Consider the following 144,179-nt stretch of genomic DNA (forward strand, 5'->3'; position numbering starts at 1 on the left):
ACAGCAAAAAATTTATGACTATCCATTTTACCAAGGGGTGATAGGAAAAGGAAAAATGGGTAAGAATGCTGTCATCATAAGACTTCAAAGTTTTATTTCCATATTTTAAATATAAATTAATATTTGACAAGAAGTATTTTGAAGCTACAAAATAGAGTATGCCAGTTTTCACTTTCACAATTCAAATGTAACAAGATGGCAAACAAGAAAAAATGTCAAAAAAATGAAAATCTGTATGATTCAAAAGTAATTTCTTGTATGTTATCACATACATACATGCTCTAACAAGTGTGCAGCATAATTACATATGTTTTTCTTAAAGTGGACTGACTAGTGGAAAAAACATCAAGTCCACCACTTTACAGATTAACATTGGTGCATCTTTTGGGAAGTTTCAATAGTGCTTATATTGCTCATTTTGCGCAAAACAAGAGCAAACGCCTCTGAAAGAAATGGACTTCGGATGTCAATAATTTATATAAGCAGTATGTTTCATTCCGAGTCATTTGGATTAAAAAAAAGTTACCAACATTTATCTGCGATCATTTAACACACACAAAAAAATTTATGGACTCAATATTCCTATCGACATGCTTCAGTTTTCATTTAAGTCTATCTTTAAGTCAGATACAAAAGTAAAATGAAAGGGAACAGTATGGCGTATGTTGAAAAGACAATCCTTTGCACTGTTGCAATCTAACCACAAACTTAGTCACAACATTCATTTCACCTGTCCAAGATGCTAGTACTTACTCTGCTCATCTCTTATGTGTAAAGAAGTAGTCATTAACCTCAGACTCAAAATTAGAGGCCACAGGTAAAGATCAGGCTCTGAGTCAAGAGGGTTAGATATTTTGTGTAAGTACCCTGCTGACAGCAGGACTCTATCATAGGTACCCCACAACAAAAGGGAGTGGGAAGGGCAATTTGAAAGAAAACACACCCCTACCCCTCCCACCAGTCACCAGTGCACTCATGTCTCACAGCTGACAGGAGCTGATGTCTCTGATCAACTTGACACCTACATTGCTGTTAACAGCAATTCCATGGCCTTCTTCTCTTTTTGGAGGCAGAAATCTAAGTCTTCAGGTTAAGCAGACTTTTAGCTGAGTATGCAGCAATGGATTTCTACTGAAGTTTTATTTTGTATTTGCTCATGCATTTTATTGAAATTTATCATTACACTGTAGGAGTTACACCTGTCCAGCACAGGTAACTAAGTTGTCTGTATATAATTGACTAACTGTTAAATGTTGAACATGAAATGTTCAAATCGATCTAGATGGATTTTTGTCCCATGAGATACCACTTCTAGTTTCGTACTTTAATTTTGCAGACTCCTGTACCAGGAAATTACAGAAGAACAGATCTTTAAATAGCTTGTATGATCCCAGTCCCATAAAAGCTAGACAAAAATTGGATTAAGACCACTGTAAGGTCTTTTTTTTTTTTTTTTTTTTTTTTTTGCTTTAAGGTCTTGATTAATTTTCATTCACTTTTTAGTTTACTCCTATTTTCCTTCAGATTACTGGTAATACAAGTAGTGAGGTCTGTTTTCTCCCCCCATTTGGTGAGCCTTAGCAAACATCAGCTATTTCAAATGAAAGTGATTTCACCATACCATTTCTCAGTAAAGCACTTAACCATTATGACTCAACAAATACTGATTTAAGTTCAGTTAAACCTCCAATGTCTAACACCAATCTGCCTCCAGGCAGCATGAAGCATTTAAATTGAATTGACCTGAACTTATCCAAAGATCTTTTTTTTTTTTTTTTTTTTTGAGATAAATGAAAACCCTCCTTATTCTTGAAAAGACTTCAGAACTTACATGTGGTAACCAGAAGAGTGCACTAATGGCTCAGGAAAACCATAAATGAAACTAGAAATTTTCATTTTTTCATTAAAAATTAGAATGCAACATCTATATTTAAACAACTTTATTAACATAGTCAAGCAGTGATTAACATTCACATCTATTATGTCACATCATACAAATGTAAATACAAAATTACTACAGTACAATATATATTCTCTGCATGATCCAAAATATTTGGTGGCCCCAAAAACTCTTTAAAATTCAGCAGCTTATCAAAAATTAAAACCATATTCTATTTAAAATGAAGTTCTGTTAGCACATAGGCAGACTTCAAGAAATAATCACTCAATTTAGTACAGTTTGAGAGGTTGCAGGAGGATATGTTTGAAGGAAACATTCCAACATTGTGGCAGATACAGAAACATCAGATTTAAAGCTTTCAAGCAAAACTCATACAACCTAAGTTGTCAGCAGAAAGATCTAGTCATCTTTCACTTTAAACTATTTTATATACTGCATTCAATTTAAAATTCTGGAAGTATTTAGTATTAGCAAGTCAGACAGCATACAACGTATCTACCTATCTCTTCCCATGAAAAAAAAGATACTACACTAGAGACTTCAACAGCCAAATAAAACTGCTCATACTAATCTTTTTAAATAATCACAATCCCCATAAAGTTCATCCAGGCCTTCTCAGTTTTGTTTCTTACCCAAAGTAAGTAAACAGATATCTAAGGTGAAAGTAGCACAATAGAACTTGCTTATCAAAAAATGATACTATAAGTGCTGAATTCTTAGAGATGTGGATTTGGCTTACTAAGACATATACTGTTAACACCACACTGGGATACATCTTTTATAGAGCCATTTTAACTTCCCTCACATAAATACATTCAAGTGAGTAAGTATCCTTATTATTTTAGCAGAATATATACCATAAGGCAAGCAACAAGAGTACTCACCTCAGAGTTTCCCCATTTAAAATAACCTAAAACTGGCTTGCTCCAACCATTAAGTGCAAAGAGCAAGCATCAGTGGCAGACAAAAAAGAAAAAAGAAAAAAAAACAGCTTCTATTGGAGAAGAATAGCTAGTAGACTGATGGATGCAAGTCATCTGGAGAATGCATAGGTGAGTGAAATACACAGCTACTGATCAAGCTTCATTTACTCAAGATGAGGTTACTGGAAATACTTATGTAATATATAACAAATATGTATGCAAACTACATCAGCATCTATGTGAGGCAACTGCAAGTTTTTTATTTTTATTTTTTAATTTACAGCAGTCATTTCACTGTAGAGCTTAACCTTTATCTAAGATAAAAAGTTACTCTTTAGACCCTATATAGAAGCTTTTTGCATCTATCATCCCCATGAAAGTACTGAAGCAATTAGTGTTAAGTTGCAACTTCTTTCCTTGACAAAATCTGAAACAGAAGATTTCCAAAACAATGTTGCATTTAAAGCATTTTTCAACAAATATTTCAGTTGTTTGAATATGGATGCATTCTCCTCAAGGGAAGAATGTTTTTGCACCTTTATCTATTAATACATTCAATATGAATAAAATAGGTGAAGCAAAAGTCATTATTGTCCCACAGTAGAAGGTTAATTTAGATTAAGTTCAAGACAGAGGAGCTGCCTACCATGAAATACATGAACTGATATAATCAAGACACATTTTCATAAGCATGTGTTCTGAACAAAAAGGGTACAAGAGTATTCACCTGAGATAAAGCTAGTATTTGAATATTTCTAAGTAGCAATGAGTTTCACTTGAGGAAAGCCACTCCAAGTTTTAAAATATACATTTTACTATTATACAATATATGCAGTTTAAGTAAGATTGATGTTAACATAAAAGTCCTAACAAAAAAAAAAATAATAATCACAGTGTGTATCAATATTGTTAGTTACAAAATTTATGCTACCTCATAACTTTTAAAAATTATAATGATTATAAATTTTAAACCCATTCTCCTAAAAGTGATCTTCTGAGTATAAGCATTAAGGAGCAATAAACTAAAGCATAAGAATTAGCTCATTACAATTTAAATATATACATATTCACTGATTTAGAAAATAATCAAGCTTTGGAAAAAAATTACAAAATTGATTATTTTTGCTTGCACTGGTTAAAATAATGAACTACTATAATCTTTTTTTTTTCCTAAATGAAAAGAGCTGTTTCCTGAATGTGTAATGAAACAAGTTTAGTATTGAACTTCACTTAAGACTAATTTAACAGCAATTTAGAACTGCCAAAAAAGATGCATTTATAAGGATTTTAAATACACTTTCTGTTACCAACTTAGGTTGATCAGCAGCTTTTGTTCACTCTCAGAATCCTTCAAAAAAGGGAAACTCAAAACAGGAGAAAGGCATATATAAAAACAGTAAACACTGACCTCCTGAGGTTCCTACAACAAAAATATTCAAGTAGAAAATCTACACCATTACTTAGCAGCGGCTATTTCTGTAGTTTAGCACACTAACAGCACTTTATTCAGTGTGTAAGGAGCAAATGAAGTAAGCCGTGCTTTCAGCATGCCAAGAGGCAGAAACACTGGAATGTAACAAAGACAAACTCACAATTCTACCAGTATAGACATTCAGTCAACATTCAAAAACTGTCAAGACCACACCACAAGAATTAAGATTTTTTTAAATATATCCCATGATGCAATAATTGAATTGTAACTGTTAATGTTGATTCACAACTTTTCTTACCTCACATTGTACCCTAAATGGCTTCTGCAAATTTCTGCACTACATTATGCATTAGAAATAGGGTTTATTTGCTTTAAAATACACAATGAGAGAACTTACTGGTACAAAAAGACTACTTTGTCAGTAATGTTTATGTCTGCCTTATTTTAATTACTTCACTTGCTGTTATACCAGACCAATTAACATCTGCGTAAATACCTATTAAAATATGAACGTACAAAAGTGGCATCCTAAGCTAATCTGTGATGAGGTGGTGTGGTTTTATTTGGTTAAAGGGACTTTCTGAAATTTAAAAAGTCTAACTAAACTTGGATTCTAGCCATAATGCTGTTTTATTTAGGTAGGTATTCTATGTTACAAATTTTTAAATGTAATTTCTCTGAAATTCTTACCTAATGCTTGAACACACTCGAAATTAAAGCAAGTTTGGGTCTAAAAAAATATCCTACCTTGCTAAATTTTGAAGTCTTTTTCTTCTTTTTCCAGATTAAGTGTTTTTAGTGACTAAAACTATTTCTAATTTAGTTCGGTTATTAGTTCAGAAGGAATTTGTATTTGCTACCAAAGCAATGTAATTTGAAAGCAAGTTATCACATGCAATTTTGACAAAATCATATAAATACTATGTACTAGCATTGCCGAGTGTACTTCATACAGTACATGTCCAAACTATTTTTCAGGCATAATCCATTTAAATTTGCAAACCCAAATTAAAAAAAGGGGGAGAGAGGGGGGAGTCGGGGACAACGTAAAATGTGCATGCTATCATGCATAAAAAAAAATCTTTGAACATCATTTATAAGTTCACACTCACACAGCTCAAACTTCAGTGCAATGGCTAAATCATCCAACACTCAAAGAACAGAACCATGCAAAGAAGAGCAAGTTCTTAAAAACGAACAAACAAAAGAAAAAACAACAACAAAAAACTGTTATCCAGTATCCATTCTGCAATGCAAAGGTGAGAAACTAAATCTATAAAAAGGCTGTTATGGCTTAATTTTGTTTTGCGGATTAATTATGCAGCACTTGAAAAATGGAAAGGTGTGGCTTCACCTCTGGCCAGCAGAGTTAAAAATCTCTCCATTTTCCTTTATCATCATGGGATACTCTTTAGGCAATCTAAATTAATAAAGACTTGCCACTTTCAGATGGACACAAGATCAAGTGTACCAGTTAGGATTTCACATTCACAGTACATAAGAAAATACACATGGAAGGAAAAGTAAAGGGTTAACTTAACAAGGATTTATTCACAGGAATACATGTAAGTAGAGAAAAAAACACAACAGAAAAGCTAAACAAATGAAATGAAGAGGATCCAAACCAACTTTCACTCTGTAGCTTTAAACTTGCACCCTTGTGCATTTAACTACATCACAAAGGGCCACCAACATGCGCCGATACAGTGTAGATACCCTGCATTACATCCATTAACTTAAACATCTCTTTAAGATCATGCTTTGAACAAAAAGAAAGCATAGAAGGTAATATGTTGAGTGGGAATAAACACAAATATAGCAATCATGTCATCAACTTCTACAATTGTCTTTACGTGCCAACTAACATTTATGCAGCCTTTAACGGGTCTTACCATGTAACTCATTTTTAGAGATTCTGATAAAATCACTAGTATATAACCATGCAGAAAGCACATCACACTGACAGCACAGAGGCAAGTATTTTGCACAGCTATATCAGCTTTCCACATTGTGCAGGTTACACACAATACAATATCAATCTTATTCTTAACAGATCCTAAAAAGGTATTTCAAGGCCTAATTGTTAACTACAGTACTTTATATCTATATTCTTAATAAAAATAAAATCCACAGAATCTTAGAAAAGGAATTTTAAATGCAGGGCTATACTGAATTGGTAAACTGCAACACAAAACTGGCGCAACATAGGTAAATGTATACCAATTTCACTCTATGTGATGCAAGCATGCTACTTTCCCACTAATTTAAATTACTTCTGATCACTATGAGCCAGAACACATGCCTGAACCTTAAACTGCACGTTAAGAATAATGCCTTACTCTAGAAATTAAATCTAATGAAGTACAATAATCAAATCATATCCACTACTTTAAATTCTTTTTAACGTAAAAATTAAGATGTCAATCTCTCCTTTGAATAGTCCCTCCCCTTACCCCAAAAATGAAAGGAGTGACTCATTTGGCAGCTTGCAGGTTGCTTCATTTTGTCCAAGTTATCTTTTATTAATTTATGATGGGGTTTCTGTATCATACACTGCAAGTGCCTGTTCTAATACAGACACAAGCTGCATTTTAACTGTACTAACTTCATTTGTGTAGTTCTTCATTAACATGCAAATACCTAGGAATCCCATCAAGCAGGATGAAATAATGTAGAAAACCCTTACTTAAAAAAAAAAAACATTAAAAAAAGAAAGCCTTTTACTGTTTGTGACCCCCATTCTTAGGTTTCCTTTATTGTGCGCAAAATAGTTTTCCTCTTTACGTATCCCCATGGTTCAATTATATGGTTCTTATTTTGGTACAATTCCCCACAATATTCCAGAATGTGCTGTTTTATGAATAGATTCTTTTTTTTCTTCTTCACATCCAGTGCAGAGTTGTAATAGGAGACAGATTTCCACCCACAAAGGCTCCAGATGTTAAAACATTTCCCAACATCGACTTAATACAGTGACGGCAACACCTCCCTCCCGCCCCTCCCAGTAGGGTTGGGATTGTACTGTATTCCCTACTGGTTCACCCTTCCCCCCAGTAAAGGGTAACATTTTCCCTGGGTGCAGAGGCTCCCTCATAGTCTCCCAGACTGAAGGACCTATAAAAGAAAAGATAGAGGTATAGTTAAATCTTACTTTTAAACTGAAGTGACAGACCTGTGCATAAACAAAGAGCCTTTTTTTTTGCCTTTTTTTTTTTTTAAAAGCAGTAGGTACCAACCTAAACTTAAAGAGAATTTGTGCATAGATTTTCCTTTTATAAGTCTGTTCAAGAAAATAGACTATTTATAACTGGGAAGATTAGTATTTATGACAACAGTGTATGCTTTAAAGCTACACTGACGGTTCTATTATTGTAAGCCAAGTTTAGATTTAAGGTGAAAGCAGTCCTGTACATTCTAACAAGATTTTGCCCTTTTAGTACAAAATTATGAGGTAGTTACAATGTTGAGAAAGATTATTAAACATATCTTTACTAATATAACAATTTCACTTTTATGTGGATTAAACAAGGTAATCATACTGTCTCCTCAACACAAACTAAGAATAATTTAGCTTTTTTTCCCCACTTTGGATTCTTCTTCATTAGAAGAAAAAAAAGTCTATGTCAAAACTAAAATGCCCTCATTGATAAATACGTAAATTTTTGAAGCTGGTACATTTTTAATCCATTTTTCAATGGAAATATGCAATTGAAACAGGAATTATTATGCCACTGACTCTGAAAAAACATTAGGCTGACTTTTAAATAGTTGTTCATTCAACAGTAAAACAAAATTGCACAATTCTCACCAAAGTTTTAGTAGAAAAATTCTACAGCAAGTTAGCAGATTTATATGATGTCTGACTGAATGAACTTAATCTGCCCTCCCTTCTTTTTTGTGCAGTATAATAAACTCTTGGCAATATCACACTACTTTATACATGTGTACTTTGCTTTAATACAGTGTTCACAAAGAGCATACAAAGCAGGGTGGTATAACTATAACTGTCGTAGAATGCACAGTCATTGTTCTTTGATGAAGCTGAGTATTCTCTGAGACAGAACTCCAACATTTCTGAATTGGTGCATAAAAAGGAACATCGGAAAGACAAAACACATTAACTTCCCCAAAAAGTAAAGGTCTACAGACTATAGAGCTGCAGATTAGCATATCCTTAACTCAATGCAAAGACCATGTATTATGTAGCCAGGAATGTATTGGACTTCTCATAGCTAAAGTGTCTTGAACTTGCTTTCCTATCCAAGAGAAATATTCAGCTTAAACTACATCTACTTTCTACTAATTCATAAGATGCACAGCGAGCCTTGTGTGTTTAGTATGATGCCTTGAGGATCACACTCATCACTTTATTAAACCTGAACAGGCACTTCGTTACACCTACACCTCCAATCTTACATTGATACACTACTGTGCATATTGTACACTTACTCTCTTTCTCTCTGTGAAAAGTAAAGAGCAGAGTCAGAAAGTTTTTGCTACAGCTACACTACCACCATTTAGGTACACCATCACTGCCTTTTTTCCCCCCCTTCTTATAGGAAGAAAAACCACTAATCTAGTCAATTAATCATGTTTCAAATAATGCAAATATGGATGAAGTCTGCTATACAGCTCTATTTAGCAAGGAAGATTCGTATGCTTACCTCTAATTATGGGACTGCAGCTACAGTGCATGAGGTTAAACTCCGTAGTAAGCTGCAAGGCGCTCTTTTAAGGGAAGAGGAAACTGGTCAGAGAAACGCCTCCAATTCTCATCCCCAACTTGATTTTTAAATCCATGAAGAATCTACAAGTGATGGGGGGGGGAATTGAAAGTAAAAATAGTCACCAAACAATAGATACATGTTTATTATTTACTAGCAATATATGCAATAACCTACAATCTATTGAATTGTTCATCTGTCTATCTAAATTCTCCAATTTAAGTGTTAAACAAAGGAAATTAATAAGGCTTTCTTAAAAAGAAAGCCAATTCAGTTGAGACATACAGAATATAGCTACCCATAAAGACTGATATTAATATTTAACTATCAAGTAAGGTGACTTACAAAGTCTGTCAATTGACAAAATATTTAGTATTCTGAAATGACCTAACTCTAGGTTGTATGTTGTGATTACTGTACTCATATTTCATTTTTAAATGTGTGATGGGTTCTAGAAGAAAAGTTGAGCCAGTATCACAGATAGCACTTGACAGAATGAATGCCTGTGCTAGAAATTGGCAATTACAAATGCTTCCTATTAAAGCTGTGCTTTTTTCTCAGAACCTGTAGACAACTGCTACTAAAAATGAAGTTGTTAAAGTCTTTTGTGCATTAAAACAACATGGACCCACAGCAGTTAAAAGTAAGCATAAGAATGAAAAAAGCTACTGGTTACAGTCTGGATCTTTCAATATAATAAATCAACTGAAAACTAAGTGGTACTATCAGAAAGGTCTCTCTATTTTTGATGTGAAAACAGCAGGTTAAAAAGCAAATGTAAGAAAAAGCAGGATGAAATGGCTCCTCCTCACACAAAAAAATGCAGTTAGAGTCTGTGTGTTTCTGTTTTCCCTTTTTTTAAACTCAAGGATACTGAATTGCGGAAGAGTTGGTCACAAAAATATCCTCACAGAAAAAATGTTAAAGCTCATAGTGCTGAGCTCATCCCCAACAAAACATTCTCAAGGAAAGATGCCCTTAAACAGGATGTTGCAATAATTACATCATAATTAATTTACTTCTTTTCACCAAGAAAGAGACCTTCCACAAACAGGCTCACATCTCTTTCCTAATCCAAGCAAGTCAGATCAGCCAGCTACCAAGAAGTGACAAAGAAAAAAAAACATCCAAGGATGTTCAGGTATGACTCACAAAAAGACTGTGTCTTGAGCATTGTCCAAATGCTTCTTAACTCCAGCAGGCTCAGTGCCGTGACCACTGCCCTGGGGAGCTTGTTCCAGTGCCCAACCACTCTCTGAGTGAAGAACCTTTTCCTGATATCCAGCCTGAAAACCACACACTGTACAATCCACTAGCAGAAGACCTCAGGGGGCTACAAAAAAAGGCTGTTTTTTCCCCATTGTTCCTAAAAGACGTAGTAATTTCAGCTGGCAAAAGGACATACTCCAATGAGGAAGTCATCTGAAAATTCGTATGCCATCACTTGATGAAAACTTGTCTCCTTTCTTGCATGAAGAAAGACAAAAGGATAACGCTGAAAAAACCAAGTATGTTCTTATGTAAAATGGCCAAGAACTGCTGCATCTAGTTTGGATGCATTAGATCCCACATGACTATCTTGGAAAGAATCCAGGACAGTGAAGCTTAACTTACTGAAGTGAGTATTCAGTGCTGAAGGACCAGTGCAGAAACACGCACTGAAACTGCTTTGGACTATCATCACAGACAGACAGCATCCTGGACTTCTTTTAAGCTTTTAAGTATTTGTTGTTTCCTTCTGCTGACACTAGAATACTTACAGCTATGCATTTCCTGAACCCGAACTTTCTTCAAAGGAGACTAGTTATCTAGTACAGTAAGATTTCTGTCTTTGCTCCTCAAGATGGGATTCAAAAACTCTAGCTTCTGTTCTGATATTGACACTTAGCATTACTTGAAGAGAGAGTGCCAATACTGACCCATGATCCTAATACATACTTAGAAATATGGTCTATTTTAGCTTTAAAATGAATATTGTGAACTTGTGAAACGTATCCTTCCTAAAAACAGAGATATCACTTTACAACATATGAAAAAAGGCTTATTACTGAACTGTAACAGCATATGTTCATGAATCTGAAATAGAAGGGGTTTTCTGTTGCTTTGTTTTTTAACCTAAGACACATAATAAATGTGTCTTTTTTTCCCCTTCTTATTTTATAGAAGGCAGATAGTTCTCTTGCTTATATTCCTAAACAAAGTGTCTATAGAATTTATTCTTGGATATCACTGCACGTTAATTTCTTGAAGATTCACTCATCCAAGAAGGCTTCAGCAGAAGGAAGATAAACATATCAGGATAGCACTATAATATTTTCCATTTGCAATCTTCTAGATACTTTTGAAAAAAAAGTTGTCTTTTTCATGGCAAAAAAAAGTCTTAAACCAGACAGATCTAATTTTCTAGAACGGAGATGACACATATGTGGGTATAGATAATCCCGTTCTTCAAAATGCAGTCAAATCATAGTAGCGTGGCATTATGAAAACCTCTTTGAGGGTGATTATCCTTTCAACTAAAATCCCAAGTGAACTTTTCAGCACCATTATAAAAAAAATTATAATAGCCTGAATGCATATAAGAAAATATAGGTCAAAAAACCTCCAGATTGTTTTGATGTTTTGTCTGAAACTTATGACTTTGCGAAGAAGACTCCATGACCACAAACACAGGAAGTTTCCACGACAGTGGAAATAAAAACAAGAAAGAAACAGAGGACCCAAAACAATCATAATTAGGATATACTATTATACTAAGAACATTACCTTACAGAACATGTCTCGGAGATCATCTTTTGGGCTAACCCACGATGCAACAGCATCACAAAAAAAAATAAAGTCCTATAAGATTAAACAATCACATAGGTTAGAAACCTCAATTTATAGGTCTGAAAACAATGCTTGATGTTCTTTCTATAAACTATGCAGGAGTCTTTGATCCTAACTCAAGAATTGATTTTGTTTTCATGTACTTATTTTCCAGTTAATTCAGGTAAATTATTCTACGCCTAAGTGTACAGAAGTAGAAATGGCTGACTATGAAAAGCTTTGTTTCATCAGGTTTTTGATTAAATAAAGCCACAGTAACAAACAACAACAACAACAACAACAAACACAATTGGCTAATTTGAATTCTTTCAGTTCACATACGAAGCTTAAGAATTGGTCATCTTAAAAAACAAGCAACAAACTCCAGATCACACTCACAACTTTCACTCAAATCTTCAGTTGGAGAAAAGCTGTTCTATTTCTTTAAGCAGAGCCAGAAGTTATTTCTGGGGCACACAGAATGTTTACCATACATGTTCAAAACCAAGACACCTCATAATCCCCGCACATAGTTCATTTGCTGTCATGCATTACATCTCTTACTACTCTATTAAAACACCAGTCTTTAATCATTAATTTGACAATGCTCATGTTTTTGGATAGGAACCAAAGATAACAGCTACAGAGAAGAAGAGAGAGGATAATGAGAAAAGTTCTTAATTTCCCCTGCAGTTGTTTGAAAGAACAAATGGACAGCAGAAGAGGGGAATAAGAACAGAATAAGGCATAAGTGAAATCAACTGAAAAATTCAAACCAAGACAGAGGCTCAATTCTTGTATTTCAAGGAGAAGGATTCCATGCAGTGGAGAGGAAAATTCACTTTGAGTTTCCTCTCACAAAATATTACATTGGTATACCTTTACTTTGGAGCTGTGGAGACTAAAAAGCAAGTCACTTCTGTTCTTGGTATGTACCATTTATTTTAAAGAGTATCTTTCTTGTCACATTGACTATTTATGAAATATAATCCAAGTTCCGACAGAATCTTCCCTACCCTAGTTTTAAGAATGAAGAGGTGTTTATTATTTTTATTTCTTTTTCTTCTTAACTGTCCAGATGGCATCTGAAAAATAGGTTTTAATGCGTTGGATTTTGTCTTCTATTTTCATACAGATCCTCACCACAAAATACATGACAGAAATATTACAATAGTTATTTTTAATCAAAGTTCGTTATTTACAACTTCATTTTAGACAAAAGATTAACACCTCTGCTTTTCAACTCCTTTTCACAGATGATAATTACTGAAGAAATCCTGAAGTATTATCAGTGCGTATCACTGCAATGTAAACATTTTGGCCTCCATGACTTCAAAGTAAAGCTGCATCATGCTCTGCAGTGAATCAACATCAAAACTTTTTAATATTCCATATTCAGCTTTCACTAAATTTCACGAGTAAAAAAAACAACAACTAATAAAGATCTATTCATGCATCTTACTTGGACTACTCCACTGGGGTTGACTGAGATCATGGTACATATCCCACGGAATGCTGAATCCTTTTCCTCATTGTCTCTTATGTTTCGCAGAGAGGTGCACCTAGTAAGTTGGAGAGCAAATCTTAGCTAATTTTATTACTCCTTCATTCAGTCAAGTCAGAACTAGATGTCAGTATTTGATGGAATAAGTCACACTGATAAAATGACCTAAAACACTGTTTTGAACAGTTAGAAAAACAGTTGTTTACTAGCATATTCCCATTATGCATCATTTCCAGAATTTTGTTCTACTGTTTCACTATATACAAAGTGTGACCTGTATTCCATTAAATACAAAAGGAACATATAACTGAAATATTTATAGGAACTATCATTATTAGAAGCAGAACATATAATACCATCACAGTATGAATTATGTCAGATACCACTTACAGAACAGTTATTTAACTTTTACAGCAGCAAGCAAGCTATTTTATACATAACAAGTCTATAAACATATATTCCTTACAGCATTTCAAGCCTCAGACTGATTTTTTTTTTTTTAAAGTAAAGTAATGCACAGTTTAAATTTTACAGTATTTGCATGCATTGTATTATCATTCTGGTGGATTTTAAAATGCTCTTTCATAGTCAAGCTTTAACACAGCAAGCATGTGACAATCTTATCCCATGCATAAATTAGTCGTTAGCCACAACATAAAAAATACATGACGGTGCTACTAAAAACTCACAAACCTGATAGGACAAGATTAGTCACATGGTTGGCAATGATTAAGGATTGAGATTTTGTAACCAACTGAAAATATATCTAAAAGTGAGATAGAAAGAAGAAAGAAAGAGAGTGAAGAAAAATGAATTAAAAAAAAAGATTGAATAATACACACCAGGGTCTTATAAACTGCTGTAGCATGGGGGCCACCTCTTGAGGACAAACGTAACCAAGACGACCAATTGTTATTGCTAAGGTAACGCAATCACGGTTATACACCACCAAACGCCAACCAAGACATGAGCAAATGAGGGGGGAGGAGAAAAAATAAAGAAAAAACAACAAATAACTCAGAAACAGAAACCAACAGAATCTGTGTATGATAATAAACATAAGATTTCACCAGTGCTGTTTATTACCACCCCCTAAATAAGAGGCAGCAACATATATGGTATACTCTCCAGGGTAAAAGAAAAATTAAAGAAGTAAATGAGAGAACACCAAAAACACAATTTAAAATCCAAAGGCTTTCTGATGTAAATAATCATTCTGCCCTCTTCCAAGTTCTCTCATGTTAAATTTACCTACCATGCACTTGAGTTTTTAATCATACGTCCTATTAAAAATTCCCTTAATCAAAAGGAATTAACCATTTTCAGTTTTAGTATTAAGTACTCTTAACATTTATTTTTTCAATATTTAGAATTCAAGATTTTAATACACCTGTGAGTAACGATGCATTTAGAAGTAAGGTTACATTAAATATACTGTTGTCTACCTATAAACACTAAATAGGTGATACAGTTCTTAAAGAGTACCAAATATTTGTTTTCTTCATAATCTTGTAGGGAATTTAAAGTGATTGCTAAGTCACAGCAACTAACTGCACAAAGTTAATTCTTTAATCCCAATTTCTCTTTTTCACAACAGGCTTCCTCATAAAAGTCGTATAAAAATCTGATTTATGTTACAAAGGCATAGGGACACATGAAAATCAAAATTCCTTCTTGAGATGATTTGGTGGTTTGGTCCTTTTTTGAGGGACAGACTGAATAAAATATCATTATGCAAATGTGTTTTAGTGGTGTTTGCTCAACTTACAAAAGATTAATCTTTAGAAAAAGAAGAGGGTGGGGAATAATGTATCAGGATTACTTGAAGCAAAATACATGAATAATACTAAAATCCAGCAGATTTATATGAAGCAGAGAAAGGAAACCTATGTTCAAGGGACATACTATGCAACACTCTAATTAAACAGGCATTTGTGAACAGTTTCATGAAACATGCAATAAAGCAGATGATGCTTTCTCCAATAAAAGTTTGGTGTAGGATATAGTAGTAGTTTGAAATGTACTCATTCCATGAAAGCTGCAGCTCACTTGTAATGTACTATTCTTCCCTGATATTACTCAATTTCAGCATACGATGTCTGCAATTTTCAGGAGATCTAACTTACTAAATTTTATTTGAACTACTCGTTTCAAATGAAAATATAAGTTTTACCCCTAAGTTCTCACAGCTACAGTCTGTACAAGAAATAGCAATTTCTGACAAAACTCAAGTTTTTCCACGTGTACTTATTTTCAATGCTGCTACTTTTACTTAATGTAGTCATACATTTCTATAGAAATGTTGTCATAGATCATTACACAGCAACTTAACACAGAAAACAGTAATATTTTTGCACATACCAGTGGCATGCAGCACAATATCCCACAACAAACTTATAATAAATACACCACACTCAACATTTATTTGCAGTTACGCATCCACATTTAAAGTAACTATTAAGGGAATAAAAAAAATGTCAGTGTTTGGATGCTTCCAAAAATTCTCTAAGAGGGACAGAAGCAAAAATTTAAGTATTGGATGCCTATCAGTTACAGGTATTACACATCCATCAGTGCAAAGAAAGGGGGGCCTGGGGTTGGGTGAGGAGGAATTTATACTGCTATACTATTCCACGGTCTATTTCAAAACAAGTAGGTATTTGCTCGAAAATTATTTCAAAAACCATTATCTATAATATGCTAGACAACTAGGTAGTTTTCTTTCATGTTCACCTTCCATACTAAATTAGGGTTGGTGGGAGGGAGGGAGGTAAACTGCAGTTTTTACTTTTAGAGAATACTGAAGGAAAATACATTGAGAATCTCTCTCCAATTTACCCCATGCTTCACATCAAATGAATTTGCATCATTTTCAATCGTGTCATGTTACGATGTTTAAACTATCATTTTCTTACAAGATAATTAGTTTTCAAACATGAAAAAAAATGAAAAGATTCTCAATTAGTAAATGAGAAACCTATCAAATTGTTAACAAATTTCTGCTAAAGTATGGAAGGTGCTTTTCATACCAGAACATGCCCTCTATAAATGCAAAAGAAACAAGCCTCAGAAATTCTTGTTTAGTTTGGTGACTGTTCCCAATTTGGAAGGCAAAGCTGTTGGCCAGAACACACATGCCAATTTTAGATATTTTTTTATTTTTTTTTTTTAAATTGTGACCAGGTATTAGAAATTGTACAAGATTTCTTTTATATTGGTGGTAAAAGTGCCATCACAGATCTAGATCTTTGTGATATCACAATTCAATAAAAGTACTTTAAAAAAACGCACTTCTTTTTTTGAAAATTCAAGAAAATCTTTATTCGTTATATATATGCCAATTATATTTGTTTCAAACACTGGAGATATATATGCATGTCCTTATACGTATGTACTGTGTGCATATATTTAAATCAGGGTAAAGTCTTTAGTGTCATCTATTAATATGACAAATATAGGCAGTAAATAAAATTGGAAGAATATGTCAAAATCAAACAGATGACAAATAAATATAGTAACTCTTATAGAGGTGAACTTTCCAGAATCTAGATATATGATAGATGGTTTGCTGCAAGGCTGAGACTTGTAAGAGCTTCTGCAAAATAGAGTTGCTTTTGTTTATAAAAGCCAAATACATCGCAATATAATCAGTTCTGGTGTGTTTCCTCTATACAATTTTTAGAGCTAGAAAAAAAACCCAAAACCAAAACTGTAATTCCCTTCACCACAAATGGTTGAGTTTCTGGGTACCTGTGTTCTCTAACAACGTCTTTGGTGTGTTGGGTCTGTTAATTATTTCTACAAGCTGGTGCAACACCATTGGAATATAAGGCTGCATCTCTATACCTGAAATAGTCAAATACAAACATTCAGAAGAAAATGACCATTAATATATAATCTATATAGATTTGATACATTGAATTTACAATCAAGGACAAGGTTTCCAAAATAAATTTTAAGTTTTAACATGAAAGTATCATTAAAAATAAACAAAACCAAAACACACAAACAATGCTAAATATGCAAAGATTCAAACTAAAAAAAATCTTACCCATCTGGATGGAGATTTCCCCAATTGCCCAGGTGGCATTGTTACACACAGAAATGAATTCAGGGTTTAGGTTGGTTCCCAAGATGGGCATGAAATCAGCTAGAAAGAACAACATTTTTAAAGAAATCTCATCACACAACACAATCATCTTGTCCCAGAACTATAATACTGCAGAAAAATAACATTAAAAAAATAAAATAATATGAGCCTACTTAAATACTTTGAAAGTGTTATGCATGAATTAATAAGAGCTGTATTTCTGCTATATATTGGATTAACATGGATTTTGGAACCTAAGTAGATCAATGTAAATCTTTTCAAACTATGATTCTAAAATGCTTCTAATAGGCTTTACGTTTTATGCAACTCTATAAAACCTTTTTCTTCCCTTCTTTTAGCTGGGTAAGAGAGCAGAAGACAAAAACAACCCAACAAGTACTTGTAGTTTAATAACATTGTTGAACAGCCCTTGAAGCTCTTGGATAGCTATGCATACAACTGTGCTAACAAAAAAATGCTTAGAAGTCAATCACATCTATTGTTATAACATCTGCCAATTAAAAATTACATTCCAAGCCTATCAAAACATACATTTGTCAATGTAAGTGTATCTCAAGAGCATCTGAGGGATGAGACAATAATTACTGTGTAAGTATGTAACTGATACTATGTTCCTACTGAAATTTAAAAACAGAACAAAAAATACCCAATCCAAACTCTACCGTTTAGCTACATTTTCCCATTTCTATGTCTATAATTCTAATGTAACTACAGATTCTAATAAAAAATATGAAAGCTACTAATTCAGTGATTTATCAAATACATCAATTGTTCTAATTAAAGTTTATCTATTTTTCTGTATTCTTGCCGAACAAGCAGCTTTTACATTACAAAAAAAATCAAGCACCAAAATGAACTTCTACCCTGTCTACAAAAGAACACATCTTTTAAACACAGTTTGAAGGAGAAAAGACTACAGCCCCTTGCTGATTAAAAGAAAATGAAAACTTACAACACCATAACAAGGCAAGCCACAAAAAAAGGAACTTAATAACAGATAAATGAGTTTCTTATCAGTTTGTAAACAAGCTAACTTTAATATGCAAAAGAAACATACCGATGCAAGGCTTAACATGCTGAAAACATGCCTTTGTCAGATCACCTAACAATGCAAAAGAACTCTGCCGTACCTCAGGCATTTTATCCTAAAGAGGAAAAGAAAAAAGATATTAATTCTAGAAGTGGTTTTGATTCTCTTAAAGAAAATCCTTAGATTAAGTAGGTTTCTCATCTCACCTGCATGCATTGGTACATTAGTGTCAGGATATTGCTGCGGGCCACTAGCTGTTCAATGTTGCCTCCCAGTCCTTCAGCTAAACCACTAAGTAAATCAAGAGCCACAATCATGAAGTCTTTATCTGGAGCCTCATATTGGTCTGGTTGAGCATTGTGCAACTGCCACAAATAAACATGCATTTTCAGAATGAGTATTACAGTTTCTCAAGGGTATGCATAAAAATAAAAGTCAGGTTTATTTAGACGTTAATGACTGCAGCTTCATTTAGACATTCTATGGTTAAACTACAGATTTTCCTGCCAACCCAGAACTTCACATAGTTCATACATTGTTTTAATGAGATATTCTGAAAACATCGAATAGCAACAGAAAAATACCATGGCTTGTGCAAGGGTCTTCTGCACCAAATTTACACAACGCTGGTACACAGGTTCACAGTATGGAAGAAAGCCAGATTGCAAGGCAGTAGCAACTGACGACAGGCACTGGAATTACAAAAAAGAGAAAGAAGTTACAAACTTTACTCACCTCCCCCAAGAGCCTTTTACTTGGGAGAGGTAAATTAAAACATTAGTATTTAAAGCATATCCAATGCAACTAATTAAGTAAACACAACCTAGAAAGGCAGTACCAATTAGCTGAACCAAGGCAACTGTCAGCTAATTGCTACTCTGTCAAACATGCCAACTGACAAAATTTCTCAGAAGCAGGATCTTCCTTCTTGGTAATTTTTAAGTGCATACAAAGACACATAGCACTTACACTAAGCTTCAATATCTTGATCATGTACAAGCCTTAACACTACTTAACATTATTTCATTTTCTATAAGTGTTTTCCTGCTACACACCTGGAAAGTAAAGTGAACAGACAACACGGTTTGGTTTATACCTTCAGGTTGTCTAACAGTAGTTTTAATGGAGGTACGAAAGGAAAGTGAGAAGACAAAAATAAAAAAGGGGTAGAACTTTTTAAGAAAAAAAAAAAAGAATCCCAAAGAAAACACTCAAGAATGGCAGAAAATAATCTAAGATTTCTACTAAATATAATGACATTTTGTCAATCATAAGATTTTCTTACTACAATCAGAATATTTTATCCATAATAGAAAATTCCTGATGCCATCAGATTTTGCAGTCACACTTCCTAGTAGGAGCTTCTTAAGAAACTAAAAAATTTTCTTCATAGAAGTAGTTGATAGATGATATTCAAATTTTAACATTTACCTCTAATAAAGGGAAGAGATCTTTATCTTCATCCTTCAACATGTTCCACTTCTGGATTAATGGAGGCATAAGCATCTGAATATATTCCTGTTCAGGATGAAAATGCGTCAGCTGCTGAAGCAGTTCATTGCATACTAATTTATTTCAAGGCCAGAAAAGTGATATATCAAGATCCACTTTATTTTTTTCAGCAGAAAAAAAAAGATTTGCTGTAAACCATTCTTTGTTGTAACATGTAGAAGTAGTTCAATATTAGAGTTTATAATTTATGTTTTAAGATCATTTCAGTGAAGCATGTAAATACCTTTGGAAAGTGAATCTTTTCCTTCAGGGCTGTTTTCAACATAGCAACTGTCAATAGCTGCCTAGGTTGTTACACATCTATGTGATTACCACAGAACCTATGAAATACTTTATTTATTTTTTAAACCAGCAGTGCAGTCTGTCACCTGCTTTTCTCAACCAATTGCCATTGCCCTCATGTTACAAACCCAATCACCCTATATACCTCAAACTTCCTCACGCAACTAACCATCTATGAATAAAACCTTTTTTTTTTTTTTTAATCTATCCAGAAGGACAAACTTGCCCATTCTGAAACAAGCTGCTGCATCTTCACTGCCACTACTCAGTCATAAGGACATTGAGCAAGGCATCCCTGTTAGTGGTGCTGCTCCCAGAAGGTATCTAAAGAGCCAGCTAATGCTGTGTCCAAAACTGCAATATTCTAAGCGACTGAAGAAAGTGCCACCATCACCAGGAGTTCCCATTTAGCTTCCTCTAGGTGCTGTCAAATGTCAAATTGGCCAAGGCCAGAGGGAGACTAAAAAAGAGGTCCTTTGAGGGTATGGGGTTTTGGATTGTAAGTAAAATGCAACTGCAAGAACCCAAGTTGATTTATTCTACTATGTCTGTGTCATGTGAAGCACTATAGAGAAAAAAAGAATTTAAATATGCTTAAGAAGATGCATATAACACGTGAAATATGCACATTCTATTAACAAATGTACACTAACCCCCCCCCCCCCCCCCCCAGTATTTGCCTTTGCATTATCTGTGCTTTGGCTAAAGAATTTGGTGTTTTTATATATAAATTGCATATCTGTTCTACTCTCAAGGAATTTCTAGTGGCAATACGCTCCACTATATAGGAAAAAGATGACACACAGAGCAACTTAGCTAAACTGAAAATAGTTACAAAAAAAGATTGGTCAGCAGAAATTAGCACACATTCCACCAATTCCTCTGAAGTTCCACTTAATATTTACATTGACATGCATATCTCCCCTGAGCTGAAGAATTCTGAGAATGAAGTACGAAGTCATGACAGGAAGCACATTTCACAAGCCAATACACAGAAACTTTTATTCAAAATCATGAGTACTTGCATTGTGGTCAAATTACACGCACTCTACGTACTCTACATGTAAATATTCAGTATCATTGAAACCTACACAGAAAATTTAGCGTTTCGTTTTCATAACATGTAAAGCATACTACAAAAAACACTGAACCAACATTTTTTCAGTAAGCATGTTTATGGAACATAAGGTATACTCACCGGTTTATTTAGATGATGTCCTACAGAATCCGCTAGAGTTCCTATAGCGTCATAAAGAATGAGCAGGTTTTTGTGCTGGTATTTACTAAATGCGAAGACCAAAGTGTCAAGTATATACGCAAGATAAGGAACAAGCTCTGTACAAGCCTCCTCTTCTAGAGTAGCAAAGGCACTGAGAGAGAAAACAAACCAAGAAAGCATACAGGTCAGCCAGTACCTCTGAAAAACAAAAACCACCTACAAAACCAATTCAAAGCACTTCACACTACCCATTTCTTTTTAAACACAAAATTTTTGTCCTCAAATTCATCTCAGGTCTATTTTCAAAATTGTATTACTGAGGTAACCTCAATCTATTTTGATTGAACACATAAGGGTTCAGGTCTCATACTGTGATGAATAAAATTCAAAAATATTCATTTAAAAACTGTTACATATACACAGGAAGCCCTTTCTGCCCCCCTCTCCCCCCCAAGCATTACTGTATAGAAGTTACAATGTATTAACTGAAATTGTAGAAACCATAAAATTGTTTATTTCAGCTAAAACCAGCCCACTATATTTAATACATGCTGTACCTGCACCTAGAAGCCCCAGTGCTGTTGTACCAGTACAACACCAACACCAGCCTGTACCTGCATCAGTTCACTCACTGCATTGAAAAATTGGTACAGAAAGACAAAGAAAACAAAAGCAAACAAGGGATGAATGACTTTAGCCATCACGGCATCATTGAACCTTCTCAGCTCGAATTGTCAAGTGTGTGTGAACACAGCATTAAAAAAAAGCAGGACATGCTGCTTCAAGAAAACAATAAAAGTGTAAAAAGATACTGGCCTAGCTTGTGCCAACAAGATTATTAGCAGCCTGCCCCAGCTCTAAAAAAAGGCATGCATCACCTTATGAAGTGAACAATTCCCTACTGGCCTGTTGCCAAATACAGAAATGCCTTTTCTTAACACAATACAACTGTGAACCGTTTAAGTGGCTAGTGTCATTACTTTTTAAATAATTTATTATATTATTTTGAAGTATTCTTTCAGAAAGGCATAGAATGTGAGCAGGAAAATGTGTTTCAATGAAGTCTTTTTGGGCACCCCCAACTATAGGAGCAGTTTCTCAATATCACAGCAGTGGAAATTAGACAGCTGCAATGATGTGTAAGTTAGTGATGAAAACATACAGTATCCTGTGAGCAATTTGAAATACAGTAGACAATGATCTGTGCAGCTCTCTACTGCATGGATGCAGTTTTTAGCTCCTCTCCAAGAAAAATCATTGTATCGCTATTTATAAAGCTACTAAGTACATTTTGACCCGTAACAACTCTACATTTTCCTTAAAGTGGAATGTCCCAGACTGTTTATTTATTTTAACTGCATCAATATTTTTCATGAGTCATTGCTGTAGAGAGAGCATTTCAAAGTATGCTACAAATAATTAGGTGTTCCATTATTTTTTAATATTTCCATTTTATCTCTACCAACAGTAGAGACACTTTTCTCTTTTAATAGTTTCCACAACCTATTGCGCATACGCCATAAGCACTCCATGAGGGTATTCCAACAATCGCAACACAGGTATGTTTAAGCATATTTCAGCCATGTTTTGGACAAGGAAAGCATGGTTAGGAATGTGTAGTTGGTTTTGCTGGTTTTGATTATTGTTTTAAATATAATTTTTATGCAAGTAATTCCTTGGATCTGCAAATTTGTGAAGTGAGTACTCAGATCACCATGCTCCTGTTCATTCTGGAAGGAACAGAAAGCTATCACTAAGAAAAGACAGGCAAACATAAGCGGAAGTTAAAGCTGAAGAAATTTGCTAGCCAATTGTTTGAAAAAGTTTAGAGACAAAAATGATACAGTGATTAAATATGCAAAACTTACACATTACATTTCATTAAATTACTTGATTCTGATCTTAGGCAAGAACACATCTACCCCTTTAGTGCAAAGCTTAGCACAAGAACTCTGACCACCGCCTTGAGACACTATTGAAATCTGAAAAATAACAATTGTTTCAAGCATTATGTGTGCAATCAAACGCAGATCTAATTCTGCTTTATGAAGAAACATTCCTGGCAGTCTGCTATGTAAATTCCTGCCCCACACAAACTGATGAGTAAAGCTTTGTTTGTTGAGCTTCCTGCAAAAGAGGTATACCTATTCCCATTCCATTAACATTCCATCCATGGAGACATTAATTGGAGACATTAATGGAGACATTAATTTTGTTTTGTTCTTAAAATATCAGCAGACAAGTGGGAAAGGGGAATCTTGTCTCCCAGGATTTCCTTGCAAGAGAAAAAGGAACATCCATTGCAATAATAATGATAAGCCCAATATTACCAAAACTTTGGGTAAGTATAAACAACATTATGATAGGATAGTTTTCTATTTTCATCAGTATTGACCTTATTCATAAGCATATAAAAGCCTGTCAACGAAAATCCAAATGTTGAAATTAAACAGGTGTCACAAAGATGGTTTCTTTTACTGCAAAGTATTATTTAGTTTGATGATTCATATACTCTGATGTCAAACTGGACAAGAGAAATACAAATTAACTTTTAAAATATTATAGAACTGTGAGTAATTTGTGTTTGTTCCACACAAAGCTGCACCTACTCCAGTTTGAAAGAAATAAAAACAACATCGAGTGCTAAAAATGGAGTCACACATTCATCAATAAAAGCATTAAAATAACTTCCAATGAAAAAGTAGTGTCATGGACAGTGCTTTTTGGTTAAGCTTTGGCTCACCTGCAGGCAGCTTCTTGTACTCTCTTGTTGCTATCCAGGATACGCTTTAGCAACTCAGTCATTAATGGCTTCAAGTATGTGTCTGGGGGTTGACTAACTACCCAGTGTGCATAGCGACTAAGAGTCCAGCATGTAATGGAACGCACAAGAGCCTTTTTGTCAGAGAGGCACTGAATAAGGTGAGGGATCAGCTCAGGAAGATACGGAATCATACCCTGCATGCAGCCTGCAAGGAAAAAAATATAGCTATTGCAGTACCAGAATTAACAAAGAATCCCATTTCCTAAAAGGGACATATTTTCATTCTCTATCGCATAATAATACATTTTAATATACAAAGCAAGTCTACTAAATTTATGTTAAGTCCCAGAAAGAAACACTACCATGAACAATTAAACCTCCCCAGTGAAATTTTTATTTAACTGCACTTCTATTTCAGTGCTTCCCCAGTCTCCAGAAATTCTGCTCTGTTAGACAGAGTAAAGAAGGAACACCCAAATAAAATGGGTTTATGAGGCTTCAAGGTCCTAAATCAGTCTGCTGACAGTGACCAAAGCAACAAGTAGAGATTTAGCCTTGATAACAGATAATCACATTCTTAAAAAGGATTACTTCAGAAATTTGATTTTCTTCACGTTTTCTCCTAATATCACACAAACACTGACCAGCAACAAAAGCTGATCCTTCAAGTCAGCAAGGGCAGTAATTTACTGAGGTTTACCAGAGGTACTAACTTTTACTTTGCTTGACTTGAAATCAAAACCAACAAAAAAGTTCCCTAGCAACAAAAAAATTATATTCACTAGGCACTGTGGGGAAAAAAAAAAAATCCAGGCAGACATGGACCCAAAAGTACTCCTTCCATCTGCAAAAAGAACAGAGAAGCTGGAAGTCTGGACAAAAGGCTAAGCCTTTAAGTACAAAGAAACATAAGTTATTATATTTAAACCAGAGAACCATCCACAAAAAGTAGCTCAAAGAGAGTTAAAAAAGGAATAAAAGAAATAATCTAAGTAACTCAGCGTCCCAAACATGCATTAATTTGAAAATGAAAACTGAAGAAATAACTAGTCACCAAATAAAGTAGAAAGTAATCACTGAAACCAGAGATCAGTGGAAGACACATACTTGTTTGCACAAGTAAATGTACCTAGAAGTAATCACAGAGTTGCTTTAGAATCAGTCAAAAGTTTGGCAAGCTGATATGCACTATTTGCTTTACCTTCAGCAATTGCTCCAAGAACAAGGATACCAGATTCTTTAACTACCCATTCAGGATGGAAGAGCAATTCCTTCAAGAGAGGCAAGATGTGTGGCAGAAGTTCATCACGGAATACATTGGCCAGGACATCTAGAGCAGCAGCAGAACATTTCCCTAAAGGGAATTAATAGCGTTAATCCCAGTTGCAGTTAGGCAGTATAACCCTCATTTTAACTTCCAGCTGCCAGTGGAGTTTCAGGGCATTAAAAAGGATATTTCTATTTTGTTCCAGTCACTGATCCACTTTGCTCTGGTATAAAGGTACAGCTCCTAGAAATCTAGTTTTGCAGCTCTTAAATACCAACTAAAAATATACGCTCTGCAGATATTAACTCACTGACAGGAACCACATCATTCTATTGCAATGCTCTATACACTATGTAATTTCAGGATGGCATAACACCAATGAACAGAAACGGTCTGTGACATGAATGTAACATACTTGAGAAACTAAGGAGAATGGTCTAAAAACAAACAAAAATCAGTATTTGATTCAAAAGAGTTCAGCCATGATTCATGTCTCAAAGAAAAATCATGTCTATAGACAAAGGAATCTGCAGGCCCGTGCTCCTATTTTTTGATGCACTAAACAGGAACAACTTGAAATTAGTTTGAAACTTTTTAACCCTACATTTGTAGAAATAAAAGCTCATAAAAGAAAAATCAGAAACACCTTCAAAGCACAATTCAGAAATCCTTACTCTAGTTTTCTGATGTAAAGTCTAGAAATGCCTAGAAAAATAACACTAGGGTTGTTTTATAAAGAATGTGTGTATTACAGAATTTATGCTATACTGTTTTGCATATTATGATCTCAGTTCCTTCTTAATCTGTCAGAAAGGTTGTAACTGGAATATACTAGACAGTTATCAGTCAAAACATGCATAGCATATCTAACATGCAAAAATCCTAAACTAGACCTAAACTGCTAGTGGGCCCAGACAGGATACAGGTAAGTTTCAGCTGCGAGGCAGCAACTGCTGAAACAGATAAAACTTTCTGCTCTGCTCCTATATGAGGTCCAAAACATTAGCATGAAACAAAGAGCCTTCAGCTTACAGGAGATCTCAACTGAAAATCAATACTAAACAGCACAAACTCCCAAAGATGAGCACCTGCACCTATCAGCTAAGACTGTTTCAGCTTTCTACTAGAGAAAAAAGGATTGCTCCCATGATTAGTTAACAGGTATCATTAGTAAGCAATACTGCTAATAGCCAGGTTGCACTGATGATTCCTCTGTTTGAATTCAAAGTCAAATATAGAACACTGATAAGGAATAGGGGACACAATTCTGAACTTCAGATAACCCAAATTCTCTCAAAGTCCAGATGACACGTCAGTACACATTTCCCCAGCTGTTCTGCTCTTCCTCTTTCAGGCCACCACTCCTGGTCAGCTTTAGCTTCCTCACCATCTTAACTAAAACTCTTACCACAAGGCATTCTGTCAATTTCAGCTACACTTTTCATAGCTGAAGAATAACAGAAAATATGTATTTAATACTGCAATCTCTACACACAACGACAAGAACAGCATGAGTCCAAAACTATATATTTTTTAAGATACTTTACAAAAATAAGCCACTTATGTCAATATTTTCTTCATAATTCTAAAAAATTCGGTTAAGTCCCAATTTTTTATTTTGATCCCTAAGCTTCAAGGTACCTTCATCTGTTATGAAAACTCAGGGCTTTTTAAGAAAAAATGTTTATGTGGATGTGTCTCAATACTAAAAAGGGGCTCATTAAGGAAAAAAAGGTCTAATTTATATATCTCATTACACAGTAAGAACAACAAAACTGGGGAAGAATAGGTTAGGGTGCATAGCTTGAGAAGTTTTTGAACCCACACTGAGACAGCCAACAAAATCAGGTATTTTATTCCTATAGCTTCTGAGAGGTTGATTGGAGTAGTTTAAAATCATGTTATGAAGTTGTTAAAAAAAATCTACAGTGTGATTTCCTCTTTATATAAGTAAATCTATTTGTAGACTGTCCAGATTCAAAAAGAATACATATTTTAATCAAACCAATCCATGTCAAGAAACACAAGTTTCTAATGGTACCAAGAAATTATACTTCCTCATTTTGTTATCCAACATCTTCTGGATCATAACTGACAAATCAGCTCTTGGATTCTTTTTCTTGGATTCACCTTTTAAGGTGGTGAGCAGCAGAACCAAGAAAACGACAAGAGTGGCAGCTACAGATTTATCTCATGTGGAAGCAGACAGAAGACAAATCCTTGCCTGTTTAAGAACTAGGCTACTTTAAAAAAGTATACTTAAGCCTCAGTTGACAGAATTCTGCTTGCTATGAATGAACTAACAAATTATACACATATACACACACATATATATAAATTAAAAAATATGTAGTTTGTGGCATTGTCTTTCCTTACCATATGACCAATTGGCTTAAAGATCCTACGACATACACATGCACAGACCACCAGAACAGTCGTTTCCTCACAGCTATCTGCTCTCTTTGCAACTCAGGTGCTCTGCTCTGGTCAGAAGCAAGTTTCTCACATATAAAAAGAAATACTGGTAACAGCTGTCAGTAGCAGCATGTTCAAATGGAGGGGGGAGGGGAGAACCACACAAACCAGTTTTACAGTGGAGACTGAAGTAAAAGAAAGCATTATTAAGCTTCCCCCAGTTATGATATCTATATTTTTTTTAAGCTAAATAGGTGATCCATGATTTGCATTTTGTAGAATTAAAGTCCAAAGCATCTATTAAATTGTACATGTTTATAGCTCCATGTGCCATATTCACAACAAAAAATAAGCTTACAGATAGTCTAAATATCATCTGAAAGAGCCACCCCAGGAAAAAAAAAAGATACAACATCCCTCTTGTCCAAACCGCACGAATTTTTTTTCCTGTTCAGAACTAAAGCCTCTGTATTCCTATACACAAAGTCTTCTTTTTACTGTGGTTCTTGTATTATGCAAGTAACTGTATTTTAAAAACATTTTACACATCACTTTGACGTACTTAAATTCCAGTCAGAAATAGTATCATCATCATCAAGTTCATCATCGTCATCATCATCATCTTCAATACCATCCTCTTCATGTTGCTGAGCCACAGTCCGTGAACGATGAAAACGAGGTCTAATGTCCTGTTCACTATCTGGAATAGCTTCATCTTCTTCAACATCCCCCTGTCATCAAAATGCTTTCATTAGTGCCGTTATATTATTCAAGGAATTTAGGAATGTAGTGTATATCATTCCAATTAACAGCTCAGAAGCTACCCAGATATTCCTACAGAATAAAAGAAATTGGTGCTCACCTTCAGCAAAATAATATCTATCTCTGAATATTTCATACCATTCACCAGCACAGGTATCAACCTACAAAGAAATATTGATACATGTCAAAATAACACATATTAAACAAGACAAATTTCACTTACTCAGGCCACAATTTTGTTTGTAACCCTTCCCAAAATAAAAAAAAAAAAATCCCCAAAAAGCAACTGCCTGATAACAAAAGCTAGAACAAACACAAGCTGCATTTCATGATGCTAATCAGTACTTGTAATCTGAAATAGTGTTATTTTAAAATAACAAGCTTTCTAACTAGAGGTAGCCAGATGGCACAACTGAGTTTTACGTTTCTGTCATAAGATGAAACTTATTCTGACACACCTTTCACAAATTAAATCTAAAACTTTTCAGTAAGTACTTGATAAATAAGTACTAAGTTGGCTCTCACCAACAGCACATGCGAAATTATATACTCGTGTCTGAGGACCCTACCTCGCTATTCCTAGAAGACAGAAGTCTAACTACATTAAGTTCTCCTAACATATAAGAAACCATGTATTACAAGACAAATCAAGCTATTTATGAAATCATCATGGACTGAGCCAGCATCAGTGATGGACTAAATCCATGTAAATTCTGCAACTGAGAAGTATTCTTGTTTAGTGTTTTAACCTTATGTCTCTCCAATTGCTTATGAAAGTAAGTTTCACTGAACTTTATATATTTTAATTGCTTCACATCTAAAATGATAATTTCTACTGAAAAGAATGCATGTCTTCTCTCCACATCTTGTCTGGAAAAACAGACAGAACTACTGCAGTATTTTCAAAAACCTTCCATGGGTGCATTAAATGAAGATTTTGTTTTTTGGATGTGAACATTAAAGATTTTGTTAATTATCACAGAAGACTTTACTTTAAAATTAGTCAGGAAAAAAGTTACAATCAATGTTATGGACATATAGACATTTAAGTCTCAGACGTGGATATTTGTTCCCTTTCAGCCCAAGTCTAAGTGATCATGTAATTTTATTAACTTCTTTATGAAGACAATCGTTGGCATGACTATACACACAGAAGGATTGCACTGCGACCCCCAGATTAGCAGTTGTCTAGGCTACTTGTCCATGTATACCAGGGTACACCAGATATTAGACAATGTCATGTGGAAATGTTTTTTTCAGCTTAAACACACAACAGTGCATCTTAGCATCCATCTGATGTTTAACAGACTTAACTTTACAGTGACCACAGTACACAGAAGCACCAAAGTGACAGATTGCATCTAAAAGTAGTTGTGTCTGAAACATACAAGTCTCTTCAATGAACTCTGTGCCACAAACATTTTTACTCCGCACAACAACTAACTACAGGAAAATTCTTTTAAGCATGCTGTAGGATAGATACAGTCTTTATAAGAGTAACTAGCAAGAAATCAACTGAAGTTTCAAGATGACTATTTCAAAAACAAGTTGTAAATACTCATACTTACTTAGTAAGATGCCGACATAAGACATCCTTACAAATGGGTTGTTCAGCCAAAGTCAGCCAAAACTCACAAGCCTCCAAAGCCACATTTTCATCATGGTCCTGGGTCCTTTGAAGCATGTACTACATGATACAGAAAGAAATTACTCGTATTAGTTCTATGTGACAAGAAGAAGCTACTAATATTGCAAACTGTGTTCACAGAAAATGAGTATGTCACCACAGTAATATTGTTTCTTTGTGGGGAGGGGAAGAGTTAAGAGACTACATAAAGCTAGAAAATTTGAGAATAAACTGAGAATAAACTGAGATTTCTTTCTTAATCCTAGATGATTCACACTCTACATTTCTTCATTGCTTAAGAAAGAACATTATTACCAAGAAACTACGGACAGAGACTAAAGATAATAAGTAACAGTTTCCTTTGATTTTTTTTAACTGACCCCTCTTCACTTTTGAACAAGGAAGTACAAGTACACACTTTAAAATACTCTTTAATCCCAGTGCCATAACAAGCTTCCAAAAATTGATTATGAGACAATCTAAATAAGTAGAACCCCTAATAGGAAAACAACAAAAAAAAAAACCCTCACATTTTTCAAGCCTGAATAGTAATTCATAGATTATCGAATCTGTAAATCTTGCTATGAACCTTTAATCCCCCTTAAATAAAAAATAATCAAATACCTGCATAACTAGAAAATGTAAGTATACCATTGTTGCATCAGTTTCTTACAGACAGCTGCCAGAACAATGAAGGGAAGATGCACGCAACAACCAAAATAGTAATTTGTGTTCTTCCATGCTTGCACTGGGGCATGTTTTGTTTAACATTTTTATTAATGATCTTGATGAGATGATCGAGTGCACCCTCTGATGACACCACATTAGGCTTGAGTATTGATCTGTCTGTAGGTAGGAGGCCTCTGCAGAGGGTTCTGGATAGGCTGGATCAATGGGCCACATCCAAGCGTATGGCATTCAACAGGGCTAAATGCTGGGTGCTATACTTGGGTCATAACAACCTCGTGCAGAAGTCTAAGCTTGAGGAAGAGTGGCTGAAACATCTCCTGGCAGAAAAGGTCCTTGGGGTGCTGGCTGACAGCCCTCTGCACATGAGCCAACAGTGTGGCCAGGTGGCCAAGAAGACCAACGGCATCCTGGCCTACATAAGAAATAGCGTGTCCAGCAGGGCCAGGGAAACGATTGTCCCTCTGAACTTGGCTCTGGTGAGGCTGCACCTTGAGCACTGTGTTCAGTTTTGGGCCCCTCACTACAAAAAAGACACTGAGGTTCTGGAACATATTCAGAGAAGAGCAACATGGCTGGTGAAGGGACTAGAAAACAAGACACATAAGGCATGGCTGAAGGAACTGGGTTTGCTTAGTCTGGAGAAGAGGAGGCTGAGGGGAGACCACATTGCTCTCTACAACTACCTGAAAGGAAGTTGTAGCAAGGTGGGTACCAGCCTCTTTTCTCAGGTGAAAAGTGACAGGTCACAAGGAAATGGCCTCAGGTTGCACTAGGAAAGGTTTAGATTGCCTATGAGGAAGGATTTCTTCATGGAAAGACAGGTTAGACATTGTAACAGGCTGCCCGGGGCAGTGGTGGAGTCCCCCCCTCCCTAGAGGTATTTAAGAGTGATATGGGTGGATGTGGTGCTTAGGGACATGTTTTAGTAGTGGTAGTTTTTAGGTGGATGGTTGGAATTGATGATCTTTAAGTTCTTTTCCAACCTAAATGATTCTATAATTCTACTCATTTTAGAAGCCTCGCAGAAACTCTTGCAGCTACCTCTCCTCATACATGGATTTAAAACAAGCAAAAGAAATCCTTCAGTTACTTCAAAATACTATTTTTCCCCCCCTGGAAATAGAAACCTCTTTTTTATCCTTATGCATTTCAAGGATGCAAGATTTTCCATGGATACACCCCTTTCTACAGAATTAAACTAAACTGCAAGCTTTTCCTAAGGGTTTGCTATTGTGACTAAGAACTAACAGTAACAGAAATACCCCTCTATTCTGAGTTATCATCAAATTGTAGCTTGGAAAAGATAAAAAAAAACCCTACTACTACAAGCAAGGGTTCATTAGTGCAACTGAAATTTGCACTAATTTACGATTTTCCCCTAGAGACCTTAAAAATCCACTATTTTGTTCCATTTGGTTGTTTGTCATGACAGTGAAAAAAGTAACGAGTAGTAATCTGTTTGAAGGCACTCCTCACACTGTCATTTCATCTTTAAGTATACATTATATATATATATATATATATTATAACATGCCGCTTACATGTATATGTATGTATTATAACACGCTGCTTAAAGTTAAATAATCGTTGATTAAAAAAGCTACTTAACATTCAGTGGTATAAGATAATTATATACACAGCCTAGAAATCATAGTAAGAACAGTGATTCTAGTAACAAAGCAAAATGTTGGAAGGGTACCTGAAGATTTTGTTTAATATCATCACGCTAAATTTCAACAAGTACTTTTAATGACAAATTATAAAATTCTGACTTTAGGCAATGAAAATAGTTGCTTCATAACTGCAAATTACAAAACAGTGCAGTAAGATTATTCAATACTTGGTATATATACTAAATATTAATATTCAGTAACTTGGTATGCAAGTTTTTACTAAACTTGTCAGCTTTAAAAGCACAATACTGGGCAAGATGACCTGTCTTTGGATCATTAATTTTCTGAATCATTTTAAAATTGGTTCTGCATTAGCATGAAAAACAGCACATGGATACATGCTTTCTCTCTTTGTTAAGACTCCCTGGACTTACTTAGAATAGCCACCATCAGCAGCTTGGAGGTGGTCAAGCTTCAGAGGGCAAAAACTACTCATTTGAAGGTGACTGTCCCCCTGTACTCAGCTCTGGTGAGGCCACACCTCGAGTACTGTGTTCAGTTTTGGGCCCCTTGCTACAAGAAGGACATGGAGGTGCTCGAGAGAGTCCGGAGGAGGGCAACAAAGCTGGTGAGGGGTCTGGAGAACAAGTCTTATGAGGAGCAGCTGAGGGAGCTGGGGTTGTTTAGCCTGGAGAAGAGGAGGCTCAGGGGAGACCTCATAGCTCTCTATAGGTACCTTAAAGGAGGCTGTAGCGAGGTGGGGATTGGTCTATTCTCCCACGTGCCTGGTGACAGGACGAGGGGGAATGGGCTAAAGTTGCGCCAGGGGAGGTTTAGGTTGGATATTAGGAAAAGCTTCTTTACTGAAAGGGTTGTTAGGGAGTGGAATGGGCTGCCCAGGGAAGTGGTTGAGTCACCATCCCTGGAGGTCTTTAAAAGACGTTTAGATGTAGAGCTTAGTGATACAGTTTAGTGGAGGACTTGTTAGTGTTAGGTCAGAGGTTGGACTAGGTGATCTTAGAGGTCTCTTCCAACCTAGACGATTCTGTGATTCTGTGAATACTAAACGATAGTTGCAGTTCGGGGCATACCAAGATGCACACAGAACTGCGGAAATCAGTAACTATACATGGTAGTCCCAAAACTGAAAAAAGTCTAGACTTCATTATAGAACAGAAATTCATGACAACTGCCTTTTGCAGAGAGGAATCTATTAACTTTTCCCAACAACAAAATATCAAGTATAATGAGAATACAATCTTGGATCTTTTGGCTAGTGACACTATTTCTACCTGCAAAGGCCCAAATCTTAGGAGGGTGAAGAGCAAGATGATATTGCTTTCATCACCACATCTTTCTTGTCAAAAAAAAAAAAAAGCTCTAAACCAGACAAAAAAATCTCAAGAACCAATAATCTTTGCTTGTCCTACACTACATGAGAACACATCTTGTACTGGTAATGTGGAATTCCAGATAACAAACAGAAAAGACTACACACCAGACGAAGGCTGTCACCTGTTTCATTGATCCCTATTGGAAGCCAGTGTTCAAGAAAAAAAATTGAAATTTTCTTCATGTTGTCTGGACCTAGCCCTGTTGGAGTATGACACTGGGCTGTGACCCACTGTTCACATGAAATCCGTCTGACTGACCTTAGCTATATGTTAAGTCTGGCAAGCAGCGTATGTACAGGCTACCTAGAAACTGCCGATATTTCCTGGAAATGTGGAAATTACTCAATTCAAACAGCTGAGTGGGGGAGCGGAGGGGAAGAAGCATACTAGTGCAGATTTGCTTGCCAGTTGACTAATCTAGAATGATAATGGAACTATCAAACAGCATTAACCTCTACAACCGAATGCAATGGGAGGCAACTTTGCTAGCAGCCCAAATAGCATCTCAGCTACATAGCAAAACATGCCTTATCCCATGATCAACACATGCAGAAGAAAAGTGACAGCTTCAATGCGTAAACTGTAGCAGTATCAATACCAGAACTAAGATTTTCAATATGTTCTTGTAACATCAGCTGTTCTGATGAGCAGACAGAACCTCTCCTGTTCCATTTTCTGTCCATTGCCTCTGGTCCTGTCACTGGGCATCAGTAGAAAGAGCCTGGTTTTTGTCTCCTTTGCACCTTTCCTTCAGGTATTTATACACATTTATGATATTCCCACTGAGCCTTCTCTTCCCTAGGCCGAACAGTCCCACATCTCTCAGCCTTTCCTCTTAAGTGAAGGGACTGGAGCACCTCTCCATCTCTGTGGCCTTTTGCTAGACTCTCTCAAGTATGTCCATGTCTCTCTTGTGCCTGAGGAGCTGAGAATGGGACACAGTACTTGAGGTGCAGCCTCACCAGTGCTGAGCAGAGCGGAAAGCTCACCTCCCTTGACCTACTGACAATAATTTTGGCTAATGCAGCTAAGAATACTGTTAGGCTTTGTAGTGGAAAGTGCACATTGCTAGTTCATGTTCAAATCAGCATAGACCAGGACTTCCAGGTCCTTTTCTGCAGAGCTACTTTTCCACCTGGGTGGCCCCCAGCATGTACCTGTGCATGGAGTTCTTCCTCCCCAGCATGTACTTGTGCATGGAGTTCTTCCTCCCCAGGTGCAGGACTTGTCAATTCTCCTTTATGAACTTCATGATGTTCCTGCCAGCCCACCTCTTCAGCCTGCTGAATTCCTTCTGTATGGCAGCATGGCCCTACTGCAAGTCAGCCACTTCTCCCAGTTTCGTGTCATCAACAACTTTACTGAGGGTGCACTCTAACCCATTGTCTAGATTGTTAATGAAGATGTTAGACAGGACTGGGCCCAGTATTGATGCCCCAGGGCACTCCTCTTGTTATTGGACTCTGAGTAGACTTTGCACCACTGACCATTAACCTACAGGTCCTGTTTTTGATCCACATCACTGTATGCTCAACCAGCTCATACTTCAACAGCTTCACTATGAGGATCTTATGTGGGGACAGTTTCAAAGGCCTTACTGGAAGGCCTCCAGGAAGACTATCTACTGCTGCCTCATCCATCACGCTGGTCATTTCACTATGTAAGTTCATCAGACTGGTAAAGCATGAATTCCCTTGGTGAATCCATGCTGACTATCCCGATGATTTTCTTGTCCTTCTCAGGCCTGGAAATAGTTTCCAGGATTATCTGTTTCATCACCTCCCCAGTAAAAAGGCATTCCCTGGAAATGCTTTTTATTTATTATTTCTGCAATCCCAAACTGGTTTCACCATGCAGTGAAGGAAATGAGACTCACCTCAACTATACTAATCATATGGGGAAGAAGGCGATCCATTCGAACTTCCAGCAACATTACCAGAGCGCGGCAAACATTTTTGCGTACTTCAGGCTCCTCATCAGTAGCCAGCGCAAAAAGATTCTGTTGGAAATTAATACCAGTTAAAGTCTTAATTTACCAAGTTCATCTTGCTTTTAAATTTGTATTACTAGCAAACTAAAGTATCCAAATATGCAATTCTGTTACCTTCCCCACACCTCAGAATACCGTATTACTTCTTACAGATACTTGCTTTAGCAAATAGTATTTTCAGATTTTCAGTGTGCATAGTACACATGACGAAAACACTTGGGAATGTTAGACCCTGACACAAGAACATTATTTCCTGGCTATTTAATTTTTCTGTAAACGTAAATGAAGTTCTAAAGCAATGCTTCAGTATGCAACAGCAGCAAATTAAATTCTATAGATAACCTAAAGTACCACCCTTCTTGCTCATGTTCAGTAGTAGTATTAAAAAGACACCCATCACCCAGACAGATTAAATGACATGACGATCCCTGTACTGAGCTCTCTCCATCACAGTTAAGTAACAGACTGGTCTCATTACTTTTTACACCTTTATGCAAAAAAGTTTCCTCTAATTATGAAAAGGAAACACCTTTCAAAACACTACTTTTTATGTAAGAGACTGCCTAGACTAATCAACTCGGCACACAAGCATACAAAAACTTCAACACATAGGGTAAACATAAAGCTAAGAACAGTAAGCCAGAGATAAGTGGCAGTTGTAGAACATTACTCAAAGCTCTTGAAAGAACAGACATTCAATTTGCCTTAATCCCCAACCACCACCAAGAATGCATACCCACCTCAATAAAAGAATCTATGTGCATCATAAGAGCTTGCGTTCTGCTGATGATAAATTGATTGACGCATGCAACAGCGTGAGATCTAGAACAATCAAAATTTACATTTTTGTGATTTAAAACATTTTTTGAAACCGTACGTAGGCATCAAAAACAAATCAGAATCAAATCACATTGACCAAAGATCACCTAGAAGCAAGACTGAAAAAAGTCTGTTCATCTACAGTATTACCAAGGAAAACTAGTAAATCACATTTTTAAGTACCACCTTATACTCCAATACACCTAATAAATATCAGAATGTAAAGTAAATAAAAACCAGAGCAGGATGACTGTATCTGGCACACTTGTTCCTAGCAGCATCTAAGGATGTTCTTTTTGAGCGTATTATGATTATTGATCTCCTCCACTATCAACAATTACATAAAAGTCAACATGGTGAAATTTTAACATGCCCTTCTTCATCTTTAAGTATCAAGTATAAGAGACCAAGTATCAACAATACAGTTATAGCTTAGAACAAGCATACACTTGCAGTTGGATACATACTGGAAGACTTCTGGTAGAAATGTACTACAACTGAAACACCTGTTCTAATCTACCTCATGCAAAGGCACTACTTACAGGTCTTTTTTTATTCCCAGAGATGCAAAAACCAAATTCTGTAAGTAAAGGCAAAAGGCAAAACTACCTTTAAAAGCCTTTCAAGATCCATTCAAGTATTTATACTCCAAACTTAAACTCTGTTCAGACATTTCTTGGAAAACAGTCTCGTAAAACATTGCTCAAAAGCTGTTGGACAAATATAAGGCAGTTATTGGTACTACTAATATTCTTCATACTTCAGCACTATGTACTGAAACTAGGCTGCAGCTGAGAAGATAGCTTGCCTTAACCTTGAAAGTGGTTTAAGAAAATCTCAAAGCCATAAACATAGTGAAGCAGACAAAGTTAAAGAAACTGTACAACGTGGTAAGTAAAAAAAAAAATTTCCATCTCTCCCAGCTGCATTCAAGCATTAAGCTTATCTTTCCAAAAGTGCAATTTCATGTTTTGTGTATTTGTCTTAACATGCATCTATTTCAGGTCAGTGAGTTTCTAAATCTTATTTTAATTCTATCATAAGATGGATATCCCAACCATACAAATGTTACTGGACCTGACGCTCACCAACACAGATGAGCTAATTAAAGAGGTCAAGACTGGAGGCAGTCTGGGCTGCAGTGATCATACCCTAGTGGAATTCATGAGGGATATGGGCCTGGCAAAGAGTAAAGTGAGGACCCTGAATTTTAGGAGAGCAAAATTCCAGTTGTTAAAAAAATTGTTGTATGAGATTTCCTGGGAAATGTGTCCTTAGGGATAGAGGGACTAATTAGAGCTAGCAGCTCTTTAAGGACACTTTCCACAGAATTCCAGAGGTCTCAATTCCCACATGTAGGAAATCAAGCAGGGAAGGCAGAAATCTCGTGTGCCTGAGTGGTTAAACCTGCTGGTATAACTGAGGTGTAAGAAGGAAATGCATAGGAAATGGAAGCCAGGGACACATGGCCTGGGAAGAGTATGGGAATGGAATCAGGAAAGCCAAGGCACGGTTAGAGCTGGCAAGGGATGCAAAGAATAATAAGGGATTCTACAGGTACATTAACCAGAAAAAGATGACTAAAGAGAATGTACACCCTCTGATAAGCAAAACCGGAGAACTGGTGACAGACACAGAGAAGGCTGAGGTTCAACAGTTTTTTGCCTCGGTGTTCACTAGCAGTTACTCTTCTCACATCTCTCAAGTCCCTGAACCTCAAGGCAGGGACTGGGGGTATGAAGTCTCTCCCAATGTAAGCGACAATTGAGTTCGAGACCACCTGATGAACCTGAACATATACAAGTCTATGGGGCACAATGAGATGCATCCCAGGGTCCTGAGGGAATTGGCTGAACTACACACTGGTCAGCCTCATCACTGTACCTGGGAGGATCATGGAATAGATACTCCTGGAAGCAATGTCAAGGAACCTGAAGGATGAGGAGGTGATTTGTGACAGCCAGCATGGCTTCACCAAGGGCAAATCATGCCCCACCCATCTGGTAGCATTCTATGATGGAATGATTGTATCAGTGGACAAGTAAAGAGCAACTGATGCCATCTAACTGGACTTCTGTAAGGCCTTTGACACAGTCCCACACAACATCCTCGTCTCTAAATTGGAAAGATTTAATGGATTCAGGGGATCAAGAACTGGCTGGATGGCCACAGCCAGAGGGCCTCCAGCACCTCCAAGTAGACCTTACTGCAGCCTTTCAATACTTAAAGAGGGCTTCTAAAAAAGATGCAGGCAGATATTTTATCATGGCCTGTACTGATAGGACAACGGGTAATGGCCTGAAACTGAACGAGGGTAGATTGAGGTCAGATATAAGAAAGAAATTCTTCACCCTGAGGGCAGTGACACATTCTAACAAGTTATCCAAAGCTGTGGATACCCCACCCCGGAAGTGTTCAAGGCCAGGCTGGTCAGGGCTGTGGGAAATCTGATCTAGTGAAAGACACCCCTGATCCATGGTGTGTGTGTGGGGGCGAGGAGTTGGACTAGATGATCTTTAAGGTCCCTTCCAACCCAAGCTGTTCTGTGATTCTAGGATAAATCTCTAGTTTCTCTACCCGTCCTTTTAATCTTCACCACCTACTAGTGCTGGCAATAAAGAGTTACAGTCCTCAAGGTGCGCAAACACAACTTTCAAATAGGAGTTCAAGAAATACATTTCACAGAAATGCTCAGAATCCCAGTATCCACAGAATTCCTGCAGAATCATTCCCTGGAAGAAGGGGCCTCTGGAATTCATCTGGTTTCATTCAACCTACTGCACAAGCCAGACACCCAGAGCAGGTTGCCAGGAACATGTCCAAGTTGTGTTTGGAGATCTCCGAGGGAGACTCAACAACCTCTCTGAGCAACCTGTGCCAGTGCTCTGTCACAGGCACAGAAGGAAGTAGTTCCTGATGAGCAGATAGAACCTCCTGTGTTCCAGTTTCTATCCATTGCCTCTTGTCCTGTCACTGGTCACCACTAGAAAGAGCCTGGCTCTGTCTTCTTTGCATGCTCCCTTCAGGTATTTATCACATTGATGATATTCCCACTGAGCCTTCTCTTCCCTAGGCTGAACAGTGCCAGCTCTCTCACCCTTTCCTCACAGGAGAAGTGCTCCAGCCCCTTCACTATCTTTGGGGTCCTTTGCTGTCTCTCTCCAGTATGCTAATGTCTCTCTTGTACCTGATCTGTGATCACACAGGTCAGACCCAGAGCTGGACACAGTACTTGAGCTGTGGCCTCACCAGTGAGGAGTAGAGGGAAAGGCTCACCTCCCTTGAGGTGATATTTTGGCTAATGCAGCTCAGGATACCATTAACCTTCTTTGAGCAAGGGTACATGGCTGGCTTACTTCAGGGTAAAAGCTACCACTCTTGTTGATAAATACTAGCAGTAACAAGTTAATTCTTGAACCTTTTTTTTTTTTTGGCCATACTTATGTTACTTAGAAGAAATTAATATAGTATTCAAGTGAAAAGATGAACCCATTTAATTTGACCCAGTTGAAAGATAAAAAGCTTTATAAGTTTCAGGGCAGTTAGAAGAAAAAAGCAGAAACATTCTCCTGAAAGAACTCAGAAATTATCAGCAAATGATTTCTTGACTCTCTCATTGCTGTAGTCATTTCAAAATGAATGAGGCATGCAACATAGTTTTTTCAAATGATCCTGAACAAGCAAATGGCACAGAGATTCCATGCATGAACAATTTTCATGCTAGTCTCCTGGGTTAACAGATCAACCTCCTCTTTTATACATCTTCCAAATCTACAGTCCATGATTTTGCATATCAAAGTGTTCCTTTTGTCATGTTGCCTATTATGAAAAATTTAATGCAGTGTTTAGAACTTAATATACTTTGTGGTTGGTTTTTTTTTTTTTTCAAATTAGACTATTTTGAATAGATCTACAAGACATCAACCTTGCTGCTCATTTAAATAATATCTTTAACATAGAACTGTAGTACAAGATATAAACCTACCTTATTTTTGCACTGCTGTGCTTGAAGAACTGCAAGAATTTAGGGATCATGATATTTAATGGTCGGTCCAATACATCACTATCTAATATTTCAGCAGAATCTTCACATATCTTCTGAAGAGCACCAAATGCACCCTGTTTAAAACACAAACAAACCATACAACTGTTCTTTCACATTCTGAAGAAAGCTGTATGTCAGAACAGGTAATTTCAGCACAATACCACAGTAAATGTGGTAAGTTAAATGTAGAGTAAAATTGAAACATCCTTGAAGGCTTTCATCCTCTAATACTTTCATCTGTAAGCTCTCAAGCTGGACAAATGGCTGACAAGCGCTAATTTTCATTTTAGCATGCAATATTAATTTATTTAATTTTATCTTAAAAAATGCTTAAAAGCTGTTTCTTATTTGAAAAAACAACCTGGTGCAGGAGTATCTGATTTTATTTATATATGATTTTATTACAGGGTAAAACAGAACTGTACGTATGATGGTCTATTTGAGTCTCGCTTTAAAGTGCTTTTTCCTTTTTGTTGGGAAAACAGCACTAAAACATTATGTAACAGCATGATACCTTGGACCATCATTCTATCTCTAAGGGTTATTTTATACAAAATGCTTCACATACTTATGGAGACAATATCAAATAACTGAAGTTGTGATCACAGTTTATTTTTTATTTTTAAATCAGACAAGACTTTTTTTCTTCCTTGGTTTATAACACTTAGGTTGGTACTTAATTCTTTTTCTTCACATACACTGAAGAAAGAGTTCACTTCACACTAGCCTGATACAGCAATGACAGATCGCTTTTCCAGATGAAGTTATATGAACAATGCACAACTGAAGCATTTAAGTAAGAAGAGTCAAGGTCAACTTGGTAATGCCTAAATGACTAGGCACCACAGAGCATAACTTAAGGACACTTCCCATCTGAGATGCTACCAACTATCCATCTGCAGCCTTATTCTGCTTTTATGCAAAGAAAACATTCATTTGAATGAACGTTGAGAACAAGGAATGAAGGTAGAATAGGAAGTACCAACTTTGAGCCACTGTTATCTGAAGAGATTATATATGTATGTACGTATAAACAGAAAATACTATTCATATAAACGGTATATATGAAAAGACAAAAATAATCAATTTCAGATAATCTATTTCAAAGTAAGTCTCCTTACCTCGCAAGTATTGTAATCCTCAGAATCCAACAAGCTGCAAAGCTTTGGTAAGAGTTCAGGCCAATTCTGCAATTCCCCTTTTGAGGCAATGGTTGTTATCAGAATGCCTAAGTGAATCACAGAGGAATGCGGGAAATGAGATTTCATTTTCACGTTTCACACTCTTTTTTCACCTCCCCCTCTCCACCCTCCCCTGTCTTCTCAAAGAAGAAAGGAATTAAGAAATGGCAAACAAAGAGATAGGAAGTAGATTTAATTATGAATGATATTTGAACGGCTTTGAAATGCAAACGTTGGTTGTTTCTTCCTCCTACCATGAAGGGCTCAGACTTGAGAACTAAGGCAGAAAGTAATTCCAGTTAAGGAAATAACCATGTCCAAACACTAAGACAGGTTTGACTGTAAAATTACAAAGCACTGTAAAAATCCTGACCTCCAGTAAACAGAGAATCCACCTTACATTAACTCTTATGATACAGAAGCACGAACAAAGGAAGTACTTCATAATGGTTGTCATTATTCAGCAAACTTACAACCTAGTAGTCAAGTTGTGAACACACAACTTAACCATGTTTATATAAACCATTATGGAAACATGTTAAGAGTGAAAAACCTGTTAAGAGCTTTCATACTATGGCAGGTCATCCAGCGACCATCTGTGGAGGCTGGCTGACTCAGGTCCAGCAGATAGGACAGGCCAATGAGTCACTAATTCCATTTCCAGTACACACAGAAATTCCAAGAAAAACAAATCAGAAGACAAGGACAGGGAAGGCTGTTTAAGAACTAGTACAGACTTTATACAAGTCAAGATTTAAAAGTCAGCATAATTCACTACTAATACTGGTAGTTACGCCTCATCCCATCACTGGGAACCACTGGAAACAACCTGGCTCTGTCTTCTTTGCACCCTTCTTGCAGGTACTTACAGACACGGAGATCCCTTGACCTTCTCTTCCTTCCCTAGGCTGACCAGTCAGTCCCAGCTCTCTCAGCCTTTCCTCAGAGGAGAGGTGCTCCAGTCCCTTCACTATCTTTGTGGCCCTTTGCTGGACTCTCTCCAGTATGCTAATGTCTCTCCTGGACCTGAGGAATCCAGTATTTGAGGTGTGGCCTCACCAGTGCGGAAGAGAGGGAAAGGCTCACCTCCCTTGACCTGCTGGCAATACGTGTGCTAATGCAGCTCAGGATACCATTAGTCTTTGCAGCAAGGGCACGTTGCTGGCTCATGCAATTAAACTGAACGTCACAAAGTAATTTCTGACTTTCGACAGGTTTGAGTAAGACCTGAGAGTTAAAGTGGGCCTCTCCTTCTGACCAACATTCTAAGCTCCGAGTTTATAAATTGAAACTGAAAATCTTTAAAAGACGGTCTTTGATGTGTAATGAACTTCACATCACCACTACGAATCTGCTGCTATTTCACTTGACAAATGTGAAATATAACATTAGCTGCAGCTTGGTGCCCTATTAGCCCAACTTACGAGAAAGTCCAGAGGGATGTCAGAATTCGTAAAAAACAGAAGTGCAGTTGTCATGACAGCATCATTTTCTCATTATTTCAATTATATACAACCCTAATTTATAGCACCAGCTCTACCATAAAAAAAAAATGAGTATGAAGTAAAAGCAGCTATGCTTCAGTACTTTCATGCCAATAACAGAACAGGGGAAGGCTTTTTTTTTTTTTCTTCCAGGTGGTGTTTTGCCTCTGTAGCTCCTAAAAATCTGATTTCTGAACTCCTTAATTCTAAAAAGCCAAACTTCATGACAAAACTGCCCCACACAGAATAATCATTAACTTTCATTTCCTTTCTACAGTGAAGCTCTTCAGTCCTGCCACTTATTCAAACTATTTTACTTGCTTGCTTTTAAGCAGGACCTGACCAAGGTACAGTCCTGACCAAACCAGAATTCCTGGGAAGTTCTAAAAATAGTCAAACACCTTCTAAATAGATGCATTTATTTCCTGGTTAACTTGGTGGGTCCTCAACACATGCAGCAGTCCTTTTTAAATTTGAATCCATATTTTAACATTGTCTTGAGGGTTTTTAAGATCTGTACTACACTGAACGTAGAAGTTTTGCACAGTTACTCATGTTGGGGTTAAAAAAAGCATAACACTAAGTGAGGAAAAAATAACACATTTACTATTCAAACTTAAGTCACTGTTCTAAAACCAACTCTATTGCTGTGTTCATTCTCTTCTGTGAGATGACTTCTGACAAGAGAATTTATCAGCTTGCCTCCATCTTGATCAAAAGGTATTAGCTTTTGTCTGGTTAGCACCAGATACCAGAGACCACAAAGGAGTGAAGGCTGCATTACTTCCCTGATGGTGTTTTGATGCTGCTGTATGTGCTTGTTTTCCTCTCAGAATTACAGAGATCTTAGTTATGGTTGTCCCATTAAATTGATTGTGCTTGAACAGCAAAAAACTACGCATCTCAACGAGCAGCTCTGACTAGTAAATGCCTGCTCATATGCTAATAAGCTGTGTAGGTAGGTAGTAACACATTTACACCTTGCTGATATCAAGTCACTGGTGGGTATTGGACCAAGATCACTATTAAGACAGAAGTCTTTACTTCACACAGGAAGGTGCAAAGCATGTGCTAAATAGGAATCCTTACATATGTATGCTCACAGCTGATCACTCGGTATGCATCTTCAGAGTTTGTACCTGACTGAATAATCCCTGCAAAGATCCCTTAAAGCTCAACAGTAATTTAACTATTAATCCACAAACTATTTTTTACTAGGAGAAATCAAAGAACTGATTGAAAACAAATAAACAACCCCTACAGAAAAGCAACCACCACCAAACCATGGAACAGCCCTAAGACAGCACTCCAAATGGAGCTGGAATATCTCCTTTAGACAGTTCCATTGTACGACATTGACAATTCCTATGAACAAATAGTAAGCACAACCTCTAGCCTGAAAGTTTCTATTGTTGTTAAGGAAATGAGGCATTAATAAAAATCACAGTAAATCAGCTTCAAAAGTGATGAGACAGCAAAAAAACAAAAACTAAGAGATGGGCATTTTTCCTCTAGCCCAAAGTAAATAATAGAGCTGTCCAGGGAAGCAATCCTATAGAACAGATAAAAACAAAATCAAGTGACTCTAACGGAGCAGTAACTGGTAGATTATTTTATATGCTTGCTGAGCCAACAGGAATCAGTTAATATGAGCTGAATTTCCTCTGAAGTGGCACATGCTCTCTTTCTTCCTTTTGTAATCATCTATATCGTTAATGCTTTTTTACTTTTTTTTCCTATTTTTTTGGAGCGGACAAGGAGAATTACTGCAGTGACTGTAGTAATTAAGGAAAATCATATTCTCAAAGAGCAGACAGGAAAAAAACCCTCTGCTTATAAAAATAACAATAATGCACACTTGCAACATTTTATGGAAGAGGCGCACTAAAAGAGGAAATCAGAACTTCATGTAGCAAAAAAAAATATAAACACTTGTAGATGATGTCCTAATCACCACAATTTATCTACTGTTTTCTAGAAGAGGTGTTTAAAAGCAGAAGCTCATTATGTGAATGTATGTCACACATGGTACAGTAATTATGATTCCCTGAAGGGGTATGAATGTATGTGCATACATGGGTGGGGAGGGAGGAAAAGAAAGCAGCTACATAAGTATTTAATTGAAGCAAATGGAGTGCTGAAATAGTTCTGAAGTCAGACCTTTGTTCCTATTTTCAGGTACAAAAAACAGCAAAGAGCTGAGTTTTAGTAGATTTAAGTAAACTTATTTTAGTTATATTTTAAGAGATGTGAACTGAATTGCTAAATCAACTTAAGAAAACAGGAAGCAAAAATAAGTCCAACTTGCACATATTCATACTGAACATTAATATCTGCATTGAAACATTCTGAAGTTGCAACAATTACCAGAAGCAAACAGTTTCTGGAGTTCAATAACTCTTTAGCCTTCTAGTGAGCCTCCAACTCATATATTCTGCATACTGAAAATGTTACCGATATCAGTAAGAGCAAACTCACCTACAGTAGCTCTAATCAAGGGAGAGGAATCACCAATGTTGTTCAGACATTCACTTTTAATGAAGTCAGTTACCCCATTTGGGAAGTTGTGAAAGTGTGCTTTTACATTATTCTTCAAGATAAGACCACTCAAGGAACGTGTTGGTTCATCTGCAACAGAAAATAAGTTACATTCAACCTTCAATCAGCTCATAGAATAAGGCAGATTTCCAAACAATGCAACAAGAACAAAGCTTATAATGAGATATTAATCTTATTTCTTCCTCCAACTACACCCATCAATTCATGTAGCAAAGCTTTCTAGTTTCAGAATTCAGTAGTTCCATTTATTCAAAATTAGACTATTAGTATTGCCTATTCAACATTTTGAGATACAGTTTTCTAGATATAGGCAGGGAATAGATCTGAATTCACAGGGTAAGAGAAAAAACTCTACTCCCTGAGAAATAGCGTTTTATTTTTCTACAGAATATTGAACTCCCTTCAGATACCAGCTGTTCTACTGATCCATTAAATTAATAACTAAGATGGAGACAAAAAAGGCTTTAAACACTGTTAACAGGTGTTACATAGTGCAAACCGTAAGAAAAAAAGCTACCAGAACGGACCTAAACAGAGTAAAAATTCAAATTAAGACCACCTTGAGTTTCAGTTCAAGTTTGAGTTCGCTGAGTTATTTTTTCCTGTGTATTCCTCTAAATTACTGCAACAACAGGAAGAATGGAAAAAGAACAGCTGAGACCTTTCAGTTATATTGGAGTAGGCTTGTGCTTGGTTCTTCATGAGAATGAGTAACTTAGTTTTACTTCTAAAACACACTGAAAGTGAGATCTGGATGTTCTATAAAGAAAGTCTATCCTATAAGAACCTTTACATTTACAGCAACTCTAAACAGCACATAAAGGTAATTTTAATTAGTATTTTAGTCCCATGTTTGAATTTCTTTTGCTATTGTTCATAGCCCTGACCTGGGCAAGAAATAAGAATATTCAAAGTTTATTTGCAACCAGAATTACAGTTTTCACACAGATCTATTGTAGGTTTTCAAAATGATTAATATCCAGATAGAATAAAGATAAGTAAAGTAAGATATGCACTTTTCAAAAATATTTTAACATTAAAGTTACTGCATCACAACATAGTACTCTCAGTACACCCCGATGTCTTCAACATCTGGCAGTCAGATACTTTTGTTATGATCAGGGCTAATTAAAACAGAAGCAGACCTTCTCGGGACAGGGTTTTTTTGCTTGGTTGATTAGAAATTAAAGTTCATTTTAATCAACTTATCTTATTTAAGCTCCAAAACCAGAAAGCCATCAGGCACTCTTTAATCTATTTTCTATGTTCATATTTCATTTTTCCTGAAGAAGCATTATTTTTCATGCTTTGTAACTATAAATGTATTGATTCAAAAACACAGCTTTTGTATAGAACTCATTATTATAAACCAGGAAGCCACACACTAAATAAGTATTTGAAACAATTATGCAACTTTACCTACACCATAGGTTTTAAGTACCATCAAACTTTAACTAGTACAAAAAAAAAACAACAACAAGCAAACAAACAAAAAACCCACATTGTTTCATTTGTATAGTGTAGCAGCATTTCAAGGGCCAACAAATTTTCTGGGAGAATGAAAAAGGAGGGGCAAAGAGTGTTTGCTATTTTAAATGGAGACTAGATGAGTGGAGAAGCTTTTCACAACCACAGAACTTGGTTATGACTTGTGACAGACAGTATAACTACTACTTGGCAAGTCAAACCAAATAATTCCATCATTTTTTTCAACAATTTGAAGATATCATCAACAAAATTCTGTTAGAGAATGACCTACAGAAAGAAGTTCCCATTTGAATGCATGATCAGCTTCAGTTTTGACTGAAATACTTATTGAATTAAAAGTAAAATCTCTACATCTACTATTAAACCAATTTTATGTATCAAACTCTGACTGCTTTACATAACTGCAATCCACTGACAGCAGATCTTCAAGAAATCCAGTGCTCCGTAAGCAATTAAAATTGTGCCTATGTGTTTGGCCAGGACAGAAGCCAGAGGAGTCCTTCTTTAATTCCCATGTGATTTAAAGTCCTTGCAAGCTACGATTTATGCATCATCTTAGTGACCAGTTAGACACAATACAATAATTGCTCATTCTTTTATCTGCCAGCAGTATCTTCTTAGGGGTGCAGGAGGTCAGAGTTACGTCCAAGGTCTGATTAGACACGATATGTTAGCTGCTATTAGTATAAACTAATATTAGCCAGAAAATACTAAACACTCCGTTAAGGAAAAACAGTTGTCCTTTAGTATGCCTGGACATGATTGCAAAAGTGACAAAACAACAGCTTCAATTTAACCAAGCAAAGATACAGATACTAAGAAATTTCTCAGATTAGCCATCTGGTTTAAATAAATATCAAGGCTGCCTTTAAGAAAAATGCTGCTGAAGTACTGCCTTATGGAGCATCCTATGGAGTGCAGCAGTATCAAGTATCTCAAATCCATTCCTTTAGCCAAGATAAGATAAGGATAGAAAGACTATTCTTCTCGGTAAACATTTATCGCAGACTTGCAAAGATTGCAAGGGATTCATACCAGAAGTCACATCTCCGTCAAATGGCAAAGAACAAGAAGCAAGAAAATCAGAAAGATTCAAGACAAAAAACAAAGCCAATTATCACCATGCTGAGAGGTGGCAAACAGATCACAAAGATGGGCCAAAGAGACTGCTAAACAGACCCTGGCTATTTAAGCTACAGAAGCAACACAGAATCTGATACTCAGGCATTTCAAAAACCACACCACAGTCAGAATCTTAGTTTGAGAAAAAAAACATTCTGATACCTCACTGCATGAAGATATCTATGGAATTCAGGGCATTCGACAACTTAACAACTACACTGTCAGAAAACAATAATATAGGTCTGAGGAGTTTTTGCTGTAACACCAAGATTACAAGCAGATGTCCTAAGAGCTGAGTAAGACACTCTCCAGTCTTCATAGATTTTGTGCTAAGTTCTGTCAGCCATATGCTTCAGCCATCAAAAGAGATTGCAGTCTTGCCTCCTATCTCAGTCAGCCCTGAAGTATAGAGTGGACAAGAACATACAGTACAAGAAAAAAGGGAAGTGAAGCAGACCTCTAGCATTTGATGTCGTCTTCACTGCCAAATTAATCAGCAGAAGATCCCCCACTCACCTTACCTCACTTCACAATATAGCTATTCAAATATTATGTGGTTTTGAGCAAGTTTTCAACTCCCTTGCAAGGCTGTAGTACTAGTTTAAGGTTTTAATGGCTCACAAAGTACTTAAAAAACAGTACTTAAAAGCACTGCTGTACTAGCCTTAAAGAATGAGATTGTGCCCTTAAATAAACACATTTCCTCTAATCAGAACGTGTATGATACTGGGTATATATGTGAAAGCAGTGCATCTTCTGTAGTTCACCTGAAAGTCCAACTGAGCTAAGAAAAAGACTACCATGCAAAAAAACATATGAAACATATGACTGTGTAAAATGATTTATAGACTCCTACTCTGACCAGTAAAATATCCATAGAAGTAGACATGGGTGCCATGATGTCAGGGTAGTGTTCTGCCTGAGTGGACAAGATGTCACGCACACACATATTAAAGAGTGTTTATTATTCTTCATAGAATTACAGATCAAAAATGGTTTCTCCTACTCTTGAGGGTAGGTGTTGGTGTCTGATCTAGGCTGTGATGGCTCCTAAGAAGCAACACCACCACCTCTTTGTAGATTGTCAGAAAGCAGACTTGCTGTGATATGTTATGACGACGTCAGAACAGTTTCAGTGGGTTATCTTGCAGTGCTGAGGCAGGTGCAATTGATTAACTCACCACTCCCGTGAAGCCAAATCTAGCCCTATAAAAGGAATGCCAGTTATCGATTCTCACACTGTTCGTGTGCAAGTAACAATGCCACCCCTTTAACGCTAATTGGAGAGGAACACAGAAAAAAATACCAGCAATAATAGTACACACTGTATTTTTCCTACCCTCGGAGCTGAGTATCTTTCCTACAAGCAATCTGAAAAGCCATGTAAAAGTACATCTTGATCCCACAGTCAAGATGTCTGATGCTAATAAAAACTGACTTCAATAACTGGCCAAGAATTACTCCTGCTTTTGCGAAGCATTTTGAAATCCTTTCTCCTCCTTTTAAATGGCAATTCTTACACTTCAGAACCCCATTCAGGTTTGACTCAGCTGTGCGTTCTGCTTTCACAAGTTATTCAGGTACAACAGTGTCATGACAGAGTCATAAGTACCAATAATGGCTGCAGTCTGCATTCAGCTCAGTATAGGCAGCTTATGACAGCTTAGCCCTGCAGCACCTGACTGAGCAATGCTATTCCTTCTTCGTGAAATTGGTTGCTTCATCTGAAACAGCACACAGCGACCATTCAAGCAGGTATAGATTCAACTGAATGTATTTTTATTTCAGTATCTCCAAGGAAAAAGCATTCACCTAACTCCAAGTGATCAGAAGGATGTTCTTCTCTTAACCAGAGGATCTACTACTGCACGGGCAATTCTGACTCGCAAGCTTTAAGTCTCAGAGAATTTTTAAGCATTCCACAATGGTCAAGAGCCAGCAGTGTGCCATAGAAGTCAAGACGGCAAACTCCATTTTAGGTGCATTAAACATAGCATAACCAGCCAGTCAAGAAAGGCAAATTCTCCCACTATATTTAGTATTGGTGTGGTCTCACCTTGAATGCTGTGTGCAGTTCTAGGCTCAAGAATAAGGAAAGGATGTTAAGGTACCTGAATGTGTCCAGAGGAGGGCAACAAAAATTGTAAAAGCTGGAAGATGGTAACGGCTGGAAGTCATATCTTGCGACACGTGGATTGTCTATTGTGGAGAAAAAGAGGCTGAGAGATCACCTCACTATTCTCTGCAGCTTCCTGAGGAGGGGAAGTGCAGAGGGAGGTGTTAGCCTCTGCTCCCTGGTCACCAATGACAGGACATGTGGGAACAGCACAAACCCAGGGGAGGGTCAGACTGGACATGAGGAAAAATTCTTTTACTGTGAGGGTGGTCAAACTCTGGAACAGGCTTCTTAGAGAGGTGGCTGATGCTCCATGCCTGTTAGTGTTCAAGAGGCATTTGGATAATGCCCTCAATAACACGCTTTAACTTTTGGTTAGCCCTAAAGTGGTCAGGCAGTTGGGCTAGATGATTTTTGTAGGTCCCTTCCAACTGAATTGCTCTAAATGACTCGATGATCCTTGTGGGTCCCTTCCAACTTGGGATATTCTATGATTCTAAATGGTAGACACTCCAAGCTTTCTCTCATTTTCCTCCCTCCACAAGGAAAGGTGACTGTGGAAATCTGAAGTAGAAACTGGAGAATAAGGAGGCTGAAGATGGATTTCAAATGACTTGGAAGAAGAGAATCAGCACAGCCACATATTAAAGCTTCTTAGATACAGTCTCATTTTAATTAGCATTCTAAATAGCAGATCAGTCACCTTGCTCATAGTAAGAACTCTTGTGAAGGCAAAGAGTAAAACAAAAAAGTTAAATTTCTCAAGTAATAATAACAAAAGAAACTATATAAAGGAGTATTGAATTAAAAGCATGTATCTGCTCCCTAATTTCTTATTGCAGGCTGATGCACATCTATTTAGGAAGAACACTCCCACTAGTGCCAAAACCCTACACTGCCATTTGCCAGAATGCAACCTAAAATAGCAAACAAAATACGAGTTCAAGTGTACAGAAAAGTCAGGCAGAAGAGGAAGAAAATATGCCAAGTGCACGTTCAAGAAATAAAAATGACAGAAGATTGCCTTAATGAACTAGTTACTCATTACAGGGGAAGAAGCCTTCCTGGCAAGGAAGTCTCAGAAAAACAAAGTAGTTTGTCTCTATAACAGAGACCTGTATGTGCCTGCAAACACAATTTTTTGTTAAGATATACCTACAGAATGTAGACAGCAGAAGTGGCCAAAACTTCCAATGCATGGCATGGCCTAGTATACAACACCAGTGTTGCTGGGTATCTTATTTTGTACTTCCCAATACTCACTTCATAGTCTGAACAGTATTCTGAATTACCAGAATTGATAACAAGGCCTTATTTCATTGATCCAATTAATCCTTGTGTTCCAACAGCTATTCATATAATAGATGTCATGCTCGCTTTCAATATAGTCAGAGAGTGAATAAACTTCCATTCATCTCACCAAGCAATTTCTTCAGAGAGATTAATTACTCTAATTCCTAATTCATTCATTGCCAAAGACTGGCTAGGTCGCTTCCATCACAAAGCTCATCATTTCTTTTTCCAATGCACTTGAATTAGTGCTACGGTACAGACAAACAGAAGAGACAGAGGATGATAGTCTTTAGATGTTCTACAACTGCAACAATATCCTGTATTTGTTACAGAGTTTGGGATATTGTAGCAAATCATTCTCTCCTTACACTGAATTTCCATTTGGTATTAAGGATTCTTCTGTTCTTTGGTAGAATTCTAGCACCAATTCAATTGCTGGATCAGGAGATGATGCATAAAATGGCGTTAAAGAGCTGAGACAACCAGTTTGTGGGGATACAATAGAGAAGCTGAAAAGAACAGTGAAACCAGAGAATTCTTTAAAACTTTTGTGGTTTTGCAAGCCTATAGAGATGTACAAATTTTTGCACTGTTCGACCCGTGGCCATTATTGGTTAGAATGAAAAAAAATTGTATGACTAACCAATAAATTAATTTTTGGTCAGCAGTTCAACACTCTTCCCATGTTCTTAACAGCTCAGCTTTATTTACAACACTATCTTCAGAAGCATGGCTGTTGCCACTTAAGCAATAAATATGCAACACTTCCAGCAGAACACTTCCAGCCTTGTTTTGGTATCTTACAGACATTCCTATAGTTAGGCAATTGTGTCAATTTTTTTTTTCCCGTGACTCACAGGAATCAACTGAGCACTGATTAATTTCAGACCAGCCACTACATTTCAGGGTTGTTAACATACTCAGATACACTGAATGTTTTGAAACATCTCCAATCTTGTTTCTGACTGGATAGTGTACCATACCACTTTAAGCTTAAAGTATTATACCTAAGGTTGCTTAAAATCCCAGGGGAAAAAAAAAGAATTTTTTTCCTGCTGTAAAGCTCATAAAGGTATTTCTGTACCTGTCACTCTAAAGACAACAGTTATCTTGTCTCGTGACACTGCTCTGTCAGGATCTTTATTTTCTTGGTTTTAGCTGCTACAAGACAGCCTATTTCTCAAAAATGGATCAGAAATCTTCACAAACAAGAGTGACACTTGTGATGATTTTTAGAACATTTTGCATTTGCACATATTAAATCCACACCAGTAGTTAAAACACACAGCATGAGCTTATTTCTAAAAAAGCCTTAACAGCTTTGAGAGCAAAATGAGCACACTGAGCAGTTTTCCTTTTAAATAGAAGTTACACCCTAACAGTTAAAGTTGCCAATATTACAGGAGTAAGAGGGCAAAATATAAGCCATGCTTATAGTCAGTGCATCACCATCTGCAAAGTGAATAACACTACTCTCATCTCAGTCACTTAGTTTTTTTTTTTTTTTTAATGCAATCCACACATGTATGTTCTAACAAAGAGAGGATGAAAACCACAGCAGAAGACACGCTAGTCTCAAGCACCTGAGAACTGCACTGAAGCAAACACTACAACTTGGTGGACAGAAGTACACTTAGAAATCACACCAGCAATATCTTCCCTCTTCTCTAGGGAAACACCACATGGGGATGGTGGGTACTGGCTTTTTAAGTATGCTTTGACATGAGAAGCAACAAAGCAAATGTCACTGAGTAAGAAAGTATGACTTAACAGAAGTATAGAAATAAACGCCCCTTGTAGCAGACTACATTCAGCTTTTGAGATACATACTAAGGTAAGACTTTAAAGAGATGGCTGAGTACTTCCCACTTACCCCAGAAATAAAGCCACGTTTTTTTTGGAGCCAAAACAGACCATATACTAAAGACCACCTGAACTTCAGAAGAAAAACAGTTTGATAGCCTTAATAATCAAGGGAAAGCCTGAGAAATTCTGTCCTTTCTTTTCATAATACTATTCAGAGAAAACAGAAATTCTAAGATTTCTCCTCCCAAAATGACTTTGCTTGCAATGAACAGCACCTTTGAAGAGCCTACACCAACGTAAGCAGATCAGGGTATTGGGTTAGAAAACAGGTACTTACAGTCAATGAACTTGTTACTGTACCTGCTCTTTCTCAGTATTTTCCTTATATGGGTTTCAGGAATAAGAAAAGAGATAATAATAGAGATCCCATACTCTGATTCTGGATGCTCACAATAAGGATTTCCAAGAAAGCATTCCTGAACCATTGAATCACATAACACAATCCACTGGTAACTTCAAAGTTTCTTTCAAGACTCTTAAAAAAAATAAATAGATCTGTCATTTCTCACCTATGGTATGTATGCCATGAAACTGCTTAGGAGAAACATTTTACTGAAGTCTGTATTACAATACCCCTGTGGGGGCACAGAAAGGAGGAGTTAGCTGCCATACAGGTGAAAAAGCATGCAGTTTTCAGTGCTCTGATCTGACAAAATTAATCATCTCATGAGTTGGTTTCCCTTAAGAAACGTATGCACCTCAATTACTTTTTGCATTGATTCTAATACTGAGGTGGGATTTATTTATTTATTTTAATTCTCAATATATCAGAATTTAAGGGGAAAATATTTCACTGTTGTTTCACTACGACACTATACATTCTGTGTAGCACTTTAAATTCTAAGTAAGGATACATTAATCTGAGTTTAATTCTGAATTTTAATCCCATCAGATATCAGATTCACTCCTTGATAGCTATTTTAGTATATTTAAGTGACATCATGATGGATGATTGGTTTTGTGGGTGATTTTTTGGGGGTGGAGGTGTTGTTTTAATTTAAAAAACACCTTTTTCTGGTTTAATCCTGCTCATCAAAAATACCTTCCTGAAACTGAAAGCTGGTTAATCAACACATGATCTCACACAGGCCTTTTCTTACTCAGCTTCAAAGATCTTTCAACACCAACATGCTAAGTCAATCTACAATGGAATGAAAACTACTGGCCAGACTATATTTGAATTCCAGCACTTATCAGAAAATATTCACTTTAAACCTACAGAACCACTCTGGATCCCGGTAATAGTTTAGGAAAAGCCATTCCAAATTCCGCCTGCAGACCTAGATGAATCATTAGTGTCATTATTAATAGAAAATAAGCTACCATGTGTGGCAGCTTCTATTGAAACAAACTTTGGCTGGGGAGGATGGACAGGAAAAATACTAACAAACCTTCCCATGGTAATGCTCCATGAGCAAGTAAGGTACTCTGAATAACGAAGTGACACATGAAAATAGAGTGGTTGAGACACTGCTCTATTTTCAACTATTTATCCTGTTGCACATATACGAAGTCCATTGGATTATGATCTTGGATCACGTTTTAGTGACTGACTCTTCAGCCCATCCTGAAGTGGCAACTCCAATCTTTGGTCTCACTAGTGTTATCTCTGTAGACAGATTATACCCTAGTGTGACGCAACAGGATAAATAACTATGGCTACATGGGCCAGCAGAATGATATCAGGACCATTATGTGTTTGTCTCAAGATATGTTGCCATTAGCCTAGATCCTGGCAAAAAGCACAGCAGTGAATCTAAAGGACAAAGTAGAATGAACCCAACTCAAGGCTTTAGAGACACTATCCATAAACTAACAATGACTTCTGTTGCTTGTCTAAGCAGGATAAAAGACAGATCTGAGAAAGGGCTTATTTGTTTTTTTAACTAGAACTTTTATTAGTAGTCATGTTCTTTTTTCACAATATAAAGAGGTATTAGGTATGTCAAATCTTACCTAAGAAGTGGTAAGCTTTGACACAACTTCGGTTCTTCCAATTCTTATATAAAACATCCACCATCTTGAAGGCCACATCAGGCCTCGTAGAATACCACAGTAGTTCTGACACATTATAAAGACAACTTTTCTTTTTGCTGTCTCTGAGTTGTGAAGACCCTATTCTGGCATGGATACAAGTGTAAACATAGTGGGCATCCTCCACAGAGATTATAAAGTTGCAATGTAGTTTCTCTTCATAGTTGAACAGAGAACTGTTGCCAGGAAGCAACAGAGTAGTCTTTGCTGATGTAAGCACACCCTGTCATCTCAGAATATGCTGATACAACATTGCATCAACCAAGTATCATGCCACAATTATGACAGTCAACACATCCAATACTCCCTAACTGACATGTCGAATTCATGAAAATTAGTTGAGTATTATTGGTGAATGACAATGGTCATCACCTTCTGATAATTTAGTGTAAGCCTGATCATCCTCTCATTCACAAAGTTCAGAAGGCTGCAGAAGATAAAGTAAGGTGTAATTATAGGTTAAAAATAATAATTAAAAAAATCACAGGGAATTGAAAGGATTTTTCTACAAAAGCCAAGACAGACAATTAAGAAGGATGCTATTTTTGCCAGTGTGTTTTCAATGGGAAGAGGGGGGCAAGGTATCTATCAAACATTCACTTACAGAAGGCATAAACCAATTAAGGTTTTGATACAGACAAACTTGAGGTATTTCATCATTTGCGTCAGTAAGGTCTGAAACAAAACCCAGAAGTTCTGCTTACAGATTGAGCCACCTGTATTATGATACCTAGAAATTCTTCCTCTGATCTGCCTCATGCTTCAGATGTCTTGAACAAGTGCCTCAAAGCACCATAACTAGAGACCAGGACTATCTGCAGCGAGATAGTAAAAAGGCTCAGTTTTCAGATGTTTTCTTGTCCTTTCCTTCAAGGGAACAGAGTTGTGACTACAGAAGGAAATATGTAAGCAAGGAAAGGAGGATTTAGATACATGACTTGGAACAAAGAATGAAAGCTCCAGAAAGAAAAGAACAACAGAACAACATGACACTCTGGACTATTTCAGTCAACCACAAAAAAAAAAAAGGAAAAAAAGAGAAAAGGATCTGGGAAGCAGCAGTAGTAATACGCACACATTCCAGCAAGTTACTTATTTACAGAAGACAGGCTTACAGGGTTCTGAGCCCAGTTCAGGGGACACTTTAAAAAAAAGAAAAGAAGAAAGATGCCAGGGGAGCACAGCACCACTACATTATCTGCCAGGCTTTATACCTGTCAAACCAGGAAGAAACAGCCACAGTAACAGAAAATCTGAATGATACTTTCATTTACAAATAAAGACAAGCTTCTTTCAAACACTTTTCAATTAATATAGACTTCATCTTGCCCAACTGAGGATGATCTCTGAGCACCATACTTCTTGGGAGTTATCTTCTAGAGAGCTATACCTCAGCCTTCAATGATTTGGGATCATATTTTATTCCATCAGCTTGCCTACTGTCTGATTTTCAGGACAGCATGCTATTTCCTGGATATTCATTTTTTTACATTCTATGATATTTATAATGTCAGGATTTGCATTTCTGAAGATAGCATTGCAAGTCTGGACAAACAAATAGAAGAAAAAAAAAGCTCGGGCATTTGTTAGCTGTAAGACTGGCCTTATATTTCCACTGATAAATTGCAGCAGGGCAACACCTGTATTCAGGAAGATCCAAGCCTTTATCAGCTTAAAAAGGCTCACAGACGTTTAACACCAAAAACAAATCAAAACCCACATTATGTGCAGTAGTACCACAAGAGACCTAAAACCTGCATGTTTTAAGCATTCAGATACAGGAACTTTGTTCGGACAAAGCTAAGGCTGGAAGGGAAAATAAAGTTACACTTCCTTCAACTGGAAAGTAATATTTCTGGTACTAAAAAAAGGCGACAACTTGGTACAACCTTTGTTGCAATAAAATAAAGGTGCTTAAAATACGCTTATATGACAGCTCCTGAATGTAGGAATTCTGTAATGGTGGATTAAAATGCATCTTTAAGCACAGTTTTCTAAACAGCAGTTTCAACAGTGGCAAAAATTCCATCAAAGGTTAGTCACACCTGCTATCAAACCAAGTTGTTTTTTGCCCCATGCACTAGCTACCAGACCACTTTAATTTCCACTGACTAAACTGTCAGTCATGTTGGAAGCTTACTTCCGTGGGCCCTTTTGCTGGGAAGTTATGGCCATAAGAAAAGCATGACTTCCAACAGCACTGATCTCTCAGCTGTGTCATGAAGCACACTATTTCCCTTCTCTAGCCAACAGACTTGTAGGACAGATTGCCAGGAGAAACCTCCTCAGGATAGACAGTGAAAGAATACTTTCCCAGTTGTAATGAAGACAGGGTCCATCACATTTCCCCTACTGTTCCAAGAGGATGCAAGAGTAATAGCAGTTCTAAAAGTCTCTTTACCTTACTTCGCAGGACTACTAAGGGATGGAGAGCTGCTGGCCCTTGGATTCAAAGCAAAACCAGCCAACAGTCCTCCGTTATCCCTCATTAGTCTTATCTAAGCAAGGTAATGAGATATTTGGAACTTGGCAAACACTGTGAAAAACACCACCACTGGACTCTATTATGACACAGAATCACAGAATGGCTGAGGTTGGAAGGCACCACTGAAGATCATCTGGTCCTACCCCCTTGCTCAAGCAGGGAGACCTAAAGCAGGCTGCCAAGGACCATGCCCCACCTTCAATAATCTGAAAGTTTCCTGGCCTTGAAATACAAAGCTGAAGAAGATCAGCTGCCTTGGACAAAAGATTATGACTGAAAACGTGACTGATGCAGGACAAGATCTTCTCTGAAGCAACAGATATTTCTCAGTAGTCTCACGGAAGACTACATGATGTACCTGAGAGACATCAGTGCAGGATGATCCCAGACAGCTCTTCTTAGAAGTTAACTTGCTACTTCTCAGTTTGGTTGCCTCCCTCAACCCACCAGATTCTAAATGTTTCCTCCCCGCAATGTAACAGCTTTAAAACAAATGTTTTGTAATGATTAGCATCTCCTACCTTTCATTCCATTCCAAACAAATTAATGTGTGTAAACATTAAGAAGGGGTAAAAAGATTATTGGATAACCTAAGCAGATCCATTAGAGAGATCCTGACATCATTAAACATACATCAGTACCTAGAACCTCAAGCACAAACGGCGAGCAGAATAAAGAAGGGGAAATTAGCAGGTTAACCAGTGTTAGAAAACATACTGAGAGGAAAGATGTGAAGCAACCTCCTCACCATATCCTTTGTACAAATTCCAGATCCCAGTACCAGACTTGCTTTGTGTTTTTATTTTTCTGTTACTGGTTTAAAGCACACAAGCAATTAAAGTATGGTACCACATTCGTTAACATGTAAGTGTTGGGTACTTTACAACTACACTACCAACTTGCTCAATAATTTATTATCTTGGCTGATTCAGGTCTTGAAAGCACTCTATCAAATTTCAGAGATTTGCACAAGGCCTTAAAGATTATTGGAATACTTCCTATGCACGCGATCCAAAAGCACTGTGATTTGTCATTAATGACAAACATAAAAAAGCCACGTGCTAAAACAGGTCCTGAAATAAATCTCTCACTAGTTAAGACCTCACAGATCAGTAGCTGTAGTACACTGGAAAGAAAATCTTTCACATGAATTTACCAGCAGGTAGAAGCTATGTAGTATGCCATACAGAGCATGTACTAAGGTCCATAAGAATAAGCCCTCAGTAAATACGGAGTAGATTTCTAACTCCATTTTACTAGAATGACAGGGAGATGGGGGTCTGGGGGGGAAGGAGGCGTTAACTAGAACACCATTTTACAAGAACGACTTCAGGATGAAGGTTCTGACAGGCAGCCTCTTCAGACAACTCTAGTATGTGATCTTTAAAATGTTTAGCAGGCTGATTACTAGATGATTTTAACTGGATCTAGCAGCATTGTTTTTATGTTGTCTACAGTCACAATTCATCACCATGAAGCAAATTCATTCCATTTTTACTACAGTCTCAGAGAAGTATGATGCTCCAGCACTTCTGATAAGATTTCATAGGACATTCAGAGTGGCACCTATTCTAAAACTTTGAAACTACAAGCAGCAGTAAGTTACCAGACAATTTACCACAAAGTTTCCTGAGGGGACAAGTTCTCAAAAGACTATTGAGATCCACAAACCAGCAAACCGACTGCAGGAATCAGCTTCTTATTTCTTTCAAGGTAAAGAAAACAAAAACCAAACAAGTGAAAAATAGAAACAGAATAAAACAGTCCATATCTCAAGAACTCACCTTCAGACTTTAACTTTGTAAGAACGAAAATCAGGTAGTTGTTGAAATCTGGATACTGATTGAGTTGTTCTAGTTTCTGAAGAGAGAAACTGTTAAGGAAAAGCGAAATCTTCCACATGCAGCTTTTATAGCTTTCCAGATACAATTATTATTAAATCTGTTGTGTGCTACTGTGTCATTTTAAACAGTTGTATATAAAAGCTTAAAATATTCCAAGTAAGAACAATCTGAAGACAGTCTGCAGTCTTCATAATGAAGCAATACCTTTTAGTTGTGGTAAAATCTGAAAAAAAATAAAATCCAGGGACATAAACAGAAGTTAAAAGATTCTTAAAGAAATATTTTTAAAACCATTAAAAATTTGTTTCTGTATAGTTTTGAATTTCAGTATTTACAATCAGAAGCCCGCCAAACTAAGGAATCCACTGAGACACAATCCCACAAAACATTTCTTGTTTTTCTCCACCATAAATAAAATCACTTTAGCCTATTAAAATCATAAATAGCTGTTTTATTTTAATGCTATTCACTTTCTTAATATTAGACAAACTTTTTTTTTTTTTTTTTAAAATGACTCTAACTAGCTGCAGCCTGAGCTCTCAGCAGTGAGAATTTAATTGTAAATGCCTGGATATTTGTAACTAGTTTATTCTTATCCACCATCTCAAACAAGTAACAGAGAACTGTTCTTCCATATACGTACCTGTTTTCTAGTGTCAGCTGTCTGAACGAGTGTCTTACTAGCAATACCAACCTCTTCACTATGTCCTTGGGGAAACTACAATAAGAATTCTTATGTTTCTGAAGAGCTGTGAAGGTATGTAGCTGTTTTTCTAAAATTTACCATTTCTTCTGCCTCAAACTTCCAAGTATTCTGTGCTGTTTGTCTGGAAAAGTGATCTGGCATTCTCCCTGTACCCTGTTCTTGCACCCTGGTATTAACTGATATGCTGCTCAACAATAGTATTGTAAGTCATAAATATGCAGCATCATCTTCAAGTTACTGACATATTGATGATACCTAGTAGGTTTACACAATCAAGACGTTCAGCAAAAAATTAGTTTCTGAAGAACAGTGCTTGATTCACATGCATTGCATTGACTTCATTTGCAATTTAGCTGAACCTCTAAGCATTCAAATTAGGTAAAACCTTAACCAAATTCATCTGTTAGGTCTCCATGGCCCATTAGGTCCCTTACAGTTCTAAAGGATCCATTTCCTTCTAATGACCAACAACTAGTTTAGCTAGCCTCAAACACAAACTTAAGAAACTCCATTTTTAGATATTTAGGTTGTTTGCACGAAGTATTAACTTTGCTAGAGAAGTCTGTCCTCTCACCACTCAGTAACAGAGTAAAGCACACTTATCACAGCCACAAGTTATTTCGTTGTGAAACAAAAGAGATGAGTGTAAACAGAAGGATGGCCATGCCAAGTGAAAGTAATACTGACTGTTCCACGTGGTGCCTAGAAATGATAAAACACACATCCAAAGATTAGGTGCCATGCCTAACAGCTCTTTCAGGAGCCAAAAAGTAGGGTACTGTGTCCTGTAAATTTTTTACTTTCTCCACAATTCAGAAACATGACCACCGAAGCAGTCAGTTGAACATTACTAACGACTGCACATCAAAATGGCTCAAACATGAAACAGCAGCAGAAGCAAGCAGAAAGAACTCAAATAGCAGTATTAAATTAGAATACACCTCACCAGTCTAGGAATCAAAGAATAGCTAATAGGCCATATTTTCCCCAACAACTTCTTCACCTATATTAAATTTTTCTTGGAAGAAAAAAGAAAGTTAATTTCTTCATCTGACAAATGTTTGAAAGCCTTACTGATTCATAACTTAAATTAACAAAGGTTTTTGGCTGACCCGTGCTCCCCACTTTATTATATTTGAGTTCTGAGCACCTAAATATCAGAACTGTGTCATAATGAAAAAGCACAAGAGAGTACACTGATAATCTTACATTAAATTATCGACTGAAAGTACTTCAAATTTGAAACCATTAATCACCATCCTGCTTGGGCATGTTAATAGGTAGCACCCTACAATACAACACCTATCACAAATGGACTGAAAGAATATTTATTTATTTAAAATTACAGGTCATGACCTGTCAAGCTGTATTAAAACATTTTTCCAAACTATCATGTAATACAATAATAAAGTGTCCCACTGCTCTGCTTTTTACAGGCCTGCATACAAGAACCTCTTTGAAAGTAAGGTGTATTAGCACAGCAGGGAATTACCACTAACATTTAAGAATTTCATACATCAATTTAGTGCACTTTTGTTTAAAAATGATTCTGCTCATCTTTAAGACAGACAACATCTACTATGTTGCCCATCCAACACCTACTCTGCTATTTTTCAACAAACAAAGCAGGTTATTTGAAGTTGAGCTGTGAAATGCCTTTTACATTGTAACACCAGTAGCTTTCAACAATTTTGCATTTGAAGTACTAAGGAAAGCCTGCCCAAGTTTGAAGCATTATCAGAACACTTTAGCTACCACTCCATATAGTATTTTCCAAAGGAAGAAACAGCATCTTACAAGTCTAAGATACAGCTCTGAGAGCAAGATGATCAATATGAAAACTCACTTTGCTTTTCAGATAATAGCAGAAGCTGTTCTATGCTTGGCTATGTTAGCAAAGTGTAGAAGTTGAGTAGATTTGCCTTTAAACTAAACTCTTTTAATAACCTTATATACATTTGTTCTTACCTATGCGAATGAATTCTGATGCCATCTGTTAAGACCTTCAAGCACACGCCTTAAATAAAAAGGGAGTGAGATAATAAACTAAAACGGAGAGAGATAATAAACTCGTACGGTTCAGAGGATTTCAGAAGGACTTCTAGGTATTTCAAAGCACTTATGTGGCTAGCTCAAAGGCCAGCGCACAACCGATGCGGGCTTTATTTTTCAGGAGCTATGTTTCCACCGCTCCTAACCTAAAATTTCCTTTAATTTTTATTCCGCCATTTCATCGTTTCGAGACTGGGGGGGGGGGGGGGGGGGGGGAGGGGAAGGGGGGAGGAAGACGAGCGCACGCCACTGACAAAAACCCGCCCGGCAGAGCCACCCCGAGGAGCCCTGTGGCGCACGTCCCCCCGCTCCCCGCCGCTCTCAGAGCCTAACGGTGATCGCAGGCGCCGGGCCCGGGCTGCGGGAGCACGCCGGGGGCACTCCCCCCGACACCGCCGGCTCCCGCCTCGCGTCCCGGCGCCGCGCCACCTCGCTCGGGAGGCCCCCGCCGGGCCCCGCGTCCGGACGAGGGGGCCTCGGGGGGCCCCGGGGGCCTCCGTGCGGGCCCCGGCACCGCCAGGGCCCCGCTCCCGCCCCGCCGCGGCCGTGCGCTGGCGGCGGCCCAGCGCGGGGTAACCCGGTAACGCGGCCGACACCGGAGCGGCCGCGCCGCAGCCAGCCAGGGGCCTGAAAGGGGAGCCGCGGCCCTTGGCGGCGGGCTCGCAACAGGTGCCCGGGCCCGCGGCCGGGGCCGGGCGGCCCCCGGGGCCCGCAGGCCGCGCTCCCCCGCCCCTCTCCCCCGTCCCCGCCGCCGCGCCGCGCGGCCTCGCCCAAGGATACTTGTTGCACGGCTCTCTGCGTGGTGGTGTCCGGCGACTGGGACTCCTTCAGCAGCTGCAGGATCTGCTGCAGCCCCTGCTCGTCGGGCTTCCACTCGTACTCCATCTTGGCTCGCTGCGAACACACCACAACAACGGGCGGCCGCCCTCAGCGGCGCGGCAGGGCCCAGGCCGCGGGGTAGGCGGGAGAGAGGGAGGGAGGGAAGGAGGGGAGAAGAGAAAGGAAGGAAGGAAGGACAGACAGGCGGGCGGGCGGACGGACGGACAGAGGGAGGGAATAAAGGAGGGAGGGAGCAGCGCGATGCCCAGCCCCCCCCCGACCAACCGCCCCCGGGTGAAAGGGAGGGAAGGAAGGACGGACGGACGGACGGACAGCACCGACCTGCTGGCTCCTCCGCAAAGCCGAGCGCACTGAGTCACGGCGGTCTGGTAACCCGGCCCCGAGAGCCGCCGCGCCGCCTCCTCCTCCTCCTCCTCCTCCTGCCGGGTCCTAGCGCCAGGCACGCCTCCGCCCGCCCGGGCCGCCGTCAGCCGTCCCCCGGTGCGTCCCACGCCGCCAGCAGCCTGCCGGCGACAAAGCGCCGCGACCCTTCAGCGCCTCCCCCTGCGCTACGGGGGAAGGGCAGGCCCCGAGGGGGGTGAGGGGGTGGGGGAGAGCGGCCGGGGCTGCCGCCCACGGGGGAGGTTTTGGGGAGAGAAAGCAGCCCCGGCAGCTAGGGACCTGGTACCCGCCTGCTATCTGTCCGCTCCGCGCGGCCTGCGTGCCGGGCGGGTGAAGAGGGAACAACTTGGCAAAAAGGGGGGCATGCAGCTCGAAACAAACTCCCCTGAATGCCTAGTACATCCTTCCCTCACCCTCAAAATATATCACCACGGAGCCCAGGTCAAAATTATCAATGTAAATATATACGCATATTTACATATTCCTGTTTATATATATTATACATATGCTAACGGCCAAGTGGAATGTTTAAAATGTTTCAATGTGTTAAAATGTTTAAAATACGAACGTGAAAACCTGTAATTCCTTAGCTTTTAAAATCTGATTTTAGTCACTGTGTTTGTAAGCAACCTGCTTGCCAAGCAGAAAACTAGTTTCACTTTCTGCCTCCTCTGCTGCAGCACAGCACTGGGTTTGAGCCGCACGCGCGTGCGTTGCACATCGCAACCTTAAGAACTGAGGCATCAAGGACAGGGAACAATAGCGATTCCCAGGTAATTTGCTGTGTAACTCTTTGTCTCACCTCCCCAAAGCTCTCAATTAAATCAGTATTTAAGTTTCAGTCAGCTAGTGCTATGAAGCATTCCCAGCCAACTTTCCTTCAGTTATGATGAGCCACCAGCCTTGCAGAAGGAGCCAAAACCAGTACCCACAGCAAAACAACAAAGCAAACTGGAATAGGCAACAAGTATGACGGGCCGTGTACCTACAATATCCACACTTCTGGATAATGAGGACAGTCAGTCAGGAAAGCATGCACACTGGAATAAGAAGCAGGAAACAGCTGAACAGCAGAGAAGTATGCAGCACAGCACGCAAGAGAACAAAACCAATGGACAGAAAAATACTGTCTTTTAAAATAAACAAGCAAACAAAGAAATGGGATGTTTGATGCTGTTTAAGCATCTGCTGTTTAAGCAATTGCCATGGTTATCCCAGGGCTGTTTGGGAGAGATTGCTAAAGCAGTGCACCTCTTCAGAGCTTTTCCCACTGAAATGCCTACAAATTGGAGTCACTAAGGCAGGAGAGTAAAGACTCGCCACCAGTTACAAGGAAAGGAATGGCACAAAGTTTTATACAAGATTTTTGTGAGCAGTGGGAATTGCCACTCATTTCGCTCTGGCACAGAAAAGTCTCAGGCAAAGAATCACAGCTAACCAGATTCAGACCATTAAAAACTATGCTCGTGGTTCACAACATATGTGCAGCAGAGCTTTCCATAATGATGCTTACACAGCTGGAGCAGATGAAAGGTGAGGTCCAACAAACCAAGGAAGTGCTCATTTGGGTCTCACTTCTCCAACTGCTGCCTCACCAGGAAGGTTTTAGAAACTTCATCATCATTGAGACTTCTGGCCCGCTGTCAAATTTGGTTGAAATTGTTTAGAGCTTCAAAAGTTACTGTCCAGAATTTATGACACAAGGATTGCATCTGCCTAATTTGATCAGGAAACCAAGGGCCCTAGACAAAAATAAGATTAGACATGGGAAACAAGGGACGAGACTAGAAAGGGAGGTTGAGAGGCAGAACAGGAAGAAGCAGGAGGAGAAACAGGCCGTGGATCTGGAACTAAGAAAGATTGACGTAGGTTTCCTTTCCATGAACATGACCAGAATTAATTCCCTGTCTTTCTGCTGTGGAAAAGAGAGAAAAAGGCATACAAATCAGACTAGGAATGAATGGGAACTGCTATAGTTAGTGGAACATGTAAAAGCTTTATATGATTGTCCTACGGGGCAGGTTCCTCCTGAGGTTCTATATAGGATCCTTTAACACTGGAAACTACTCAGCATACATAGAAATTAAAGCAGATAACTAATTAGCTGGATACCTTCTTTTCTTGACCATTACTTTGAAGTTATTTTTACCCATCTCTTATCCTTTGAATTCTGTTGAGAGGGGAAAATACTTTGAGTGAAAAAAACAAGTACGATTGAAAGTAAATATGGTTTAGTGGAGCACTTGTTAGTGTTAGGTCAGAGGTTGGACAAGGTGATCTTGAAGGTCTCTTCCAACCTAGACGATTCTGTGATTCTGTAAAGAATATTATAGAAAAAATGAGACAATTGCTTCTTTCCATATCCTTTGCCTCCTTGTTTTCTAGTACCATTTCCCTCCAGCAAGCATCGTCTTGTGTAGAGTGAAATTCAGAATCAATGTTAAACTAAGTAGCGGTTAGAAGCCTGGAAACTACCCCTCAAAACATATGATGGCCTGGTTCATCCCACTCAATCAGTAGAATGCACCAGAAATAAATATGGAGCACTGCATCTACATATCTTAAGGCAAAAGTTCACTGAAGACAGGAGACTGGAACAAATAGTGAAGCCAATCTTTGATGTCTCTATCATCCAAGCTTCAGATGTCACACCCAAGAATCCACTGGTATCACAGAAATGTGTAATGTTAAAAAAAAAAAGAGAAAAACACACAAACAAACAAACAAAAACCCCTGAACTAGTCTGTATCTTTATTTCCCTCTCAACAAACCTTGCCATGTTATATTTGAGCATCCACAAAGAGCGCAGAGATAATTTTTATTATTTTTTGTTTGGGAACTCTCTTCCCATTCTCTCTCAGAATGTCCCATTAGATCAGGCTGAAATGACACTTTTCAGGCATATCTCATACAAGGTAAAAGGGGCTGGGGCAACAATGGGACTGCAGGGGCTGTGGGGTGTCGGGATGGGGATCAGATGTAAGGCACCACAGGATTTTACTGGGGCTGGGGGGGCTCTCCCCCCCATCTCCCTAATGGAGCAGGGGTCCCACAATCACAGCTAAACTTTAGTAACAACTGTGCAAACCTGCCCTTGGGCCCTGTTTCCTCATTCTCATGAAATGTCCCAAGTTACTTCTGTGCCATAATTTGGTAACCCAGGTTAGACCCTGACTGCTTGGCTTCAGAGCTTCCTAGGACAGACTGGGCCACAAACTGGGTGAATTTACCTATTTTCTGTCTCTCACGAGGGGTGCTGGAGCGAGCTGTAAGGAGGTGAGGTGGTGATCTGTGAAAACTGTAAATCCACATAAATGCTGCATGGTGGTGGTGTGTCAAAAACTGTAAATCCACATAAATCCTGCAAATTGGACAGGGGACAAGGTGTCGTGAGAGTTGCTCTGCTAGCATAAGTTTCAAAAAAGTGGTGGTACCTGTAGTTATCTAGGAAACAGACACTGGAATTTTATGGAAAAGCTTGGTCTGCTACGATTGCATTTGGTACTGCAGACCAAAGGTGGCCAGAAGTTGGCAGTTTTAGCGTTGATCTCCTAAGGTTTTTTGTGATTGTTATTGGGGGACCAATTCCCTGCCTAACTGGACTACTGGAACATCTGGGCAGTTCACAGAACAGAGCAGACGAACCAAAATGATCAATTCAAGTCAAATGGTGATAGGAAAAAGGTGTCGCCTTACGCTCTTTTGTCTATGCAAGCTCAAGCAATTGCTGCTAGCGCCGACAGTGCTCCGGCTGTGCTGCTGCCAACGCCTCTGGGTTGTTTCTCTCTCTCCCCTTCTGCACCCCCGGCTGCTGATCGTGCTCGGCGAGCTCCGTTAAAGGAGTTGGTCCTCCCTCCGCCGGCCCCGCTGGGGTGCGTGTGCCTTTTAGCGCAGCAGGCTCGGCAGCGTGACAGCAGCAAACGCCGCGGCTACAGGAGGGCCCTGGAAAAGCATTACAGATGATTAGAAGTATATTTAGAGCGTATGATCTGACGTGGACAGACGTTTCTCAGTCGCCAGAGGCTTTGTTGACGGGGGACGGATGAAACGATTGAGTTTTGCCCACGACAAGCGAGCGGCCGCAGCCCCGCACGGCGCAGCCACGTGTTTGGGCTGGGAGCCAGGCTGCAGGCCCCAGGCGTGGCAGGGCTGGCACAAGTGCGCTAGTAACTGCAGCGAGTGGGCTAGTAACTGCAACGGGGGCAGCGGGACAAAGAACAGCACATTGGACGTGGGCAACAGGCTGTCGGCAAGAAATGGGAACACCCCTCTGCTTTTCTAACTAGGCTGGGAAAACAGCCACCAATGTCTGGGGGAATAGATCCTGAAGCAGAACAAAACCAGCCCCAGGTTGTCTCATTATTTGTAAATCAAGCAGCCCCAGGTATCAAGAATTATTCTGCTGAACATTTCCCAGGATGGCAAGGTATATCAATGGAAGAAGTAACGAGCACAGCCACGTTTGCATATAATTAAAGAAAGGAGGAAAAAGCAACTCGGCAGAGGAAACAGAATGAAAAAGCAAGCCCTCTGGCAGCAGCCTTACTTGGGAGGGATACTAAGGGGAGGCATATAACAGAAATCAGAGAAGCAAAGATCAGGGCAGAGGTCGATTAACACCAGAGAATTGCTGCTGTTACTGCAAGCAACCAGGACACTGGAGATGAGAATGCCCCGTTACCATGGGCAGGGTACCTAAGACCATAGTTTAGGGAAGCCCCGCAGGGCAGGGGATGAAGAGAGGAAGATAAGTTTCCAGACCCCCAAGCCCCAGCAATGGAAACTGAAACAGAAAAACACCTCCCAGGCAGATCCCAGGAACCAATATTAGATATCAAAATTGGAAATAAGGTTTATGCATGTTTAGTTGATACTGGGACAACTTACTCCACCCTAACCAACCTCCCAGAGAGCTCAAAGGTGACAGGAAAAGTAAATGTAGTAGTTATAGAAGGAAAACAGGTAAGTGTTTCAAAGATAGGCCCATTTGTACCATTACATCTATCATTAAACCTTTTGTTGTTGTTGCTGTTGTTATTGGAATATAGCATCTCCAGATTTGTTAGGGTGGGACTTATTGGACGTAGTGCATAAATTACAAGCAAGATTGGTATGCGTTCCTGAAGGTATAACTTTCAAACTTCCAATAGAAAATGTTCCAAAAATAATGATGGTTACAGGCCAGGAGAAAATAAACAACATCCCTCAGGAGCTGAAAGGCATACTGACATCTTTGTCTGCATGAAGTTCAATGGATGTGGGTCTGCTGAAGTCATCGACCCCACTTGGAAACTAAGGGAGGGAAACCTCCCTCCTTAAAGGAATACCTGTTGTCACATGAGGCTAGAGAGGGAGTAAAGCCAATGACTGAGGAGTTTTTGAAGAAGGGAATTTTAACTCCCTCGAGAACCTCCCTGTAACACACCATCATCACCAGTAAAGAAGCCCAGTCCTGGCCCAGAAGGAAAGACAGTTTTCAGATTTGTGCAAGACCTACAAGCAACTAACAATGCCCCACCCAGTAGTCCATGACCCATTGATTATACTAACCTTCTTAATGGCAGATGCTAAATATTTTTCTATAACTAATGTGTGCACTTTCTTTAGCATTTCAATACACATGGATTACCAATATATATTTGCCTTTAACATGGGAGGGGCAACAAATGACATAGATGAGATTACCACAGGGGGTTGCAGGATCACCTCCAATATTTTCAAAGATTTTAGTTACAGACTTCCTGAGCATTGAATTACCAAATAATTCTGCACTGACTAAGTATGTTGATCATTTGCTAATTGGTAGTTCAAATCAGGAAAACTGTGTAACATTAGAAAGGCTTTACTGGTTTCTTCAGTTAAAAAAGGCCACCAGGTTTTCCCCAGCTAAATCTCATAGGGAAGACGTAGAATATATAGGATATGCATTGTCTGGAAAAGGTGGAAAAATATCCAATTAGTGAATAAAAAAAAAAATCAGTATATGCTTAGGCCTTTAACAAAGAAACAGGTTAGAACATTTTTAGGAGCAGTAGGATTTTTGCAGATCCCAGATGCCAGTCTTTGAAGAAACAGCCACACCATTGGTGGCATCCACAAAAGCAGATGCTGAAGAACCACTGAAATGGACTTCAGATCTGAAGAAAGCATTTGATGACAGCACGTGCACTTAGGATGCCAAATTATAGTAAGCTGTTCCATTTACTTGTGTGTGGAAGGAAAGGAGAGTCCTCTGGGGCCTTGGCTCAGACTCTGGACAGGCAGATGTGCCCCCCAGTGGCTTACCGTTCAGCCCAGTTACACCCAGTTATTAAAGTGACAAAGGGATGTATTAAAACAATAGCCTCAGAAGACTGATAGCAGAAAAATAGGGGAAGATTGTCTTAGGACACCCACTGACTGTAAACACCCCACATGATGTCGAACTGAGGTTCACTAAATCATCGCAGGTGTTGAGTTTTCAGAGACTCCAGAAGTACAAATTGCTGTTGCTGACATCAGAGAAGCAACGCCTTGAGCCTGGATGATGGGGAACCACACCATGATGGCACAGAGGTCACCCAACATTGAGGAAAGGTAAGAGCAGACCTTACAGACATGCCCTGCCAACTCCAGACTTCTGTAGACCGATCACCTTAGGATCAGAAGGAAGGCGACTAACAGGGTATGCTGCCCTCCTGACTCAGCACAAGGTGCTAATCGCAGAGCCTATTTCTCCCAAACACGATGCTCTTGCAGCCGAGTTGGTAGCCCTGGCAGAAGCCCACAGGGAAGCACAAGGGAACGAAGTGAACAGCTACATGGACCTGAAGTATGCTTTTGTACCTATCTGCCACACTACAGGACAGGACAGTTGTGGAAACAAAGGCGTTTTGTGACCTCCAGACCTCCAGCAGTGGCTGGAGAGCAAATGCTGAGCAGATCAAGCATTTGTTAGAAGCTATCAGCCTCCCAGAAAAGACCTCCGAAAAAAGCGTGATGCATCCAGCAGCGCACACTGAAGAGAAGACTCGTCCAGCTGGCAACGCAGATGGCAAGCAGTCAAGTTCCCATTAAAAGATGTGGTGACCAGGTCTGGAGCTCCAGAAAACATCGACTCAGAGCAGGGCAGCCATTTTACAGCCCAGGTTTAAAACGCTTATACAAAACATCAGGTATCACCCAACAACTGCTTAACCCTAAAACATAATGGTCAGGGAAAATTGAAAGACTGAATCAGAGCCTGAACAGTGCTGTGTCTAAAATTTGTGCAGAAACCAGTCTGACGTGGCCAGAGGCCTTACCAGTCACTTCAATGCACAGAAGACAGAGGCCAAACCAGAGAGCATTAACTCCAGCTGAGGTATCATTTGGGAGAAATTTGCAGATTCTGAATGCTTACGTTGTAACAAAGACCAGCTTGTTGGAAGGGGATGAAAGGTTAACTCAGTGTGGTGGAGCTCCAGAAGTAGATAAAACCCTCCCAACACCAAGCTCAGCTACAGCAACCAGTGCCGTCAGAAGGGAAAATGCACCTCTGTGAACCAGCAGATTATGTGCAGGTTAAAGTACATGAAAGGAAAAGCCAGTCATGCCAAGGTGGGAAAGACTCTTTCTGGTGTTGTTAACTTCCTTTTCTGCAGTACTTGTAATAGGGAAAAACACTTGGATACATCATTCTCACGTGAAACTTGCCAGGACAGAAGAAATCAAGGATCTGTTAAAAATTAGACTGAAAAAAACAAAAACAAATGTGTGGTTCAAGATAAGTAAAATATACTTGATATTCATCGCAATATTGCTAAGACCGTATTTACTGCTAGCAGTGCTGTTGTTAATTCTTAGTCATCGTTGAGAATAAAGGCAAGGGGAAAGATGAATGCTACTGATTTATGGAAACAGACAAAAACAAAAGCAACTTTCCAGTTTGGGGTGAGCTGAGACAGACTGTAAGAACAAATACAGAATAATAATTGCATTGGTTTAGGCAAAAAAAAACAAAAAAATCCTATTATTCCATAATCAAGAGCTGACAAAGCACTGTGAAAAACGCTGTTTGAAGATGGGATATTCAATTCCAAATTGCTCATTAATCAAGCCAATTTTACAAAGCACCACTATGATATCTTTAAGAAATATTCACCCAAAGCCATTGTAATGTTACATTTATCAACACATCCTATTGTAACTCTCTTCATTTTGTTGTAATTCTGTTGATTTTAATGACCCTGCTGTTTCTGTGTGCTGCTTGCTCGCACATGAAAACGCAGCACCCATTTTCAAAGAAGTGCTCATGCAGTGATATTGAAGAAGATACAGGCCTGGATGGCCACAAGAGAAGTGGGGGCTGCAGGGAGGAGGCGAACTGCTCTGCTCTGCCCTGCTCTGTGTGAATTGCTCTGCAGGGAAGAGCTGCCTGTTTCACCTGGAAGTTTGGTACCGCTTGCTTTGTCTCTGCCAGCGCCGCAAGCACCGGCCTAAGCACGTTGGTGGACGCCGGAGGAGCAAACCCACTGTGTGATGAGACACCTAAAGTCCCGTTTGAGCAAACTTTGGATAAACTTTAGTAACAACTTTGCAAACCTGTCCATTTCCTCCTTGACACGGAATGTCCCAAGTCACTTCTGTAACATAACATACCTTATTCAAAATCCAGTACTTAAGAGTATTAGCTCCAAATGCATGAGGCAGGTTTCAGCTCTTGCTTCTTCCTAGGGCAATGAAGCCAAATTTTTCTGAAAGTGTCCTTACTATCATATTACAGTGTACTTAGTGCTAGGTCTTTTAAACTCATTTGTTTTCTGTTATGTTATAAACAGATATAAGAGGAACTTGGATTAAAAATTACTTCCTAATCTGTACCCTATAATAATTGAGAAATAATACTCCAAATACAAATATAGGCAGCAAAAATAGTTAGGAGATTTTTAACAGAATACCCTCCCCACCTTTCCAGCAGTCTCAGTGCACTGAGAAGAGAAACAGGAGAGACTGGTGCTGACACCCTGCCAAAATAGATTTGAACTAGTAGGCAGATATCCCATCCCTCAAATGTCTTAGCCTCCAAGCCGTACCATTGGGAAGTACTTCTCGCTGCTAGCAGTTTTGAAACTAGTTTCAAATAACTATTCTCTAATCAAAATTAATTATCAAATTTGCCCTAATTTCAGAATATTTTTGTGGTTTCAGCCACTTTAACATTTATAAAATCATTCCCTCTCTTTAGTTTTACCACACTGGAAACATTGGAATTTTTTTTTTTCTTTTAGACAGCAAATTCTAATAGCTACCTTCCTTCTTCGTACAAAGTACAGGCACTGCTAACTGTAAAATTGGTGTTAAATAACGAGAATCAATCATCCAATCCATTGCTACAATCTAGGCTTCCAAGTTTCCACACGGACTGCTTATAGCGTCTCTCTGTATCCCTATGTACAGGTTTGTATGCACAGATGAAAGAGTAGATAACTGATACTCCATAATAGATCTTTACGTAAACCCTCTTATTTCAGGCTAAGAGTGAAGTGGATTAAGCTAAGCAGAAAAAAAGCTCTCAAAACACAGAATAAGCGTGTCTTTGCAAAGGAGCTCATGCAGAATAGCTATCACTACACCATTTTGCAATACCTTCTGCCTGGAGACATTTCCTAAGCTTTCAGTTAAAAAAAATGCTGGTAGTCCTCCCATCAAATGTATCAAAGGAGAATACATTATAAAACATTTAGTGTGGTCTTACTGAATTCAGACACATGATACAGAAGTGGTACTTTTTCTGGTAACTAAGGGCACAGGAAACATTTTTGTGTGTTCTTTGGTGCCAGAGGATGACAAAAAGCTAAGATAGCACCTACAGGAAATCCACCCAGTGGAATGTAAGAAAAGTCCAACATGATCCAAAGTACAACGGTATGCCTTGGGCTCAAGTAAAAAATTTTGTGGAATGTACTGAACTAAGAATCTGCTTCTTTCATTGGTTTAAGACCCTTAAAGGTACACTGCCAGCAATATTCAAACCAGCAAATACACAGGCTTTCAGATAATACAGTTTCAGACTTGGGTACAGTTATTTGACTTTCATTTCCTATTGTCATTCATTCCTTGGAGCTGGTAGGTCTAGGATTAGAATAAGAAGCTGAAGAAGCTAAGGGAAATTATGTTAGCTTCCCATCCTATTGAGACAATTACAGCTATAATCAATTTTGTCTTATGCTGCGTGACATATTAGAAATTGTGTATGTGTGCTATTGATCCCATAATAAAACACCTTGTAATGAAGCCAAACTCTTAATTTTCTGGAAGACTGGACATTTCAGTATTGGTGGCAACTAAGTCTGTAACATTATTTGCTCTCCACGGAATACCAACTTGATGATGAACTTCTTTTGACAGTACCTACAGTTGTGATTATGCACCTGCTCAGGCAATCTGCTTGACTGTTGCTTTTGGCAAACGGAGAGTTCTGGCTTATGTTGTGGCATCGCTGTCCATGACTGTGTTTTCTTTTCCCGAATGTGACAAGCAGTATTTGTTTTTGCAGATAGTGTCCACAAAAAAGCCTGCACTGTGGAATCCCACTGATCAGATAAAATAGTATGTATAACCTGCTGTCATGTAATTACACTCTTTGGACAGAAGTGTGTTCTTTATTTAATGGATACCTCTGACTGCTCCTCATGTATTCAACAAGCACAGAATAAAGTGCAGAGCAATGCAGCTTCTGTATATCTGAAGGGGCCAAACCACCACATCACTGCAGCCAAGACAGATGATAGGCCACAGCACGCATGAACATTTGAAATCTTGTAGAATAGTTAACCAAGACTTAATCCAAATTAAGCTTACAAACATCAACACACAGCACAGGCTGATATACAAGTGAAAGCTAAAAACAAAGCCTATTGCAGTTGCTGGGTTTGATTACATGCATGACATCATCAACTGCAGAGACAGAAACCTGTTAAGCTTTCACCAGTTTGGAAATCATCAGGAAAGTCTTGAATTCTACTTTGACAGGGTAAAACATTGCTCTTATAATTCAGTAAAAATTCAAACTGACTGAACAAGCGGTAGGCAAAACTGCAAAGATCTCTTGACTTGAAATGCCTTTGATCAACTAATCTTCTGGACAAGGATACCTTTAGAGGCATTATCTTTTCAAATATGCTACTATTTCATGTCTGCAGATAAAGGTTCCCAATGGAAAGATCCCCTGTTACTGTTGATTTGCCCCCACTGTAATCACACATACTACAGATTAAAATGGTAGCAAATGTTCTTAATGCTGACAGTCATAAAAAACTGAAATTGAATCAATGACTGTTTGACAAAATCATCACCTCCTGAATTTGTGAGGGATGATGCCAGATCTAACAGCTGAAGTATGATATAGTACAACCTCCTCCCCCCGTCTTCTCCCCACCCCCCCAAGGACACAAGCTTCTTTCTCTAAATTTGAGAGTACTTAGATTTCCTATATGAACCATACAAGCCTCTTTAATTGCCTAACATGAAAGGGATTTTTGAAGGTAGGGAAAGTAAATGGTAACTAAGAATAAGGAAGTCAAAGTGGAACGCTCTGTCCTGAGTAACAAGCCTCACTCATTATTGTAATAGGCAAAATCTACTTCAAGGGGGGGGTATTCAAAGGTTAGAGTAATTCTTGAAGTTCCAGGGTCTTATTTGAGTCTCTACTGCCAAACTGCACATCTGTAGTTCAGGGTGTGCTTTTTACCAGATTAAAATCTTTCAGGCATACCGAGATTAGTGTCAGGTACATACGAACCCTATTCAACCCCCTATTTAAGTAAGGTTTACTTCTCATAGCTGTAGGAAACAAAGCAGCTGGTGTCTGTTGCAAGATTTTGGTTGAACATAAAACTAATCATCTGTAACTGATGATTCAGACTGTCCCAAGGCAGATAAAAATAAAGTTATACATAGCTTTTGAAGTTGTTTTTCATTAATAGATCAGAACTGAGACCTTTGAAAACATAGGAGAAAAGTAGCAGAAATAATTAAAAAATGAAGTTACAGCTGAAAAAAATCCACATCCATGGATGAGAATGGTAGAAGAGAATGACAGAAGAGATGTGGTCCCTGAAATTTTAGCATTTACTTTTATTCAATTTTGTGCTCATCGTCATCAAATAAAGGGGATTAGTTGAACGTGAGATACATATCTCCTCCTGATGCCTGTTTGACAAAGTGGTCCTAACCCCTGAAAGCCTAAGAAGTAAAGTCAGAGAGACTTCTGGATTGGTCCTCTAGGACTGGTTCAGCCAAGACAGACAGGGCCTTTGTGTGAGGTCGCATGGCCTAGGTATGTGGTAAAGGTCTCTACGCTCTTTCAAAAACTTTTAAAAAGGAAGTCCTCTCCTGCCCAGACAGTACAGAAAAAGCACTCCACAGCAAATGCTAAAGACAGTAGACCTCGCTGTGGTGTAATGCCAGGTTTGGGGAAGATTTTAGACCCGAAATGCATTGCTTCTTTAAAACTAGCTCATTCAAAATAATTGTGAATAAATAAAACTTACAAACAAACTTGATGTTCCAAATAAGTGGCTCTCTGTTTTTAAACTTTGTATTATGATGAATGGAAACAGACCTGTTTTCTAACCACGGTTAATACATAAATTAAAAAAAAGCCAATATTAATGCAAAATATGTATAAATAACCGTCATAAATCAGTTTAACCAAAATTGTTTAAGACTTTTTGTACAACTACATCGTAAGTCATTCAGTAGAAATATCTTTAATATTTCTTACATACAAACACAATGATTAGGAATCTAATCAAGTACTAACGAACATGTAAAGGTACAAAGGCCCTTTTGCTAGTTGAAAGAGGTAACAAAGACGAGACAAATGGTGTATTTATTTGTAAGTATGTTTTGATGCATAAATGAGATGAGAATGATTTATTGAGGAAAAGAAAAACTACAAATGTAATGCAAGATTAAAACCAAGTACATAAACAAGCTTTTTAGCATTCTGATTTAAGTTATATATTTTAAAATAAAAAATTTTATAAGTCAGACCGCTGTCTTCTCGCAGTAACCACTGGCACCAGCTACAAAGGCATAAGTACAAAGGATGTCTCCAAGAAGTGAGGAGTCTCCTCCAGTCAAAACCCAGGCATTATTAGGAAATCAGTAAAGGGGCCGAAGAAACATGTTATTAGGGCACAAAGATGTGGTTTGTCACTATTTATTTTTATTTTTCCTTCTTGTCAAAGTATCTTGCAGCCAGGGATGCAGAGAATCCAGCTGTTTATTTAATGTTTATTAAAACATTCACACACAGATTGTGCATCAAGACGTGTCAGCAATACTACTGTCAGCAATACTACCACCACTGTGAGGTCTGCCTGCGATGGCAACGTAGGTGCTTTGGTGGCATTTGCAATACTGACAGCAATGCCATACACTAAACCAGCATCACCAACCATTTTACTAGTAGGCTAGTATTTCGTTCCCCGTGTGGCTGATGAATTTCCTTACTGCAGTAAGTGATTTATCTAAGGTCTTTAAGATGCTGTTGACTCAAGGAAATGACATGATTTGGGTTTATATTAGTCTCTATATTACTCTAACAAGCTTGTATCTGTCCTGCACAGTGACTAACTGGAGTCATATTCAAATGTGCATGACAAAAACAGAACTTAAAGACTTACAAGGCATCAGCTCAAAACAAGAATTCAATCTTTTGCCCTGTGAGCTCGAGTACAGTTGTCTGGCCTTCCCTAATCTGTAAAGTCAGGTAAATATTCTGAAATTCCATCCTCCTGGATGAATGAGCAAATAATTACTGATTTGGAATGGAGCTCCTTCCAAAAGAGACAAAGTCATGCATGTGATCATGAGTGAGGAGAAAAAGCTAATACAATCATACATATAAACAAAAGAAATGATGCCCTAACCAGCTTAATCAAAGAAGTGAAACTCTAAAGACAAGTAAGCAAATAAAACTTTATCTCACCGAGAGACATAAGAAATGACTGCAGACATTCCTTGTATTTTAAGGCTCAAATGAAGGAGAGGGTAAAAACGCAGGGTAAACGTGGAAGTACAGGCACAAACACATAGCCCACCCAAATTGTTCATGCATATACTTACACAGTGAAATTTGCAAATACATTATTTTTTCCTCCTCCAAGTATCAGTATTTTAAGACGGTAAATAAGACAGAATTGAAATTATTACTGTTTAATATAAAAAAAACAAACAGTACTATCCAAGCACTTCAACATTAACTCTACAGGAATTATGTAAACCAAATATAAAATATATTTAGAAATTAAAACATTATTAAAAACTCCTTTAGAAAATTTTGAAGTTTCATCTGACCAGAACAATAAAACTCACCAGATAATCTGGTAAGGAAAAGAATATAATCTATATAGTGAAGCCTATTTCAATTAAGAGAGGCACACTGTGTATGTAATACAGATTGATATTTCAATAGAAGAATGCTTCACCTTTTTCCATTCAAGTTTATCCAGTCATATTTTAAATGCTCTTGGATGTGAAACATGAAGGTAAGATTTAAGAGAAGCCTTAGAGTTTCAATTAAATAACATATTCAAGTTACGTCTTGAAGCAAACAGACACCCCAGAGGAATGCCTATATACTTCTACGCAGATCTTCATGGCCCTTTTCAGCAACAGCTGTTAAGAGATCACTGAATAACTCCAGGTGAACAGTGTCTGATTCAAGAAAAGGCACAAATGTGGGAAGCAATGAAAAGGTTGCATATAACAGTGTAATTCTTATTCTTAATTTTTACTTTATTCCCTCATTTCTACTCGTATTTTTGAAAAAAATCATTCTCACAACTGTATCTGTAAGACCACAAATCTTTGAAGCAATACTGAACCAGCATTAAGCGTATTACACATAAAAACAACACTGCAAATAGTTTCACCACCCTCCCAAAAATAAATTTGCAGGCATCCCGTCTTTGTCTTACAATAACAGTGTAACCACCGCATGAAATATAAAACTATGAAGAGCTGAAACCAAAGTCAGTTTAAATTGTTTACACACAACAGAACAAGTTAACATCTCCATCCTATGTAACAGTTCTTATATACTATCATGATGCAGAATCTGGGCTTCTTTTACCCTGCTAGTGATAATAATGCTCTCCACCTCAAGGAAAAATTTACTGACAGGCAGCATCTTTTCTGCCCTTAACAAAATACACAAAAGGCGTTACAAGCTATTTTCCATCCTTTCTCAGATTCTACATAGAAATTTGGGTTTCAAAAAAGAAATTGCACTCCTTTGGTGCAATGTTTACAGATGCTTTGAGTCTGTCGCACAGTTCTCATTCTCCTTATATCTTCCCATTATAGAAGATTTGTCTTTTGTATTGTAATTCAGTTGTAAACCGTAAGGAGAAAATACTTATTTTGTTACTTCTGCCTAACTTGTTAGAGCCTTAATTCATATGTGGACCTCCTACTGTAATTTAAATATAAAATATAAAATACTGTAGCCTAATCTTTTTGCAATTGAATATTTTCTACATGGCATGACACATCTGACAAATTCCTACTTCTATTTATTTTTCTTTCAGATTATGTTCCACAACAAAAATGTGTATTTAACAACATACTCATTTTAATATATATTAATATATATATATTAATAATTCCTATGTAAAACTTGGTGTTACTGTCATAGCATACCATCATCAACAATATCAAAATGGCTCAGCATGGACAGGACCAACACTGACTTTAAATATTTCCTCAGAATTTCAAATTTGAGCTTAAAAGCCCAACTAAGGAACACAGAGCTCAATCGCCTGCATACTTACCACTAAATTAGCATAATCTTAAGGATATCTGCATAACAACTATCTTTCCCTAATATACATTTTCCCTAAAGTGTAGACAGGATAGCTAAACTTCTCTCAAGTAAAAGGATATGTCTGCCTTCATTTAGGTCTAACTACATGCAAGGTTGAAGTAATTCTATCTATATAATACTTTCACAACAATGTTGTTTCATTATTTAAACATCTTCTGGAAGACCCAAGATTTAAATTGTGATGAGGACATTACACTAGAGATGACCACTGTCATGAATTTCCTCTGAATTTGGGATATGTCTTACAATCTACACAGAAGATGCTCTAATGGATGTTACAGAGTTCAAAAGCATACACTATAGCATCTTTTCTAGAATTTCTACTGACACATAATATTTTATTCATAGATACCAAATTCTTCTATACTGGGTAACTCCTGAAAGGAGCATCTTATCTTCTTATTTATCACTTTATCACAAAATCTCTTTATTATTTACTTATGGCTTCTGCTATTGCTGTTGATAAAGCAAGAGGATTAAGCAATCTGTATGAAAAATATAAAATCATACATGCAGGGAAAACATTTTATATTAGAACTAAATATTTCTAACTACCATCTGAAAGTTGTGAAAATAGCAACTCTGATTATATCAATAACATGGCCCAGTTTTTAAGATCTCTGTTATAACATAAGCCCAATGTCTTTGGCCTCAGTTATTTTATTTGTTTTCACAGGCATGCTTTTTCTCCAAACCTTCAAGATGTGTGTGTGTGTGTGTGTGTTAAAGAAACGTTAAATCATCCTTACGCCCAATTAAATCTGTATTATTCTGAATTCAGAAACATTCTGAAATATGTTCATTGGACAATCCAGAAGATCCTCAAAAGGCAGCCCCTAATATCTTACTATTTTTTCTTTATTTTATTTAAAACAAGGAGTGTCTTACTCTAGCAGAGATGAGATTATCAAAGACTCATTGTGCTCTATTAGCCCTGTCGTCTAGCGTAAAAAAAACACAAAGCAAGAGCAACAATCTCAGTATCTGCTCATTCTCTATGTCATGTGCCAATATAAAAAAAAATCTAAATAAGGAAGACGTTAAAGCATATAGTTTCATATATTCTTTTTTTTTCTTACTTAAAAGAAACCTGTCTTTCAAACACATTGTACAACTATTAATGAGAAAGAGACAGAACTCAGAAGTGAGTCTTGCACGTAACTGCCACTGTCTCATGAAATTCCTTAATCAGTATTGACTTTTCCAACCCACAGCTTGAAAGATTGCTAATGGAAGTAATAAACAAAACAAAACATAACTTGAAATCTACACTACAAGTGAAGGAAGCTGTGAAAATACTGCCAATTATAAAACAAAAAATAAATATAGCACAATTTGTCAGTGACTGCACAGAATCAAAATAAGACAATCGCTAGAACAGAAAGTGTCTAGGCTAAAATATGCTTTCTTGTTAAATTAAAGATATATCACAGTCATAAGTTATAAAATGCATTACAAATACCCATTGGCTCAGAAAACAACTGTAATAGGGTAGTAACCAGAAGCAAAATATTGCATGAAATTACAGCGTGTTACCCAGTTTTTAGTCAAGAAATACTTTCTACACTCTTCTACAGAGATGAGGTGGAAGAAGATTTCAGAAAGGAAGCTGTCTAAAGTTGTTTGGTAATGTAACCAAATGGCCAACTGGATTTTTGCATATTAAAGGTGAAGAGTTTTAATCTAAGCAGATATCTGAAGATGTGATATAGAAACACATATTTGCACCAGTGTATATACTTCTGTGTTAGAGAGAAATGTGAAGCAATCACTCATTTATTTATTTTTAAACCAATCATTTCCTCTCATTAGTTTGCCTACTTTGACCTGTCCTCCCAGGGGCTCCAAGAGCATATCTGCTCCAGATTCCAGTGCTTTCAGCCTTCTGCTGCCTGGCTTCTCACACGTAAGTTAAGAACATAATTACATGACTCTAACATTCTTGTCAATGCAACTGGTTCCCATTTGTTCAAAAGCTCCTCCATTCAAACCTCACCTTGTTTGTTTTTAACTACTTGTTATAAGACTGATTCAACAACTAAAGCTTTCACCTCTGATGCCAACTCCCTACTTACCATACACGTAACGGAGAGCACTGAAGTCAATCCTGACTTAGAACCACGTAGCTCAGGATTTGTCTATACGAGAAAATTGCACCAATTCAGCTTGAACTTGTCTATGCATCAGCTTGCAAACCCCTGTGCAAAACACTTCATTTTAATTCAATGCTGGCTTAAGCTTTTTCTTTTCTTCTCTTCCAATCCCTCCCCCCCTTATTGTGAACCCGAGTCAAAAAACAGACTGAAATACAGGTATCTATTTGGACTTCTGCACTTAAGTTTCTTTAGTTAAAAAAGCAGACTTGTGTTTTTAGCCTCTGACAATAGACTTGCCTCTTGTTACCACCTGCAACCAACAGCAATGAACAGCCCCACTGTCCCCAGGCAGGTCCACACTTCTGGTTCAGGACACAGGAAAAAGAGGAAGACATGGTGAAGTAGGATGAATGGGATAAGTGAGATAATAAGCACACAGGGGAAGCTGAAGTTCCAGTTTGTGTTTGCTGGAAGTGAAGATTTGCAATTTGGGTGTGTGGTGGAGAAAGTATATGGCTTAAGTTTAAAATTAACATAAACATCTGCAGGTGCACGTATGGATGGGAAAGGTAAGTATAAGCACTGGACTGCAGTCTTAGTTTGGAACACAGGAATATGCAGCAGAAAAGCTCTGGTTTTGTGTGGTTAGGGAAAACATGATCCTGGATGCCAGAAGTTACTTATGATGACCATATACCTGTGAACTAGGTTTGGAATGCCCTGGTCTGTGCTACGCCATCATTTCTGCAAAGATTTCCTTTCTAGGTTTTAATACGCTAGCAGTTTTCTTGAATTTTTGTACCTACTCAGCTGCTATTTTCCATTCTCTGCCAAATACATTGTCTTGCCTTTCCCTCTGCTTTTATGTTTAGCATTAGTCAATTATTTAATTTAAAGCATTTCATGGCAGGCTCTTCATAAGCATCATATTTTGAATGTTTAAGGATATTTCACAAAAGCTTGTAGAAAATGCTTTACAAAATAAAATGAAATTACTTAAATTATTTAATAGACGAATAATTCAACAGTAACATGTCAGATTTGATTTGTTTAAAAAAATACAAAACCATCTTATTTTAAAAACATTCAATACATAGGAAAAATACATAGGAAGTCAACTTTTTGATTGTTTAAATCAAACTCTGGAGGCTAAAAGTGACATTTAGAAGTTTATTTCTTTATCACTATAAGAAGCTATCTTCCATTGTATCCATGTAGACATGCACAAACAAATGTTTACGTACAAGTTATGCATATGTATGTGAAGTCTATTAATAGGTATAGAAAGCCAATCCAAGCTATTTAAATCAATACTATGAAATAGTGGAAAGAAGTGGAATAGGTGAACAAAACATACATAACATACACACGTATAACTTGTCACATATACGGTAGATCATAAATCCAACAACATTGGGTCTACACAAGTATATTTACCAATGAAAGATTTAAAAGATAAAATCTTAGTATGAACTGCAGCCTTGACCTCGGGCCCCTATAGCATTTGCATATTATATATATATATGATTATTTTTATATATTTTTTATTATTTTTATATATTATATATATTTATATAATAATATAATAATAATATAATATTTATATATTTTTATTTTTATTTTTTCTGTCACATGTGAAATATATCAACAGATATAGAAAACCAATCCAAACTATCTAACTCAATACTGTGAGACTGTGGTAAGAAGTGGAATAGGTGAACAAAACATATTGTTACATGTATTTCAATGTTCGTAGAATCTGGAACTAAGTTAACTGACAATTTATTTCTGTGGTTAAAACCAATAAATCAAAGCCACAATGTAGTTAAGACATAAAAATAAAGGAAAGGCAGTTTTAGCCCTTTCAAAAACAAAGGAAAAGTCCTGCCCTGTTGCACACTGGCAGAAACTCCACTGATAACATACTGATTTAATTTGAACATGTTTCACAGATGCGTGGTCTAAATTTTTATATGACAATGAAAATGCAGGTTCTACAAAAGGATCTCTTTACCAACGAGATATTTTAAAAATGAAATGTCAGAAGTGATTATCAGCTGCAATGAAGGAGGATTACCCTTGCCCTTCTGCCACTTTCCTTTATAGCCATGGCATCTTGGTGTGCTCAGAGCAGGAGCTGGAAGGAAAACTGATTGAATTACACTGTACTCTAGCTGTGCCACTCTGCTGGACAGCTCTATATGTACCCGTCACCTAATTATACAGTAGTTCAGTCCCCGAGTTTGCTGATTTACCCCATGAACCTGAAATTAACCACGTGTATCCATGTTCTCTTGAATATCCACCTACAAGAGACCCTAAACTGGAACTTATACAAATATACCAGAAAAATGGATGTTAGATGATCTAAGCCTACATTTGTAAACACACCATTGTTATTTTCACCTTCTTGTCACAAGGCATGCTTAGCTCAGTTTAGCAGATGTTCTTACATCTATATCAATTTCTAAAGTCACTGAAATGGGTGTCACAGCCTGCATGCAATAGTAAACACGGTCCTTAATCAATATTAATTCTAATGAGATCCTTCCTACTTCAAGGCAGAGTAAACTGCTTTTTTTAACCTCTTTTTTTCCCCAGAATTATAATTTTTGCTTTGCACTATGCTACTTTGAGTATAGGCTAGCTATTTTGAAGAAATCCACTTTAAAGTAATTCTGATCAAACAGAAACTCTTTCCAATTGCGGGCACCTTTCCTCCATCCTCCCACATATAATCCGAAAATAACTAAAATTCACACAGCAGATGCAAAATGAGGACTTTTAGAAACAGACCATCCACTGTCATTTTTAAGCATAGCTGAGACTCTAGATTAGTAATACGGGCTCATTCTCCAGCTCTACCAAAAGGATCCTTGTATGGTCATGGGCATGTGATTATTTTTTTCTGTTCATTTACTCGTGCTCTGAGGGGACACAAGTCAACCTTTTGTTCGGTGAGTGCTGTAAATATTGAGCTGTATCTGTGAGATATTGAAATACCACTTTAAGGACTACTGGATCACGCAGGACAGCAAACAAACAAGTTATGAACCTGCAGCGGCCAGCATTCGCAGCACAACAACCCTCACAGCAGGAAGATCTCTTGGATCCTGGGCATAAAATCTCGTGAAAGAAATTACTGTCTTTACAGGGAGAACGTAGCTTGCAGACTGAGCAAGCCATTCATGCCAACCCCAAAAACATTCGGGCCCACTACGCGCTCACCCCACAATGGCTCTGCAAGTTACAGCGGCTGTTTCCTCTGAGAGCCTGAATTAACAGCCTCCCCCTGCGACGTACGAGAAGGACACGGGGCCTCTCCCCCCCCTCTAGCACCCCGCTAAATGCGCACACGGGGACCCCACCTAGCCCAGCCCGCACGGCACGATCCCGCAGACGGCGCCAAGAAACACGGCCACGTCGCTACGCCCGGGGCTGCTTTCACTTCCTCGGCCAGGAGATGGCGGGGAGGAGAGGGAGGGAGGGAAGGAAGGGGCCGACCCTCAGACCCCGGCCACCCACACACCCAGCGGCGGAGCCCGCAGCCGGCCGCCACCCCACGCGCTGGCAGGCGCCGTGTGCCGCCGCCGCCGGGCCGCTTCAGCCCGCCCCTCGCAGCCCGGACACCTACCCACACCATCCCAGAGCCCGGCGGCAGGGGCGGGGAGTGGCGAGGGAGCGGCCCGTCCCGGCGCGTCCCGACCCGTCCTCTCCCTCGGCGGCTGGGCGCCGGAAGGTGCCGCGGCCCCGAAATGGCCGAACAAAGACGGCCCGGCTCCGCCGCCGCCGCCCCTCCGATTGGCCGCGGGGCGGGGCGAGCTGAGGCGAGAGGGGGCGGGCGGGGGCGCTGCTCGCCGGTAACCGTGGCAACGGCGGCCTCGCCCGCGGCTGGGGGCGGTTGCAAGATGGCCGCCCGGCCGCGCCCGGCCACCAGCGGCCCAGTGCTGACTCGTTCTTGCCCGCACGCTAGGCCAGGCGGACGTGTGCCCCCGTCACAGGCCGACATGCGGTGTCGGTGCTCCCTAGCTGTTGCCTCCTTCGATGAGGCGCAAGTGTGGATGGCCACCTGCCTGTCCCTCGTGCCTGCATCGCCATGAACGGGCTCCTCTCAACAGAGTTGAGGAACGAGGCCACGGGCCCTGCTGCAAAGATGCAGCGCGACGGATTTCATCTCGAGTCAGCAACACGGAGCTGGGGTCTTCTGGGCTCGCTCACAGGGCGAGGCGGCCACCCTGACTGTGTTTGTGGCTGTGTGGGTAGCCCAGGGACAGTGTCCAGCTCACACAGCAATCCTGTCTCTTTGGCTGTAGGCACCATTAAACTGTTTTGTATTAAATGTTCCCACACAATTCCAAAGGTTTGGAGAGCTTTTAGAAAAGTGAATAATATTGTGAGCCTTGACACAAACTCAGACCTGGCCACTTTGCTTATGGTCCTCTTGTGTATCTCCTACCCCAACAGTCTGTGGGGTGCAGTCCCCTCGTTGACACTCTCCTCATCAAGATGACACTCCCTGCGTGCACATACCCGTCTTGCACACTGTCGTCATTTCACAGCTACCAAAATCACTCACCGGTGTCATCCATAAAGACAGCTGCTTTTCCAGACAGCTGTGTAAGGCAACACCCCAATATGGCTTCATTACATCACCCTAGCTACTTCCAATATTTTAAAACTTAATTACTTTTAAGGGTCATTTTCTAATACTCATTATTGCAGAGAAAAACGTGAAAACATGACTGGGCTGAACACCAGAAGTTTATACACATAAACAAGTTCATCATCTGTTATTCCAACACTTACACCAGCTCCATTACTTTCATGGGACGTGTCTAATAATCGTGTGAGTATTAACATTTCAGCACTGTGTCTAGATCTCCTTGTACTGAAAGATCTGTTTGTGTACATTTAAAAGTCTGCTTCCCCTTATAAAAAGCCCTGCCCACACAGTCCAATTAAATACCTAATATTTTTCACAGGTATTATTTTAATGCATAATAATCAGATCCGATTGTGTTGTCCTTATAGACTACTTAGTTGCTCTACACTGAATTATAGCTCAATACTTATACCCTCAATGACCTCAGTATAGATCCATGATCTCACAATGAAACCCAACCTCTCAGCTAACATGAAGGTGGGTACATTGGTCAGTGTCTTCCAGTTCAGCCTTTCCAAATGCAGAGCCACAAGCCAGCTACATGCCAGCCACAGCTACAGCAGGCAAGTGCTGGGATAGTAGTGCTAGGATGCAGATGTCTTAGTTGCAGATGCCATGAAAGAAAGGAAATAAGAGCTAAATTCTTCAGCCTCATATTGAGACTTGACAGGTCATGAGACTTGATAGCTCAGAGTAAAAGCTGCTGATAGAAATTGTTAAAATTGTTTAATAATTCTTTATTATATAAAAGAAACAAAGCAAATATTCCAGTCAAAAGGAGGTTAAACTGTAATAAAAATGCATCTACCATATATTTGCACAGTATAAACTGTATGCTTTATATGGTGATATGTGATGCGCATTTACACGATGTATATATATGCAAGTGAAATAGGCCTATTAGCTTTTTTACTTTTTACATTTAACACACAAAACCCAAGAAATAAAGTGTAAATTGACACTGCAAATATAGCAGCTGATTCAAGCCCAGAGAACCACAGCTTTCACACTTCAGTAGTTCATTCACGAAAGATCTGAATTTCACATGGCATCAGTCAAATGAAGGCCTGTTTTCCTCATGACACAATGCTATGTGATTCCATTATCTGCCTGGAAGTCCAGTTCTCTATTATTTTTTTCTGAAAAGTTTTCAGTCTGCTGGTCAGCTGCAATCAAATCTGACTCACAGGTGAAGGTCTTGAAAAGATAACTGAGTTCAAGTCTTGTGACAGACAGCAAGGAGCCAGGTAGAGGAGAGGGGCTGTACTAACAAGATGATGTTGGAAGGTGTGGGAGGAAGGGATATTTTCCGTCTGTCTGATATGCTGCCAGTTCATCGGTACCAACACAGTGGATAGTCCATCCTACACATGTAATTTAAAATCAAACTCATAATACTCTTTCTTGCCCTGCTGTCACTGCAAAGATGTGGGAAGAAGCTTGTGATAACACAGGGGGTTTAGTGGATATGAGAGGGAACTAGAAATACTCTTGTTACAGTGTTATGTTCTGGTTCCTACTACAGGTATTTTAAACCAGTCCATAGTATAAGAAAGCTACAAAACTGGCATAATCTACTACTCAGGTATTTCTGCTAAAAGTGACTGGGAAGCCAGTGTGGCCACACTGCCCTTGTACTTCAAATTCCCAATTGTCAGAACAGCCTTTTTGAAGGCTGTTGCATTTAGGGGCCTTTCACTGGATAGAGACTAAAGGAGGGAGGAATGAAAGATGAGGGTAACCTTTGCCAGATTTTAGTCAGACTTGAGGTAAATACAGAGTACTACCTTTCTGTCAGCTTTCCTAAGATTTTTCTGTTATAATACAATATTTTTAAGCAAGCAGTACATTTTCCAAAGCAGCTAGCTAGGCTTCACTGAAATACGCTTTCAGACTTCAGGCTGCTGCTACCTAAACAAGGCCAGCAGAACTGTATTTTATATTCCCTTTTGCTCTAATGATAAACAGCACCAAAATATATTTAAATGGCTTCTGCCTTCCATGCACACTTGACATTATCTGAAGAGGTCCAATGAATATGTCTTGCATACACAGGAAAATTCTGCCCTTATCATCCATTTAAGATGTTGCTGACTTCTGATGTCCTGTCAAGAATGCATGATGGAAGTGGCTTACTGAAAAATGATCTTTGTCTCTATGTTCATTTGCAATATACAGGCACTGTAGTGTATCATGGTGGGGAGTTACCTGGGTATCAAAGCCAGCCGAGGCATGACATCATGATGCAAAACATTTGATTTACCTGCCAGCAGGAAAAGGTAGCCTGAGAAAATAAGTCTCAATGTTTCATGTTAGACAATTTCCAAATTTATTTGAAACCAGCTTATCCATCCCTACATTGCTCTAGAGTGTACATTATACAGACATACATCACTCTCCACAACTACCTTAAAGGAGGTTCTAGGAAGATGTGTGCTGGTCTCTTCTCTCAGATGAGAAGTCACAGGAGATGAGGAAACAGCTTCAGATTGCACCAGGGGAGGTTTAGATTGGACGTTAGGAACAATTTCTTTACAGAGAGGGTGGTCAAGCATTGGAATAGGCTGCCCAGTGGTGGAGTCCACCTCCCTAGAGGTATTTAAGAAATGTGTGGATGTAGCGCTTAGGGACATGGCTTAGTGGTGGCCTTGGTAGGGTTAGGTGGATGGTTGGACTTGATCTTGAAGGTCTTTTCCAACCCAAATGACTCTGTGTTTCTAGGACTTAATTTTTCTTTAATCAGAGGCTGAACCTCTATATGACTGCAGATCTCTCTTTTTAGGAGCAGCTTTGGTTATTTTCACTGTCATTTGTTATCCTAGTCAATTGCCTTTTGAACATCTGTTTTCCCTTGGCAGGATCAGGCAGTGTAGATAAGTCATCTGGATGCAAGAGCAGTTTTCTTAGTCATAAGGGAAGCTATGCAGTTCCCATGCAAATTTGTTCTCTGGCTCACTTAACTGAATTTCTGCCTTGTTCAACAGAGAAATAGGTATCAAGCTGAGGTGTTCTATAAATGGTGATAAAGTGTCCTAAGATTGTTCCAAGTTTTCTATTTATAATTACATTTAAAGTTAGGATTGAAGAAAACCTTAAAATTAGATGTAAAGATGTTGTAAAGTTTGCCTGAGTTTGCAAATTCCAAATCAACAGGTTGAAGATGTGTTACTCTCAAACTGATAGAGTGAGGTATCAACTCAAATGTATATGGGCCACATTTAAATGTTAATATCATTGCTTTGTTGACCATCGAATAAGGGGGCAAAACAAAATTGTATTGTGTAATTTTCCAGCATCTATTATCTGGGATGCTTTTTCTTGCTTAGTGTTGGTGGATCTGTCAGAGTACTAGCAGTTACTGTGTCCCCTAGGGAAGAAATAACTGAGATAAAGAAATCTAACAAAAATGAGGACAGAGGGAAGGGAAGGGAAGGGAAGGGAAGGGAAGGGAAGGGAAGGGAAGGGAAGGGAAGGGAAGGGAAGGGAAGGGAAGGGAAGGGAAGGGAAGGGAAGGGAAGGGAAGGGAAGGGAAGGGAAGGGAAGGGAAGGGAAGGGAAGGGAAGGGAAGGGAAGGGAAGGGAAGGGAAGGGAAGGGAAGGGAAGGGAAGGGAAGGGAAGAGAAGGGAAGGATTTTAGGATGCTGATAAAATACAGCAAGGTTTGTTCAACAATATGCAGTTTACACCTTTTGGAAGCACTATGCACAAGAACATGATACATGAGAAGTAACCTGGCAAAGACCTGGTCACTAATTATGAGAAACATATGATTAACTGGGGGTGCTGCTCAGACAGAAAGTATCATAGTTTAATTAATTTCATAGACAAAATTTTCCATTGACCTTCAGTATGTGTAAAATGACTGACTTAATTAGTTCCTTGTCTACAAGAATATGAAAATGTCACTGCTATTTTTCCTATCTAAAGGGTATTTCATTTTAGTTAATTCATAGACTATCTCTGTTAGGTTAGGGTTTTAATGAACTCACTGTTAACAGAAATGACACATGAACTTTTAACATTTAGGTAGCTGCTTGCGAGAATTTCATCCTTCCTTAACTAAAAATTTTTTTTTCAACTACATATAGGCAAGATGGTGTTTAGTGTTAGCTGTTGAGATCTGTCTCGAGTTACTTTCTGTTTTGTATCACTACAAAGAATAAGCTGCCTTCCTAAAGGTTTTGATTTACAATTGAAGATAAATTTAACAGTAGCAACTAAAGTTGTTATTGCCTCAAGCAATCTGCACCAGCCATCTCTCCAAGATTAGTCATAACATGCCAAGTACATTTTAAGTGGAATTTAAAATATAAATGTTCTGTAGTAAAGGTAGAAGTGTATTGACATTAGTGTGTTTAAAACAAACTATTCACCGTTAAGGATATATTTTCGCTGGACATGTTGAACAATGGAAAGGCTAGAAGCTGGTACATTAAAAAAATAGAGAAAAGGTGTAAAGCAGGCCATCAACATGTAAACCAAGACTGGTAGGAGTTAAAAGTACCATAAACAAATCAGTCATAGAACGGGTTGGGTTGGAAGGGACCTTAAAGATTATCTAGTACCAACCCTCAACTCCCTTTCATCTGCCCAGGTATCATTTTTAACAGAAAATTCTCATGAACACTTTATATCACGTTCATATTTTTCCTTGTTGGCCAGACAAATTTTTTGAATAGAACGCTATATCCTGTTGAATTCCTCTTTCATAAAGCCTATGGCTGCCCATCTGGAAACAGTAGGGATTCAAAGAGAGAAGAAATCTTTGGAGATCATCTGAAGGAGTTGAATGAGTTACAGTGAGAAGGTTGCCACTAGCACTGCATTTTATAAGAGTTTTCACCTCCTTTGTTTTGAGTGCAGAAGTGACAGTAGTAGAAACAGCAGAAAAGATGTAAATGATGACAAAGAAAATATTTGTCTTTTTTGTTCTTGTTAATATACGGGAATGACAAAATTAGGAAGACTTTGGAGGGTATTGGTCAATAGCCAGCTGAATATGAGCCAGCAATGTCCTTTGGTGGCCAAGAAGGCCAACAGCATCCCGGCTTGTGTCAGAAGTAGTGTGGCCAGCAGGAGCAGGGAAGTGATTATCCCTCTGTTTGGCTCTGGTGAGGCTGCATCTTGAATATAGTGTTCAGTTTTGGGCCCCTCATGACAAAAAAGACATCGAGTTGCTAGAGCATGTCCAAAGAAGGGCAACAAAGCTAGTGAAGGGTCTAGGAAACAAGTCTTACGAGCAGCGGCTGAGGGAACTGGGGCAGTTTAGTCTGGAGACAAGAAGGCTCAAGGGAAACTTTATTGTACTTTACAACTATCTTAAAGGAGGTTGTAGCGAGGTAGAGATTGGGCCCTTCTCCCAAGCACCAAGTGTTAAGTTGAGGGGAAGTGGCCTCAAGTTGTACTAGGGAAGGTTTAGGTTGGATATTAGGAGAAATTTGTTTACTGAAAGGGTTGTGCAGTATTGGCCCAGGGAAGTGGCTGAGTCACCATCCCTGGAGGTCTTCCAGAAAAGTGTAGACGTAGAACTTAGTGACATGTTTTAGTGGTAGATTTGTCAGTACTAGGTTATATGTTGGACGAGATGATCTTAGATGTTTTTTTCCAACCTGAATGATTCTATGACTTCAGTAGAGACACAGGTTGAGACCCCTTACTTCTGTCTTTACTGTGATTGAAAGGTTTATCTCCCAGATAGCACGGCTGGAAGAGATTGAAAGAACAGAAGTACTGAGAAATCAGAGATTGGTTGACTTGAGAATGATGAAAAGTCTTGGTGAAAAAGTGATAAAAGGTACTAGGAAAGAACTAAAAGAAGGTTGATAAAAGAGAGAAGAAGATGGTGGGGATGCCAGGTAGATTCAGGTTATAGGGGCAGTGGAATTGGGATTAAAAAGGACCCAGAGAAAGGCAAGAGCTGGACGATAGCCAGTTTTCTCTTCCTCCTGTTAATTTATCTATTTCTTACAATAAGGTATTATATAACTTTCTTTATTGCTCCCTGATTTCTACAATTATAAATTGTTATGTCATAAAGCACCAACTTTCAAACAGTGAGATGTAAACCCAGGTGAGGTGTGTAGCCTACCTGGCGAAGCTGTCTTGGACCTGGCGAGTCAGCCTGTGTGTCCCTCCTCGTGCTCCTGGGTGCTGGGGAGCCAGGGCAGGGTTTGGAGCAGTGCTGCCCCCAGTGAGCCTGGCTGGGTGAGAGTTCTGCCAGGAACTGCAGCACAGCTGCAAATGAGAGGTGTTGATGGGTCTGGGAGGCTGAACACAACAATCTATGGAAGACTACTAATTTTTCAGAGTGTCTTTGCCTAAAAAGTGTTTGCTGTAGGCTGGACTAGTACTTGAGGAGGTTATTTATTGGATTGGTTGATAGCTGTAGGTCCCCCAAACAAAGAATGCACCATCTGTTGGGTCTAGTGTGATTACTGAATCCTTCAGAAAGGGATAAAGGGTAGTTTCAAGGGTGTGCACGCAAGGGAGACCCAAGGGCTTAGCTGTATGTGCCCCAAAATGTTCTGATAAAAATACATATTGCAGTATTTTGCCCAAGATAAAGAATTATTTTTCTTTCTCAGAACTCTTCTCAAAGACAAGTCAACAAATCTCCATCTAGGGAATGAAAAAACACCAAATTCCACCTATAATTAAGTTGGCTAGATTGTGCTAGTTTTTACAAATCTGTAATTTCTGTGTGTCCTCTAATACTGTCTGCTTAAGAAGAAATACAATTACTGATCCATTAGAATACACAGTCCAAAAGCATTCAGCCATGGTATAAAAATAGAACAATCGATTACTTGCATTTGAGCAAGTTATATTTATAAGTAACTTAATACCAAAAGCCAAAATGATAAGATGACAAGTGTAAATTACATGAAGTATAAAAAATATATTGTTAAACATTTCAGTATTATGAACAGGAGGTGAGGTTCCTTTTTTCTTTTGTTTTGAATATTTATGTTATACTTACAGATTCAAATAAGTTGTTGTATGTGTTTTACAATTACAGCTTCAAAAGTATTACAATATCCAAGTCATATCCAGGTGTGGAGAGGCAGGGAAGATGTATGGTAAAAATAAAATCATGACATCACCCCTAACTTAACTCTGACTTAATTGAAAGCATAGGTAACATTCCCACATTTTACATGGTGTTAGGATTTCACTCATTGCCCTGTGGAGACTAAAAGGCCAAAGAGTTAGGTTTCTCAAAGGCACAAAGATATTTAACATGTATCCACTTAGATATAACAATGAGGTCAAATATTTAGTAAAATACTTATGTCTAACCTAGAAAAAATATTGCAAAGGAATTCCGTGTGATTAAAATACAGCTATAACAGCCACTTTTGAAAAATATAATAGCTTTTTTGAAGAGGGAATTATCAGTACAATTTAAAAAGCATCACTCTATTTAATCCCTAATAAAAACAGCTGTTGAACACAGGGAATTCAAAGCTGATTTCAAAACAGAAGATAGAACGATGAACATTTTAGGCATGAGAGAAAAAATTACTCTCTCTCAAAAAAAAAAAAAAGAAAAAGAAAAAGAAAGAATGAGTAATTGGACTTGTGTTTCCTTAGATACTGGAAAATTATCAAAGGACTGGAAACACTGGAAAGTGTTCCAGTACAGGCTGTAAACATTCTTGCTAAGGAAACATGTTTGGAAAGGCATTAACTGACCTTTCCTGGACAAAATATCCCCCTAAATTTCTCTAAAAAGTGTAAGTAGAGATGGTCCAGAAAAATACTCACAGTTCTAAGCTGTTGTTAAAATGAACTAAAGCTAATTTACAGTATTTGAGGTATTTAGTTTGGTTGAATGGCAAAAAGATCTCTTTCTTTGGCATGTATTTCTTCATGATCCCCAGAGGCATTCTGACTGCTGGCCAGAATCATCCCAGAGATTACTAAAGGCATTTATTGCACAACCTTTCCTATGCTTTCTGCTGCAGCTTGCAAGCAGTAAAAATTTCTCTGTTCAGGACCAAATTGTGCCTGATCTTACTGCAGACCCAAAAGGAGGGGTGGATGCTACGTGGTGCCCTCTTAGTCCTTTTGCTTATCTTTGGCCATGGAAGTTTGCTAGGTCACTCCTCCATCTGGAAGGTGGAAGAGTGGGGAGGAAGGACATGGTGACCATGGTCCTCTCCCTGCTATCTCTGCAAGCCTGGACATAAGAAAGGATACTTCCAGAAAGGCTCACAGGAGTTCTGAAAGAGGTATTTTGTACTGCACAAGGCATACTTCCCTCAGAGATGTGGGAGTTGAGAAAAGGAATGTGCCCCATAAGGGATGAAAGTCAGCTGTTTGTATCTTTCAATCTTAGCAGCACTGTCTTATTAGCTAATGTTTTCATTTACAAAGAGAAAGTCTATACTCTTAATCTATTTTTATACAAGGCCTGTGGCTCTCTTTCACTGGCCTACAATAAAAGGCTCCCATGATCTTTATACAGTGGTATTTTGTAGTGTTGATTGTTGAAAGGAAAAACAAACAGCCACAGTTAGCAGAATTTTATAATTCAGGATTATTTTTTGTTAAAGCCAGTCAATATAAGCATGATAAATGTAAATACCAACATTTCTAGTTCAAATTCTTTCAAGGTTGTGAAACCCAATTTCTCTTCTCTAAGTTTTTAAGAGTTCTAGGGCATTCTACATGGAGAATTTCCCATGTTGTCATCTTCAGATCGTACATTTAGTTTATATTGATCTTCTCTTGTCATAAATGGATATCAAATTACTGTGGAGCTTATTACTAATTTTGCAGACCTTAGGCTCTGTTTCAGTTCCTGGCATTACTGCAAGCTCTTTTTACCACAGCCTTTTGAATTGGCAGGTTTCTGCCAGCCTTCAAATTTTCTTGTAACTTGTTTTGCACAGTTTAATATTACTTTTTAAAATCATTTTCCCCTGTTTTATATTGCTCCCTATATGTCTATACCCAATTATCATGCCCACATGGATCATCAGTGCTTTCAGTTTGGAAATTGTTTCCCTAACAGCAGCTGGTAACAGAGCTTGATGGGCAGCACCTCAATTTCATAAAAAAATGCTTGCTTACAAGTGAATATATTTTTTTGTAACGCTGCATGGCTAGGTTAGAGTCCTTTCTGCCTGTCATCTTTAAATAACATTTATATTCATCAAGCATCTTCATTCCTCTAGCAGTGAAAAAAAAATAATTACCGGTCTCTTTCCACAAAGAAAGTTATGTTTATATTATGTTTTATATTACTAACCAGCTACAGAAGTACTTCTCTTTGTTTCTTTAAGAACTATACTAATGATTCCTTTCTAGATATAATTCTTCAAGACTGACTTACAATATAAAATATATATATATTAGAGAAAATGTGTGTAAGTAAAATAAATCATGTTATATTTATTTAATTCATTCATTTATTATGCTGAGTTTTAAAGCTGATGGACAGATCAATTACTGTGAAGGAAAGAAACATGACAGTCAGTTCTAGGTGAGAAAAATCTCTTTTCTGAATAGGTGGTAGAATATAATTCCATTTTAGCTTCAAAAATTACTTATTTTCTTTTGCAGATCTTTTTCAACTCGTGTACACGGAACGGCTGGTATTGGAAGAGCCCCCTGGAGGCCATCTGGTCCAAGCCTCTGCTCAAGCAGGGACACCCAGAGCAGGTTGCTCAGGACCATGTGTACACGTGTTTTGAAGATCTCCAAGGAGGGAAACACTACAGTCTGGCACATGTACCAGTGCTCAGTTGCCCATGCAGTAAAAAGTGTTTCTTGATATTCAGAGGGAAACTCCTGTGTTCCAGTCTGTGCCCGTTGCTTCTTGTCCTGTCACTGGGCACCACTGGAAAGAGCCTGGCTCTGTCTTCTTTGCACCTTCCCTTCAGGTATTTATAGACATTGCTGGTATTTCCACGGAGCCTTCTCTTCTCCAGGCTGAACAGTGCCAGCTCTCTCAGCCTTTCCTCAAAGGAGAGGTGCTCCAGCCCCTCCACTATCTTTGTGGCCCTTTGCTGGACTCTCTCCCGTATGTCCATGTTTCTCTTGTACCTGAGGAGTCCAGAGCTGGACACAGTGATGAGTAGAGGAAAAAAACTCACCTCCACTGACCTGCTGGCAATACTTTGGCTAATACAGTCAAGGATAACACTAGCCTTCTTTGTGGCAAGATCACATTGCTGGCTCTGTATAACAAACTGTTTTCTTGCATTATTTTTATTATGAGCATTTTTGTAATAAATACAAAAGAAAAGAAAACAAAATAAAACAACATTGTGCTGGGAATTATTATTATTATTATTATTATTATTATTATTATTATTATTATTATTAATTACCTTTCTAAAATCATCCATAACAAGATTTACTTAATTGTTTAACCTGAAGTATATAACCTGAAGTATATAACTTGAGGTAATTTCCCACCTCTAGTGCCACAGTACATACACTTTCTAACATTGTCTTTAAGTTCATATGTTGTTTTGAAATTGTAATTGGGAAAGTTTTGCCACAGTACATAGTGTTACATCACCTATGGAACGGGGTGGAAGAAAACAGAAATGGAACTCACAGAACAGCATGCTCTTGGGTGTTCAAACAGGTAGTGGATTTTTTTCATATTTTCGCTTCGGTGCATGAGTTTTACAGATACAAGTTGTTCTTTTACTTATATTTCTTTCAATTAGGACTGCCTGTGTCAGTCAGGAGGTCACAGTCAGACTGCAAGTTGGCACAGAAAATGAATCGTAGTATCACAGAATCACAGAATGGTTTGGTTTGGAAGGGACCTTAAGGACCATCTAGTCCAACCCCCTGCCATGGGCAGGGACACCTTCCACAAGGCCAGGTTGCTCAAAACTCCATCCAGCCTGGCCTTGAACACTTTCAGGGATGGGGCATCCACAGCTTCTCTGGCCAGCCTGTTCCAGTGCCTCACCACCCTCAAGAGGTTAAACGATCATAGTGGAACAAGCTGAGCATTACCTCCCTGTGCATATTAGACATCAGCCTCTACAGTGATGTTGCAGACAGAGAGGTGTTTACAAGGTAAGAATGGCCACCAAAGCCTGTCTGTTTAGAGTTTCAATAAATATTTCTAAGGAAGGCAAGTAATACAAGGTGAAATTATATGGATCAAGAAGAATGATGCTACAGTATTAGAAGGTGAAGATGGTCCCAGAAATGTTTGTTGACTCATTTTGGCAACCTGAAGCTGCATCCAATTTGCAGGTGGGAAACCTCAGGTAACAGATATTCTACTGAGTGTCCATTAACTTTTAATGCATTACAGACTACCTGTTTGTGAGGCTTTATCTGAGAGAATTAGAACAAGATATTCTGAGCTGCCAATCACTTCTATCTTCTACTTCTTTCAAATTTATCTAAATAAGGAATTTTGAAAATAGATGCCTAGGTGACTTGGTAACATCATCTAGCCTTTGGATGAGCCACCAACATCACTTAAATCTATCTGTTCTGAGACCTGTGTTTTAAAAACACAGAATTCTTCATTCTTAATAGTCACCAGATTTCATCCATTGTCTTTTCTTCTTCCAGTGTTGCCCATTTTAATAATCAAAATATTAGACATGGCAGATGCTATTTGTGTTTACGTTTTTGTTCTTCCCTTTCATTGCTGAGAACCGTGACATCTCTATACCATTTGTCCTTCAACAAAGGCAGCTTGATGTGCACTCTTCCCCCACATAGATAAGGAGCAGTTTAATGAGATTTGAGAGCTGTTTTTGGTAAGAGGCCAGTGTCCTATTAGTGAACTAGCAGTACACTGGCCCTATCCTATACACTGACCCTCTTTTCACTGCATGTTGAGATACCCATTTAAAACTTACATCCAAATATTTGATGACATTTTTGTAATTCCACACCCAACTTTTCACTCACAAAGTGAATGAAATCCTCATACTTTCATGCAAGCAGCAAGCTTACTAAATGCTGTTCAATTTCCATGTTTCATCACTGAAACTGAATATGCAGACATAGATGCAAAGCTGTGTACAGGTCCCCTGTCTCACCTTCTAGAAATGATTTTTGACTTTACCTGTTTCAAAGTATCTTTAAAAATATTTTGACAGTTAGGATTAACTTGTTTACCATTTTCCTGTAAATGGTTAAGCATGACTTAAAAAATAATATGTTTCTATTTTTCTTCACAGGACAGTCCATACCTGTGCTAATACTTAAAATATTTGCAAGATAAAATTCCAGAGGAATGCCAGAGGCTTTTGAACTCCATGAAACTGATTTTTAGGCCTAGCATAAATTAAGTAATGGATAAGAAAGGGTTACAGCAGAATACATCTATAAAGATTCTGCACTAAATCAAACTATGCTGGAATGTAACAGTTGCTGCCGTGGCGAGTGTCAATGCTATTTGCTGATGCAGCTCAGTGCAGTTGAACCACCACAAGGGAGACATTTCAAGAGCTCTGTGTTCAAGCATCTCTTGGATGAAATCCATGAGAGAGAAGCCATGAACTGTTATAAATCCTGGAGACGTATGTGCTGGTGCCATGAAATGGTATCAGTAATCCTATCCACAGTCACAATTAAAGTATCACAGAGGAAGTCTACCAATATTTTTTCCTTTTAATAATAATGATAATAAAAATCAAGAAAGCAACAAAGTAACAGATGATAGAAATTTTTATTTAGCAATGATGTTTTATTTCCAGTTATTAATATTTCATAATGGTGAAATATACAACTGCCTTTCTTCCCATAAAACCTAAAACAAAAAATACTATTAGGGCAATAAAGGCCAGGCCCTTGGAGTTTTTATGGACAAAGAGGCACTCCTGAAAGATTCTGTGTACATCCAGTAATATACAAGCATTCCTAAACTCCTTGGGTATATCTGAGAGCTGGCAGTACACACTGAACGTCTCAAGGCAGCTTACCACACTGCAGATTAAAGGCTCCTAATTCATTACAATTTACAGAAGACTTCCAAGCTTAAATAACTAGGAAGTTCTGTACTTTTTGCAAGGCTATGAGTCAAAAAGAGTTGAGGATGTTCTTTCCAGGACCAGGGAAAATAACAAACAAAACAGAATTTTGTCACTGTGCTACTATCATGACCAGGCTATTATAGGAACAAATCCATCCTGAAGCACCTGTGACGCTCTCAGTCTCTCCCAGGATTTTTTGAGGTTGCTCTTACTGCCATCACCTTTGACAGAGTACTTCCTAATGATCACATCTGGGAATGTGAATATTATTTTCCATAGTCATAGGTATTGTGCAGATTAAAACAAATAACAGAGAAAATATTTGGGGTGAATATATAAACATTAATCAGAGTGCATTAGAAGTAATGAAATCCTGAATCATCCATAGGTAAGTAACAAATAGCAAATAGTTAATAGCTGTGCATGGAGGAGCTTTCAAATCATCTCCATCATTATCCATTAATGTGCTTCTGTATTAACCTTGCTAACCTACGTATTATGGGAGGTCGTTATTTGGGCAGGAGAAATACAATTCCTTTCACGTCGACTATTTAATGATTAAAAACAGGAAGATATAATTTCCATCTACTTTATGTGTCATTCCACTCTTTGCTTTTTTGACTGGTTCCATTGGTTTCACACTTGTTTTAATGTGAATTTGATATTTTCTTTCTCAGTCAGCATTTAAATTTAGTTCCTCTAGTGGGCATGGGTTCCACAATGTGGATTCAGAGCAACAGTGGCCACTTATGTGCTTACATATCCCTGTACATATCCTTGTTAAATTAGTGATACTAGGGCTACCATCATAATATGGAGTGTGTTCCTGGTGAAGAATGCAAACAAATTTCGACCTTAATTTTGAATGAGTGTTTCATTTTATTTTCAAGTCCCCCAGTCAAAGAGTCACTTTTGTCATGTGACAGATGCAGGAAAGACTTCAATGCCTGAGAGTATGGATTTTGAGATATCTGCACAGTGCAAAACTGTGTCTTCCCTATAATTTCCCGATGTTATTTCTTCCCGAGAAATCCGGTGGGTTTTGCAGTTGCCTGCTGGTGAGTAGAGCTATTTTATGCATCAGACTTTCTTGAGAATCCTGTGGATTAGGCTTACTTCTTCCAGCTGGAGCATGAGGTCTTGCAGAAGGGGCATCTTGGTTCACAAAAGGATATCCAGAGAAGACACTTCTCTTTGCTGCAGTTTTGACCCATTGTGCTGCATTTCATATAGCTGGGAAAATGCATTTGTGTGTGCACTACCTTCCAGGAAGAACTAGACTTTTAGCTGCCAAACGCAAATGAAGTTGGCTTTGTTAAAGCTGTTGGAGGAATGTTGGAGGAGGGGAAAGTGGTCAAGATAAAGACATATTTGAAATTCATTTGGAGTTGAACTGGGTAACAACAAAACTCCTTCATCAAGAATACTTGCTACAGTCAGTGTAAGGTCTTTTCAAATGAATTTAAGAATTGGAGTTTTACTAGCCTTTTTCCACTTCGCTATATTAATTATGAAATCCGCACTAAAAAGCACCACAACTTAAATACAGTAGGCCAACTGTTGCTATCTTGACTTAATAATAGTTTTTGTAAAATCTGATTAATATTTAATTTGTAACACACCTACATTTCACAGCGATAATCACATAATCTGGATAATCTGGCGGTAATCTGTTGATGACCCTCACCCAGACTGCACTGTGTTATATTCTGTACTCCTTGTCCATTCATGAAGCTATTTTTAACAATGTTAAAGGCAAAGCTTCCTTTCCTTCTCCAATCAGAAAAAATAGATTTATAGTGACAATAAATTAATGAAATAAATAATAAAAGTAGCCTGTCATGAAGACCAGATGACAATAGCATAACTGAATGCCTTTTTTTTAACATCAGTAGAAGAATGCCTATTTGCTTCTACTACATATTTTATCCTACTTACTGGTTCTTTTACTTTTTGACTTTGTGAAAAGAATGTTCGTAGTATAAGAAATATCTTTTATTTATTTATTTATTTATTTTAAAAATCATTTCAGACCAACACACACAAACACATTGGCCTAATGGCTTTGATACTATCTATCTTCTAAAAATAGAATAGCTGTCATTTATTAAAACTAACTTTTAATAAAATGTTTTGAAACATAATATACTCAACAACAACAACAAAACATAAAGGAAGATAAGAAACACCATTTTGTTAATAGAGGAGATTTGCATTATTTTATTTGCTAAAATATATAGACATTTCAATTTATTTATTGTATTATTTTTTAAGGAATTTGTTATTTTCCTGCTAGTTGCAATAATATTTAAGTTATATCATTAATCTTACTGATCACTTCTGTGTTTTGTTTCCTGGATAAACAGTTCATTTACTTTTTCAAAAACTTTCTTTAAACAGGCATTTGAGACATTTAAAACAATGTTCATATAGCCTGTAAATGCCTAGATATATTATGAAAACTAATATTATGATAAAATAAAATAAAATAAAATAAAATAAAATAAAATAAAATAAAATAAAATAAAATAAAATAAAATAAAACTTTAAAAAGCAGAATTCAATTTACCTGAATTCTATGATACTTTTGTGACCTAAGGTGATAAAGAATTCCTATTGCTAATCTGGGTGTAGAAAATTGCAGTGTTTCATAAAGTGCTTGCTGTAATTCCAAATGCTAGCATTTTTTCCCTAGTTTATAGCTCTCTGGCAATTAATATGGCAACCAAAGCAAGTCTGTACACTAGAGTGACTGGTTAATTATTAAAATGGTAATGTACCATCATCTGTGAAAGTTTCTCTTGAGCATAAGAATGAAAAAACAGTTTTAGACAAATTGCCTTGACTTTATTTTCAGTTAATTCATTCAAAAATTTGCACTGGCCCTGTACTGAATGATTAATATGAGTCTTTGGGGCAATGAAAGATGAGTTTGTGAGGTTTTGAATGGAACCAGAATGAAAATTTTAAAGTTATAAACCATTCAACTATGGAAAGTTCCATCTGAAAGGAAATTGTTGGGAATAAATTAGATAGACCGTAAAACAGGAGTACATAATTGCATAGACTTAGTAGAACAAAAATATGTATATTTGCTTTACTGAGAGAATGAGGTACCAGAGGCTGACTAATGTGACAGGTATAGTTAATTACCTAAAACATTATTTCACTTTTTTTTTTTTTGTCTCACACTCATCTACTCACTTTCTACCTTTATCCCTATCTTCTTTCTATCTTTTGAAACTTCATGATGCCAATTTTGAACCATCCTGCATGCAGCAAATATCCGAGGAAAACATCTTCCTGAAGACTTGCCAAAGTTTCTGATCCCTGTGATGTTCAAAGGATTCATAAACAAGAACGCTGAAGAATGTGAAAAGGTCTGGTTTGTGAAAGAAAAGGCGGTACCAGTTCAGGTACTGGCTATTTGGCAGGCTGTCTTCTGATAGCATAGACCTTTCTATGTAATAACCAGAGTACTAAATTCAATTTTATTTCCTCACCACTGACACACCTAGGATTGCACAATTCTTTTTATGGGCATATCAGCAAACACACATTGGTGATTTGGTGGATTGCCAGACAGTGTGGATTTTTTTCTTCCTTTTCATGAACATATGTGTGTATTACACAGGACGAGCAGAAACGGAAAACTTTTGCTTTAAAATCTTCACTCCATCCCCATCACTAAATTGCCTTGGTAAGACTGTTAATAAATCATAGGATCTCTTTGAGTTTATGAGCCTTCTCCTCTGCCAGGGCTCCTTGAGGGTTTATAGGACTCCTTATCTGTTCCAAAGAAGAAAGAAAAATTTGGTCTAACCTTTGCTCTAGCTGTTCTCATTAGTCAGGTACCAGGTTCACTGAGGGGAAACATGATTTTGCGCCCAGAAATTGTCCTGGCATGGACTTGCTGTGCTCTTTTGAGCACTCAGTGAAGTCCAAATGCGTAAGTCTCCAGACAATTACTCCAACCGTGATGAAATGCTGCAAAAGGTATCTTCATTGTACCTTCTCACACCAGCTAGCCCTGTGCTTTAAAAACCCACTGCTTGATGGACAAGCATATGTGCAACTGAGTATGGGAGAGCTGGAAGGCAGAAAAATGAGAAGACTGATCGCTTGGTATACCAGGTTGACTTCAGAAATTTCTCAGAAGCCACTTCTGTTCTACAGATTGGGGAATGATGTTTTTGCTCATAGCACCATAACAACCTATTTGTTCTGTTTGTGCCAGAATTACCATACCCTGTTCGATTCTTTTCTCTGTTAGTCTCTTTCCCACCAAAAATATCTGAAAGAGCAGAAAAGCCAATGAAGGGTAATAAAGCTGCTGCAAAGAAAAAGGTCTGTTCTGACTGTCATTTTAGGACTTTCATCATGATGAAAGGCATCTCAACTCCCACTCTGACTTGAAGAGTATGGAGGTGTGTTAAAAAACTGTTCAGACAATTTCCTGGCCTGTCAACACTTGCATTTCATTCCACATCATATCAGGTGCTCTAGCAACTGACTCCTTTAGCTACCTTGAGCTGGATGGAAGTTTACATAAGAAAAGAGAGCAAGTGAAAGCATTAACTATAGCATTTTCGGCATGGCACAAGTAACACCATAATGTGCTTCCTGTTGCAAGACAATATTTATTTAAATAGTACTGGAACAAACTCATCAGGGAAGTAGTTATAGAGTAGGACTTGATGATACTTGTGGGTCATTTCTAACTCAAGATATTCTGTAATTCTATGATTCTAGGTATGGACAATGATGGCCAATTAATAGGGCCATGCTAGGAAAAGACAGATCTCCTGAAGCCAAAAGATAAGTCAAGATGAGTCCTGGTAAGGAAGCAAAGAAACTTACTCCTTTCCAAGAACTTGTGCACAAGCTGTGTTCAGAGGCAAGGCTGAAGGTCAAGCAACTACAAAGCTGATCTTTAATTAAGAAAATCCATGTGCAGAATTGATACATCCTGATACAACTTTGATATGGTAGGTAGAGTCTGAAAAACACAAATTCTTTTTTTTTTTTGTAATTAAAGTTTTTCCATGGACATGCCAAATGTAGTCATGAGGATGGTGGCAGTGAGGAAACTCGCTCAAGATTCATACACAGATGTGAATCTCTGTCTAAAACATGAATGGTATTGCTGAATTTTGGGGATGGAGACAGTGAAGAAACTTCCTGCCATATCCATAAAACAGTGTCAGAAGAGTTTTTCAGTCCCTTTGCAGTGGATTGGCTGTGTTGAGCAGAGATGCTTCCCTGGAGTAACTGTGATCTGTTCCCCTGGGATTGCTAGGTGGAATGTGGGCACTGCCAAGAGGATGCCACAGCAACTGCCCCCACACAGGTGTTTTTCTCTGCTGAGACAGAAACACTTACCTGTACATAATTGTGAGAGTGGCTTCTGCCATAACCATGTTTATTTTACTAGTTTTCCTCAAAGAATTAATGTCTTATGTTTACCTTAGAGTTAGACCTGCCACTACAGTCATCAACCACTATGTATGTTGGAACACAAAGACGGCAACATGTTTTCACTGTATCATGTTCCATTTTCTTGAAATATAAATTATTTCCACTCAATGCATTGAAAAATAGATGTGATGCCTGAAGCCAGCAAATATGGTCTTTTTGGATTTCAGCAATGCTTTTGATACTGTTTTTTACAGTATCCTCCTGGACAAAATGTCCACCATACAGCTAGACAAGCATGTAATACAATGGGTGAGCAACTGGTTGATGTGTTGGGCTCAAACAGTTATTGTAAATGGGGTTGCATCAGGCTGGTGTGCAGTCACTAATGGGGTTCTCCAGAGCTCCATTTTAGGGCCAGATCTCTTTAATATTTTAATTAATGACTTGGATATAGGACTTGAAGGTGTACTAAGTAAATTTATAGATGACACTAAACTGGGAGGACACTGTTGATTCCCTTGAGGGCAGAGGCCTTGCAGAGAAATCTTGACTAGTTAGAGGGCTGGGCAGTCACCAACTGCATAAAGTTCAACAAGAGCAAGTGACAGATTCTGTACCTGGGATGGGGCAACCCTGGTTATATGTACAGATGAGGGATGAGAGTCTGGAGAGCAGCCCCACAGAAAGAGATTTGGGGGTTCTGGTTGACAGCAAGCTGAACATGAGCCAGCAGTGTGCCCTGGCAGCCAGGAGGGGCAACCCTACCCTGGGGAGCATCAGGCCCAGCACTGCCAGCTGGTCGGGGGAAGGGATTGTCCTGCTCTGCTCTGTGCTGTGCCGCCTCACCGTGAGCACTGTGTGCAGTTTGGGGCCCCACAGTATATGAAGGACAAAAAACTATTTGCATCCAAAGGAGGGCTACAAAGATGGTGAAGCGTCTAGAAGGAAAGATGTATAAGTAGCGGCTCTGGCTCCTCGGTTTGCTCAGCCCAGAGCAGAGCATGCTGAGGGAAGGCCTCATGGCGGCCTGCAGCTCCCTCACAAGGGGAGCGGAGGGGCAGGCGCTGAGCTCTGCTCTCTGGAGACAGCGACAGGACCCGAGGGAACGGCATGGAGCTGGGACAGGGGAGGGTCAGGCTGGGTGTTAGGGAAAGGTTCTGCACCCAGGGGGTGGTCGGGCACTGGGACAGGCTCTCCAGGGCAGTGGTCATGGCACCGAGCCCGCTGGAGCTTGAGAAGCGTTTGGACAAAGCTCTTAGACACATGGTCTAATTTCTGGGTGGTCTGATTTTTGGGTGGTCCTGTGTGGAGCCAGGAGTTGGAATCAAGGATCCTTTTGGTTCCTTTCCAACTCGGGATATTATATGATTCTATGAATAATAATAATAAAAAAGTACCATTTTTATCATCTTATAGAAAAATATTGAATATCAAATGCCAGCTTGAGGAAAATATCTGTATTTATCTATAGTTTTTTGTAGGGAGTTGGGGGCAAGTGCATAATTCCTGGATTTATGCATTTGAGCCATTTTTTTATTTTTATTTTTTAAGCCATTGCTTAAATTGGTCATACTTACTTTGCAGAATTTCTATCAGTGCACCACATGATTTTTCATTTCTCTTATTAGATTTGTCAGAAATAAAGAAATAAAATGTAGTCATCTGTAATCCTTATAGACCATGAATTCAGCACTTTCCAAAGTACAAATACATAATATCACATGAATATTCACAGCTACCGTCAAAGCCGCAGTACATCACTATGACATTAATATCAAACAGAAGGGACTTCCCACTGGAAAGCTGGTGCAAGTAGGCTCAGGCAGACGGTTCATCTATCCAATCATTTGCTGCCATGTGTGTCATGCAAAACTGGCACAACAACTTGTTAACAGGCATAATGTCACTGCAACATATCACTGCAACCATAACTACAAAAGCACATATGTATACCAGATTGTCGGAAATACAGAAGACAGACATGTTAGGAACAAAATTCTTGGCCAACACAGTTTATCCTAAACTTGCATGTTTAAGTATCAAATAATAATTATAAATACTTTCCTTAATATAACTCTCTTACATCTTTAAATATCAAACACTTGCACAAATAATATAAAATAAAATAAATAAATGTAACACTACAGAAGGGAGACTGGCAGAGAGATTTAGGCTAGCATGTGATGAACTCTAAAGAAAGTGTCACCACCAATAAAAATAGTCTTGTTCTTCCTACACTTCAGGAAGTTTGTGTTACAGCTGTGACAGCTGCAGCTGTGCTGGGGAGGTTACACACCATGTGAATGGGTAGAAGGGAGAAAAGCCCTACTAATCTCTTTTGACTGTTGGCAAAGCCACAGTTAAATAATCTTGGAGAAGAGCTGCTTTCAGTATTTTTGAAGGTTTCTTCCCACACCTTCAAAATCTAACTCTGAATTAATTAGGTAAAGCAGAATAGTAAAATGGTGTTAAAATACAGCACACCAGAAAGGAAAGCATTTAAATTCTGTGCAATTAGTTCCCATAGCAGGCTGGGGAATATCGCTGATACCTGTTTCTGTACAATGTGGAAATAACACTTCGTATGTTAAACCCGCCAGTGCCAAATGTCACAGTCCTATAAGGTGTATTGAACTGCTGCTGCTGGATTCTAGCATTAGGGAATGTAGCAATGAATGACTGAGAGTCCACTCTGCACTTGATCACATGGCCCCGTTCCTGGCCAGGCTTGATCCTGTTCTTCTCCAGTCTGCCTTTCAAGCCCTGCTGTTTTAACAAAGGCTATTTTCTGAAGGTATTGATTCAGTGCCCTCCACAGAGTTAAAACTCTGTTGTCCTTCTTAATTTCTTCTTTTTTTTTTTTCCTTTTTTTTTTTTTTCCCTTTCCTTTCCACAGGTAAAAATGTTTTGTAACCAACTTGCTTATCTGTATACCTTACTGTTTTTTTTTTTTTAATTATTATTATTTTTATTTTTTAACCAAAGTTAACTTTTGGTTACTAAATTAGCCCTGGCTTTTAAACAAACAAAACACATTGTTCTATGTTTAGATGACTAAAAAGATGTTTCAGTTATTTATTAAGAATAGGCAGAGCAAGCCAGCCCAACCAGCTTCCTCTTGACAAGAAAAGCTTTCTTGTTCTGGATGAATAATGCAAATTGGAGAAATAACACCGCTCCTGCATTTTATGCGTAGGCAGATAATGTCCTATCCTTCAGCAAGTGCATTAGACAAACAAGAACACTTTGGAGGAACAGCCGTCTCCCAGAATAGAACATTGCATCCTTGCTGTAGTAGAAGGAACCTTCCAAGTAAGTTACAGTATTTTCAACTTTGTGTTTTAAGATTTTGATGTGCAGCTGTTTTGGGTCCCTTGCCTTTGCAGTCATTACTGGAGTTGCTGCAACAGGAGATGCTACAAATGAATGGTCCTCTTTACTGTCAGCAGAAACACCTGGCTTCAAAGGGCACACACAATCCCCAACAAGTAAGAAAACAGGAATACTTACTGTTAGTATTCTTCTCAGCAGTTGCTGAGAAATGCTGATAATGTTTGCTGGAAAGAGTCAAATTTTACCCTCTTCTGCTGAAGTGAGAGTTACTCTGATTTGTAGACTTTGAGTGCTCAGAGGTTCCCAGATTCTCCAAGGGATTAGATGATGAAGTCCCTGCTGCCTCAGCCAGTACAACACATCCCATTTTCCAGAAAAAAAGAAGAAAAAAAAAAAAACGAAAAAAAAACAACAACACTGTTAGGTTGGTGTTAAAGCCACGGATTTTTATTCCTATCAATAATTTAAATAAATAAATAAATATATCCACAAGGCTCACACTATAAGCTCTCTGAGGCAGGGAGTTTCATAACAAACATTCCTTTATATTTTCACAGCGTACAACATATATCAATGCAACATGCATGTTGTTTACAACAACCAACACACCTTCAGACTATTCTGAATTAGGTAGCAACTCAATTATTACTGATTATCTTTGTTAATTTACTGTTGTATAGCAAAAGCAGAGACCCAAGTCTCTCTGTCTGAACTACTTAGGGAACAAATGCAGAAAAGGTAGGATGTTCTGACACTCCCATAGAAAATGTCACCATTCTTCTTTTCACTTGCTTCATCTTAAACATGTGGGTGGTGAAGACGGCTGATTAATGTGTCTGTTAGATTACAGATAAACTGGGTCCCTGGAAAAGATCTAAACAAAGTGAGGACAAGAAGGCAGCATGGCCAAAGAGAGACAGAAAACTGGAGAGTAAGAGTCAGATATACTGGTGTCTCTGTCAGCACCATGTGAGAGTAGGGAAGACCAAATGAGATCTGAGGGGGGCTGCATAGAAGATTGAAAGTTCAAATGTAGTTTTAAAAAAACTCAATGCATTAGAAAGTGAATTCAGAGCTAAGGTTTCTCCCTGGAGTACTATGAAACACATGTGACATATATGACAAACAAAACAGAAATCATTCAGTTATTTATATATTTCTTCCCCATAGGAGTATAATGTTTTATAACATTTTCATTTTTTATTTTTTTCCATAGGAGTATAATGAGAAGTATTCCTGTAGAGAAAACACCAGAAGTTATTAATGCACCCAGGAAATCTGTGTCCTAGACTGTGGTTCAGTCATGTCCTGCGAATTTTGTATATACATTCTCAAAGGTACCGTGTCTCTTCTTCCTCCTGGCTCCCAGCCATGTGCTTAGTGCCCTAGTCCATACTGTGTCTACATACACAAACATCCTATCACATCCTATTACAGTACAGTCCAGGGACATACTGAAATTATGTTTGAGGTCATGGACTGGACTTCAGTGTCGCCTGGTGATCATTTCTTGGCTCACTGCCTAGATGGAAGATTTATCAGAAATTTTAAGAGAATTTAAATGAAACTCTTCAAAAAAAAAAATGCCCCAGAAACTCCAACAGTGATTTATGGTTTTGAAACTCATGTCAGAATGAAGCAAAAGAGGTTGAGAATACACCAGGGCAAGTTCTTCCTTATTGTTTCTCACTCCATCTGGTAGGAAAGTAAAATTGACCCTCTGTTGCCACAATTTGATTATTTTCTCTGACTTTCTGATAAATATGTTTTTCTTCCCGACTCTAGGCACAGTAAGGTATCTGGCTAGCACATAAAAGCATTCTGAATGTCATATTTATTCCTGAAGAACACAAGGAAACAGACAGTGCCAGCTGCTAGTCTTGTCTATTTGTATTGCTGCCGTCTTAGGGGCTCAACCAAACAGTCTCTGCTCACGTCCAGCAAGTCCATGATCAGCACAATAAGTCCTGATCTCCTGTAGTTATGTCAATGGCAGGCCAGTTTATAGTATCCCTTAGGCCAAAATAATTAGTTATTTTTAAAATGTATGACATTTTACTTGAAGACATAAAATTCTGTGAAATTAATCATCTGTTAAAGTGCTATTTGGAAGGGGTAAGGAAGTTCTTCAACTCTGCTTATAGTTCAACAACAAAATAAATGCCTTCCTACCAGAACTCATGTGTTTTCTTTTACTGGCAGCTCTTAAATACCACAGAATTTACAGTGGTAACATGTTATATGGAGCTACAGAGAACTGTCCAGCAACATGACAACAAGAGTTAATGACACAAATTTTGAGAAAGAAAAACATGAAATGCCCTCTAACAGTAAAACACATCTTGAAGCAGACCAATAATGCAATTATAATTGTTTGAGACCTTTAACATATGTGACAAATATGTGTGAAAGTTATAGTGTAGTACTGTAATGGCAGTTATGAAGAGAAAATACTTTAAGGAGTCACAGAAAGCCAATCTAAGAGCTGGGACTTATTTTGCATTCTGGGCAGAAATACAAATTTCATCATAACGTCTCTCAAAACTTGTGCAAGAAACAGCTGAAAAAAATAACTCACAAAACGTACATGGTAAGACTCTCTAAAGATGAAATTTTCAAACATCCTTGGGGAATAGTCTTTTAAAATTTTCTAGCTTTATAATGTGAGATGAACAGAGTTCTCAGATAGTCAAAGTGTTATTGCAGAATTTTGGATGTTGTTGCCTTAATTTTGAATTTTTTAATACCCACACAGTGAAGTTGTGCTAAAACAGGCTACAAAGTGTCTGCATAATTTTCATGTAAGAAATTCCGTTATTAAGACTAAAGCTGCAAAATATCACTCTGTATAGAAAGCCAAACTTGTGTTACTCATCCTGAGTAGTACTTACGCCATGACTAGCCTCTTGAAAACATTAAAAGCACTTGCAGAATAAACTTCTGCTTAATTTGAGTAGCATGTGAGTGAATGGAATGAACAGTTTGTCTAGTCAATCCCAAGCCTTATAACATGTACAATAGTTGCAGAGACACAGTTTCTCTGGCAGCCATTCCAACACCATAGTCAGCTTGCAGACTGACATTTTGCAATGGACTATGCTGTTGTGAAGACCAAGCCTGTCCTAGTGTCAACAGTAACAAATCAAGAAAACAGACAACCCAGGAGAGCTCTGAGGCTGGAAATATCCCACATTTCATCAGCCCAGAGACAAAATGTGCAGATGTACCCAGTTCTTATTTTTTTATCTTTGTCTCAATATGTAGTTTGTGCCTACTGAAAGAGCCTTATACCAAACAAGGTGTCATAAACGAGCAACTTCCTCTGGTTGCACATTAAAATTTAATGAAAAGTAATCTGTAATTGGGGCTCATTTAAAGTAGAGTGTGCTCATCATATTCCAGATATAAGCTCAAAGAGTGGCGTGCTGATCTTGGAGTCAGAGACTATAGCATGCCTATCAAAGCAGCTGACTTTCTGCCAATATGAATGAATGGATCAAAAAGCCAGTTACCCCTAGCCTAAATGATGAATCAGTTATCGGGTATTGCAGTGTCACTGTTGCTATCATCATTACAACTAGTGACAAATTACTTGGAAAAACACTTCACTTCTATTTAGTTCTATCACTAGTACAGACAGCAGCCAAGTTGATAAAGGAACTTTGGCCATGCTCCCCAGGTCTAAATTTGCCTTAATTCCTTGCTCCACTAGCCTAAATTAAATGCCAATGGATTAATTAAATTTAATGCCCACTGCCTACCTGTATACTTTCTTAAGACCTCTGAGCTTCTGAGGCCAGCAGAGCAATTCTCTGCACTGAAGATGTATAAATCAGTTAGCCTAATTCTTGGCCTGAGCTTTACTTTGTTACTCAGGAGGTAACATCTGCTTAGAGCAATTCCACTGCATATAATTCAGTGGATGTCTGTGATAGCCACTCGGAGAAAGAAAGGTGGAAACAAGCTATATGTGAAGGGTACCTTTCATGTGCTTGAGCTCCTTTTCAACCTAGTCCCCTGGGGAAGGCACAGCTTGCAGCACAGCACTCCTTGGGAATAACCCTTGAAGAATTAAAACAAACAGAGCAGCATCCTGGTGGGAAGCCGTGCTCCATGGAATTGTGCAAAAGTGTAAAAATATAGACACCCCCCCTCAACCCCCATTCAGGCAGTGGCACATGCAGAGTGTCCTGGTTGGAAGCTAGAGTGTTGGTTGTGCTGGCTAGTTCCCAGTTTATGCTGATAGGGCAACAAAGCAACCTTGGGGCTCTGCAGACAGTCTGCTCTCAACCCTGTGGTGGTCTTCATGTGAAGACACACCAGTGTACAGCATTAGTTCAAAGTGCAAATTAAACAAATGTATCTTACTAAGCACATTAGAGGTGGTAATAGACAATGGACTGTGGCAAGTTAGATTTTTCTCTCCCAATGTCTGCAGTCAGGTAGGGCACTAGGCATAAAGATGGAGAAGGAATAGGGTGTCAAGCTGTAAGGCGCAGTGAAGATAATCTTTGTTTTTGACCAATAATTTTAAAGAAATGATGTGAGAGAGGCTCACATTAGAGATAGTATATGGGACAATTTCCTCCAGTATCTCTTCTTTCTTCTGAAAATGTAATCAATGGCATTGCCTGTGAAAATGCATTTCTTTCTGAGGAATTCTGGAGTTTTTAGGTTTCCAAGCACTCACCCAAATCATAAAAGCACAAACTGAATCTGTCTTAAACATTTTGTGAAGTACGTTCTTTGTTCATGGAGAAAGTCCATACAAAGAGATGATGCAAATGCAAACTGTTTATATCCTGTCTGACTTGGACATAACATGTTAAATCTGATTTATGTCGTGACATCAGTGGTGAAGATACCTTCACTGATGCCTAAAAATGTTTTTCAAACATTCATAATTAAACAGTTCAGTGACTGCTAAATCTTTTGAAAGGTTGTGGTAAATTTCAGTGCATCTGAGAAACAAGACAATTAGTTTGTAGAGATAGTAAGTTACACATGTGGATTATGTTTTTTATACAGTCTGTATCTGAAAGTATCGAATGTCTCTTTTACAGAACTTTTCACCAACTACTCAGTAGTTCCAAGGATGCTACCCATTATCAATTAAGGATTTACCACCTTTGTCTCAACTTAGGCTTAGAATATGGAAGATCCAGATGCAGAATAATTTTTTGTTATTGTCTTATGTTCCTCGCATTTCATTGATTAATTTTATTTGGCTCAATTTTACTGAATGTTCATTTTAATATAATTGTCTTGTTTAGACCTCCAAGCATCTTTTTAAGGGATAATAAACACTTCAAAAGACAATTATTCTTCATTATTAGTTCAGAGAATGAAATACCCAAGTCACAGAAGCCTGTTCAGGCTACCAGTTTTACTTTTATCACTACATTTATTAACCTCAGTGGTAGAAACACCATTGATATGTAAATTATGTTTTGTTAAATATTTCACCTGATACGAAGGCCTCTGTTCTGCTTCCCATTGTTGCTCCAAGGGATACATCACTCTGTCGATTGACTTGTTGGTCTTGTTGGTTCTAATGAAAATTTTGTAAAATGAAATAGCAAAAGTTAGGTCAAAAGGCAATGGATCAAATTATTTGTCCTACAATGCAGCTGAAATCTGTCACTTGAGCTTGGCTAGCTGGTTCAATCTTTCCTGTCACCTACTGCATATTGTGCAGAATTTTCTTTGATAAGCATCAGAGAAGTCTTGCAAAGATCTGTAATTTAACATAAGGGTAAATTTGGGTAGTATACCACAGCTCATCTGCAAAGCACTCAGGAAACCGTGACATTTAGTTCTTGAAAATATACTTGCATTTATGAAAATTATAGGTTGGGTTTATCTGCTATTGTTATTACATCAAAGCCAAGAGATTTCAACTAATTTGGGAACCCACAGAGTAAAACATTCTGCAAATATGCAGCAAGTTCTTTCAAGAGCTTAAAATTTACATTACTTAAACAGAAAACAAAGAGTAAGAAGAAAACACAATAATGTTGAAATTTGTTGTAGCAGGGCCAGGAATGAAAAGCCAAAACCTCTTTTACAATCCTGTCTACCTCACCACATTATCTCATCAAGATAAACAGATTAAATTGCATCTTGTCACATGAAAATGTTTCTATGTGTAAGTTATATGCATGTGTGCCTGTGTGCCCGTGTAGATACCTACCTACTTACTTCCCTACAAACTTTTAAAGTTTTCTTGGATTGGTCAGATTGTTTGTCTTTGAACATTGATTTTCACATGAGACAAGAATATATTTACTATCTCCTTTCAAAATAAACTGTACAGCTTTTTTACTTTTTATATCTCATGTTTATTTTCTGCTCCACTAAATTCACTTCTCTTTCTGTTGTCTGCAAAATAATAAAGAAAAACAAAAAAAAAACAAACAAAACCACTCAAAACAGTAGCACTTTAAGAGCAAGATTTTTTTCTTGGTGCCACCCCATAGAAACATGGTATTTGCATTCTTTTTTCAACAATGCTGTATAGGCTTAAATCCCTATACTTACAATTATTTACATGCACAGTTTGTATCACTGCACGTGCAAAGGCATGTACAGAAACTGCCATCTTAGTACTTTTGAAAGTGATAAAGAAATTAGGTATCTATATGCATGTTTGGACAATCCTCATACAAAAAAATTCTGAAATCCTCAACTCTAGCTGCTCAACCCATCACCTGAGATCTGTCTGATATGTGATGACAAAGAAACTAGTTTCAACTTTTTTTCTTTTTAAGCACAGAGACAAATTAAAATTGTCAGTTGATATACTAAAGGCATCTAAAATGTGCCTACAAAAGGAGTAACAACATTTCTACTTCCTCCATGACCTGCTCTCATCCCAACCTTTCCCTCTCCCCTTCACCCCTCCTTGAGCTTGAGCAAAGGTGAATGTGCATGTACCCGTTTTGAAGGGCCCACATAGATAACAATGAACTGGAAGTTGTTACTGGTGCACAGGTTCTCTTAGGATGTGCATTTAACCCATTTTCTTAAGTATTTAACTCCTAATGGTTAACGTAGCCACTATAACACAGAGAACCTTTCAGTAGCAATCCCTGAGATGGATACAAGGACTTGTATTTTTAGAGACAGTTAGGCGTTATTCTGCTCTGTAAGATTTAGACTACATTTGTTCCTTTCCAGATGGACATTGACATGTGGGATTCTGGCAGAGGTTGTCCACATGAATGAGCTCCAGAAAACACTCAGAAAACACTGTTTCTGTTCCAGCTGCTCAAGCTGGTCTCCATGCCAGAGGCTTGCCACCCCCATGCAGACAGTGGGGTTGTGTGTTTGAGAGGTTCACCATCACTTGTAACCCCCCATGCCTGCACCCTCCTCCACATGGAGGTGGTAAGCTCTGGGCAAAAGAGAGGATACAGCTGGTCAGAGGTCAGTTCATGTGTCCCTACAGTTGACATTGACGCCGTGCTGGAGCAACATGCCCAGGTCTCTGCTGAAACCTAGGGGAGCAGACTTGTGCTATCAGGACCTCCAGTTCCTCTCATGCACATGTACATGCACAGACACACAGAGAGCATCACGAACTCCTGGTACTGCTGTGGCCCTCTGCCAGATGCAGCTCCGAAGTGCCAAAATTCGGATGAAAGCCCTAAAAATGCCTACACAATAGAGTTGCCAACACCTGCCAAGATCGTTTATAGAAGTTTACTTGTAATTGGCAACATGAGGTCATGTGCAACTCAAGTTCTTCTTTCATTCTGATGGGACTCTAACTTTTGATAAATTTTGTAAGCAATTGTCGTAAAACACAACTACCAGCATAAAACACAGCAATGACCGTGAAACTCTGTAGTACTCTGTCCTGCTGAAGCACTACATTTTGCATTTCTCAGAAACATTTGCCACCTGTTTGCAGAAGAGACTATCCCCTACAGCACTTTGTACGTTTTGATGTTGGAAATAGCATCATGATTCAGTCCGATAGCATTTTTAACTGCAAACTACTGGCATGCAGGAGCGGTGAGAAAAATTAGGTTTGACACCTCGACATATTCTGAAGCTGACAAAAAAAAAAAAAAAAGACCTGCAAGGCTGCTTAAAGCAATAGCAATTGGCCATAAATGATTACATTGGACATGAGCACTGAAACTTCAGGTGTAGAAGCTGAGTTCAATGACTATGCCACCATAAAGACATACTCCAAAACTTTGGGTTTCCCCCTTGAGGGCTGAAAATTTGTATTGAAATACGATTTTACTGAAACTATCAGGATTTAGTGAGCGTGACTTATGCCACTCTGATTGCTTCTGCTTTTGGTATGTTGCTGCTCTCTGCTCCTGAGAGCTCTGCTCTGCAGACATCAGCAGCCATTTTACAGTGGGCTACAATAACTGAGCAGAAGACAAAGTGTTGATCCTGTTTTTAGTAAAATTGAAAATGTTTCATATGGAAATTGTTTTCTTATTGTAGAGTCATTTGTACTGTGAACAGCAGTCTGGATATGGGTATAAATATTCAGATATATCTCCAGCTGGAATGGATTTAGATACCATTTTCATGTCTTGTCACTAAAAAGGAAAGTCACTCTCTCTTATGCTGTAATTTTCTTTTCAGATTTAGAAAATATTAGCAAGAGTTTTTAGTCAGCTTATCCATCTTAAAATTTTATATCTTTTCTTTTTTTTCCTTCTTCTTCTTATTTTTTTTCCATTGGGAAATGTCATATCTCACACACAATTTTTCATGAAAAAATGCAATGAGTTATCCCCTTTTTCTGATTCACACACACAAAAAAAAAGTCAATTTCATTCAAAATAGATCATTTTTTGGTCATTTGTAGTGTGTAATGTCTTGTTTTAATTTAATTTTAAAAGAGCTTTATTAAAAGTTGCTGGCTATACCTGGAGCTGACTGTAACAAGTGATGACATAAGAAATTGGCATTAAAAGCTGAAGCAAAAGACAGAATCTCGATCTTAATGACTTCTCATAATCACTACATTTTAAATCAATAAGCCCTACATATCTAGAAGGAAAGCAGGTATTTTCTGCTAAGCTGCTGTTATCACGAGTCTAGTGACAGGCTATGAAGCTTTCATGTATAGAGCTGAGATATATGGGTAGAGTTTCGTTGCTGTTGTTGCAAAACACTGTCAAATTCCAGGACCATGATAACAGAGAAAAATGGTTTTAAAAAGCTTTAAAGACAGGGTGTTTTACAACATTTCTGCTCGTCCTGTCCAGAAAATTGTCCTGATAACCATAAAAGCTGAAGTAGCTGAAGATTTAGAATCAGACTAAATGTTGAGATTGCGTACTATATACTTCTTAGTAGAAAACATGTTTGTGGTTTTGCCTTGTATATCTCTAATCAAGAACCAACTGGGCTGGGGATGAAACAGTTTTGAAAAGATAAAGAAGATCAGAAATTAAAGGGTTAAAGCTTGTGATATAAATGAAATGTAATGTAACTCTCAGCAGAATTCAGTGATAGTAAAAGTGTAGTTTGCACTTCTATATTATAAAAGAATCTTCCCAGCCAGCATCTAAAAATACCTTTTAAATTTTAAGTATTAATATTGCAAATAGGTTCCCATGTTTTGGTATTAATATGTATGGCTGGGGACTGTTCAATTTTTCCTAGCTGGCTGTTCATTATCTCAGATGACTTTTTCTGTCTTATGTCCGTGGGGGTTACAAGAAAATGTAATGTTGACATCAGTGAAGCCTCTACTCTGAAAAAAGCCTGTAGGGTCACATAGATCAGTGAACAGGTCGCTCAGAGGAGATCTGGGGTCTCCGTTTTGGAGAAGTGACTGTGCATGGCCCTGAGCAGTCTGCTTTAGGTGACCCTCTCCTGAGCAGGAGGTTGGACCAGATTATTTCCAGAAGCGCCGTCCAGCTTCTACCATTTTGTGACTCAGCAGAGGCGCCCTGCCTACCACGTCTCTGAAGTGAATCACGTGGCTTTGGAAATAAATGTCAGCATCCCTCTGCTCACACACTGCACAGAGTAAACCTGCAAAGACTCTTACAGCCTACAAGCGTAGATCTTACATAATGGAGCCCAATTTTTGAAATAGCCCAGCATGCGGTTGTTGCCATTTAGGGAACCAGAACAGGAAACTGCTTGATATTTTAGCAAATCCCTTCCATTTTAATAGCCTCTCTTAACTTTAATGGTTAACCCTTATCAAGCTTTAATGGTTTCTTACCAAGAAATGAAAAAGGTGGCATTTCTTGCTTGAAACTATAAATACACACACACACACACACATACATATATATGTAAATATACATGTAACTATAGGTAATGTTGCTGAAGTTTGTTATAATGTAATAGGCCCCTCTATCACAATCTACCACTGTGTCACATCTGCATAGCTCTCAATATGTGACTCCAATATACTACACAGGGTTCTTCTTAACTGAGACTTGTAAATCTCTCTAAGTGGACAATCTCCATCAGCCGTGCAGAAAAGGGAACGATGAGATGCTCATGTTGTATTTTTGTTGACTGTTTAGTTAAATGGCTATATCTGAGTTAATATTTAAATGCTTTAGTTCACAACCACATTAGTCCACAGCAGAGTCATCTCCTCCTGTCTTCACAAATACGAAGATGTCATGAAGCCCTTGAATCAGCTGGGATACAAAAGCTCTTAGTTTATAATGATTTGACTAAAATTATGTCTTTTTCTATTTTAAAATAGTCTAATGCACAGAGCCAGTTTGAAACTTACAGTGCTTTGTACACTGAATCAGAGACTGCACTACACAAAAATAATAAAAAAGCCCTTCTCAGTAATGAGAAGTGAAGAACAGGTCTTGAGCAGCTACTGTGAGTACTCCTGCCAAGCAAGTGGTGCATATCACAGCCTCAGACCTCTCTGTAATTGTGAGAGATGAGCATTGCACAATACACATCTTGTGTTTTTAACCTAAGAAAATTGCCAGGAAATCAATTAATTAAAAGTTCAGGTTTTATCTATAGTGAAGTTCTGATGAAAATATTTTTGTATCAGCAGCAATAACATATATATATATATATATTATATATATATAAGTTAAAAAAACAGTGAAACAAGGGCAGAGAATCTGTCTTATTCCAAACATAATAAACAGCACTTTAAAACTTAAAAACAACAGGCTATTCTCAGACTATAGGCAAATTAGATATTCACAACCCAAGGAAAAATATAGATGGTGTTGAAAGGTATCGTGTGAACAGAGCCTTATCTGCTGCCTACCCCAGGCTGTAGTGGTTCTGCGTCTGGAAGTGAATATATTTCAAGCTCTGCCAAGACTTTGCAACAAATTAAAATGGAATAACTGAATATATTTGTCGGTATCAGAACACTCAAGTTAAGCACTTGGATGATCACTATGTTGTGTGAATTTTCTAAGTGGTATGTGGAATTTGGCTGTGGTTTACACTGGGTAGTTTAAGAGCTGGTTACTGGATTTAGTCCAGTTGTAGTCATAGCTGCTGCTGCTGCTGTAAATCATTTGAGTGTTACGAAAGAATCTCTGCTAGGCTGGCTGTGCTAGCCAGGCAAAATGAAGTGCTTTAATCGTGGAAGCTCCTCCCCAGCTGAAGAGCAGAAGCAGTGATATGAATCACCAAAGCAACCCCAACAAAGATGGTACTGGATCATCTTCATATTCCCAGTAATCCTGGGACCTCCAGACCCACCATTCTTCCACCGAGTCCATCTCCATAAAGTTTCCTTGATTGCAATATTTTTAACAGTATAAGTACACTGAATGAAATGTGAAGGCCAGTGAGAATTTTTGCCTTGCTTTTCAAAAATGCCACAATTGCAATTATGTCAAGTTCAGGTTGGGCTGTAGGGTTACACAAGTTTGGCCCAAAAGCAGATGCACAGCCTATAGTCCAGCCACTTGTATCTTGGGGCCTTACCAGTACAACGTTAGATAACAGATCCTAACAGGAATCACACAATATCATAGCATCACAAAAATAAGCAGGCTGGAATGTGAGCCACAGCTCTTTCAAATGTGTTCACAGGTGGACAGGATTGTAAGTCCCTTGCCGCCCATAGTAGTTCATGACTCCCGTCTCATCAGCTGGGAATGCTTTTGGCTCAGCAAAAATAAATAAATAATAATTAAAAAAAAATACAGAACTCTGCTCATCTCTTTTTGGTCACCCTCACCGTGCAAAAATGCATTGTAGCTCCTGCATTGTCTTACAGCACTGTATGTCTCAGTCTGGCACATTGCTAAAGTAAATAGTCCGGAGTGGGTGTAATGCAACAGTTTTTGTGCTCTGGCTCCTCTTGTGGTCACATTTATGTTACATCAACGGTGTCATTGTGTGGTTTAATTTATTCTGCCAAGGACAACTATGAGAAGGACTCGTACTATGCCAAAGACTGTGCCAAAGAGGAGTATGAGAAGCATTCATACTGTGGAAAAGCTTCAATGACTGCTCAAGACTAGTAAGTCTTATGGGCAAACTCTCTGTACGGAGCTTAGAAGATGGGGAGTGTGGATGCCATGGGGAGTGGGGAACCCACTAATTTTACCAGGTAAAAAATACCGTTTTGTAGCAGGAGCAAGCATTTCCTCTGCAGGTTAGTAGTTAATCAGTCAGCCATACTGTAGGTTTTATTAACAGCCTTTATAATCTAAAAGAAAATTCACAAATAAAATGATTTGTGCTTTTAAGTAGAGTTGTACAGACAATGTAAATCAATTCCACAAAAATTTGATATAAGCTCCTTGATAATGGATATGTAAGTCTAAACTCTAAAAAAAAGAAAGAAAAAAAATCAGAAATATAGATGCTAGAATTCAAAACTGCTTTAGATCGTGCTGTGCAAGTCTCTTAAGAACAATTCCACTAGCCAGATTTTCTGGAATATCACATTAGCAATGACATTCACCTTGTAAACCGCTTTCTAATCTCAGCTAGTGTAACTGTCCCTTAAAGAAACTCATCACCAGCTTCTAATCAAACATTTTGATTTTGCAAGCATAATTTTTCATGAGATGATCAACTTCCTTCAAAACATTGCATTTTTTCACTGCACATATAAACAGTGAACGGAGTTTTCTCTCTACTAGTCAAAACACTTTATTTTTCAAACAAAGTGTTCAGTGAAAAAATTATTTTTTGCACAGATTATAAATTCTCTCTTTTTAATAACTGGAGTTCAGTAATCTCTATGATGTGATCTAATGGATCTTACATAATTTCAGGAACATTCTTATGTGCAAGATAGCATGGCCATGTGCAATGAAATAGTTATCAATCTCACATATATTTGTGTGGGTTAAATACTTCTTAAAGGATCTATACTATTAAATTGTCTTCCATTAGATTGGATTAGATTATGAACATTCTTCAGATGTAGTCATGCTAGGTAAAATGCTAGGACAAAACTAATCAGTGCTTCCAGGCACTGGAATGAATACAAGGAACTGATGCTACTGTTTCTATGTCATTCACTTATCATGCATCTAATTATATACATAACATGATGTTATTGCAAATGCTACTACTTTCAAATATTCCATAATTAAATTATTTCTGGGACTGTTATGAATAAAAATACTGTGGACAAATGTTCCAAACACATAATTGGAAATTCAGATTGACCATAATTCAGAAAAGAAAAAAAAAAAAAAAGGAAAAGAAAAATAAAATTACCAGAACAACAGGACTTCTGTTTCAAAGAAGTACTCTAGGAACAGATATTAATTACTCTTGCCTGTCTAACTCTTCCTGAACTTAATTCTTAGCTGGGTTCAAACATCTGATCTGAACACTCACTTAAATTAAAAAGTTATAGCCAACTAAGTAAACATAGGCTGAAAAAATCCCATTATTAATGAGAATGCTTCAGTAACATAAGACAGCTGGAGTTCAGCTTAGGTCATAATTTTACAAATAAATTGTGGAGTGTGCACTCGGCAATCTTTTTGGTATGGGTAGTGTGTAAAAAAACTACCCAGAGAGGAGGTTAGTGCCAGCTGCATGGTTCCCATGAAGCAGCTCAGCACATGAAAGCCTTGTTTTTCTCAAGAGAAGATGAAGATGTGATAGGAAGGGAGGTGATGCACCCTTTAATGAACTCAGTTTTACCCTGCTGAATGGGACAGACATTCCACGCAGCTCAGGGTCTGAGCTGGTGGTATATTCTGCAGCACTGTCCTCTGTAGAAACCGAGGTTTATCATGAAAAGGCTAATTTAGTTGGGAGTTCCGTTACTTTTCTCAGCCAATGTAGGTTTTCTCAGTCTCTATTTAGTGTATTAATACCAACACACTAAAAATGAGCAACATAGAAAACAAGACTTTTGGGAACAGCTTAATATTTCTCTGGGTCAGAATGTGAGTAGCATGGGTTTTTCTTTCAACATTAAGGAATGATAATAGGATATAACAAGCAGGTAATTAAAAAATATGGTATCCATGAAGTCACAGTTCCAGTGTACAAGCATTGCAGGGATCCTGCTGTGCACAACAGTATGTTCTCTTTCCATATTAGAAATGGTGACTCTGAAGGCATCATGTTTTCAAGACAGCCCATCCCTTGACACTGTGAAAATTCCCCATGTTTTGGGAAAGTGTGCAAGATCTAATAATGTTCTTTTCTTAGATATCTGATGATGTGCTTAAAGAGGCTTAAAAAAATCTAATGATAAAATATGGTCAACAGGAGTGTAAAAGGGAAGTTAAAACCATTCTTTGCCCTTTATTAAAAAAAAAAAAAGGAAAAAAAAAAAAGAAAAAAAGAAAGGAAGAACAGCAGAAGAAACAACCCCCCAAACCTCCCCACATATCTAGCCACTGCAACCCAGTCATACGTGTACAGAGCAAATACAAACACAGCTGTTGCAGCTCTTCCTTACAAAAGAAAAAAGAATTTTCTCTGCATTTATTTACACACTCTCCCTGCTCTGATATTTGGCTGGGCCACACAGCCCCAGGCTGCAGGGAAATACAGAAATCATATGGTGCAGACACATGCAGTACAAGAGGGTTTCTCCTCCACAGCTGGCAACCCTGTGCCACGTAAATCACCAGGGCGGGAACCCCATTCTGATTGACCTGCCGCCTTCTTATCACATGAATTATGTGGTGTAATTGCCTAAAGTAACTAGGAAAATAAAACTAATATTCACATTTTAAAGAAAATGTACAGCGTTGAAGAGGTTTTTAGGGTAGGGCGTAGCTGCATTACCAGTGCGTTCCCTAGGCTTCCAACCTTAGATGCTATTGCAGTGGGGGAACCTGGTGTGCTGACTCTAAGGAAAAGTATGGAGAGTAGAGCGGAGTGGAGACACCGCGGCTAGGCTCTGTGACCAGGTGGGGACTCGATTGTTCTTGTGCACACCGAGACCGGTAAGCTGCACTTTTGCTACCCTGAGCCAACAACCTGTCATGTTTTTGACAAAATGCTGTACTCTAGTGTACTTTAGCTCATTATAATATCATTAAAATACCAAAACACACCTCCATCCCAAAAGCTACTTGCCTCCAAGGTGCGACCACCCCTCACTGAGCATGCACTCTGAATTTCTCAGAGTCTATCCCTTTAAACAGAGATGGGAAAACTTTTCACCAGTCATAACTAAGATATGCTTGACTAGAGTCACTCAAGCTCCACCTAAAAGATAGAAAATACTATAAATTGGCCTAAGAGAGAAAGGATGTTAGGGAAGATACCATCGTCAGGATGTTAGGGAGGATACCATCACGAGGGAATATACCATCACGAGGACCTCCTGACTTCTGGAATCAGTCTATGGGCTGAGCTTCTTCCTCTCCCCCCTCCCCCCCCCCCCCCATTGGGATGCCTTTGGGTGAGATTTGAACATTTGGTTATACTGGGTGTCGCTGTGGAAACTTAGAAATCTTTACAGAGTCTTTGTGCCTTTTAACACATTCATTTCCAGGCTGTGCACCTGTGTATTTCATGCATGCTAACTTGCTTTTGCAGACAGTAAATTATCGCCGGCAATCCAAAGAACCTGTGTACCTATTGCTGTAATAAATTGCACTTAACTGCATTGTTCGTAGCCGTGATAGTTCTCATTGAACGTGACTAGAGTAAGGGTGTAATACGTTATTGGTGAATCCGTGACCGTGGTAGTTCAGTGCTCTGAATCCGACCAGACCCATATTGGTTAATGTGTTATTGGTGAATTTGTGATTGTGATAGTTCAGTACCCCGAATCCGACCGGACCCGTAACCGTTAATCAGCTACACCCCTTAACACGACAGAGAAATTGGCGTAGTCAGCAGGATTGCTATGGATAAACTGCTGCAAAAATGCAAATGTCTCCCTTCCCAGGTGGGGAAGGAGTTGACCCAAAAATTTTGGAAAAATCAAGAGAAAGTGGTAGAACGCATTGAGCAGTGTCAGGCTTCACGAAAGACCAGACAACAAAAGGATAAAGGTGCGATTTGTGCTGTGTTAGCAGCCTGTTTGTCTTGTGCTCAGCGAGAAGCTAAGGAAATTCCTGCTCCTGAACTAATTTCTGATGTAGAATATACAGCTTTGAAATCAGAGATCAAGGTGTTGAAGTCATTATTGGCCTTTGAAAGGAAGACAGGAAAACATTAGGAATCGGAGTGGATAAACTTCTGAATGAAAGTGATAAACTTTTGAATAAGAATAACAAACTTGTGAATGACAATAGTCATCTTAAACAACTACTGGAGAGGTTTAGTCACCTGTTAAATAAAGTACAGCCTTCTGCTCTGGTTAAGCAGGTTTGTAGATTGATGCATAGTGCAGAACCTGAAACCTGGGATGGTGATTTTTGGTTTGACAGTAATGATGATGTCAAAGAGATTGCTGATTCTGAACCTCAATCTATTTCCTCGAGACCTTTGGTTAAAACTGAGACTACTGTTGATGATGACGATGAAATCCACACTATTGTGCAAACGATTCCATGGTCACCGGCAGAGTTGGTTAAAATACTGGAGAAGTTCTCAAGGTGGTCAGGAGAATCAGAAGTTGAGTATGTGTGGCGAGTTTCTCTTGAAGGAGGAGATCGAACTATGTTGAGTGAGGAAGAGGCAGGAGGCTTTTGGGGACCTGAAGTATTTTTAACTACCACACCAGGATACCATAATTACTCTATAACTGCACGGGTGGCATACTGGGCAGGTGGTATAGATCCCCAGGAGAGAGGGGAACCCCTGGAAATTAGAGCCACAAGCTATTCTGACCTGACTGTAGCAGTACAGAAAGCAGCCTACATTCAGGCAATATATGAAAGCGATGTATTCAGGAAATCCCCAATGTTGGCTCCTATCGACCCAGCTTGATTAACCCCTCTCATCCGTGGACACCCTGATTGTCTTAAGATGTTTGTAGCAAATACCCAGGATCGCATACAAACTGCTCGTAGGGATGGTGATCTTGGTCGTGGCGAAAGCCGAGCTCCCCCATTCCAACCTGGAGTGAATTTGTACAAGACATAGATAAGTACAGATGCTGATTGGGCCGTATTAGTTCATCCAGTATTAAGTCCCAAGACCACCCTCAGCAAGTCCGTCAAATTCACACTCAAAATCCCAGATACCCCGATTTCAAAAAGAGGTTCAAATTTATTAAAGAATGGGGGGAGTTGTGGCATAAGGCCCTAGCTTTGGGTGCACCCCGGCCAATCTTGCATGGTGCCTCTATGGAGGACCTCCATGCATTAGTCCGATCTCTGGGTAAGAAAAATATTCCAGATGGGGAGAATTGCCTAACTGAAAAACCCCCAATCCATAATGAAAGTACACCTTCTGCACCAAGCCTAACTGACAAAGCAGAATCTCATCAAAAAAATTCCTGTACCCGGTGAGCCACCCTGCTCGGCAGGTATTAGCGATTCAATGGCTCTCTAATGAACACTCTGACCCTATCATTGCCATTCCCGTTGGACTCCAAAAAATATAGGTAAATTTTCTTATTGACACCAGGGCCCAAATATCAGTAATTACAGATGAGACAGCACAAACCCTGGGCATAACACCTGGTCGATGCAGGGTTAAATTCATGGAAATCAATGGTGTGGAAAAACAATGCCCCACTGCAAAAATTTCACTCTGGCTGCTAGGGGAACAAAAATTAACCAGAGCAGAAGTATTAGTTGGTGCTGCATATACTAATATTTTAGGATTTGACATGCTGTCCAGGCATGTGTGGAAACTCCCAGATGGAACTGTGTGGAGTTTCGCAACACATAAAAGGGATTTGGACACAGTGAAACTAGGTCTGTTACAAACATCCATACCCTTACCCCCTGCTAAAATCACTAATGTTCAGCAATATCTGTTGCCAGCAGCAGTACCTATGGGGATTGACAGGGTGGTAACAGAATTGGAAGAAAGAGGCATTATTAAAAGGACTCATTCACCTTACAATTCACCGGTGTGGCCAGTAAAGAAACCAACCAGGCAATGGCATTTTACAGTGGATTACAGACAGTTAAATGCTAACACCACACCTTTGACTGCTGCAGTTCCAAACATGGCAGAGATAGTGAAAGCCTTCTGTGCATCTAACAGTAGCAATAGTGCTAACTACTCCCAGATATCTCTACACATGGGAAGTCAAAGATTGCTATTTCACCCTCTTTCTAACCCTTCTGGTTGAATACAACCGAGCATATTTTATTTTCTTTTGTGTTCACAGGAATCCTGAGTGAACTGCGTATGGACAGTTGGAGGATGACGAATCAACAGTTTGGATTAATAACACTATTCTTTACCCTGACCTTGATGCAATCCCTTCTGGTTTATAGCCAAGGAGACCCAGGATGGCTGTGGTCCAAAGGCTATGTCAAATACACTGGAATTTTGGAAACACAGGCCTTAAAGGAAAAATTAAACTTAGCTGCTGTGTTTGTGCGTGGAGCTGAGGTGTTTCACCGTGACATATAACCATGCATTGTCACACCGGCTGGTTAGCGTGGTTACATGGACGTTCTATGAAACAATCTCGACACATGCCACAGGATACAACTGGGTTATTGGGAACAGGATTAGGTATACTAAGTAGCATTGATGCCAAAGTCCTAATGAGTAGAATAACTGCTACTACAGATGACCTAAGGAAATTGGAACAACCAATGAAATCATTCTTATTGGCCTTAGGAGCAAGTCAATGGCTTCTATCAGACATTTTACCCCATCGGGAACAAATTGAAGAAAATGATCTTCAATTAATTGTAAATGTCCTTGGAAAAACTCAAAGCAATACCTCCCTTGCCTTGAGCTGCATCAGAGCACAGTTATGGATACAATCTGTAGCAGCAGCTATTATTAGAGAGGGAGAAGGAGGAACTTTACCCACTGACATTTGAAAATTGATTTGGGATAATGCTTCAGAATTTGAAAAGGAGTTTCAAGCATGGTGGCAATTAGTCAACTTTACCTATTATGCAGAAAGTGATAAAATTATTGCCCATATACTTACCATAAGTAATGACACCATATACAATGTATATACAATCATTGCATTTGGACTCAGTCATAATGGAACTATACTTTATCCTAAGGAGCATAAAGTATGGGCCCATCAAAAGGGAGGAAAGTGGCAAACAATTGATGTATATGCATGTATTGTGTGTGAACAAAAAGGCTTCATCTGTGAGAGTAGCACGCTTGAAGCCCAAGACTTTACACTGGACAAAATATTTGCCACTTTGAGATACATCCTAATGAAACCCCTGAAACTGTACTTGTATATATTGGGAAAGACTGTGTTTGCATGAGAACCCATTGAGATTCTATAGTCATAGATAATACTATCGTAGATAGCAGTAATCACTCTAATGTTTGTGTTTGTAATTTTACCAAAATTCTAGGATGTGATTTTAGTTACTCAGCTCCTGTCACCTCTTATCAAGTTATTGTGTCCAATTATATTCTGCTTCATGATCTGCTGCCTACCCCTATTGGAATGAACCTTACCTTGGTGAAGAAATTACTGTTACATGAAGACCTGAAGCAGCTGATGAAACACGTTCGAGAAAATGGATGAAAGACTCTGATTACTGTCCACCACGATATAGAAGAAATACATCAAGTGATGGAAAGAGTAAAGAGATGAAAAACACCATTGGTGGGACACTTTGTTTGGATGGTCGCCAGCTGCCACAAGAATCCTCAACATGATGCTTACAATTAGTTTGTATGTTAAACTTTGGATTATGATGAAACATTTAGCATCCCTACACAATGTACATACACTCGATAAACCTCATCCTGAGAATGTATGTGGTATCTCTGACATATTCCAAATGCCGTGAAGCTTGTGTGACTATAGAATCATAGAATATCCTGAGTTGGAAGGGACCCATAAGGATCATCGAGTCCAGCTCCTAGCACCACACAGGTCTACCCAAAAATTCAGACCATGTGACTAAGTGCACAGTCACGAGGTGGATTATGCAGTGTAATTGCTTAAAGTAACTAGGAAAATAAAACTAATATTCACATTTTAAAGAAAATGTACAGCATTGAAGAGGCTTTCAGGGTAGGGTGTAGCTGCATTACCTGAGTGTTCCTTAGGCTTTCAACCTTAGATGCTATCGCAGCGGGGAACCTCGTGTGCTGACTCGCACACGAGGATATAGGAATATATATCCTAGGAAGGAATAGCATGGAGTGGAGTGGAGACACTTCACTGAATCCGACCAGACCCATATCGGTTAATGCGTTATTGGTGAATCTATGATTGTGATATTTCAGTACCCCAAATCTGACCGGACCAATAGTGGTTAATTTGCTACACCCCTTAACATGACAAACTCCCATCTCAACATCCCGCAGGCTGAAACCTTCTGCTCTTCAGTGTGCTGGAAGGGGAAGGACACCAGAGGTAGGGTATGCTGGACTTAGGAGGAAGCCCCAGTGACATTAGCTGCAGCAGGAATTTGAGGACCTGAGACGGGAACCAGGGACCCTGAAAGTCCCTGGGCTACACCCTGGCTTTGCAGAGGAGCTACGACACGTGCAGCAGGAGTATGCAGCACACTGCTGGCAAGAAAGAAGGCAGCGTGCAAGGGTTGCATGGGGACTTGGGTATTTTGTACCGCTGTACAAACCTGCCCTAGGGCTGAGCATGTTGATCTGAGTGCTGTTCCTTAGGAAAAGGAAATATGGAAACACTCCCAGGACTCCAAAACTCAAACCATGGCCGATTTTTATATTTATTTGTGGTGTCTTTTCTGAGATATATTCATTCTGGGATATAGAAAATTAGGGTTCTACTGAGTGCAGCTTCAGGATTGCTAAGAATTTCCCCAGGGATATCAATAGAAAATAAACCTATTGACTGAAGAGTGACCAACCTAAACTCCTTATCTCAGAAACCCTAGAAATAGCCGGCAGGTCCCCAGGGTCCATGGACCATGAATTGCAAGCATTGCTAGAAAAAAAAACACAAACCTATTTCTGTGAACAACTGCATTTACTCATTCATTTCAATTTGTAACTGCAGGTTAGAAAATGCATGGAAACAAAGATGATTATATCTAGCTCTAAGGAGTTCCAGCTACTTGCTATAACATCATGGTTCGGTTATTCAGTTCCTGGACACAGTTCAGAGAGAGGTAAAATCAACATCCACTTGGTGGAATTTGTTTGCTTTTCTGATCATCCCTCCATTGTTTTTCCAGTCCATCAAGATTTCTGCAGGAAAACAGTATTTGTTTTCTTTTGGAGTTAACAGAGAGTACAACATGTTACTCATAAAATAAAAGGAAAGGTCTTACGTTTTGCTGTTTTCCTGAGCCTCGTGAGCCAGATTCTACCCATAATTAGTTATAAATTGGGCCTATACATTGTTTGTGTATGCGTACCACATCTCCCCATCTCTTCAAATAAACCGACTGTAGAAATAATAATGGAAAAATCTTCACAAAATCAGCCCGCCTTTTCTATATTGTTTCATTTTATTTTTTTCTGATCCTTCAGGCTTTGATCTAATTTGCAGGAAAAGAAATGTATAGATCAAAGCAAAACATGAAATAAGATTCTAATTGCATACTGTATCTACCAGCCACATTAAGAATGCAAACAGGAGAATTGAATTCCAATATGATTTAAACACCTGTTCATCAGAATATATATAAACATTCTTACATACACATGCTTTTGCTCGGTTGTAAGCCTCTTTGAGCCCATTTAGATTTACTCTGGAGACACGATGGTGCAATAGATGAGATTCTAGTCTAAATGATATCATGCTGGCCAAATGCTGGCAGTGATTAATCTCTAAATTCAGCATTCAAAAACAGAACAAAAAAACCCTCCCCCCCCCAACAAAACAAAGCAAAAAAAAAAACAACAAACAAACAAAATATTTCTAGCTGCTGAGATGCCAAGTATGTTAAACGCTCGAAGAGAGATGATCTAAAAACTTGTCTGGAATGTGATGATTTCACCAGCACATGGGACAGAGTCTGTGCTCAGTTGCAGATGTAGAAATCTGTGCTTTATTATGACAAAACCCTAACCTGACCACTGGCCAAATTTATGCTGGCGTGAGGGAGTGTGGGACTGGTTTAAGCAGATGGCGTCCCATAAGATGGGACTTATTCCCAGGAGACAGAGAAAGGTCCTTCGTGTGCTCATTCAGAGCCAGGTTTTGCTGGTCTTGCCCATACTGAGTAACAACCACTTAGGACTTCCAGCTAACTATGTTCAATGAGTGGATAACATGTGTGAGACATGCAGACATGCAGCGAGCTCTGCACACCCAGAGGCTGGGAGGAGGCACACGGCCCAGCACAGCACAGCTTGGCTGGGAGGTAGTCCTGCCTGCCTGCCTGCCTGCCTGCTGAGCAACACAGCTGTCACTCGCACAGCCCTCCAGTTTCTGGGAGTATTTTCACCAGTACAAGGCTCAGAAATTGTGTGGTCTGTTTAAGTCTCCAACGATAACAGCTGGCAAAATGTAAATGTGCATGGTAGATCCCAGGACAATAGATTTATGCTCTTTCTAATTAGAAAAAAATCACAAAAAAATCATTGATAATTGTCCTTTTAATTTAATTTAGCATATTTTTCAGCATTATGTAATTAGTTTCATATTTTCATGCTCAGTAAAGAAAAATGTAATAAAAATCACAGGGGTGGGAATGAGAGAAGAATCTGATAGAACTTGGGGATTACATTTGTCACTCTTGATTTAATATATGACTATTCAAGAAAGGACTCAATATCTTTTTTTGCTAGGAATAGTGACAGTCTGAAAAATAGCTGAAAATACTATATGGTATACGGAAAGATTAAATTTGTCTTTGTAGTTCAGAATTCTGGGGTAAAACCCCCATTACTTGAACTCATATTACAAGGGAAGATTCCACCATTGATTCCACCATTAATTACTCTACAACAAAACTATTCTAAGTGCACTAAATATAAGAAAGTGAGATATAAGTAAGACTTGTTCTGTTTGTTCAGAGCTGCTCCCTACCAAAGTGACTCTCTGTGGCACTGTCTCCTGCCAGTGCAGCCACATGCTCCAGCTGGGTTTTCTGTCAGGTGGACTGAAAATCAGAGCCTTCTTATCCTCTGCAGAGAAAAAAAATGTTGAAGGGATGGGGAAAGAGCTTTGTTCTGTGAAATACCATTACAGTGTCCTCTGGGATCTCCTCACTACTCCACTTTGAGGCATTTGACATTACTGAGCAGTGATAAACACTGCTTTTTCTGTCTGGGCCTTGACCATGTCTCCCCACTGGGACACTTGTCAGTGGAGTTTGGGGCCAGCTTGGTACCAGCATGGCTGCAGGACTCTGGTCAGAGGACTCCTGGTGGCCTCAAGGAGCTCTTTCTGGTGGGGATATGCTCTGGCCCTGCTGTCCTGCCTTTGCCCAGCCATGGCCTCAAACCAGGCACCCACACCGTCCCAGCCTCAGCACGCTCCTGTGCCCATGGTCCTGCCTGGACATCCCAGGACAGCATCTGATCCTGGGTTCATAGAAATATAGAATGGCTTGGGTTGGAAGGGACATCAAAGATCATCTAGTTCCAGCTGTCTGTATCATAACAACTATGTCGTTGTATTCCCTCACTGCACCTGATTTCCCAAATACCTCTTTGGACAGCCAAAATCACTGCAGTACATTGAGGTAGATGGTGATGGATCTTCTTAAATGCTTGCTCCATAGCTTGGCTTAAACCTAGGTTAGACCAACCTTTACACCATTGCTTACAAATTCAGCACAAAATCTGATACAAAAATAAGAATTAACTCTGTTATCAAGGAAAAAGACAGTGCACACTAAACGAACCAAGCACCGTAACTGTCCAAAACTGTCAAACAGTGAAGATTTGATCTGAAAAATACATGGTCTTTGTTCTACTGTTTCCCACATGTAGACAGTTGTCTTGCAAGTTATGGTTATGTATTTCCACTGCAAGTAAGAATTACCTAAAATCTGTTATTTTTCAGTGGTATGGATACTGAGAAGAGATTCATTCCCATTGATGTCAACACATTTCAAAGTTTAATGCTTATGCTTGCAATATTAAGTGTGTAGGGACAATAGGGGGAATATAAGGAATTAAAGCTTTTTTGCTTCTGACAGGTTAATGGCAGAAGGATATGCTGAAAAGTGGGTCAAGATAGTTGGTGCCATTCAAGAAAAATGAATAGTCTAAATCACCATATGATGTGCTCTGGTTCACATACTCACCTGAAGGCGTAGATTACGCAGTTTCAACTTCACTTTCTTACCTTTTACATTTCTGACCCCCACTTTGCAAATTAAAGAAGAAAAGGACATAAATAATCTGATTTTTATGTTACATGCCCTTCCTGAAGCAAGTATCTAATTGCTTGAGTTTTTAGATCATTGTTGCCCCTCCATTCAAACAGGCGAGGACACTTACAAAGCAAAGCAATCTTTTCCTCTTGCTGTAAAATCACCTAATCAAATTCACTACATCAAAACTATTTCAGTAGCAACATCTGATTTTGCAAACACAAGATTAAGCTTTTGCTGCTTGAATATGCAAGCACAACTCAGCTGAACTCGGTGAAGCTCTGCCTGCCTGTGTCAGCAATGGATTTGTCCCCAGGGCTTCATTATTTAAATTGTGAATTCCTGATGTGAGCCGCTATGTCTTTGTTTGTTTGAGAGATGATTCAGATACTTCAGCCACTTTGTGAATAATAAATAAAATAACAGCTAGAGGGCTTGGGGAAAAGGAAGGCTGATGGTGAGGGAGAGGAGCTTTGTGAAAACACAGAAAAGCCTCGCTCCAGCTACCTTCCTGGTAGATGTTGGTCTTTAATTAAAAATTTTGGCTGCTGTGTACTTGGGTCTCATTGTGTTCATCAGGTTTTGTGGAAATAAACAGAAGGAAATGGAGTAGTGGAGGAACTTTCATGGCCCCCCTTTTCAGATGTCATGGGTAGAAAGTTTACTGAGAAGAGTCTGTGAAGGTAGGCACCTTTACTGCCAGCCTCTGAGCTGTGAGCCTCACCATCTTGTGATGACAAAGCCATCAACCACACAGGCACTGCGGCCATCCTGGTACCCTCCCAGTTGGAGGCATCTGACCTACATGCAAATTCACCTTACATAGCCAAAGACTTGCTTTGACTCATCAATAAAAAACACCCAGACAGTGCAGCTGTTGGGTACCAAGTACAAGCAGTCACGTTTGCAAGTAACTGGGAGAAATTTTACTTTAAATTTAAATAAAATTGAACGTGGAAAATAACTATTTTTATGAAGAAATGAAAGTTCAGATTTATTGAGGACAACATAAACATTTCATGAATAACCTAGCCTAACAGACTTTGTGCCATTTGTAGTACCAGCTTTGAGACATTAGTGGTCTTGGCAAGCATCACCGTGTCTTTGAGCATCCTGAGGATATGGATAAATAGGAGCTGCAGTAGCGTGATCCCAGGGCAACGACAGATCCTAGGGCAACAACATGAGAGGACTGCATTCATTTGCATGCACATTAGATTATAGTAGAGATTGCTGTGCAGTCAAACTGTTGGCAGAAATTTGTGAAAGCTCTCTTGCTGTAGAAATTATTGGAACATGACAATCACAATGTCAATTTTTCAGCACAGACCAACACTATGCTAAGATTTGTATGCAGGGGAAAATCCTCAGTGCCAAATGTAATTGAAACTTATTCCCACAGAAAATATTAACATGAAATGTGTTAACTATATGGTCCTCTGGAAAAATGGTTACAGTAATAGTGTTGGGAACAGCTATAAAACTAGATGCATTTGTAGCTGCAGAGACAAAGAGCACTGTGGGATTTTCAGGTCCTTCTGCTAGCTGAATCTTTGAAATGACAGGTTCTTTTCAGAAAACATAATAATTTCTTATTTCAATTTATCTAATCTTGGGAAACCTCTGAAAGCCACAGAGATTTCATGACAGTACACTTCTACTGCCAAAAGCAGTAATTTCAGCTCTCACAGCTCTCTATGCATTGATGCATTGTAGAACTGTGTTAGAGAGACGTGTGTCTTGTTTCAGGTTGTCAGACCTGACACTATTTTTATGCATGTGTATTTTGTAAATTCAACTTTAAAAAACACAAGGAAAGAAGATCTGTGTTTCGGGGATACAAATGTTCGTAAAGACTAGATGAGTCAGCAACAGGCACTGTGTGCTCAGATGTTCAATAATGAATGATTCTTCATTATTATTTAGAAGGATTTTTTTCAATGACTACCAGTATTAATGGTGATTTTGCTAGAAAGTTGATTCAATCGTATATTGTTAGGTATAGGATAAATATAACTTGTTTGCATAATAATACAAAATTGGATGCTGTAGATTAAGGCAAAATGAGACTGCCGATGAAAGAAAATGCTTTCCCATAACTTACCACTTCATTACTGATCTTCTGATCAAATCTGCCACCCAAATTGTTTGTAGCATTTCTGGAGACAAAGTAGCCTTTTCCACCACACTGCGTCACAGGCAGGGTTTAGAAAAGGGTTTAGATTTAAAAAATCCTTTAAAAAATGACATTTTAATAGGGCAAGTATTTTTCTCTATATATAATTTAAAGAGAAGAATGGAATGTACCTGACTGTGAGTGGAATAAGAATTGTGTGCTTTACCACAAATAGGATGATTGTCCAGAATACATTATTAGTAAAGGACCAATAAGACTGAGCAATTTAATCTGAGAAATTAGTTCCTGTTTCTGAAATGTCCAAGAACATATCTTTCTCAAATTTATTTAGCCTATTTCAGTTTGTGCCATTTACTTTAGGGATCACACAGAAGTAAGTTCAATTTTAGCCATTTTACTTAGTTTTGAATTGGTGAAGTCATGGCAGTAATATAGTTTCTGTTCTTCATTGTGAGATCCTTTTATAGAGTCAAAGAATCACAGAATGGTTTGGGTTGGAAGGGACTTTAAAGAACATCTGGTTCCAACCCCCTGCCATCATCAGCAATGCCTCCCACTAGACCAGGTTGTTCAAATCCCCATCCAGCCTAGCCTTGAACACTTCCAGGGATGGTGCATCCACAACTGATACCAACTATGAGATTCAATTTTTGGTTAAGCATCCAGAAAGCAATGTCATATATGAAGTATAAAGGGAATAGCATATATAAAGAGAAATCCTTCCGTGTATAAGCACTGGCAGGTTCTAGGTTTGAACTGAAATCAGAATATATATACTTATATATATATTTGGTAGGAGGTTTTTAGTTTATTTTTGGATTTTTATTTATTTATTTATTTATTTATTGGTTGCGGGGAGTGTTATAGAGATGAGAGCAAACTAATTTTGGAATAGATGTAACAGTGTTTTGGAACACTGGCAAAAAACAGATACATTATTTGGTCATCAAACGCATACTGATTTATGTGTTAGTGCTTTCAATCATCTCTACAGAAATTAACTCTAGATTCAAGTGTTTTAAGCTGAAGTAGCAGCTTTTGCTCTTCCATTTTATTTCTTGAAACTTCTCTCTGCTTCCCTTTGGTAAAAGAATGAAAAATAGGAAAAAGAAAAAAGAAAAGCAAACAACGCCTTCCTACCTCCAAGACTGCACTGCTCTAGCAATAAATAAATGAATAAATAAATAAATAAATAAATAAATAAAGCAGAGAGAAGCAAAAGAGTTTATTCAGTTCCCCAGGGCACAGCAGTTGTAGCTGATTTCGCAGTTGCATTGCAAGGCAATAGGAGATTCACATAAGTGCCTCCTGACCTAAGAAGTTCACTGCCTGCCAGACTCAAAGGAAGTTGGTCAGGACCACAGGAAATAGTCACTGCAGCCTTTGTGTCTGTGATACTCAGAAGGGGAAATTTAGGAGTGAGAGGTTGACACAGAACTGGTTACAGCAACAGTAAAAGACTGTTCTGTGGTTTTGTGGTGTGGGTGCAAGCAGAGTACTTTCTATGAACTTCATAACCTCTCTCCTTCATTTTCCCTGTATGTGAAATGGGAATAATATCTCTTTGCTCAAAAGAGAATGGAAGAATTAGCAGGGTGTTTATAAAGCACTGCAGAAGTGCTAAAACACAGACAGTCAATAGAAAGCCAAGTTAAATAACTGTACAGAAAATGAAACAGAAAACTTTAGGAGGAAGTCCAAGAATAAACATCTGGCAAAAGAGAGAAGCATAGGAGGCCTGACAGAAGGAACAGCAAAGCAGCATTATTGGTTTGTTTTTCCCTTTGTAGATCAAACCAACATATCAGATGCAATGCAATCTGTTGTTTGTACAGAAAAAAAAATGGGGGAAGAAAGAATGGGAACATCTGAACTAAAAAGACTCTTGAAGATTAACTGTGCAGTGCCAAGAAGTAGATGGAAAGTGTAGATAGACACACAGTAGTACATCAAAGGGACTGGCTCTGAGCAACAGCAGTCACCCAGGACAGGATACTATCAACTGTGAGATCCAGGCTGGGCTGATAGGAGAAATGCTCATATATGGAATGAAATGGTTTTTTGAATCTCTAAAAGAGAGAAAAAAGGTGGCAAGAGGTCTAATTTATGCATGAGCTCAACCTAATCCAGTGGTTGGCATACTGGTATATCAGTGAAATCAACACTCAGAGATCCAAGAGACTTGCGTTATTCCTGTTGTCTTCTCCCCAGACTTCCTCTAGTTCTTCATTTTCTGCTCCACACTTTCCCTCTAAATTTTCCTTTCTGTTTTCTTCACTTCTCCTGTACACTTCCTTATTCACCTCTGTCCTATTCCTCCCTCTTGTCCCTCTTTCTTCCATTTCTGTGTACTTTATTTTCTTACATTTCTCAATGTACCTATGTACTTTTGTAAAGTCTAACCACATGTTCTTTCAGGAAATAATACCCGTGGTACCTGTTATACCTTGGCACTCTCAGTTCTCATGCCCATAGGTAATGTTTCTGTGCCTAATGTTCCTTTTTAGGGAACTAAAACTAAACTGGTGATCCAAAACCTCCAGCTAGATGCAGTACAAACAGCACAGAGAGACTTCATTATCCAAAGAGAAATGCTTAGTACAAAACAAAAAAATGTGTATTGTCAGAGAGAGAACTACAAGGGAAAAGAAGCAGCTTGATGAGCAAAATTCTTAGGAACTTAGCTGTAAGGAAGGTTGAAGGTTTTCTAGGTACCAGAGTTAAGAAGACAGGTTATGAGGCTGAGCAGAGGAGTCCCTGAGAAATATAGCAACAAATAGAGCAACAAAACATAAAGGAGAAAAGGGCTTGTGTGAAGATCCAGCATTGGAGAAAGGTAAGATAGCATCATGAGAAATCAGGTGTGGGAAATAATCTTGTCATGCTGAATGGGTGAGATGAAGGCTATGGAAGACAAGTGAAAAAGATGGGCAATTTAAGTCCTGTGTGGGTACAGAAAGACGAGCCAGCAGAGTGACATGGGTGAAGTGTTTTGTTTAGGTATATCCAGCTGTTGTCAATGCACATACAGTTCCCATTTCAAGCCTTTTTTTCTGTATCTTATAGTTCAAGCAACTTCAGAAAGGAACGTTGAGGTTCATACCACAATATGATTTTGAAACCACAGAATATTGTGAAACTCATAACAGAAAAGCCAAAGTCAGAAATCCTAAATGAAGATGAGAAATATTCCTTAGTTTCACTCTAGAGTTACAGGCAGATATGAGATTCTCCCTAAAGGGGAGGACAAAGAGATGCAAAACACCCACATTCATTTGAAGCTATCCCACAGGAAAAAGTGCAAGGAAAATACCTTCGGGCCACTTCTCTAGAAAAGATCCTAATATAATAGTATATCTGTTTCTGTCCCATGAGACCTGAGGGTGTTCACCAAGAAAACCACTATTTATTTTTTTTTCAGCTCAGCTGGGGACAAAGAATGTAAGGTATCCCATTCCAAATGCCATCTCATCAAAAGATCCCTTCTCAGTCCTCAGTCTCAGCCTCCTTACCTAAACCACCCAGCTTCAGGGCATGTACTTTTTTATATATTATTATTATTTATTTTTTTCCTAACAACAATCACTAAACTTACAATTTAAGAAGCATCAGATCAGCCTGCAAAGAAATATTGTAGGCACCAGAACTCATTTCATTATCTTCATGTCTGTCCTTTCCTCCAAGTTATAATAGCTTTAATGAAATTTGTATTCTACTTCTGTCAAATCCAGACAACTTTTCAGAGCAAAGATATATTTAATTTGCACATGATAGCAATTTCTCAATATGTACATCATATTATTTAATGTCAAGCTTGCATGATTCTAGCGTCACCTCCTCATCAAACTCACAGAATAGAAATGGTTGGCAATCGGTGAATTTTTATTTGAAAACCAATAAGATGTTCCTGTACAAAGAGCCTGGCCAGATTAAACGTATGATATACTGCTCTTTCAGTGTAAATCATACTGAAGTGAAACATCAGAATCAAGGATAAGAGTCTGTAGTAGCTTTATGGTGTGAGCTCTTAAGTCTCAAATATACATTAATTGTATATATGCCTCAAAGAGATAATACGCCCTGGGACACATTTAAATTAAAGTAATTTGTTGAAAAACAAACCCTACTGCAAGCAATTACAAGTAAAAACATTAAGGTTCTGATTCTGCAGCCCCTTTCTCGTATAGCTATCTATCTAATCACACTGAATTTACCTACATGTGGGAGGACTGACTGAGTCAGGCCCTGATTTTCTAAATCAAATCTTTTCTTCATACTGAAAGAAGATAGCTAACCTTGGAATGATGGTTTCAGAAAGACATTTCTTGGCTATTTTTAGCAACTCAATTGAAACTTAACATTGTAATGTTCAGGAAACTTGTTTGGCTTCCCTTCCATCCTCATTTAAGATGAATACTAAGTAAGAAAAATATCAATAATACACCACACTTACATAATGACCTTTATTTCATGATCTTTAGGGGCTTCATGGACATGAATAAATTAAGCATTATAAGCACAGCCTAGAAGTAAGTAATGTTATTCTATAAGGAAGAAATTAAGTGTGAATAGTGACATGAATTAAAAAACTTGAAGCAGTGGCTGATGGAGAAACAGAACCTGGATGTCCTGGCTCTTGGTTTTCTTTTAACCACTACAGAAATTTTCTATAGTTGAAGACTGGGAGCAAAATGAAAACAAAACTCTCATCAATATACTTCAGTAAAAAAATCAGATAATGAACCAGAAAGTAGCAGGTTCACGAGAGTTTTTGAGGACATTGCTTCTGACGGCCTTTTCACACACAGTCAGTTCCCAGGCAACCAAAGAGAAAATCAGGAGTAGATATCCCTTAGAAAATGTGGTAAGATTCCCCATGCAGCTTCCTAACTTGGTCCTCTGCAGACATTTTCAAAATAAGTTCCATGCAAAGTTCAGGGATGTGTTTGTAAGGGGAGGGGAGGAAGGCAAGATGTGCACTCACCCACTCACTGCACTACTTGTCAGTGCCACCAGCCATTCTCCTCACCTCAGTCTCAAGATGAATGAAAAATAATCCAGCAGGTCTACTTTGTTGTTGCTGTTGTTGCTGTTGTTTTCAACTCAGGTCTGCCTAAAACTGAACTTAGCAAAAAGTCCATCCACCAAAGGATTGACTTTCAGATGGGGCCTGTTGCAGCACTCGCTGGAGTGAATACAGGACTTTCTCTTACCTGCAAGACCTATGACTATGCACAGGCACGGGAAGGTGATGGTAATGTTTGATAATCAAGAAGAAAAAAATAAAGTGTTTACCTTAGACATTTATTGATGTTCTTATATGAAATAATATTGAAAATGAGAAAACAAGAGGAAAATGAAATACAAAAATGACAGCGCAGCTAGAGTATATAAAAATGTCTTTGTGAGTACATCAATGATTTCTTTGACTTCAACTTGTGATGCAGTGTTTTCCTCAGAGCAATAAGAAACAAGGAAACTGGTTTAATAATCAACAGCAAAATGATCATCCTTAAATCTATCAGTACAACATTAATATAAAATGCATGCACACATATCCAGGTACAGATATGTATTTGCTCAAGTGGCTAATTTGATAATGCTCACAATTAAGTCTTTTAGTGGATGGTTTCAGGCCCGTCACATTTCGTACTTACAGCTAAACCGAGCCAAAAAATGAGGGGATTCTTCACTCATCAGTGGTGTCTCTGTCCAATGATGGATGCTTGCAGACTTGAAGAGATCTCAGTCTTTGTGCTTGGAGAACCCTTAAAATGGGCCTGAAGAGGCTCAAAGGAATCATGTTAGGCCAGACAGTGCTGAAGAAAAAAGCATGTAGAGAAATAAAGAAAAGAGGGGAAAAAGCAAAAAGCAAAAGAACAAGAACAATTGTCTACCACTCCCCCCGAAAATAAAAATTTTTGACTTAAATGGGCTTATGCTGAACATGCTCCAAGGTAACAGAATGTGTGGTGATCCAGGGTGTTCTCAACAAACTGTATGCTTCTTTTTTTTTTTTTTTTTTGCTTTTGTTTTTCTGATCACTGATACTATTTCTTTAGTAAGGAAGACATTGACATAGCCTTGTTTTTCTAACGTTTCCTTTCATTTTGGTCTGATTTGGAAGGCATTCATCATCCTCTACACACATTGTACTGTGTCTCTGTATTTCTATGCAGAGAGCCTTTGACCAAAGTGTCATCCAGGTGAGAAAGGGGAGCTTTGTGGTGGCCTGCATGACAATGATCATGATTGTTATAACCACTGCTGGGGCAGGGATAGCAGTAGCCAGACACAACAGTAGCCTCTCATTTCTCCAGGTAAATAGGTCATGTTTCTGCCATCACTGCTCATTTCATGCTGGGACCTTCTGAGAGACATGGCTGCTTGGAGTTTCACTAAACACCAGGGCTCCTTTCCTGTATTTTCCTGTTTTTCCCTTGCCTTTAACATGTTGTGGTGCTTGTGCTGTGGAAGAGAGGGATATTAGTATCAAGGTGGCATGTTTGTTTCAAATGCAAGATAGCAAAGGACTATGGAGTGGATACAAATCTCCATTTGAATTCCTGCTGCATGGTCTCCATTTTCTGCAGTCCCTCCATGGAGCTATGTTACATTAGTTCTACAGCACTTTCACCTGTCAAGATACCAGCTGGGCTCAGAGCCTGATTTGACAACATCTCAGAAGATGGTTTTACCACTAAGTCCTCAGATCTGCATTTGGCCTGTTGCCAGTGTGTACATTATACAAAGACAGAGGGTAATGTGTGCCAGTGGAATCTGACATTGTTTGTGAAATGTACAGGCTTGGGACAATACAACTTCTGGTCTCATTTAATGGAAAACATTACACTGAACTTGACCTTTGACTGAATGCAATGCAGTGCTAATAACATGTCTTTCACATTTGTATCGCTCAAGGAAATCCTGCTCTCTGTGACATTAAGTTTTATCTGTACCATCAATCTCTAGCAGAAAGACATACAGAAGCTCTGCTTAGGAGACTGTACAAATCTTTTTTATTATTATTAATGTGAAGCATAACCACTTCAGCTTTGTAGTCATTATTTTCTGAATTCATCTGTTCATTTTTCTGGAACTTGAGAAAAATGTAGGTTTTATGTCTTATTTAACGAACTGTGGTTCACACTGTAATGGAATTGCAAGCTACTGTCAAATCATAGATAATATGCCATCTGTGATGTTATACTAAATTCCTGGGCCAAAATTCTGCTGGTATAAGTCAGCACAGCCTAATTTACTTCAGTGGAACCTTTTGATCAAATTTGAAATAACAAATTAATCCAGCCAAATGATCTTTCCCTTCTAGTTCCAGAGCCAAAGTGCAGATTTTAAACTTTGTATTCCTCTGAGTGCGAAAGCAAACAAACAAACAAGAAAGGCAAAATAGTTCTTTTAGTTCACATCTATCTTATATACAGAATATTGTGTTCTTCATGCCCCTAAACATTGAATTGTCTTTACCACAATATAAATCTCTAGGCCTTCTCAAAATTCATGCATGAACTGAGCATTTCCATTTGTTGGTGTTTAAGGTCACTGCTTTTGATTTGTGGATATTTGTGGATATTACACCAGATCCAAAGCACAGTCATGTCTTGGCTCTTTCACCAGTACATTAACAGTCCTTCTCGCTTTGTTGTGTTATTCCTGCACAAATACCTGAGGTAGTTCAAGTACCAGCAGCATTCTGTCTATAGCAATCACCTTTGCTTTCCAGTGAGGGGAGGATGCCACAACAAAATGTCTATTCTGCCTTCTGCCTCCATTCTACTTCTTATGGGCAAAGCACAAGTCTCTAAAACAAATAATAACCACCACTTAAAAAACAAACAAAAAAACCCCACACATAAAAAACATACGTCTCAAGACAGATGCAGTGACTGGGGCTGGCTGTCAACACTCCTTCTGTACCATGCAACCTGCCCCTCACTGCCCTCTTTGCTGGGGATGTTCAGGCACAGGCATGGAGGTTGCTGTGTGCAGATGTATTGTTCAGGCAACCCACAGACCGTCACATCCCCTCTGATGACACAGATGCTATGCCAGATTTGCACCAGACACATGGTGGGGGAGCCAAAATTTTGGGTAAATGCTAGATGCACTTATAGACATTTGACAAGAAAGAGACAACATGGGTTTATGGAGACTACATAGATGTTACATGATCTGTCTTCGTTGTAGCATTTTTCACTCTGCCTTAAAATCATGTGGAGTTGCAGCTATGGTCACTACCAGGCATTATCCACCATGTCCTTACCGACGGCAGCAGGGTTGGACTAGGTGAAATTTAAAGGTCCCTTCCAAGCCAAAACCGTTCTGTGATTCTGTGATTAACAAGGGTGAGCACAGTATAGATGCTATGACAGTATGGTCCATGACACCCACTGGCAATAACAGTTCAGGACTGAGAGAAGGTGAAAGCTGGAGCTCTGGAATTAATATAGCTTTCCTTTCACCTTGCAAAGCTACAGCACACTCCAGCAGTCAGAACTGTGTCACCAACACATGATCACTGTTCGGAAAGAAAACACCTTTTGGGGAAAAAAAAAAAAAAAAAAAAAAAAAAAAAGATAGGAAGATTTTTCCACAGTGTTTGGGAGTGTTCAGCATGCAGATACCCCCTGCTGTCTGGCTGCCAGCCTGCC

At 38.6% G+C, this 144,179-nt stretch overlaps 1 protein-coding gene across 2 annotated transcripts; it reads right to left on the reverse strand.

Annotated features, from left to right (window-relative positions):
• Positions 1-1,925: 1,925 nt before the first annotated feature.
• Positions 1,926-64,365, reverse strand: TNPO1 (transportin 1). Of its 2 annotated transcripts, XM_040540315.1 has the most exons (25): positions 64,223-64,365; positions 63,842-63,955; positions 60,244-60,319; positions 45,975-46,124; positions 41,953-42,059; positions 40,772-40,905; positions 36,708-36,789; positions 35,854-35,976; positions 30,222-30,340; positions 28,754-28,814; positions 28,454-28,622; positions 25,411-25,563; positions 24,189-24,414; positions 21,425-21,596; positions 19,864-19,950; positions 19,017-19,124; positions 18,639-18,797; positions 18,460-18,547; positions 17,343-17,441; positions 17,042-17,137; positions 14,134-14,209; positions 13,250-13,349; positions 11,746-11,820; positions 8,920-9,062; positions 1,926-7,369 (listed from the first exon to the last, which is right to left on the reverse strand). In XM_040540315.1, exons 2-24 carry the CDS (start codon positions 63,944-63,946, stop codon positions 8,955-8,957), a joined length of 2,673 nt encoding a protein of 890 aa, XP_040396249.1. In that variant the 5' UTR covers positions 63,947-63,955; positions 64,223-64,365; the 3' UTR covers positions 1,926-7,369; positions 8,920-8,954. The 2 variants fall into 2 exon arrangements, with proteins under 2 accessions (XP_040396249.1, XP_040396250.1); XM_040540316.1 differs by lacking the exons at positions 63,842-63,955; positions 64,223-64,365 and adding an exon at positions 62,978-63,010 and having other exon boundaries at positions 60,244-60,332.
• Positions 64,366-144,179: the final 79,814 nt, after the last annotated feature.

This window comes from Cygnus olor, chromosome Z, assembly GCF_009769625.2.
Source record: "Cygnus olor isolate bCygOlo1 chromosome Z, bCygOlo1.pri.v2, whole genome shotgun sequence".
NCBI classification, from domain to species: domain Eukaryota; kingdom Metazoa; phylum Chordata; class Aves; order Anseriformes; family Anatidae; genus Cygnus; species Cygnus olor.

Excerpts from the sequence above, each read along its gene's own strand:
- TNPO1 (XM_040540315.1), bottom strand. The coding sequence starts at position 63,946 with ATGGAGTACGAGTGGAAGCCCGACGAGCAGGGGCTGCAGCAGATCCTG. Across the intron at positions 42,060-45,974 it reads CTTGATTAGAGCTACTGTAG|GCATTCTGATAACAACCATT; the intron begins GTGAGTTTGCTC and ends TGATTCACTTAG. Across the intron at positions 28,623-28,753 it reads TAGATATTATTTTGCTGAAG|GGGGATGTTGAAGAAGATGA; the intron begins GTGAGCACCAAT and ends TTTTGATGACAG.